The 121,896-nt window shown below is 49.1% G+C and overlaps 1 protein-coding gene across 7 annotated transcripts; it reads left to right on the forward strand.

Moving 5' to 3' along the window:
* Positions 1-53,760: 53,760 nt before the first annotated feature.
* On the forward strand, positions 53,761-118,545 carry MYT1 (myelin transcription factor 1). Of its 7 annotated transcripts, none has more exons than XM_074888219.1 (23): positions 53,761-54,580; positions 73,939-74,039; positions 82,030-82,084; positions 83,971-84,001; positions 87,334-87,396; positions 88,182-88,429; positions 89,222-90,088; positions 90,721-90,855; positions 92,219-92,357; positions 93,947-94,060; positions 95,472-95,686; positions 98,369-98,574; positions 99,257-99,526; positions 100,247-100,401; positions 102,812-102,874; positions 103,088-103,156; positions 107,260-107,322; positions 107,885-107,968; positions 112,074-112,295; positions 112,879-112,970; positions 113,897-114,000; positions 114,119-114,262; positions 115,712-118,545. In XM_074888219.1, exons 3-23 carry the CDS (start codon positions 82,030-82,032, stop codon positions 115,850-115,852), a joined length of 3,480 nt encoding a protein of 1,159 aa, XP_074744320.1. In that variant the 5' UTR covers positions 53,761-54,580; positions 73,939-74,039; the 3' UTR covers positions 115,853-118,545. The 7 variants fall into 7 exon arrangements, with proteins under 7 accessions (XP_074744320.1, XP_074744324.1, XP_074744323.1 ...); XM_074888223.1 differs by having other exon boundaries at positions 98,450-98,574; XM_074888222.1 differs by having other exon boundaries at positions 92,267-92,357.
* The last annotated feature ends 3,351 nt before the right edge of the window (positions 118,546-121,896 follow it).

Genomic DNA, 121,896 nt, shown 5'->3' on the forward strand with positions numbered 1-121,896 from the left:
AGTGAAACACTTCTGAGCAGTTTTTTTTCTTTCTGTATACAGAAAAAAAAATGAGTGGTCTTCCTGAACCTCCTCATTGTAAACTAATATGTTACTTGCTTAAAAATCTGTCAAAATCAAGAGGAAAGAATAATACTTTTGATGTTTAACTGCATGATTTTTTTTCCCTTTAAACCAAAGCATTGTCGTAAATGATTTCAACCATCAAAGCTTATTTAGCAGAGATTAAAATTCAGCATGAGTTTAGGAAAAGATAAAGAACCATTTAGCTTGTTTTCATTTCAGTTGTCTTTTGGGGAGTTAGTGCTAATGAAATAGTAAAATACATTTGGGTATCTGTGGTGGTAGAGAGCAGAAAGCTAGAATTTGAGCCTAAAAGTCAACACATACTTATATAGCTGTGACTTTTTTTTTTTTTTTTTCCAGGAGTACTTTATTTATGATACTTAAGAAGCCCAAGACATTACAAAAATGATGACAAAAGAGAAATATCCTGCTTTATAGCAGATCTAGCCCTGCTGCTTTTGAAGGCAGTTTGCAGCATGGGAACTTTAGTTTGGTCTCTGCATTAGCTTGCAGACCTGATCTTGTAGGTACCTTCTGTATATTTAGGCATCCAAAGATCATATGCAAGGGTCACTGCGCAGCAGTGAATGAAAAAGCTCATTTGGGATTTCATTTTGCAATAGTCGCTGGATTTCTTTTCAGTTAGAATAAAGCATTTCTCGCAGCAGTGAGTCTTGCACTTTTCCTGGGTTTCCAAAATGAGTTCATGAGCCTTCAGTAGGGGAAACCATGTGAATCGCTAAAATATAATATTTGCTGATGAGTCTCTGTTGTGAACCTTGATCACAGGCTGCGAGATGCACAGAAAGTTTGAAACAACATTTTCCCCTGATGACTGGTTTCAAACAGAGAGATAATAAGGCTCAGTCTTACTGCTTTCCCTGCCTGCTGCTCGGAGACGTGGGAACAAGGTCCTTGGGAAGAGCCTCGTAAATCTGATTCGCAACCAACAGGTTCAGGAGATCTGCAACAGGTTGGCTGATGCTGGTGCATGAAATGACATTTCCCTGGCCCCGGAGGGGGAATTGGCTGCGCGAGTGGCTGCGATGTTGGTTCAACGGCGTCACAAGGTTTCTCCTGAAAGCCCCTCAAGGAGGTTTTCCAACAGCGCGCGTTGTTCCTGTCTCATCTTAGCCAAAAGCAAACAGTGCTAATGCTCGTATTTCTGTTTAAATTTCCTGCTGTCTGTGCAACCAAGGACACGTTTCAGCAACGCACGGCGGCTCTGCTCCCCCAACACCCTGGGGTGGGATCCTGGGAGCTGATACAGAAAATCAGTCACGGTGCCCTCTGCATCTGCGCAGCAACGGAGCTCACAGTGAAGATATAACATCTGCATACATTCAGATGCTAAAATGCACAGTGTAAATAAAGTATGTAAATGCACTGGTGTTTATGTGAGTATGCTAACAAGGATATGCAGAATGCAAATCTGCAGGGTGTAATAGTAACATCTCATGTATTTATGCTATAGAGAAACCCCAGCAGGCATTTCCCTCCACTTTAAAACAAAAGCCTTATAAAGGGCTAAAGGAGAGAAGATTCATTGCCAAAGTTTGCTGTGCTCTGCCACAAGAAAAGCTCAGTGGGAGGATGGGGCTCAGCTTCCTCTTCCTCAGCAGGCCATGAACATAGAAACCTGCACTATGGGACCTGGGGAAAGAAATAAGCCTGGATCAAGTACAGGTAATTAATGAATTAACTCTCCTCTCCCTCCCCCTGCCCAGTCTGTAAGCGGCAGAGGCCTGGGAGAGAGCTCAGCTGCTTCTGGGTTGGGGTGAAGCTGGTTATTTTGTAGAGATTTTGTCCAGGACAAATTTAAGTGAATACAAGTCAGGCTCTGAAGGGACAGAGGGTTTTTATTACTGCTTTTTTCTACCTTGAAGTGCTGCCTTTAAGCTACCAGGAAGGTCTCTGAAAGCCTTCGTGTGAGAATAGGGAAAGCAAAAGCCTCCTCTTCTCCCAACAGTGGCAGAGAATTATTGTGCAATCAGGTAATTCTTTAAAGGATTACTTGTTGTTAAAAGACAGTGTTCTATGCAGTTTTCTGCTGGGAAAGAAGTATTTTATGGGCTGTAGCTACAGACTATGACAGACAAAAACCCCTGTGTTGCATCTGAAGTTGGGAAGGTTTACCTCTTCTCTTGTCCTGTCTCCTACAGGAAAAAGAAAATTAAATAGGGACTAGTTATCCTGGTGGTGAAAAGTGAGAGTCCCTGTTTTTCCTTAGGGTTTCTTTGGAGTTAATGGTGTGATGGGCTAATCCAAGTGCTCTTGGAAGGAGTAGGAATTTGGGTCTATGCAGCCCATTTGCATAACACTTGTTACTAACACTTGTTAAGGGAAGTGTTTTTAAGAAGATGGTCTTGGCTTTGGTTCTGTTGATGCTGGCCAGTGTTTGATATCTTACCAGGGGACTGTCCAGATGCAGAGATCCCTGAAAAAAATAGGTCTTACTCTGAGAGGAGCTTTGACATCTCCTCAAAAAAAAAATTGTCTTGAAGTGAGTGTTCCCACTCCTGGCAAAATGCAATGCTGCCTCTTTGCCTTTTGTGTCAAGGCATAACTCTTGGGCTGGGGGGGGCGTGTGGGAGGAATTCCCCTAAGAGTAAGCTGGAAAAGTTTTCATCTAGAAGTCCATAGACAAGTATTTGCTATTTTCTTCAGTGCTAAAATTTTTTTGTTTTAAAAATCTAATTTGATATGTGCATGCATTGTTCCAGCATCGAAAAAGCTTAATTCTTCTAAATCCCTTAATTTCTCTAAATAATTCTTCTGTGCTTTGTGTGTGTTCTAACAGCCCCTACGTCACCAGCCTTTCCGAATGTCTCAGTGAATAGGTCAGAGCCCCGAACGAGCTGTAAAGCAGGTGATGGAGATTACAAGGTCAGCTTCACAGATCACTGGAGCGCAGGTAGCTCGGAGCAGGAATGCAGCGTCCCTTGGGCCGTGCGCCACCCGGCTGCATGGGACCGCAGCCTGGAAAACATTGATGCAAACAGAGTTTTGGGACTAGGGGAGATGTAAGTAAGGTGGGAGGTGAGTGAGGGGACTGGAGATTGTCAGGAGCCCGGGTATGAGTGTTGCCGTGAAGCCCATAAGGAATCCAGCGGTCCCATCTATTCGCTATGGAAACCAGTGGCTGGATTTGGAGGACCCGCGTGCAGCCAGGGAAGGGCTCCTGGAGCCGGGTTTGCAAGGCTCGACGTGTTGAAATGGCAGATCTTGGCTCCCTGTGAGCTGAGCACAGAGGCCTGAAGGAGCATTCTGTGCAGGGAAAATTCATTAACCCACCAGACAGAAAAGAATATTTTACAATCGGGATTTCAGCCTGGGTGCATGGACAGTCGGAGCCCGCAGGGTCCGTGAGCAGCCCGAGGACGACAACCAACGAGAAACTGGGGAGCAAAATGAGGGAAGAAAACCCCAGTAGTGTTTTCTTGATAAAACTTAGTGTGGATGCTGCATGGGAATCAAGAAAAATAAACCAAGCAAATATTAGGTACCATGGGAGGGAAGGGAGCATTTTTCTAATCCCTGAATTTGACAGCCAGTTTATATGAAATAAGCTCTGAAGGCTCCTGACTTCCCCAAGGTATTTTCTTTCTAAATAGATCTATAGATACACTAATTAGCCAAAAGAGAAGCACAGGAGTTAAACCCTAATCATGTAAATGTGTTGTTTCAATTAATTAATGCACGTGGCACTTGTGCTCTAGTGATAGGCACCCTAAGGAAAGACAGACACGAATGAGAATAATCATATTTAACAGTCTACTCCCATTTATTCCTCTAAACATTAATGGTGTCAAACCTTCCCATAATCTTTCTCCATAATTCATTGTTGCTTGGCAGTGCTGTGTTATAAATTAGCTGGAATCACAAGCTGGAAATGATAGTTTTGCAAAAAAAAATAATAATTTGTTTACTTGATGACTCAGTGAAGGGATGTAAACAAGGGAGAAGCAAAGCACTATTTTCTGGGTTGGCTGGTTTGGGAATCTCTGCATCTGGGATGGTGCTGGGACCAGCACCCTGTGGATGGGTGTGGACTGGGGCTGGGCATCTGCTGTTTGAGTGCTGATGGGGCTTTGCCAGCTGATGTGCTCAGCGGTGCAGGGGGATCGCTAGAGCAAGTGGAAAGACTGGGAAGAAAAAAGCAAGTCACTAAAGAGTATATTTTCACCCATTAAAAAATTCTTCCCTTAATAAGGACCTTATTGACCTTTCTAAAAGAGCTACCCAAGCCATGGTCCCAGTCTGCTGTGAGCACAGTAAAAGACAGATCCAATTTCTACTGTTTTTTTCCTAATGTTAGGGTTTCAGCTCAGTCACTGCAAAGGATAATAAACAGGACATGTTTATATAAACCTGAGGGGACTGTAATGTCCTTTCCATGCTGTTTCTGAGAACTGGAAGCACCACATCAGAATTAAAAGCCACTTTGTTAAGGAAAAGGCACAAAAGGAGTGTGGAACAAAGCAGGTGAGGCCGTCTGTGGTGAAGAGTGGATGAGCCCTGCACAGCAGCCAGCACCAAACGGGGCTCACGGGCAAGTCCTGGCTCCTTGGAGCAAGTTGGGTTTTCTATTGGCAAGATAAGAGTATCCACAAATGGTATGACAGAGGCATCTGTGGAGCCAGCAATTACCTCTTGCGCTTGGGTGAAGGCTGCTTTTATTAAAAAGCAGGGCACTATCGGGTTTGTCTGGGGTCTCTTTGGAGAGGTGGGATGTTTGCAGAGGTTGTTCTTATGTTGTTTTTTCTAGAGGTTTTTACTGAACAGCAGCAAAAGTGCCTTTATCTCAGCTTGTCTTGTTGGGGATTGGAGCTCCAAGGTGAGGGGTGATGCTCGGGGTGGAGGATGCACGCGTTGCAGAGATGCAGGAGCAAAGCCCTTGAGGTGAGGGTGGGACCTGCAGAGCTTGTGGTCCACAAAGTCCTTTGTGCTTGTCCTGACAGCAGCAGCATCCTCCACCATGAAACACCCCCAGACTGATGATACTTCTTCAGCACAAATGCAATTATTTGAAAGAATTGAAGAAGTAATTAGAGAAGAGGCAGAAGCTGGTTAAATAGCAGAGGCCAGTATGTGTCACAGCAGTGAAAGTGGAATTTTTTTGGTCCTTTCTATCACCTGTATCTGGTGGAGAGGGCTGAGAGCTCCTGAGGAGCCCTGGGGCAGTGGGGGCCCAGGGAAGCTGAGATTCAGGGCTTTTGGGGTACATTTGCTTTTGGCTGCTCTATACCTGACTGCAAGGTACTGCACAGCTCAAGAACTGACCAGTACAGCTGTCAAACATGGTTTTTGGAAAAGTCTTTGGAAGTACACTGCCTGGGGTCTGGGGGCAGTGCTGGGGTAAATGCACTTGGAGCTATTTGGACCCATGGGCCAAATCCATCTATTATAAATTTGGTTTTTTTGAAGCTGTTTTCCTTTCCTTTCCTGGCGCGTTTGCACCACAGCTTCACCAAGGGCTTTCTCCTTCTCTTAGAAAGCAGGCAAAGCTCTTCACAGATCAGTCAGGGTTTCACAGCATTTCTCAGGCTGAGGAAGAGGAAGGGTTTGCAATAACAAATCATGAGCTTTGCCCTGGCTCTGCAGCATTGCAGCGTAAACCCCAGCCCCAACCCGAGCTGGCTCAGCCGCGGGGGCTGCCTTGCCATCCACACCTGCGGTGATGCTCAATGCAATTAGAAGTTTATTTTTTCAATTCATTAGGGGAAAAAAAACTAAATAAAAAAATAAAAATCTGAGTTTTCAGTGACTTTTCTCCCTCTGGTTGCTACAGTAACTGTTTTGTCAGGTCATGGAGTTGGGTGTTTGAGTGAGGGAAGGCTTAATTTTGCTTCAGCACATTAGTCCATTCCTCTGAGTGAGATTTCCTCCAGTGGAAAATTCTGGCTGTATCTTCCCATCGCTTCAAAGGGCATCCTTGTTAAAGATCCCATCTCTCTGATTTCCACTCAGAGCGTGAAACCTTTCACTTGTCCATTTACTGGACTGACGGCGATTCCTTTCTTTCTTTCGAAGACCCATCTCCAAGCTTGTGTCCTGATGGTTATTTAAAACCACAATTGACACTGAAACGAGTCCTTAGTGATAAAAGAGATTAAGACCTATTGAAAGTAAGTGATTGCATGGGAGAAAACCATGAGTCTGCTCTGAAGTCCAAGGACACCAGTGAAAAACCATGTCTGCAGGAATGTGCTGCTTTACCCAAACTAAACCAAACTTGTCCCTGCCCAGCGCGGGCAGTGATTAACCTCACCGGCAGCGTAGGACTGCAAAGGACTCGGAGCTGCAATTCCTTTGCAGCTCTTCCTAAACTGGTTGAGAACTATAACAAAATAGTGCTGCTTTTTTTTTTTTTTTTTTTTTTGCTGGTGCTTCCTCCTTTCAAACTTTTTTTTGGAGTTTAACAGCTCTGAAGCTTAGAAACTTGGTGTTCATCTCCTGCTGAAATTGTTTATTGCTATTTGTTTAAATAAACTGTAGCAGGGCAGCTCCAGAAAGGACAGGAAGAAAATGCCTGTTTCTGAACAGTTTGGAAAGGAAACTGAAAACCTAATCTCAGATGCTGAAAAGACACGATTTCACTTCTTGGTGTCTCCCTTGGACACATACCCGAGGAGGAGCCCTCCTCGCTGGAATCCCTCGTAGCCACGGGACTTCCCAGCCAGCTGCCCTGATCTCTGTCTTCATAGGGAAGTGTTCGGAGGAAAAGGCAGTGAAGGAATGAACCCAGCAAGAGGAGAAGGGCATTTCTGTACACCAGGCAGCAAAGCTGAGAGGAATTCTGCTCAGATGGGCCATTGCCTGCCCAGCCTCAGGGCTGAGATCCCAACAAAATCCCCCCTCCGCTCTGGAGCACTGTTTTAATTTATTACAGCAACTCTTGCCCGCTTCAGAGTTTGCATTTTCTTTCCCACTTTAAAATTCTCTTGAGTGGGTTAAGAACGCCCTAATGCTTTCCCAACAAAACTTTCTTAACTTCAGCGCAGACAAAAAATGTGGAGTTTTTGTTCTTTCTTTCCCTCTACCTGTGCCGAAAGCCCCAGGAACCGTTTCTCCTGCTTTCCGAGCAGCCGCACACCTAATTTACACCCAGTTTCCAACTGGGAAAAGCTTGAAGCAGCAAAGCAAGGAGTGCCTTGCCACCAGCAGTGTTTCGCAGGGGGTCCCCCCGCGTGCGGAGCACCCCAGACCCGTGTGTTTTCCAGGAGAGCTCGGCGCATCCTCTCGCACGCGGCCGCCGATGAGCGATGGAGCTCTGCCACCTTGTGGGACTGTAACCCTGTCGCTTCACCCGCCGGGCACCCGGCAGGTTTCATACCCAAAGGGTCCCTTTTGTGACCTTATACCTTATAGAAAGTTTTTTTTTTTTTTTTTTTTTTTTAAAAAAAGGTGATGCATTGGAAAACATCACTAGAAATCCTTTGATTGGAGCTCAAAGGTCACAGGGAATACGTCTGCTGAAAAAGTACAATTTCAGTGCAACCTCTTGGAAGAAACGCGACATTTGTATTGACTCTGGTTCTCTTCCCTGACAGCTTTTTAGCACTCTCAGGGTTCCTGTGCAGGGTCTCAGGGGATGTCAGAGAGGCAGGGCAAGGTCTGCAGATCACAACTAGAGGGTACATGGCATCTCGGGGTGCTTGCTGGTTTGGGGAGGTGGCTGCTGGCCAGCTGAACCCCACAGTGCTGTGGCATCATGGGGGGCACCTGTGTGCTGTCCTGGAGCTCGCACCGCCCGTGAACAGGTCTGGCAGTTGCCTGCCTGCATCTCCCTCTGCTTCTTCTCCAAGGGTAGAAGCAAAACCAGAGATAGCTGTGTGAAGTGATGCCCTTCTTAGGGATGCAGCCAGGAGCAAGTGCTGCCCAGCATGATCCTGCCCTGGGGATGCTGAAATGAAGGTGGGGTGAAGATGGGGGAGATCGATGGGGTCCTGCACTGGATGTGGGGATTGAAAGAGAAAGGGGAGATGGAATCTCCCAGGGTGGCTGCGGAGCAGTGAGGCAGCCCCCAGCCTCACCCCCCTTCCCTGCCCGCAGCAACCCCTGCAAGCAACAATTAGCATTAATATTCAGATTGTCTTTTTGAGCCTTGAAAAGACAAATAAAGGGGAAAGAACTAACAGGGCTGCTGAGATGCACTAATTGACACTTCATTCCCTTGCCCGTCTGCTCACTTACGGACCGGCAGCACTTTGAACACCGATATAATTGAATTGTCAAGTGGCAGGAGATGCTTGCGTGGTGGTGCCCGGCTCTGCCGTTGTCCGTTGATTTGCAGTGTTCAGCTACACGAGTGTGGCTTTAAGCTCCACAGACACGGCAGATTGTTGGTTACTGCCAGCACAAAGTGTCGCTGCCGCAGCCCTGCCAGGGACAAGCTGCCACTCACCCACGTCCCCGAGGAGTGAACTTGTCGGAGCTCTGCTGACTGTGCGTGGCAGGAGATGCCGGTGCGATGAAGTTTCATTGCAGGGTTCAAGTCGCTGTTGTGCATTTTGATCTGATGCTTAATCAGAGGGTCCAAGCGCCCATTTGAAGCTCTGCAATCTCTTGCTGCTGGAAGACGGGAGGACCCTGAGCAGGAGATGGAGGTACAGAAGAGGATGTCAGGCTTGTTGGTAGCTTTGTCTTATGTCTTTATGTACTAACACTTTTTTGCCAATGCTGTTTTGCACTCAACATCGGCTAGAATCTCTCCAAGAGCACCAAATAATGCCATAAATACCACCAAACTGCACACTCAGGAAAGCATATGAGCTCTTCCTTGAAGCCACCTCCAGCCTTCTCCAGCAGAATTTAGGCAAGTGTTTAAAATTACACATCCTAAATCAGGACCAGAGAGGCTAATGTTTTCAGTGAGTGTGCAGAATTCTTCTGCCTTTGCAGGCTGACTGAGAGGGGCAAGCCAGAGCTCCCTGTGTCCACCTCAGTCACGGGTGGATTTTTAGAAGTGCTCAAATTCCAGCAATCCCTCAGAAGTCCCTGAGGCCTTGAAGATTCCTTCATCCCACATGTAGGATGCTTTTGATGACCTGTTAGGGAATTTTATGAACCTGATCTATTGAGCAGCAAACAAACACTCTGTGGCAATTATTCTGAGATAAAACTTTATTTTAGCAGCAGCCTATCTGCCCTGGGAGTGACAGAGATATTCTCCCATTTCTTCAAGTTTACCACCTGGGAAACTTTTCAGAAATAGTCATGAGCTATTCTGGCTGCATATGGTTAGTTTCAGAACAGTGTGACAGGTTAAAAACAAATAAAAATAACCCTTCATATCAAAGAACATGTTTCTGATCTCTGCTGCCTTCCGCCTACGGGACTTGCGGGAGAATAAACTCCTACAGACTTGATTTGCTTTAAAAGAATATAGCTGCTAGATTTGGAAGAAAGAAATCTGCTCTGATTTTGTTTAGGTGGTTGCTATTGTTCACTCTGCTCTTTTGGAAAGGGATGAGTCACCACCTGAAATCGGTATGTTCTCATAAAGTGTTCCAATTTGAATAAAATGTCAACAGAATTAATTTCCAACCATCTATAGACAATTTGTGATACCAAGTCTCATTTGTGGCAATACAGAATATAAAAACACTTCCTGCGCGCCCCCCCCCCGAAGGAGTTGTAATTCATAAAGGAAATAAAGCAAACGAGAGCTTGAGCTAACACCACCAAACTGTAGGATAATCTGCAGGATTATCCTTTAGGTATTGATCTCAAGAAAAAGAGGAGCAGCTGCAGAATCCTCTCAGGGCAAAATAATTGTGTCTGAAAGCTTGTTTGCCAACTGATCTGTATCCAGAGCAAAGGAATTATTTTGGCCTTTGAGGGGGGAGGAAATGTCAGACATGATAATTTAGTTTGCTGCTGGGAAAGTCTTGTGGCATGCTGAGCTCTGCCTACCTGTGCATCGCTGAGTTTCCTCTCAAAAAAAAAAGCATTATTTTTTTAGCCCTTGGAAAAGCCTCACTGTCCTCTTCCCTTCTTAGCTGTTTCTTGGAGGGAACTGATTTCACTCTGCAAACTCCTCCTGGCGCTGCTGGAAATGACTGTGCTCACACCCCTCCACTCCTGCATTCAGCTGTGGTGGGGACAGCAGTGTGACATTGGGGTGACAGTCTCAGTGGAGCATGAAGGATGCTCCATGGCTGGGTTCAGAGGAGTCAGGGCAGAGCGTAGGTGTGGGTGATGCTGGCTGTCAGGCTAAACTGTGCTGATATTTGGGCTGGAACTGGGAAATTGGTATTTTCTGCTGGGTGTAACCGAAGCGAGGAGGAGCGGAACAGGGCTGCGAGGGGGGGCAGCTGGAGCAGGGCTGCGCTCTGGCACACATCTGGGGGAGATGCTGTGTGGTCCCTTTGTGACGTCCAACAAACCTGGCTCTGTTGCGGCCCCAGGGCTGGAGGAAGACGGAGCAGGAAGGAATATTGCCTGTCCTGGAAGTGGGCGCACCACAAAGCCTGCATTGAGAGAGGGGGCTGAGCTGACAGGGTCCTTTCTGTCCTTGGAAACCTTCCCGAGCAAGTCCGAGGCGCTTTGGAGTTGTCTTTGCTTGCTGAGGGATTCATTCACGGAGCTTGACCTCATTTCCCCCGTAGCACACACCAGTGTGTATTCTCCCTGCTTTATTAATCCGAAAGCGTTATCACTCTCATGTTTGTTTGAAGAAGTTCCCCACAGATCTTTCCTGGACTGCTCTCTTTCCTCATGTGTCCCAAAAAGAAAACTAGCTCAAAATTAACTTCAGAGTCATTTACTACAGCTATTTTCAAACCCCCTTAGATCAGAAGCGCAGGTTGGGCCCCTGGGAGCACCGTGCCTTCAGCCCTGCAGCATTAATGGTTGGACTAGATGATCTTCAAGGTCTTTTCCAACCCAGATGATTCTGTGATTAACCCTGCTGCCTGTGACTGGTTTTGTTGCAGCCCTGACCTGGGTGGCAGCTCCCCCAGGGAGATGGGGACCCTGCCAAGCCACTGCTTGCTCCAGATCCTGCTACACCCCTGCTCACCCAAGGTCTGCGTGACCCCTTGTCATCGCTGCTTGGCTGGAACAGCTCTGCTCTGGCCTTTCAGTGTGGTTTGAAGTCCTCTCTCCCCTCTCCTGAAATGGGTCTGGCTGGGGGACCCTCTCCACCCAGCCCACCACCCAAGGGGCACAAGGAAGGAGGAACAGCAGATGCAAGTTGAAAAGCTCTGGGGAGGATGAACGTGCAACTTAACCAGGCAGGAGGAAGCCAAAGATGCACAGAACAGAATTTTTTGACTCTAAGCCATGAAGTTACTCAGCCATCCTCCTCCTCTCTCCTCTCCTGCTGCGAAAGCTCTGCGTGGTGCCCGAGGAGACGCAGATGTAGGGATTCATCCGTTTGCCATCAGTTAGTCCTGGAAGAGGATTTGCATGAGGCTAAAAATGTCAGTGTTCCTGGAGGAGGAACAGGGTTAAAATCCCATCTGGAGTTCATAGAGCAGCATTCAGAATTGAGGTGGTACCGCTAAGAGGACAATGTCCCCTCGGGTCATCACGTCTGACCAGGACACCAGGGCAGGGGAGCTGGAGACTAACCCGGCTCAAAAACACTGTGTGAAAATGAGCTCGCAGCTCCGGGGGAGTTTTAGGGAGGAAAGGGGAAAGGCAGGTATCTTCTGGGCCATCTAACCCTGGAGATGTGTGTGGGGCTTGTCTCTGGCCCCTCAGCATGGCAGAGCTCTCTTCCACCAGGGCTTTGGGGAAAACTGCTGGGGACACAAAAGAGCGTGTTGGAGCGGTACAGTGTGGTGGTGGGGACCACAGTCACTGGGGTTCGTGGTCTTCATCAGAGTGGGGAAGGACTTTCTGCAGTGACAAGTTAATGCTGGAAAATCCAGCTCGGAGAAGCACGGAGAAGGCTGCCAGAAGGTGTTTCACACCCTGTCCTCTAACTTCAGCCAGAGGAGAAACCACCGAGCAGGACTTACTCTGCAGCACGTCAAGCTTGAGGCCAGCTTTGGGCCTCTTTTAAGAGCGAAGCTTTTTAGAGCAGGGACCAAACTGCGCGTCCCAGGCTCTCGAGTCCGTGCAGCTCATCGGAGCTCACACACGATGAAGTTATTTCCATCCTTTCTGCTGGGCCGCTGCTGAGAGCATCCCTGTGCCGGACGCCGTGTCCCTCACATCAATAGATGGCAGCAACTTCCCGGGTGCTGATGGAGGAGCCTTTGCTCAGAAGAGCTGCAATAGTTTTCTGGAGTTCAGGCTTTCTCTTGCCTGCCTTTCCCCCTGGTTCTCAGCCCAGCCTCCTGCCACAACCCAAACTGTAGATGGCAGCAGGAAAAAAGATTTTCCGATTTCTTTGTGACTTCTGCGCTGGATAATATTTTCCTGCTCATGGCTGCTGGCTGAAGGGGCTGGTTGGCTCTGGTGTTGCTGGCCAGCTCACAGCCCTGCTTTGACTTTGGGCCAGTTTGCTGGCTTTGCTGAACAGAGCCGAGAGAGTTTTCTGTGTGTGCTCCAGCTCCGAGCGATCTGCGCGGTGTGTGCATGCGAGACGCCTGTCAGTGCCTGCGGAGGGGTGGAGGGAGGTGCTCCCACCAAACTTCACACCAGAGTAGTCCAAAAGTTTTGGTAGAAACTGCTGCATCATGGCCAGGAGAGAAATGTGGCTGCTGTCTCCTGTTAAAGGAGACAGAGTTTAAGCAATAGTTGGGCTGGCAGTGAGGTTGTGGCACCTCCATCCTTGGAGATTTTCAAAACTCGACTGGACAAGGCTTTGACATCCTGAGTTAACTTTGAACTTAGCCCTGGTCAGAGCAGAGGTTGGATCAGGGATATCCAGAGGTTTTCTGTGCTTGTCAGCCTGATCTCCGACCCTCTGGTCTGTGTGTGCCCATCATACTCATCTGGGTTAATGTAACATGTTTTTCTCTGTGCTCTAACCAACTGCAGAGTCTGTTACCCCTTCCTGAGCCGGGACAGCTGAGTCTTCAGAAGCACCACCTAGGCTGCTTGACACCTTGCAAATAACTGTCAGTGTGTCCTCGATGTGTCAGCAGGACCCTGAGGCCACATCCATACGTGTCTCCCAGGTACAGCCACCCCAAGGCTCCCTAAAACGTTTTTTGTGGCTCTATTTGGTGAATCGGTTTAAAGCTTCACTCTTGGTTGACGTAACGGGAGTTTAGCAAGCTGATGTCCTAAGGAACATGGGTCATTTGAAGTATATACTGCTCAGCGGAGGAGGAAATTTTAAGTGGTACATGCCAGCTAGGAAGAAAGATCAAGATTAAGGTGAATCATAGAAAAAGCTGCTTCAAAATGAGAGCTATTAGCTACTAGAGTAACTCGTGGGGACAGAATATTTAGGCTATTTAATGCACCATAAATTACATAGGGAATTCTCATGCTTTAACTCAGTAGTCACTTGATTTAAATCTGCTTCTCTCCCTGGCTTCCTATAATTACAGCGTAGCTATCAGCCACATCCCCAGCCACCTGCAGCGCCTGTTCCCGGTGAAAGGGACTCCCAGATGTTCGACACCTCTCGGCGCCGGGTCCTGCATCTATGGGGTCTCTGTCGCGGAGCTGCCGATCCCCGCTCCCACCCCGCCAGCGGCTCTTGAACCGCCCGGCTGCTTTTCACACGACGTCTCTCTTTGTGGAGCTGGGAAAGGATCCAGAGCAGCTGTGTTAGGACCTGTCAATCGCAAATTGCAAAGTCATAAGGAGGGAAAATAATCATCGTAATAATAATAATAAAGTCATCAACTTGTCTTACCCTCCAACAGAAAAAAGGTTTTGGTTGGAGGTTTGCATTAGTTATAATTTTCTCCAAGCTGATTTCTCCCTGTGATGCCACTATACAGCCTATAAACGATGCTCAGGCAAAATCTCCTCTGACATTCATCTCTGTTTACAGAGCTCATCCAAAAACAAGAGGCCTTTTCTTCACTTTATTCAGCATCACCACGACTCGGTTGCCAAGGCATCAGCCTTTGATTCCTGCAGTTTGGCTCTAACCACCGATGCCCGACACCTCCCGATCACCGCGAGCGGCGAGCTCGGCCATCCCAGCGCCGATCCTGCAGCCGAGCAGCACCGTGTCCCCATGGAGACATCTGCCTCCACTGTCCAGCCTTGCTGGGCTCCTTCCTGGGCCTGACATCCAGATCTGCCTTCAAGCTTCATTTGTCAAGGGCAACAAAGCAGGTGGAAAAGACTCTGGCAAACTGATATTTTTCCGGAGCTTGTGCATTAATGGCTGCTCAACCCAAATCACCTTCATTCTCCCTGCTGAATGGAAAGGGCTGGTCAAGAAGACCCTGAAACAGGGAGTCATGAAGCCCTTGATAGATCAGGAGCAAGGCTGAGGCTGTTATTAGCTCTCCTGTCTGCTCACTCTCCCACGCCACCACCACCTTCACCAGCTGAAGCATATTTGTCCTCAAATACCCAGGGTTTTCTAACAAAACAGCTTCTAGCTGCAAAACCCACTGCCCTGAGCCAATTAGTTGCACGAGGTCTAAGCTGGTCTCGGAGGAGAGGTCTGTTAGCAGCCCCTCCTGAGACCCTCATCCATGCATTGCTGCTAAAGCTGTCAACATTTATTAATATCTCCGAATCCAAGTCTGACCAATGGAAAAAGATGTTTCTCCTTTCCTGGTTTTCCACTAAAAAAAGAAACATCGTGTAAGCTGCACAGCATGCTAAGGGAAAGGAGCAGAGAGAAGCGAGTGGGGAAGGGGACAGACAGTGCATCTTGATGCCTTTAAGTCACTCAGTTGAAGTTCATTTCTCCTTGTCTGTACAAGGTTGGACTCTTTGCATTTTCATGGTAAATTTGTTTACCGAGCCGTTGTTGAAATTCTGGAAGCAGAGAAAATGCATTTGCTCCATAACCTTTCCGGATCTGACAAGTCCTATAAAATCTATTAAAGCCTTTAATGAAATCCCCGCTCAGAGCCAGCTCCCATGAATGAATGTGGAATCGGAATTTAAATTAAAATGTTGTTTTTGTAGTCTGTGGGCTTTAGCCTTGACAGAAATTAAAGGGACAGTTCACTTTGGGGGTAGTTGCTTTCTCCCTTTAGTTTTGTACCACCACGAAATGCCTCTCCTTGCAGAGGATGGGTGTTTGAATCTCTTTTCCTCTCACTGAGATTGTGGCCAGTTGGGAGCACTCAGCTGCAAGCACAAAACCTGGTATACTGGATAATTTCAATTAGAAAAGAGTAAATTGGTTAATAGGCAGCACTGTCCTTTAAATAGGATGCAGAACTCCTGTTAGCAAATGGAGAGATGCTGGGTTCAATCTCCCCCTCTGAGGTGCATGAGCTGGGCAGGCACAACGTGCTATTGCTTCAGGAGTAACCACGGTGCCAGGGGCCTATGGTCAAGGGCATCCTCAACCCTTTGGAGTTCCTCTGCCATCAGCCACCTCATGACATGCTGTGGCTCGACCCCTGAGTCTTGGTGCTACGGAAACACTTCTAAGCAAGCCTCGGTAAGGAGCCTGATGTAAATCCATTGGATGTGCTTGGCTTTGCATACCCAAGGATTTAATTTCCATATGTAAATACAGGTCTGCATGTGCAGGGGGTGTGCAAGCAATTAATTATTTTTGATCTCTTCTGCACTGAACAAAGCGAAATATCCCATGGTGAAACACATGTGTCTGAGCCTCGAAACTAAAAGGCTGCTCAGGGCTTTGATTGCCTTCTCCTAAGCTCGGACCCTGTGCCAGCCTAATGCAGCACAGTTCAGGGATGGGCCAGGGTTATAGTGGGTCTCTGATACCTCCTTCCCCCCGTGAAAATTTGCCAGGATTTGCTGGGTTTGGCTTCCCGTGAAGCGATGCCACCAGCTGTCCCCACTGCCTCTTTGGGTCCGTGTTTTCCAACAAGAAATGACAAAGTCTGCATTTGTTTCCTTATGCAGGTTTGCTTCTTTCTGGCATATCTTGGTTTTACATATTGGCTCACGACTGCATCAGCTCTTGCTGTCCCCTGCAAGGACTCAACTCTTTACCTGGGAGAAGGAAACCATCCCTCCTCCTTTCCTAGGAGCCAAAAGCTGCCCCAGCTCCGGACCCGCCCCAGCTGCAGCTGCTCATCCCTGAGGTGGGAGCCGACCAGAGGAGGCTGCAAAAGGTACCTGAGCCATTCCATTTGGGGGATTTGAGCTTTCAGTTGTTCTTTTCACAGCTTGCAACTCCTTCTGTTTGGGTTTCTTCCTCTGCAAGGGTTGTTTTTATCCAGAGAGGGCCTTGGCACCTGTGTTTCAGCCTGGATTTATTGCCCCATAGCAGGCTGAGGAGTCCCACCCCCCATCTGAAAACATGTTGAGGGTGCCGCATGGTCCTGACCTGGGGTCAAGGGTTATTTAGGTTCGTTCTTTCCTTTTCATGAGGGCTGCTTCCAGAAACGCATCCCCAGCTCCCCGAACCTGCCACTGTTCAACGTTAGTCTACAGGGGCTCAGCACAGGATAGGAACTGTTGTGAACGAGGCATTACAAGAAGGGTTGCAGATCACAAATAACTGCATAATAAACACATGTAAACTGCCATTTGGTTCATGGCTGATAAACTTTCATGGTCTGTTTTATCACTGTGTATGCAGAGGAGGAGGGCTCGGGATTCAGGATGCTGCTGGTTGGCTGTGGACCAACCCTCTCCCCTCTGCCCTGCAAGAGGTTGGGGTGTAATCCTGAACCATGGACTCATTTGGTTCATGCACCAGTTCCTCCAGGCTGGGAGGGCAGCTCTGCCTCCAAAGCGTGGCAGGATACCAAGGAAAAGGGCGATTTCTGGCACGGGTGATACGCAGAGAGAGGTTTCATTCTGCAGAGTGCTCAGCACACAAGCACTAGAGGAGGAGGCTCCTCTCCCAAGAAGGAGAAAGCAATTGCTGTTTGCGTTAGAACCTCTCTGGGGTAGGAACGCTGCAGTGGGCTGAGCGCACCCATGGGCACAGGGATTTTCCCCAGCTTCATAGGAAGCTTTACTCCTGCAGCAAGGCCAAGACTGGGAAAAGTCGCTCCAGAAGGGAGGATCTTGGAAGCCAGGAGATGGCAAGAGTCTGTTTTCAGTGCAGAAAAGCAGGGGAACTCATTAGTGCAATGTGAAGTGAAACAGAAAATGCTTAAATTTGTTGGCAAAATGGCAGGAGGAGGGAAGGAAATGCTCTTTCCATGTCAACGCGTCGCTGGAAGGATGGTGAAAAGTTTGTTTTGTTTTGGTGGCCGTCAAGCCTTTGCATTTTTCTCGTCTTTCCTTTTTCTTTAACTTAGGTTATTACAAAGCAATCCATGCTGTTTCTAAGAAAAATATCATTAAGTTTCATTTTGAAAATGTCAAAACAAAATGTTTTGGCATTTCTGAAGTGAAACATTTCATTAAAAATGCTGCCTCTGAGTGTTTTGACATTTTTAAAATCCGCTCTCCTCCTCCTCCCATTTTCTCAGCCTAAATTTGTTAATATTTTTAGTCCTTCTAAAACTTAATTTTCCAGCAAACATAGTAGTAGTTAAAAAAAAAAAAAAAAAAAAATTGCTGCCTTGTGTGTTTTGAAAGCTATGAGCAATGGGAAACCTGGGCAGCTGAGGTTGCCACTGTCTTACAAACTCAGTTGTCATTTCCATGGTGCAAAAGGAATGTGTAATCATGTAATTTTGTAGTAAGAGCTTTATTTATTTTTTTTTTTATTCACTTAGAATCATAGTGACAAGAGTTCCTCAAATGCAAAAAATTGACCTGGTGGCGTGGGGGCAAAGCTGGAGCAGGTTGGGTGCTGGGTGGTGATGCTGGTGTCCCCTTGCCTTCCTCATACTCCCTTGCTGCACCCCTGGTTCAGACGCTGGCTGTGTTGGAGCACCCAAACTGCTGCAGGGAATTGTCTTGGTGCTTTGGCCAGGAAAGCACAGGGAGGCTCGAGGGGCACTGTGATGTGGCAGGGTGGGCTGCTTGCCTGGTGCCAGGTGTTTCTCACCTACCAGCATCAGCCACTATGCTTCAAACCCTCCTGGCAAGCCCTGGGCATGCGGAAGGGCCCCTTCCAGCCAGAGCAAACTGCCGATGCTCAGAGATTATTCAAATATCAGCCAACTCGAACGCAATCAAAAGCTGCCTTTAAAGTGATGCTTTTTGTGCAGTGGAGGGAATAGCTGGCGGGGCACATCGCTTGTGGCAAAGTGTGATAGTCGCCTACAAAGGCTGGAGGTGTTTGTCAAAGGGGACGGGGAAGTCTCTGAAGCTGAGAGATGCTTTCAAGAGGAGAGCGAGTGTGCACTCCGGTCTGCGCCCCATCACTTGGAGATGAAAGGATGCCAGGCTCTGCTGTATTGCGTGCTTGTTGCCACAGCCCCAGCATGCAGCAATTGTGCACCCTTCCCTTGCCAAAGTCTTAACGCTGGTTAAATTAAAATGAAAAATTTCAGAAAATATGGAGTCTTTATATTTGCTTTCAAATCACCTGACTCCAGGAGCTCGGGTCTTGATGAGCACAGCTGATACAGGCTCAGAATAGAACTGCTCACTCGGCTGGTGTTGCTGGATAAGAGAGAAATTGAATTTACGCACCATTTACCCTCTTGTCGCAGCACCTCCTGGTTATCTGTGGGCAAATAAACCAGGAGTCCCATCAAGGGTTCTGGCCAGAGGAGAAGCTTAAACCAAAAAAACACCAATTCTAGGTGGGGGTGAGGGAATAAAGCAGTTCTGCTGCTGAAACACAAAGGCAGGCTGGATCCTGCCTGCCTCTGTGTGCTGCTGCAGGCAGGAACGTGCTGGGGCTACCTCGAGCACCAGAGTCTTGAGCTCTGTCTTTGCCAGTCCCTGCTTAGTTTGGTGCCGTTTCAAGGATTTGGATGAACCACACAAGGCTGAGCAGGTTCAATTTGTGAGCGTTTGTTTCCTGGAAAAAATATCCTCTAGCCTTACAAATGTCTATCTGGAGTCTTTCCCAGAACTTCAGGAAGACCCAGAAGCTGCCTCAGCAGTATGAAATATTGACAATAAGCCTAATCTGCTAAAGAAAGGGCAGGTTTTTTAAATCCAGATCAGCCAGTTACCTTCATGCTTGAGCTTGCTGGGAAAACTGCTGGTGGTCTGACTTGTTTGAGGACTGTGGTCCCAGCTCTGGTTTCAGCATCCCCCAGGCAGGCTGGGCAAGCAGAGCACCCACCAAGGGCCTCCTTTCAGTGCAGGCTACTGGCAACTAGATCTGGGCAAATAGACAAACCTCTTTTTGGTTTGGAAAAAAACCTTTTTTTTTTTTTTTTTTTTTCCCCCCCCTCTTTTATAGCTGGACATTTAATTCCCATGTGGTGGGAGCAGATCTGGATCTTAACACCAGAGAGCTCCCAGAAAACACCCTGTACTGATGCTCCAGGGGGATGCAGTCATGCTCAAGGTTGAATTTTCCCAGCAAGTACAAACTTATTTTTGCACCAAGATAACCAGCTTGTAGTAGTGGTGTCCAGCTGAAACCCTCGCAGAGGTGAGACACTGGTGGTTTTTAGAGGAGCAGCCTCAGGTGTAGGGACAAGTCCAGGCTGGGACAACCCAAAAGATGGGTCATTCAAGGGGAAAAGGAGAAAAACCATCTCTGGTCTCCTCATCCTTTGGGTGATTGCAGTTTTTGAACAAATACAGTCATTCTTCCAGACTCTTTGGTGACTAGTTGCTTTCTCAGGGCTGCAGTGCTTTTGTCCCACATTGCTCTGCCCCAGACCTCTGGGTAAATGACCTTTAAGGGTCCCTTCCAACCCAAACCATTCTTTAGCCGTGCTCATCCAGAGCCCGCACGGCTCCTCGGGGCCCTCCGCTTCTCTTTTCTAAACAAACATTAAGAAAAAAGGGCGGAAGGGAGGTGGTGGTTCAGGAACAGAAAGTCCCACAAAGAAAATTATCTTCCTTTCACTTGAGTTTTTGAAAGCTGCTGGGTTGCAAAGGCGGTTCTGTTGATTGCAGTTTCAGTCCCTGATTATGCAGTAATGGAAGCATCAGAAATCATCAAGCTTCCTTCCTCAATTTGAGTTTGCCCTTCATCCCGTGGTTTCAGGCTAAGGAGAAAATGGTCATTTGGAAAAGGAAGGGAATAAAAAGCACAATATTGTTTATCTCCCTCAAAGTCACAGCTCTTTATTTGCCATTCCCACTTTACAGCTTGGCCATTTGAAAGATCAATTAGCGGCTGCTGTACACCAGCAATAAAACCTTTCACAGGGAAACTTTTGCCCAGGCTGGAAAGTACTTTTCTGTTCTTCTTACAGAAAGAGGAGAGGCCAGGTGGTTCCTCCAGCCAGGAATTCCCAGGTAAAAAGATGACACAGGCTTGTGGATGGGCTGTCAGACCCTGCTCAGCAGGTTGGCATCAGTGAGAAAGAAATGTGATTTTTTTGGAGGGGGGAAAAGTCAGCAAGTTGTTGGGCTGGGGACATACTGAACTCTCCCCTGATCAGAAGCCGTGAACAGATGAGGAAAGTACCTCTTGCACTGGAAGGTTTTGGTGATTGAGATGGACTTGTGTATCCTCTACCTTTCGCTGTGCTCATCCTCTAATAGTTGGGGTCACTCGGGAGGGGACTAAGCAGTTAAAACAACTGCTTTAGTTTTATTCTCTCTGGTGCAAAAGTAGGGTCTCTGTTTCAAAGTTTTATAATACGTGTGCACATATATATACCCACAAGGACATTTGTGTAGATAAGGCTGATTGAAACTGCTCAAAACGGGGACAAAACAACTGCAAACCCCAATTTCAGGGCATCGCAGCTAAGCAAAGCCTGGGATTTTGGGGATTGGAGGTGCCGAGGGTGACTCTGCCACCTTGGCACCTCATTTCTGGGGGAACAGCAAAACTTTGGCCATCCCAACATGCCTGGGACGCTGCTCCTGCTCCCCCCGGTGCCTCGGGCAGCCGACGTGGCTGCACCTCTCGCAAAGGCTGAGCACTTTTCTTTTCTCTCTCTTTTTCTTTTTTTTTTTTTAAACTCCAATCTGTTTGCACTTCTCGCCCCTCCCCATCGCCATCCCTTAGGCCTTCTGGGGAAAGAAAGAAACAGCCTCTCTGTTTTTAATCAACCTAATTAGTGTATCTTTAATACAATTAGAGGGAAATTTTACCGCTTCCCCCCTTCCCCATGTATCAATTAAAGCCCCACAGTTGCAGGGTAAATTTCTAATCCATTTAGGACCGTCTCCCCCTGCTTCGCATCCCCCTCCTCCTCCCGCCTGGCAGAGTGTTGCTTCCTCCTCCGTTTTCTTTAGGAGTCTGTTCAAACAGCACATTGTAAGGAGTAAATAAATTACTCTCTGCCCCCTTGCCCTCTCCTCCGCGGCAGCCGGCCCCGTTCCAGGCAGCTGCCCTGATTGTACGGGCAGGCGCGGGGGGGAAGGGGCTCGCACAAAGCCGGGGCTGCGGGGCTGCACGCTCCAGGTCAGGGGGGGTCGTGCTGTTCATCCCTCTTTTCTTCTATTCTTCCTCCCCTCTTCTGCATCTTGCTGTTCGTGTTTTGTTTTTTTTTTTGTTTTTTTTTCAGGTTTGGGGGGTCTTTGGGCTAGTTGGGGGTTAGTGTCTATTTTTGTGGCATGTCAGGGTTTATTTCTGGAGGTTTTTCTCCCCTGGGGGGTCTGAGCGGGGTGCTGGTGGGTTATGGTGTCACAGTTCCTGCTGCTGGGATGCTGCGTGGGGAGCTGGGGGTCCCGCTGTGCCCGGCTGCCTCCCCTTCACACTGCGATTCCCATGTGGAAAAAGCCTTGGGATTGCCTAAACATGGAGGGAACAGCCCTGCCCCGTACCAGCATCCTACAGACCATCCAGGCTCAGCACCAGTGGGCCCAGTCCTGCCCTACACACAGCAATAGCAGCTTGGGGAGCTCGAGGTACCAGCTGGTGGAGCAGCACCTAAATAGCAAGAGTGTTTTCTTGGGGTTTGGAGTTTTTTCTTGTAGTAAATACATTTTTTCTTGTAGCAAAGACATTTGCTGTTGGATCTGCAAAACCTGATTGAATACCACAAAACATGGCAACCTGCAGTTCCCCTCACTGCTCCCCCAAAGCTCCCCACTGCTTTGCTCCAGCTTCCACAGGAATTAAGCACCCTGCCCAGAGACCTGCTTAATTAGTGCATGCTCGTTTGCAAACTCCTGAGAGGGGTTGAGGGCTCTGGGCTGGGATACCCGCAGTGTGGCACCCTGGGGGCATCGAAGCTGGGAAGGAGGAGGCAGGACCCGACCTCTCCCCCTCTTTTTGCACGTGGGTGCTGTGGGGCTGGGTGACAGCACAGAGCGATGCCCCAAGAACCCCACCACAGCCAGCAACCGTGCTGCGCTCCAAAAACTCCTGCCAGTGGCTCGTTATCGTCAGTGCAAACACAATTAGTAGCTTTGCTGCTGCCTTTTCAAGGTAGATGGGTGAGACTTCTCCATTCTGCATTTCTCCCTGGCTGGCCCACGACTACAAGGTCCTGCCTTTATGGATCACCGAGTCCCTGCGCTTTCTTAATGAACCTGCATTTAATGCTTGACTTCTCTGTGTCATGTTTAATTACAGCAGCTGTAACTTCCTCGTTGGTTGGCTTGAAATAATATCTAAGTGCTTCTGAGCTTTAGAGCCTTGTTATTCTTCTATAATTAGAGTTTTAAGGCTGGTGTGAGCCATCTCTATAAAATAGGCAGCCATTTGCCATGCATGCTTATTGCAAGGCTCTGGGTTTTCTAAAGATGGGAAAGAGATGCTGTTATTGAAAATCTGTCAGGTTTAGGCAGAAGGAAAGGTGGACTCGGGGTGCAAGAGGTGGCAGCCGTGCTCTGGATTGATGACAGTGGAGCATCTCACCAAGCATTTCAAAAATCAAATATCACCAAGGAATAGGTACCCCCCGAGGAACTTTTTTTTTGTATTTGACACAGGAGCATGGACTTGCTTTTGCTTAGGGTTGAGTTTCCCTCCTTTCATCTCTGAATACGCTGCTTTTCCCCTGAGAAGGGCTGGAGTTGGGAGGATTTGGGGTCCTTGCTGCCTCTTCACGTCCCCTCTGCTTCGGTCTGTGGCTGGTGACCCTCTTGGGAACTGGAGGCAAGAGTGAGATGGGGACGAGGATGAACATCAGCTGGTGCAGATGATCTTTAGAAACCTGAGGTGACACTGTGCCTCCCTGGGAGACGATGGGTGAGACAGCAGCCAACTTGCAAAACAAGTGGCCTTTTAGGACCTGCCAACTCGGGAGAGAAGGGGGCTTTGAGAGGGTAGAGATCACCCCATTTATACCACATCTGCACTCCCGGCGGAGGGGCCGCAAATGTTCCCTCCTCTCAATCTCCCCCTCTATATTCATTGCCTTTTAAAGAAAGGTTTTTATTCTGGCAAAAGTGAAGGGATTGATGCCTTTTTCTTAACTTTATGTTCGGGTACCTGTGTCGTTCAGGCAGCTGTGGCGGGAGATTGAGCACGTGGACCCGCAGCCCAGCTGGAGGGTTTGTGTTGGCCAAGGTGGGGGATTGAGCCACGGTGACACCCCCCCCCCCTCCCAGCTCTGTCCTTGCTCTGTCTGTGGGGGAACACGGGGACTTCTCAGCTCTGGGATGGCTCCTGTCTATGTGGGGTATGGTGGGTTCTCAGGCAATGGCGTGGCAGAGCCAGTGCCACCATCGGAGGCAAGGTGAGAAGAAGAGCAATAACATTGCTGGGTTTTAGTAAACTCATGCAGTTCTTCAGTTCCCTACAGCTGGAGGGTCTCATTGCCCCAAACTAGGCAGAAAAAGCCTCAGCTTGTGATGGATGTTGGGTCACTGCTGGGGTATGGTCTCAGCTGGGGGTACATGTGAGACTTGAGCCCCAGGGCAGCCCAGACCCCATGGTATGGGGCAAAAACCTGGGACTGGACTGGGCTGGAGACACCAGGGCAGTGCGGGGCTCACAGGGGCTGGGGTAGCTGGAGACAGGACACCTCATGGGCCAAAACTCCTCAGCGTGGCTCAGGGCTATTCCCTTGTCCCTTTGGAAAGCAGGTCCTTAGAAGAAAAGAGCAGCCTGGGATTAGTCAAAATAGGCAAGGGCAAAGCACCCTGATCCATCAGTTTACACTGTAAACTCTTCCCTGAAGCATCTGCCACAGGCCCCCTTTGGAGGCAAGATCTCAAGTGCAGCAGAGCTCAGGCTGAGCCCACGGCGTGGGGCCCAGCACTCACAGCCATGGAGAAGCTCATCTCCTCGCAAGATCCCCACTGCACTACTTGCCCCGAGCATTAAGAGGGCTTTTTCCAGCAAGAAGGGGGACGGTGAGGAGTGACAGTCTCTGAATTGCAATTTGAAACGTTTACAGCCCAGTCAATCCTAATTCATTATTAGCTGTAATTGTTTCAAAGAAAGTGTCCACTGTTATGTAAAATGCAGTCCCAGATGCTCCTAATGGTTCAGGCTCTCTGATTGCTGTAATTTGCAAAGCTTTCGCCTTTTTTTTTTTTTTTTCCCCTCCCTCTGTAGTTATGATGTGCCTTTTATGAGCCAGCGAGGAAGAAAGAGAGAAAAGCACGCCATTAGAGGAAAATAATAATGTTGTACCTGAAAGGCCATTAGTGAAAGTATGCATCTGGTCTGCGCCCAGCCTGGCCCGGATGCTCCCCGGCACCCGGACACGACTTGGGGACACGTGGAGCCTGGGGACAGGCACACGTGGGGCCTTCGGGCAGCTCTGCTTGCAGGGAGAAGGGCTAAAGCCTGGCTGTGCAGCCCAGAGAGATGCTGCACTAACCCAGCCATCAGGATATGTAAATAACCAGCGCGCTTCACAATTAATTTTCACAATTAGATGCGGGCTTTGCGTGGATAGGAAATCAGCTGGCGTGGAGCAGCTTTTGGCTGGCGTATTTAATGGGGGGGTGGGGGTGTGATTATGCTGGTGAGGGGGGCTTTGTCTCTTTTTTGACATGAAGGAAACATCCATTTCCCACTTCCATCCTCTGATGTTGCTTTGTATAAAGGCAGAACTGCAGGGATGTCTCTCGCCGGGATACCCAAGCTGTGCACTATGGGGCATTTCAAAGCTCTTATTGCTTGTTGTCTTTCGCCTCCGCTTCTGTTTTCAGCTCAGGTGTTTGTTTTAGCCTGTCTGTGTCGATCCTGTCACCAGGAGCTTCTTAAGTCCCTAATATCAACCTAATTTAAGGAAGGCTTTACTTGATGAGACAGGTTTCAGCCCCTGCTGTGTGCAGAGGAAAGAAATGAAGGTTGGTTTGGTGTTTCCATCACAGCCTGGCCAAGGCTGAGCTCCCACAGGATGAGGCACAATCCTTAGGGTGAGTTTCTCAGTGAAGTTTGCTTGGATGAACTGCGCTAGACCTATGATTGTGGTCAGACAAAGAGGCACTTTTAGTGCTTTTTAGGGTTCTTTTAGAAAAAAAAAAAAAATTCAGCTGGAAGGGACCTATAATGATCATCTAGTCCAACTGCCTGAATAATACAAACTCATTGTGAAAGAAGATAGAGGACATGAAAGCTGAGATTAAGTACAGTGTCCCCCATGTCCGGCAGATGCTGCGTCCGTAAATTATCTAGGAGAGAAATAGTCCATGAATTGCGCTGGGGTTTCCCTCTTTCCAAGGCCAGGTTGGGGGAGCAGCAAGATGAAGAGCAAAGGCCAGGAGGAGTGAGCCTGGGCAGTGAGGAGGGAGGGTGGTGGGGAGGGAGGGCTGCCCTTTCACCTCTGCTCTCCCATTTCTCCTCTAAAACTATCTGCCGTGTGACCCAGCCCTGCCGCTTCCCACCAGACAGCCCTGCCTTGGCCCCCTCCCCAGGACCCGCTCCCCCAAGACAGGCTTTGTCTGGGGAAGATTGAGAGGGCTGATGGAGTGGGGCGGCTGCCTTACCCTTCACCTCCGAGGAGGGTGGTCCTCTGGGGTCATTGCCGGGGTCACGCAGGGCAGTGTGAGATGGTATTGTCTGCTCGAGAACCTCAGGATGGGCTTTAACTGGGGAGAAAGGCACATAGCACCCATCCCAGCCTCTTGCATTTCACAGCACCCATCCCAGCCCCTTGCGTTTCTCCCCCTGTCCTGGTGCTGAAGATTTCCTGTTGTCAGGAATAGAGGGGATAACTTATTCATAGGAAAGGTTTAATATGGGTTAACTCAGGGGCTGTGGGTCCAGCTCTGGCAATTAGCAACATGCACGGGCTTGGAGGTGTCAATTAGACCCTTGAGCTGTTGTTTACTCATTAACGCAAGGTCTCTAATTACCCTGACCTGATGCTATGGGGGTGTTGGGGTTGGCTAATCAAACATGTACATACTCCAAAAGGAAGTTAGGGCTCAGTACTGAGTGAAAACGCCCTTTCCACAGCTGAGACCGTGTTGTTTGGGGATTTACAGCAACATCACACTCCCCGTCCCTGCGGAGAGTCGGGGAGGAGGGAGCGAGTGGCTGGGCTGTCCAGGATCTCACATGCTGCCGGAGCAGCCAGTGGGGCTGCGATTGTTTTATTGCCTCCCATGTCTGTGGCTGCGTGGGGCCGGCAGCCCTGGCTCCCGGGGGACGTGTTAGTGCAGGTCGTGGCATGGCCGGACTTGCTGGCCCCGGCCGGAGAGGGGATGGATGCGGTGACAGCAGACAGACAGCTCGCCAGCGTCGGGTCAGGCAGGGCTGCCCGGGGAGATGGGGGTGATGTGGCTGGAGAGCTTTGCTTTGCCATCCAACAAAATGATGATTTTTGGCGCTGAGGTGAAACACTCTGAACTCCCCAAATCAGAGCGAGAAAACGATACCGCAGTCGTGAGCACAATGGTCACATAGGAACCAAAGCAGCCTTTCTTGTTTGATTCTCTTTTCCTTCCATCTCAATTAACTCTCTTTATTATTTCATCACGGAAATAGTTTGTGCCTTTAACGCATGGGAGGAACACTTGCAAATGCCTTTTTGTTTGAAGGCAAAGCTGCTTGGTGTTACTGAACTCCAAGGGATCGTTCCCTGTTTCCGCTCCTCTCCCTTTCTCTGCTGAGGCAGAACGTAGCATAACTTAAAAGTCAGTGATTCAGACTGCAATTATAACCTAAAAGCACAAATAAAAGATAAGCTGGCATCCTACTGTTCCCCATTTGCATCTGTGTCACATGGGATGAAGGGAAAAATAAAATCTGCTTTTATAAAGTGTTGAGCCAGAGAATCTCGTCCAGCAGAAAGGAGAAAATAAACAGATCCCCTGAGGCACTGGCTGTTTGAGTTGCAAATGACAACTCAGTTGGAAGATGGTACCAGAGAGGCAGGAGGAGTTTGCACACAGGTTTGGCCACCCCGGTACCATCAGCCTGACCCGGTAAAAAGCCGCCTTGTGCTGGTTTTAGCATGTCCCGTGGCCACCACCCACCTCAAAGTGGGGGTTTCCCATTGCTCCCCCAATGCTTGCCATGATTTGCAGTGGTGAGGAGCGGAGGTGGGGGCTGTTTGGGTGCAGGAGGGCTCAGGGGGGCTGTGGGGTTGCCGTGGTTTGTCCATCCCATCAGTCAACCATCCTACGTGGCTTCTTGGGGCCAGCGCCTCTAATGTTATCCTCTATTTTGGGGTGCAATGGCTCATTTTAGCATAAGCACAGATTTCTAGTGCTCCTGTCTGGGTAGACTGAAAAATTACCTCCCAGGGTGTTTCAGGTTTCTCTGTTTGCAGAGACAGTTGGGAACTCACTGGGGCCCTGTAAATACTTCATACTGAAAATAAACAGGTTTTTGAGACAATGAGCTTTTTTTTTTTTCCCAGAATGTGATGGGTTTCTAACAGGAAAAAAAAAAAAAATCCGAGGAGAAGGCAAGAGGAGGAGAGTTTTGGCCGAGGTAGTGAAGAAAACCAAAGCTATCGTATTCAGGAGCAGGGTGGGGCTGTGCTTTGTGTCTCTTGGGCTGGAGGGAACTGAAGTCCTGCCACCAAGTCTCAGCTGCAAGAATTTGTCTTCCAGCCTGGAGCAGATTTATTTTCCCAGCCAGATGCTGAGCTGGACACGAGGAGCCACAGCAATACACAAAACACTTGGTCTCCCAAACTTGGCTCTATCCTTTGCTACCTCCTGCTTCCCTAGAGACCTAACCTGACACTTTATAAAACCAGGTTTTATTTTTCCCTGCCCCTATCCAAGACCCTTCAGCTCTGCATAAGTTCATGGCAGACCATGGCTGTGAGACGGGCAGCCCTTGGGGTCTTTCCCTAAAATTGTGCAGTTCTTGGTGTTTCCGTGCCCCAAGCCCTGCGGTGTGGCCGGCCGAGGGGCTCCTGCCAGCCTGGCCGGCCCCGGGAAGCGGAGCAGCTGTGCCGGGGATGCTCTGAACAAAGTGCCTCTCCCCATGCCCTCAGCCTGTGATTTGCATACAGATGCGTAGGAAATTCTGACAGGTCCCTGCATCGAGGGGGAAGGGGACCACCGGTATGGGCGAAGAGGTGAGGCTGGCCAGTATGTGGCCCCTGAAATCTCCACCTTGTTGTGGCAGGCTGGGGGGCCATCAGCAACATCACCCCATGGCCACCCGGGTGTGTGCTGGAGCAGGAGCAGCCTCCAGCCCAGCGAGCCAGAGGGATGCAGGATGTTCTCCAGGAAGCAGCACCGCCCTGTCTGTCTGTCCATCTTTGCTCCCTTTCTTGCCACTTCTCTTGTTCTTCCTCTTCCCTTCTTCATCGGCCTGTTCTCATGCTTTTCCCCTCCTGCTGTCTTTTGTGAAGATCCTGGGTAATACGTTAAAATGATGTTTAGCTCCTGCTTGTTTGCTGTCCAACAGCTCTGGGTGCTCTGCACTCTCTCACCCAGAGCACAACCCCACCCGACTGTGCAAATGGTGTAAAACCCCACCCTGTACCTCTTGTCCCCGTTCCGTGCTGAGGGTGGACATTCACCACAAGCAGTGGATTTTGCAGGCTACGGAGTGTTGAACAAACCCTCCATCAACAAGTGGGAAAAAACTTCAGCCTGTGATCCCCTCACCCCCATTCAGCAGAACTCCAACTGGAGACTGCCGTGGTCCATAAACAGTCTGTTTGCTTTATTTTAAAGAAAAGTTATCCATCAAATCTGTTTGAATAGCAAATAAATGCAGGGAAGCTGTGAGCGGCCGTGGAGGGTCCTTGGGCAGAAGGGGAGGATGAATTTGTCAAACCCACTGTTTGTACAGCTGGATCTCTGAGCGTTTTGCAGCATTGAGAAAGCTGAGGTTGCATATGAATGAAACACTGAATTCATCACCCACTTCTTGCGTGCCCTTCCCCAGATGCCAATGGCTCTGTGTTGCCTTTGCTGCTGGACTCCAAACCCCACTTGACATGAGGCTGGTGATGGAGGGACTGGCAATGGAGGGACACATGGAGATGTGGGGCAGCAGACATTGACTTTCCAAGTTTTTCAAAGGGCTCGGAGGTAAAACACTGGAGCCACAAGCGTTGCGCCTCAATGAGGAGCTCAGCAACCCCCTCTCCTACCAACGTGCAATTAAAGAGAACAAAAACCCAACACTGTGGAGGTGCTGGAAACGAGACAGCTTCCTCACCGTCCTTGTAGCTCCTGTTATCAAATATTGTCCACGGCATCCCAAATGCATGACCTCGGCAAACGGCAAATTGAGTCTGTTTATCACGTGGCTCCTTAAGAGGTTCTTGCCTGGTGAATGGCCTTGGCATACATTGAGTGAATAAACCGCCCCATTGTTTGGCTCCTTCAGCCGCTCTGCTCAGTTGACCCATTCAATAACTGTTTGTTTGCACAGATTTCCCCGTACAAGTGCAACAAGCTGAACCCTGGATCTGAGCAGATGTGTTTGGAGTAGGCGCGCTCTCTTCGCTTCCTTCCCATCAAGGTGTATTGTTGCGTCTTTTGAGAGCTCAAGCTCTCACCAGCGTGACTCATTCAGGCAAAATTTCTGTGCTGTTTTCAGGGACCCTCAAGGGTTTCCAGGCGTGATTTACCTCTTCCGTGGCCATATTTTGATCATCAAACTAACCCAGAACTTCCTCCTAAGAGATTTCTTTATGTTTTATCACAGTATATCTGCGCATGAGAAAACAGGGAATGCAGTGGGGCACAGAAAAGGTGTGAAAACACTGTCTGAAGCCAGAATTGTATCAGACATGTCAGCATCTCCTCTCTGAGGCTGCTTGGCTCTGGAGAAGGTGCCCTGAAGTCCTCTGAGACTGTCTATATCATGGACATCCTTTGCCTTGACCTCGTATCACTGTGCATCCCAGCCCTTCAGACGCAGGATCTGGAGGGTTTTCACAAAGATAGCACTTCTCCGTTTGAAAATCATAGTTTGGCCCCTAAATTGTCTGATATACCGAACCCACTGCTTGTAGCTCATGTCTTCTACCCAAAAGTAGCAAAGCGCTGTGTAAATGTCATGAGTTCGGGCTGCTCAGGCACAATCTCGCCTTGATGCAGAGACCCAGTGGCTGAAAGATTCATGGAAAAATAGTCTTCAGCAGTACAAGTGAAGGCATGTCCCAGTGTATTTTAAAAACGTGCGTAACCTCGGGTATGGAGTAAGGGCACGTCCCTCAAAACAAAGAAACGGTGGCAAGCTCTGGAGTGTGTGATGCTGCTGCCTGAAATCAAAGTCAGCTCGAGGTTAGCTAAAAATACAGCAGTCACGTTCTGCGGGACTGTGGATGCCAAGACCCAATAAGCTATTAAAAGTTCTGGAGATTTTAAATCCTTTTTTCCATTGATGTATCACATGAATCACAAATACCCTCAAATGAGCCATTTGTGAGTCTCCCTCCAGACGGAGCTGACAGGGGGATAAACCAAACGCATGCAAATATTATTTCAGGGCAGGCTGAGATTGGATGGGGTGAAAGAGAAAAGTTAAACATAGAAGCATATTTATTTCTGCATAATTTTGTCAGCTTTCTGCTGGCAGTGAGAGACTAAACTTCAGAGGAGTCTGACCTCCGGATTATCCGAGGGAAGACATGTGCTGTTTCGGAGTCACCATCTGTGAGGGAGATTTCGGGGAGCGAAGACGCGTGGCAGAGAGACGGCTGCATCAGCCCAGCCCGGAGAGGGACCGCCAGGACCCTCAATTCCTGAGCATCCTCCCAGCCCTGCCCGTGCATTTATCACCGCAACGAGTTTCTGCTTGACAGGGGGGCTCTTCAGCTTTTCTATTTCTTCCCCACCAACCCTCCAGCCCAGCTCCGGGGGACTTTCCCCCCCTCCTGCAATCAGCCCCGGCGGGTCCATTTGCCTTTGTCTCCCATTAATTGCTTGCTACTTTTCACTGCCTGCTCCTCCCCCTTTTAAAGATAAATTTTAAAGCCCGAGCGGGGTGGAGAATGGCTGAGCCCGCTGTTATTTTTGACATTCGCCCCAGTGACAGCTGGACCTTGCAAGGCTGGGGCCGTTCGCACACAAAGCCTATTAGCTGTGCCCACTCACTTAATGAGGCCTGAAGTCTGGAAGGAAAATTTCCTCCCCGAAGTGTGGCAGAGCCCTTTGTCATTGTAAACAGGCGCTGCTTGCCGAGCCCTGCCTTGCCTTTCTCCTTCCTGCCACCGTGGCTCTTCTATTTACTCAGGAAACAAAAGCGAAGCCGTGTCAGCGTGCGGGGAAGAAAATGCACCCAGCTCCTCGGGTTCACACGCACGCACGCACACGCGCACCCGCCTCTGCCACCCACCTACCTCGGCCAGAGCTCCCCGGTGTCACCGACACGAAGGGGACACCCGGGCACGGGCTGTGGGACTGGAAGGGAGGGATGCACCTGGGGTTTGCAGATCCATAGGAACTGCTCCCTGTAGGAACCGGCCGTACAGGTCAGAACAGCAGTGGGAAGAAGAGCGGGATGCTTCCTCCAAAATCCTTTCCTGAACCAGAGTGATTTCGGGCTCCAGAAATTCCTGCATTAGCCACAAAGTCGGTTTTGAGGGATGTTTTCTTCCGTGAATTTCTGAATTTGCATACTTTTTTCCTTGTGCAAGGAGCTTCCTTCCCAGCTCTACAAATAATTCACAAAGGAATATTTCCTTCTGCCTCTTCTGAACTTGCAGCCTGCCCGGGTTTGTTGCATTGTAAGCGCCAACGTGTCCCATTCTATGCCCAGTTACAATGGGAGTCACTACCCGACAGAATAAAACCATAAGTGCCTATAATGAATTTTAGAAATGGAAACACTCTTGCTGTAACTGGTAGCACGCGTTTATTAGCAATATGCAAGCAAAGAGCAAGAAAAGTGGAAAAAAAACCAACTGCTTTCCCTGAGCAAGGCCATCTCACAGATGGTCCTTCCGTGGGCTGAGGGTGACCAGTCACTTGACACAGGCCCTGTCACCAAGGACAAGCAAAGCTACTAGCATGAAAGCTTTGGAATATAGGTCTTGATTTGATTAAGAAGATGAAATCTCCAGGTTTCATGATTTGCAGCATAACCTTCGATATCAGTCAGGTGTGAAAAAGAACCGGAATATCTGCCGGGTCTTCATCCAGGCTGGGAAAGAGCTGAGAGGCGCAAGCTGTCACTTCTTTGTGGTATTGCTCCAAAGCTTAAAGAGCATTTAAATATCCTGCTTTGAGTGCGAGCGAGGGCAGGCTGAGGCTGCTGCAACATCACAGCCTGCACGGCAGCGATTTGCTTTTGTGGTTCAAGTGGGCAGAGGACAGCTTGAGAGCTGGACCTTGGCGGATGTCCTCATGCCATTGCTTTCCTGGGCTGTCCCTGGCAAAAACTTCCAAGAGGCTTCAAAAAAGCAGCTCCCAGCCTGCAATGTCTCTGTATCTGCCGGCACCCCTTCCCCCGCTTCTTTTTGTTCCTTCTTCTCCAGGGATTTGCTTGCTAGTTTTTAAATATTTGCATATTTCAGTGCTTTCTTTCTGTTGGTAACCAAGGCTGTTTGGTAAAAGCTGAGACATGCTCTAAATGTAAGTCAGGCAAAAAATTACCTTTTTTGTGTGCTTTGCAATTATCACAGCAAAATGATTCCTTTCTTCCTTCCGTAGTCAGTAATTTATTTTTTAACAGAAAAACTAAAATGTTACTTCAAGAACGCTGGGTTAATGCTGTTCTTGTTTTCCCTGTGAAGTTAAGCTGGCTTCCTGACTGAAGTGTTTGTCTTCAATTTATAAAATTGCTTGTGGGTATGTCCCACTTTGGGAAGACACAAGAGGCATTCACAAGCGAGAAAATCTCAGGTTCCAAATTGGTTGTTTAGTAACAAAGGGAGGGAAAAGGCTAATCTTTACCCTGTGTTTTAAACTTGCCTTTGCCAATGTTTCTAAAGTGGCTTTTCCCTGTTTGCTTCATAAATCCTAAGGCGTAAAACCAGCTGTCTCAGGAAATACACAGTGATCTTTGATCACCAATCTCAGCATCTCCTGCTTGCTCCCCCACTTCCCCGTGCTGACGCCAGCCCACGAGCATGAGGATTCCTGCACCCAGCTTGTGGCAGGCTCTCCTCAGCAATGCTTCGTCAAGGGACGACGGAGAGAGAAGTGGAATAAATAATGTTGATGAGAACCCACCAAGTCTTTCCCTTCCCACAAGCCACAATTGCCATTTTGACCCATCTGAAGTTCAGCCTGTTCTGGGGATCGGGGAAAGAGATTTTCTACTCTTGTGTGACCTGCTCGGACTGCGTCAGGGCCACCTCTTTGCAGCAGCTGAGTCTATCTGATGGGTAGTCAGGTTTTGAGAGACAATAATGATTTGGCAATCCAAGTCTCCCAGTTTAACGAGCGTCCAGTTTAGGGAAACGTGTATAAATGCTGATTGCAGGGTAAGCATGCGAAGGCCTGGCTGTAAGAGCGATGCTAAAGCGTAGCTTTACTGACTGCTTGAGCAAGCTTTTCAGACACTCTCTTTGACAGCTCCTGCATGTCCAGCCCACGTCAAAGCCTCTGTCACATTTCCCCATAAATCCTTGAAAATTTTGCCTTATGGCAATGGAGAACTGTCCTGTTGCACACCTTGCGTAGGGCCACTCTGGGTAGTGAGGAACCTGCCTGTGGTCCTCTTTTCTTCTTGCGGTTCTGTGTAATTTGGGGGCTGGATTTTGACACGGAGAGGTCTGCAGAAGCCCCTCTTCCTTCTGGTGTCAGCTTGTCACTGTGCAAGGGGATTAGGACACGGCAAAGGAGCCGCAGAGATTGGGGAGGAGGTTGTGCTACAAACCAAAGTGGGGACCAGGAGCCTTTCTCCACCACTGAGGCCTCTTCGTCTCAATGTCCTTCTAATACCTGCTAATCAGCTTTTCATTTGTAGGCTCCGTTTTAATTCACCGGTGTTCATACCTCCGACATTAAGTTGGCAAGCTCACGCCTGTGTAAAAGCTGTAAGTCAGGACTGGGCAAATGGCTCCAGGAGAGCCTGTAAGCTTGGCGTGTGTCAAGGGGATTTGCATTTTGAAGACGGAGCTAATCCCTTTTCTATGGTTTGCACTCGTAGGCAGCTGCCCCAGAAGCGTTTTGCCTGTCCTCTCATCCACCCTCCCTATTGATGGGGATTTCAGAACAAAGAGAATGGTGGGTCGGGGGTGGGAGCACCAACCTGGCGTGCAGGAGACCTGGCTCCAGCCCTGGGCTCTCATGCATCCTCCCAAGGTGACCCTGGTTAAGTCATCTACACGGGTGCCAGAGCAGGCTTGGGCATGCGAACACCCAACCCATCCGTGAAACTGGCCTCTAGCCCAGGTCCAGCTCTGGTGGCCAGCCCAGGTTGGGGGAACTGCTGGGGGACATGGCTGGAAAGGAATAAATGCATAAACACTTTACCAGCACTTCCAACCAACCTTTTAAAATTTGAATTGCATCTACTTAGTAAAGCTGGGGCTGTATTTTGAGAGCTCCATGAAAATCTGGGCACGTGTTTCTGCTCCTTTGGTCTGCAGAGCTTTCTAAAGAGCTGATATTGAGCGAGGGTTAGATTCCATGTCATCTCAGCTTAAAGATGCACATCCTGCAGAAGGTGCTCGGAGGCCAGCAGCTGACAGGGGAGATGTCCAGAGTCCCTGGACAAGACCACGATTTTCAAAGCCAACTGCAGGATGTAGATACTCAGCACTCACCAAAATGAATAGAAGTGCTAAATCTAAATATTCAGTTAGTTTTGCCAAGTGAACAGAATTTTTGTGAACATTCCTTTTGCCACCATTTCATTAAGAATATTAACCTCAGGATGAAGAAAGTGGGAGAATTGAATACCAAGAAATTTGGCTGGATTTTACTTATGTGCTTCATTTATGGAGTCCAGGATGATCTTTTCAAAGTATGGGTTATTATTTGCACCAACCCTGTGCAATGACTGTCTTTTACGCAGTTGTGACGAGGTGTTTGGAAGATGAGGAGGAGTTTTTAGACCATTTCCAGCCCCTTTCTGCATGACTCTGCAGTTACCTGCCATGACACGCCAGGACACAAAGAGGCCAAGCTCGCTGCTCACCTCTCCCGGAAGAAGGAAGACCTGCAACCCCAATTTCTGATCCATGCAACAAATCAACATTTTCCGATGAGGGGGGTGTGAAATATTTCCCTTAGATAATCTCCCATCAACTTAACAGCTACAGTCCTCACCAAGTCCATCACTAGGCCATGGAGGTATTTGCAGGTGTTTGGTCTCTGACCTTTCCTCTTGCAGTGGGAAGACTTGCACCCCGTCCTCACCTCCATGTTAGTCCTGGGGAAAAAAAAGTCCAGTGCTGACAATCTTTGGTGTGATTATTTCATATCACAAGGTTGGCTGGGCAGGTAGATGCTGCCAGAACAGGGAAACCACCCAGTACATCTCAGGCAGGTGGGCTTTTGTTGGCCATGCAGGAATGCAGATTCCCCCCAAGCGGGGAAGAAAATAGAGTTGGGTTGCATTTGAAATAAGGCTCGTGCAAAAATTTGCATAATAACATGTAAAAAAATGGGATGTGAAACTAAATATAGTGCAGTGCTATTTTACCAACCTCTGGTTAATCAAAGTTAACTGCATTATAATGTAACATGCGTTGTCTCACTGCATATGAAATTTCCATTCTTCCAGACCATTGGTGTGTTTCTGAAAGGCGGCTCTACAAAGAAGTACAGTGGAAAACAAAATCCCAACTATGCTACACTTCAAATCGTCAGTCAGCTTGCTTTTCTACTGATAACAAAGTTTTAATTCTTTATTTTAAGCCTCACTATGTCATGTGAAGCAAACCTGGGTGGAAGGATTGGGTGGAAGGGCTAGCAGCAAGAAACACCCATTTCCAATGCTCTGGAAAAAGCCAGATTTGTCTGTCATGTCTGGAACAGACATATAAATATTTACTTGAATCAAACCCACAATTTTTTGTAGAAAGAAAGAAAGTTTTCAGGTAAAGCCCTTCAGCTTGCTCTATTTAATCTGCAATGTTTTGAGTCTCTTAGGGTAGTGTTGTCACTGTGAGCATTAGCCAAGCTGGTCCTACAGGACAGTCAGAAAAGAAAGAGGCACCAATCTTTTCTTGGATTTTTTGTTTCTTTCTCTTTTTTTTTTTAAGAAACCTGTCCTCTAAATCTCAAATCTTTCCATTTTCTCCCCCTGCAATTTCTACCATGAACCACGATCTCTGTCCTACCAAGTTCTTGCTGTGGCTCCGAGGCAGTATCGCACCTATTTCTGCGTATTCTTGATTTAAAAAGCAGAGGTTACATTGCAAATCAGACACCGGGCTGTTACCCCTTCCAAGCCTCACCGGCCCGGTGAGTCCCAAACTCTTGTTAATATTCATACTGGAGCTACCAGCAGCGTTGGAGGCTCCAATGGGCTCCGTTGCGTTAGGTCCCATACAAACACGCACAGGAAACACGCGGGTCCCCACGTGCCGAGCGAAGCTTTCCCCTTTTTTGAGCTGATAGATGATCGACCACGCTCACCCGGGGTTTTACGCCACGAGGACCGCCGGCGTTCGGCACGTTCCTGGAAACACCCCGCTCTCCCCGTTCAAAGCCCCTGTGGGTTGAACTCCTCCACGGCTGCTGTTAATAGGTTAATGAGACCCTCGTCTGGTGGAGTTAGAGTGCCTGGCTTTCTAAGATAAAACTATCCAGCGACATTAGGAGGTTGGGCCTCTTTATGACTGAACGCCATTCATCCTGAGTACACAAGAGCTCGCAAATTTAATAAGCAGAATCCATTTCAGCCCCGTGGCCTGCCATGGCAACAGGAGAGAGGGGCTCCAGCCTCCGCTGCTCAGGCATCATTATCTCCAGGGCCATCTGCTCCAGAGAAGCACAATCCCAAACTCATTTAAATAGAGCCAGCCTGAAATATGTGACGATTTTTCCCAGTCTCCCCCTCCCCGCTGGCTCCCCCCGGCTCTCCGTGCACGGCTACACCTCCGCACACAAGCGGGAGGAGATGTAATATTCAAAGGGTGAGAAGAGGGTACGGGAGATAAGATTATAGCGATAATGAACTGAGGGAAGGCGAACGGAGGAGGGAGGAACTTTCCTCCTTTGGCTGTCGTTCCCTGAGAAAGCAAGAGGTTGCAATAAATTAGAAATGTATTTTTCAAATCATCTTCTTGGAAGAAATATTTCATAAACAATGATTCATCACCCTCCCCAGAACTCAGCCTCTCTGGAACAATTAAGTGGTGAAGAAAACTAACCCAACTAATTCCTCTTTCCCTGCTTTCTGACTGATGGTGCACTGTCCTCGTCATAAAAGGATTCAATAAATTACCGTGTCCCTAAATGTGTTCGCCCCTCCTAACTGGGGACATTTGGGGAAGTAAATGGGGGGTTAGGGGGTTCAGGGCTCAGATGATTTGCACCCATACACATGCTGTCTCATGTTTAGGGGCTCCCAAGCCAGGATTTGGGATGGGGACCCATAACAGCTTGCTGAGGTGAGTGGCCTTAAGTGCATCCCCGAAGGGGACAGGAGGGGACATAAACAACAGCGTGCAAAGTTGTACCGTGCCTCTGCTTCTGCACAAAGTCATTTTAATGCATCTGTTTTATTTTGGATGTAAGTCACTGCTGCAGGCACAGTGGCTGCAGGAGCTGTAAGGAGCAGCGTGAGCCAAACCAGGGGCAGTGGGGGATGCCAGCGGGTGGTTTTACAAGTCATTGCTCCAACAGCGTGTAAAGTTTGAGGAGCACTTCAGGCTGTAGCTGGGAGGAGATGGCCAAGAGCAAGCACTGGGGAGCCCCAGGGAGACATGTCAGTTGGCACCCAGGCTGGGAAGGGTGTTTATCTGCCCAACTCCTCGGCCACGGCTCTGCACGGTGGGAGGGATGTGGTGGATGGAGGGGAAAGAAGTTACTGCAGGAATTTCTGAAAGATGTCATTTCTCATTTGTTTTCTGTCAGGGTCTTCTGACCTCTGCTCGCTGGGTCACAGGAGTAAATCCATCATGGGCTGAAAGATGGGTTTCCTCAGCTGAGGTGGAAGCAGCACCCGTCCGCTGAGCATCCCTGTCCCTCCCGAGAGTCCCTAAATGTGTCTGGAAACCTCTTGCCCTGCCTGTTCTCGTGTTTCTGGGTCTGCATCCATGCAGCACGTGTACCCCACACAGCACGAGCACTCCTGTACGTGCACAGAGGTGTGGAGGCTGCAGATGGGGTGCTGCAGCCCCGTTAGCTTATGGGGCAGGCATGTAGCGGGATGTACGACTTTGCCAGCCCCTGTTCATGCATCCGCGGTGCCTGGGTCCCTTTCCCCTGAAGCTCCTACCCGGCAAGTTTCCCAGCTCTGCTCTGTGACATGTGGCGTTCGTGTGGATTATACGCAGTGAGGCTGTAGTATGTCAACAAGATCAAATGAAAGTGTAGAAATGCGCCTGGGGAGGGGGAGGAAATGAAATCATATATATTCATTACATTTATTTAGTGATGTTAAGTCTCCCAGTGCCCATAACACCCTGTATACACCATCATCATTCACCTACAGCGGAGGCAGCCACCTCTGGGACAGAGTGTGGCAGATGGCCAGAAAGCCAGCGCAGCATCGCCGAGGCGGGGATGTGATGAATGCCTGCAAGGACGGACATCTCTGCCCTGGCCCCACGGAGATTTGAAGGAGGCAGAATGGAATTATACATCTTGGAAACTGGAGGTTTTCTACCATTGGCTGAGCCCTGGGGTATTTCAGCGTCTGCTTCTGTGGATTTTTTGCAAGAGTAGTGCTGGCTCAGGTGAGGAAATCGTGGTTACCATTGGTGCCCATCCCTGGGCAATGCAACCACACACACACAAGACTTCCTGGGTGCCCAGTGTCCCCTCCTGGAGGCTGAAACTGCTTTGGTCACATCCCTTACTTTGCACAGATATAATCTTTAAGTGTTCACTAACTCAAGTTGTCAAGTCATTGATTAGGAATGCAGACTCAGCAAACCCTGGGTGATAAATAGCGCATGACTTACTAACTTCTATAGAAAGCCTCTATTGCTTTGAAATCTTTTTAGGTTGATAAATTGGAGGATCTACCACAAAATCCATAATAATGTGTTTTTCTCTGTAGGTCAGTTAGAAATGATAAGGTACCAAGTGTTATCAGAGATGAAAAAGCTTCAAAGTATTTGCAGAAGTATTTTAATTTATTAAATCTGCAGAATAGTTGAAAAATTCATAAGAATGGTTGCACTGCAAGTTTCTCAGCTTTTTCTTTTCCTGGACTGGTTAACACCACATGAAGACCTGAGCCTAACCAGGCCTTTGAGTCCTCACCCTAGACAGAGATTTGGCCAACAAACAAACAAACAAACAAAATCCCCTTATGAAGACACAAGTTCAGTTCCTGTTTTCTTATTTAGAAGAAAAATTATTTCCTCTAAAGAAATTTCAGACCTTGTTATCTCCTCATGTAAATCATTGTCAGAAATGTCCCAGGAACTGAATTTCGCAGTAACATGCAGCGTCCATTCCAGATGAAAGGCAAACCAGATATCTGCAGACAGGCTGATGCCATACACTCCATCTGATCCTCTGTGAAATCAGCCTGGAGTTTCGCAGACTTCCTTTCACCAGCCAGCCTAGACTCTTGCCTTAAGCACATCCATTCAATTATTTAGTAAGGAAAATGGGCTCCTGTAACTGGTAAAATATCTGATTTAGCCCCTTAATCCCATTCTAACATCTTTAAACCAGTGCCAACACAGGTAAGACCTCTGGGAGAGGAAAGCTAAATATTGCTCTCTGCCTCGTGGCTTGCTTTCAAACGTACATTTCATTCCATCTCTGTTGTTCAGAATTAATGTTGCAAGGAGAGCAGCAGAGAGCTTTTCTAGGAAAGCATGGCAAATGCCCAGCTCCAGCAGAAACCAGCCTACCACCCTGCAGATCCGCTGGAACACGGGTAATTCATCCCGGATGGCAAAGGCTGGGCTTGGGTTGTTTTTTTTTTTTGAAATGCTCAGCTGTTAGCAATATCAGAAAACCAACTCATGGGTCAAAGCTCTCTGAGCAAATCTTTCAGCCTTATTTTCCAGGTTTTAAGAGATAAAGCCCAGCAGGTGGGAAGGAAGGGATTGAACAGGGCAGTTTTTCATTCTTCCATAAGCAAATTCTTGGCTGCAATCTCTCCAGCTCCCGGTGCGGTGGCCTAACGTAGCTAGACAGCACAGCCCGAAATCTTTCCTGCATAATTGTGTGCTTCACTGGACTGACACCGGGAATGAATTCAGCTCACCCGAGGCTCAGCTGGAGGTGGGGTGGCTTTTGAGGAGCTTACGCTCTGTCCTGGCACATCACCCCTCATTGATTGATCACCTTTTCTGCAGACTCTGACAAGAGGTATGAAATTATCATTAAAGATGCCCCACGGAAAGGCTTTAAGCTGTTTTCTGGTCAGATTTACACTGTACTGGGAGGAACAAGGCAGTTAGTATCTTCCCAGTCTAATTCTGCAGCTGATGGAACTGGCTGGGGCTAAACGGATGACACAGAGGAAAACCTGTGCTGTGAACAGAGTCTGGGCAAGCCCGGGAGATCAGCAGATACCAGTGATTTGGCTTTAGTCTGATACAACTCAGCTCTCAGTTTTGATCACATTAGCAAGAGTTAACAAAAAAAGCAGGAAAATTTGACATTTTCTGACAAAAAAAATAACAGTTGGATTGCTTGTAGTGAAGAAGCATCGGGTCAAAAAGTCCAGGAAGATTTGGGGCAGGCTATAGTTATAAATGTACCTAACATCCTTCCCGATATTTATTTCACATGCAGCCTCGTTTTTCTTGCATATTTTCTATTTTTATTTTCTTTAATGGGTTTCAGCCGTGATATTTTTAAGAGCGCTTTTCCGTGCGTAGCAGCTGCCATTGCCCTGCTGTCAGCCCCGTTGCCATGGCTGATACACAGGGCTTCTGCCAGAATTTTGTTGGTCAACAAGCCGCTGTCAGCGCTGTTGGGCAGCGTGTTTCCATCGCTATCTGTGGAGAGGGGCATCTCCAGGTGAGGTGATGCTGAATCTCCCTTTTAAAGGACTCAGCCTAAAGGCGCTCACAGGTCTGTAGTCTTTAATGTGACTATTTAGCACCCTAACAGCTGAACTATCTCCAAATGAGCTGGGAAAGCAAGCGTGACAATTTTTTAATGTCGAGCAGCTCGTTTGGGCTAATCAAAAGGGAGTGATCAGCTTGAAAATGTCCCCTCAATTTAATTCATGGACTTCAAAAATAAGTTTCTTCAGATGCAGGTGCCTTGAGAACATCCGTTTTTAACCCATTTGAATTCCTCTCACCGGACTTAATTAGGGACAGGTATTAAAACAAATCGAGGAAGAAGGTCTTAGAGGAAAAGAGGTTTTATTAGGAAGGGACTGTAGGGCTTTTTAATTAATGCCAGAACAGCTGTCCTTAAACTGTTTCTCTCTTATGAGTAGATTATCCCAGCGAAGGCTAAGAGGTCGTGGAAAACAAGGAGCAAGTTCTCTTTAGAGCTTTTTGTCCCTGTCTGCACCACTGTCATCAGAAACCGTGGAGCATTTGTCTGGTCCTCCCTTGGATTGCAGCATATTTCTGTTTTCTTACAATATAGACTCATCCCAGTTTGTTTCTAAGCGAATTGCTTTTTTGTTCATGTTGCATATTCCCTAAACAGTCGTATTAGTGGTGACAGCATGTCATTTTGATGGTGTTATGACAGTATGACGCCAAACTAGTATTAACATAACATTTCTTTTTAAATCTTGTCTGAAAACATATTGTTCTCCCTTGCCAGCACTTCTCTGTTTCTCTCACCCTTTACCATGGGTTCTTAGTTGCCTTTTTTTGGTTTAACTCCGCTGTAGCAAGAGGGCTGATACACAGCATATATGGAGGCATTTTGCTGATCTTTCAGGTGATGAGATGAAGAATAAAACCCTTTGCCCAAGGCTGTCCAGAAGCCTCTGCTGGGGGAAAGCCCCAAGCCCACGTTTCCCTGTCTAACACCCTCCTCTCTCTTACACTTCACCTTGCTCGGATTTATTGAGTTTAGATTTATGAAATTTAGGTTTCCATTGCTACCATGGAATTATTTATATTTCTTCTACATTTCCTTCTGCAACCTCAATTAAAAGGTGGACTCTGTTGTCCCTCAAACGGTGAAGTCAGTCTTAAATTCAGAAAGCTTGTGAAGAAGGGAGAGCTGTAACCCGGGGGACGAGGAGCTCTGGGTGTACACGGCGGGGATGAGCAGATGCTCTTACCTGTTTGGATGTCCTGCTTTTCTGATGTGAGGTCTGTGGTTTGCTCTCTCAGGGATGGAGCTAGTTTGGCTTGGAAATCAAAATTGTTTGCTAAATAACAGACATTTTTTTTAGAGGGAAAGTAGAATAGTGCTGGTTTCCCAAGGAAGAGATTTTTACGTTAGAACTGAATAATAGGAGAGCAGAAATCAACACCAGTCCCTGCGACATGCAGGCAGCGAGATGCATGTTCCTGGGCAAACCCCTGCATCTGAGGGAGCCCAAATTGCCAAGGAGGAGCTACAGTCACTGAAACAGAGAAAAATAGAGATGACCTTTCCTGCAGTACCCCCACTTGAGGGGAAACCTGGCTGGCAGACACTGGCCGACCCAGGGCCCCGTCGTGTTTTTCCCTTGCTGGTCAAGAGGCCGGGGAGCAGGGTTCACCCCGAGATGCTGCTCTGCACCGGGACTGCCAGGGAGCCCTGAGGCTGGAGGCATTGCTCAGCCTCCACGTGTGACCAAGCTGGTAAAACCTGGGGGCATCTTCCCCCGACCCATCGTACCCACCCAGGGGGGCAAATATGCTTTGGCTTGGCGTGTTGCTGGCTGCGAGGATGTCCTGGCTCTCAGCCCGTTAGTGATGAATGGAGGGTGGGAGGGGGTCCTGTGATGGTAAAGCACAGCCCACACATGGGGGTGCAGCACCCCCTTTCCTCTCCAAGAGCCTGTGGATGAGCACAGACCCCATCCCCATTGCCCTGGCCATCTGCACCCCACAGGTCCTCCAGCCTCCTCGTCCCCAGTCCCTTCCTCGCAGCAAACCTTTGCTCAGGTTTTATTTTTGCCTACTTGTTTTCCCATCCCTCCTTCTGCTCCCTGACCTGACAAGCGCTCCTTTTAGCAGAGTATTAATTATCATCACAGTGCTGGGACTAGTAATTATCCCTCCCTTGTGCTTTATGGGCTTCCCAGCACGGCTTGCAACGAGGACAGGGTGAAACGGCTCAGCTGGCAAGGGGCTCGTGGTGTGTGTCTTGGAGCTGTGGTAATTGTCCTGTGCCAGAGAGGAGGGAATGAGGGGAAGAAGAAGGAAAAGGAGAAAATCTTTTCTTTGGAGTTGATGGTAAGTCAGAGAACTCAGCTTACAGCCTTTAACCAGGATGGTGTTTTTCCCAGTGGCTCCCAGAGTTTATAATGGAGAAGAAAAATAGGAGTAACCTTAAGACATCCAGCAGGAGATGGAGAAGCCCAGGAGGGCTGGGAGGATGATAATGATGTTTGCCAGTGCTGAGAAACTCCCTTGTAACAAGAAGCATGAGAAAAAAATCCCTGTAGAGATCTACAGAGGGGTCAGAGGGAGAAGATTTCAAGGATGTGGGCACACCTGCATGTTCCTCTGTGGGTATTTGTGTGGGGGCACTGCGGCAGGTTTTGCTTTCATGGGGGGATCACTCACATCCCCTCGCAGGGCCAAGCACGACTGGGCACAGCCACGCTCATCTACTCATCTCACCGATATTAACTACCAGGTTAGTGCCCAGTTCACAAGGTCCGTCCAAAATAATTCATACTCATTTAGGGCATTGCATTTCACCGAGCATTTTAAATGAAAAACCCTGTATTTAACTCTGCCCCCTCACATCAGCAAAGCACTTCTGTGGTACCTTGCTGTACTACTATGCCAAAATTGCACAGTGACCGGCCAGCCAAGGCTGCTGCTCCAAGATGCTCGTCACGGGCTGATGGGATCGGCCTTGGGAGGTGATGGCCATGGTGAGCCCAGCGAGGAGGCACCGTGCGGGGCAGCGGAGCTGGAGAGCGTCGAGGTGGGGACCCAGGTGCCTTCCAAGGCGCAGCGCTACCTCCGCTGCCAGAAAACACTCTCTGGCCAAAACTGTGAATTTTTCTTCAGCAAAATGACAACACTCTGCTAGTGAAAATTGCTTTTCATTACAGCTGGGAGGGGAAAAGGAGATAAAAATGAAATAAGCTGTGCTTTTCTTCCCTTTATGTCCTTTTTGCAAACCTGTAAGGATTCTTTCTGTCTTTTTCCCCCCCAGTTTCCTGCACCAGTGAGAAGTTTTATTACAAAATTATTGTGTATTTGTCTAGGAATATAGGGATCTCAAGCAAATCACAGCCCCAGTCTGGCAAGCACTGCTAATAGACGTAGTAAGAGGCAGGGTGTACTCTGAGCAGTTTTTACTTGAAATAGAGAAGCCAAGTGTCAGAGGGAAAATGCATGAAGACACTTTCCCAGGGCCACCCTCAAAAAAATCAGCAGCAGGAGTAGATATGAAATCCAGATCTCCTGCCTTCTAGGCCCTTGTGAAAACCTGCCTGCTTGGGGATTTTTTTCCCAGTATTAAGGAGTAATTGTAGCAATGGAGCTGGGATGCTGAAGCATCCTGCCCTTGCTGCTGCTCTGCCCCATGCCCGACGTTGGGACAAATTGCATGTGTGGGACCTGAGGCCAAGAGGGTGGGCGCTGACCCACTCGCTGGCTGCCGACGGACGTTCCCACATGCAGCATCTTGGAAGTTGTGGGACTGAACTCTGCAGCTTTTCCCTGTGCTGGTGCAGAGCATGGGAGGGGCTCAACTTTGGTAGACCAGTGTGGGTGAGCCCTGGAGGATATTTATTCCGCAGAGATGCACTGTGCAAGTAAATCCTCCCGGTCCAGGCTGGAAACCCTGTCCCTGGGGAATTAGGCAGAGCTCATTTTCCCATCATTAATGGGAGCAGACAAAAATACGGCCACCGTGGTGGTGATCATCCCTGCAAATATAGATGTCTTGGGAAACTTAATCCTCAAACATATAAGCATTGCATTTCTGCCTTTGCAGCAAGGGAACTTTGAACATCTTCTCTGATACAGTGGAGCCAGCTGGGTTTTTGGACTAAGCTCAGTGGAGCCAGCTGGGCTAAGGAAGATGATACTTAGCTCTTAGCTCTGCTAGCGACTCTCTATGTAACCTTGGTCAAATCACTTGCCACTTTGAAGAGGGAGGAAGAAGATTCAGTGGAGCAGCTCCTGAGGGTGGGCAGCCCCAGCGTTCCATGTGCTCAGAGGAGCAGCTGCAGCACGAAACTGAGCTGCTGAGAGGGTCAGCACAGCTTCAGCCTCCTCCAGCCGCTGGTTTAGGGCAGCCCTGGATAACAGGCAGCCTGCACTGACTGCCACTTTCTTGGCTGCTCCCTCTCCGGCTCAGCAAAGACAGTCCAAATACAGTCCCAAATCACCACGTGCCTCAATTTCCCCATCTATTAAACAAGGCTAATCATCGTTTTCAGTTTTGTGTTGTCAGCATTGCACTGCCACGCAGAACCTAACGGACAAGGGGCCTCTCAACAATGGTGAGCAACACCCTGGAGCTGAGCAGCTCCCCTGGTCGGGCATCCCCCATCCACTGTGGCTCTGCTGATTTGGGGCACGTGCACGTCCCCCCCCGTGCACCAGATAACAAACTGGCTCAGGAAACCACATCCATCCTCCATCTCGTCTGAAGGCAGATTGCTCACGGGCGGAGGAAATCTCCTGGAGAGTGAACCTTGTCAGCAAAAATGCAAATATTTGGAGACAAAGTGTTCATTACAGCAGAACTTGATTTCAGGGTCAACCCTTTTTGCAGCAAATTGTTAGCCAGCTAAAATGTTTATTGTCACCACACTCTGGCAGTTTTGACAGTACCTATCAAGTTGAGCTTGACAATATCTGCATACTGCTTCCCTGGCTTTCCCTCGCACGGCAGTGAGAGAGGTGCTGGAGGAAGAGATTTAAGACAGAAGCAAACAGTCAACAGATAATTGGAACTATGCCCTTCTTTGTGAAAAAGCCAGTGGTGCTGTGGACCAAGGGAACTGTTTAAGAGGAAAGTATAACACAGGCTGTTGGTAAGATGGTGGTGGGGTACATAGAGAAACATCTTGGCGGTTATTTTTTCTCTTTTTTTTTTTTTTTTTTTCAGATGCAAAACTGCACACATGGAACAATAAAGTCCCCCCGGTCTGGCAGTGCATCAGCAGAAATCGCAGACTACAAAAGGATGGTATTTCCTTTAGTCTTTTTATGTGTGAGGCATGTGGCTTCCCAGGACCCACAGCAGGGAACCATCCAGATATCTGTGGAGTTTCTGTGATTTTTCTCCATTCCCATTTGTGCTTTCTTCTGCTCCCCTTAATGCCTGCACAGGACTAAGGCCAGTGGCACCTGGGGAGAGGAGCTCACCGCTGGCAAGAGGATGGAGCCAGGGCCAGCTCTGCCTCACTGGTGAAGTGGGGAAAAGGGGAGGCAGCAGCAGGAATTTTGGGGAAAACGAGAACCAGGGTGAGATGTTGATGAAAACACCAGGGAGTGGACAAGGCAGCTGCAGCCACAGAACCTGCTGGTAACATTTTGAGGCTCCCTCTGCTAGACAAAAGACAGCAGCTCCCACCTCAAGGATGGACTAATTTTTTTCTGCTTTTTGCTCCTCCAGGTCTTTACCTTTTCCCCCAGCTAATGCACAGGGAAGGTGGGCCAGTCTGGAGTCACTGTGAATGGGTTTCATTTCTTTCCTTGCTGGAGCTGAGTGAAGGCTGTTTCATCTCAACAGGCTGCTCCCAACACCCCTTAATTTGAGATCTCCTGCATGCAGGAAGCAATGGAGTTGTGTGACCTTGCTGAATCCCGGCCGCTGCAGCTGCAGAAGAACAGGGGAGGAAAAGAAAAGAGGGGAGGAGGAAGAGGCACTTTGCTGTCTCCCATTAAAGCCCCAAGAGGCTGAAGATGAGAGAGCGAAAGTTTCAAATTGCCAGAACGTAATTCTGAAAGTCATTTTCCAAGCACTGAGCTCTCTGCAATGTCACCTCTCATCTTCCAAGGTGGGGATTGAAGGGACAATAAAGCACAGAATATTCTGCAAAGACAGAGCTGCTAATTCAAAGACAGAAGAGGTGCCAGTCCCCAAACAGGCTGTCTCACCCCCGCCTCTGCCGGGAGATCTCTGCGCTCAGATGTGGCTGTACGGGGAGCTCAGTTCCAGCTCCTTTCCTGAGCCGTACCCCGCCCGGACGAGTGATCCAGCCAAGCTAAGCATGGCTTATCCAGTTCCTTCTAAGAGTAAAGATCTCAAAAAAAGCCCACTTATTCAACAGTCACACTTTTAATTTGACTCAAACTCCTGACTTTCAATTCAATCCACTGATGATAATGATTATTACTATTTTTTTAGCCCTCCCTGAGGTCAGCAGAAGACCGTGATGGATGTGCAGAAGAAAAGGTGCACTTTGATATTCACGCACCGCCTGCCCCAACCCAGCAAAGCTGTTCCTCCCTGCTCCCCCTTCCAGCTCTCTGCCTTCAAAGAAATCTGGATTAAGGAGTTAGATGTATTCAACAAAGAGTTCAGGCTGGGATCTTGCACCAGAGAGTGAATTAGCCTCTTGTTCTACGTTCTTTGCCGACCTTTATTCCAACTGCATCCCCCTTATGTTTATAAAATAAAAAATTACCCAAATATACAGGCATGCCCTGCTGAGATAAATTGCATTCAACTCCCCTTCAGTTAATATCAGCTTTGTCCCGGGCTCCTTATTACTGGTGCCACCTGTCCACTCAAGCACAGGCTTTTGCCCTTTCCCAAATTACCCGAGCTGAGGCTTGGGTGGGCTTGCCTTCTCTCTGCAAACGCACTTATTTGCCCCCCCGGGTCAGGGTGCAGAGTTTTTACACTGACAATCAGGCTTTTTGCCAGGCAATCCCTCTTCTCTCTCACTTTCAGAAATGGCACTTTCCCCTTTCTGCAGGCCAGAGCTGACCCATAGAAAGAACTGGCCTTGTTTTTATCTAGCAGAGCACAGTGGGTCACACACCCTAGAGAGGACACTTTGCCCTCCAAGCCAGCAGGGTAAAAAAGTTCAGTGCTATCATACATACTAATCACAACCCTGGTTAGTTTTTATTATTATTATTATTATTATTATTATTATTATTTCCTGGTAACTATTTCCCTGCTTTTCCATCTGGGAGGCCAGTGAGAGTGTTCCTCCCTGGCCTGTAGCCAGTTTTCTCCAGCTGGGATCAGTTCAGTCCAATGTTGCCATCTGTCCTTTGAGGCAGAGGGACATCCTCTTCCATTTCGGATCTCTCCCAGAAACAATTCCCCCTTTCCCTTCCTCCATGCACCCTGGACTTGACCAATGCATCCAACGACCTGCGTGTGGCCATCATTAGACTCACGCATTTCTGGACAGACTCGAGTGTGGAAGAGGTCCAGTGATCCGGCCACTGGTTGCCCAGAGCCCTGCCAGCCCCAGCACTGCCCACAGGGCTGTGGGCAGGGGGACATGCCAGCCCCGGGGTGAGCGGGGAGGGGGGGTGGGGGTGGGATTGTCACACCGTTAAGTGGATACAGTGTGTTTGGGGGGGGTGGTGTCTCCCTGACATAGTGGAGGTGGATTGGGCTCCCTGGGGATGCTTCGCCTGGAGGCGGGGGTGTCGACCCCCCCACCCCTCCCCTGGGCTGTGCACGTTGTCACTTCATCCCTCTCCTAATTAAAGACAGAAGTGAAGCGCTGAGACCCCGGCCGCCCCTTCCCCAGCTTCTCCCCCCCCTCCCTGCCTAGCCAGGAGGGGCGAGGGGGGACACACATCCCCGAGGGTGGGGGGACGGGGACCGGAGCCATTGTGCGGGGCCCCCGCGGATTGGCCGCCGAGTGCGCTGCAGTGATTTTGCGGCGAGGTCCCATTGGCCGCCGCCGCGCATAAGTTTTTGCTCCGGACGGCAACTTTTCTCAGGGATGATGGAGTAACCCCCGGCGGCTCCGCTTCCCCCCCTCCCGCCGCCCGGCACCCCCCCACCGCCCCGGCCCAAGGCAGCTACCGCCACCCGGCAAGGATGAAGCTCTGCGGGACTTTCCTCGGTTCGTAGCCGTTTACCGGCGGGTTGGGGGGGGGGGGGTCCTAAGTGTGTGTGTGTGTGTCCCCCTCTCTTTCTCCTCTAAAGCACGCGAGCAGCTTAATTCTGCCTAAGCCCCGCCTTGGCAAAGGGGATCGTTCGGCTGAGGGCGGGTGGGGGGGATCGCGGACCCACAAACTACCCCGTTCCCCCTTGTTTTATAATGTTCCCCCCCCCCCCGCATGGTGGAAAGAGGTTCCCGAGTGTTATTTCAGAGCGCAGGTTTCCCGTGTTGGGGTTTAGCAAGCGAGGTCCCGGTTTCATCCACACCCCCCCCCCCCCCATCCCCCTCCACTTTGCTCCGGGCTTAGTTGCGAAGGGGCTACAGGTTCGGGGGGGGGGGGACACACAACGCGCGGCCCCCGGTGCTGCTGCTCCGAGGCACCGGCCGGGCTTTGTCCCCGCTGCCGCGGGTTTCACCTAATTACAAAGGACCAGGAGGGAAGGGGAGGGGGGTGAGGAGAAAATCCTGTTTTCTGCTGCTTCTGGTCACAGTTCTGCTTGGGGGGGGGGGGGGGGGGGGGCGGTGTTTGGTTTGGTTTTCCGTTTGTTGGTTGTTGGTGGTTTTTTTTCCTCCTCTTGCACGTTGCTGGATAATAAAGAGCCGAGGAGGGTGTTATTAAATAAAAAGTTAGTCCGTGCCTGCTCAGCTGGGTGTGTTTCGGTGCCTGCGTTAACCGAGGCACAAAGGAGGAAGTTTTGGGATAATGCGAGGTGCCTTTTGCATTGGTGATTGCTCCAATTGTTGTTCTTCGGGGCGAAAAGAGCTCTAGATTTGGGTGAGACAAAGACATTGCCTCTTCGGGAAGGAACCACCCAAATCGGGGAGAAGGGGCTGGAGAGCGAGCAAAGGGTTATTAAAAGTTTTTTTTCTTTTTTTGTGCCTGTGCATGTTGTTCCATCTGCCAGGGGCCTGTAGTGGGCAGGTTTCTTCGCAACCCTTCAGCTGTTCCATATACAATATTAATGCTGGCCATTTCTATTCGGCATACAACAGCACTAATTGTAGTCTGAGGCATTAAGGCAGCCAGCCCATCTGCATAGAAGCTTTCAGAAAGAAACAAGAAAAAAAAAAAAAAATCTTTCACCCCCAGCTGGTAACCGGAGAAGTTGGTGCCAATTACAAATGCATAAAGTTTGAGATCTAATTTTCTTTGAAACGGACGCAAAGAAGCCAATGAAACGCAGCGTGGCGTTTATGTCTATATTTACACAAGCAAAAGCAGTTTTATTTCAAATAATCTCCAACTTGAAACGCTTGATCTGAAAACACGAGCATGGTAAGAATTATTTTAAAAAAACCACCACCAACAAAACAAATAAACAAAAACCTAAAAAAACCGCACGGGGGGACCGTGAAGGGAATTTACTTTTAAAAAGCCTTTTGGCATTCGCTTCTGCAGGCGACACGCAGGCAGGGACCCTCGGAGCACCCGTCTCAGCGCTCCGAAGGCGAAAAAAATGTGAATATTTATTTTATACCTCTCTGCTGTACGGCTCCCTTTAGGGGAGCGGCAGCTCTTTCAGACCTGGGAACTCACAGTAATTATCTCCTTCCTGAAACCAGCTGTAAAGTGACTCTGTAGAGTTCAGAGGGGAGGAAAAAAAAAAAAAAACCAAACACAAAAAAAGGTCGAAAAGTGCTTAAAAGGGTCTAAAATGCCTTAAAGGCGGGAGCGGGCGGGCGGCCGGAGCTGTCCACCGCCGTGGTGCTGACCCGCCGCCGCGCCGCAGCCCACGCGTGGCCTCGCTCCTCCAGCGTGGGGGGGGGGGGGGGGGGATCTGGCCGGCGTGACCCGGAGATCTTCAGGGGTTAGGAAGGGATTTGAGGGCTGCGAGATGGGAATTCCAGCCGGCTGCTGAAGTTGGTGGGAATTAGAAACTCTAGGTAGGGCGCTGCTGGGTTGCAGCGTTTTGGGTGGTTTGGAGGGAGGGGAAGGGAAAGTCTGGGGAGTTTGGGAACAAAGAAAAGCCAAACACTCTCTCTCAATCCGGTAGAATGGTATCAAAGCTGTCAGCTGCCTCAGGGCTCCTAGGTGCGTGGCGTGTTAATAAATGCAACAACAGCAATAATAAATTTAATCTGTGCTACCACTCAGGCACAGGTATGTTCACACACGTGCGTATTCATACACCTGCAGTGCGCGTGTGCGCAGATCGATGTGGAAACACACACAAGTAAACACACTTCCCTCCTGCCTTCTAGCCCATCTATTGTGCTTTTGTTTCTCAAGTTTTAGCATTACGTCTCTAAATGAAATAGCGGTGGAGAGGACTCGGCAGCATTGTGAGCAGAGAGGAGCTGAGTCCACCCAGCCCTCCCTTTGATTGTATCGCGGGTGCAGAACAATGGAGATGCAGTGTAGCACCAGGCCTGCTGCCTGCAGATAAGAGTTTAATAGAATTTCTGAATGCCAAAGGTTTAGGATGTAAAATATCCCTGTCTTCGTGGTGTGTCCAAAGGAGATAGAAAACCGCTTTTCAGGAGTACTCTCTGCTGAATACCTCCTTTATGCTAATGGGTTCGGAGCACACCAGGCTTGCAAACCATGGAACTGGGCATCGTAAGAATCTCCAAAGCGGCCTCAACAGTTCAAAATTAGTGTTTCTGTCACTCTCCTCAATAAAATGCCCCAAAGGAGAAATCAAGTCACTCTCCCCTGCCATGTGCCCTGTAATGGTCCATGGGTGAGATGGGGGTTGCATCAAGCCCACGCTGCCAGAGCTAATAACGGGTGTGGGCCCAAACCTCGGGCAGCTTCAGAGGCTCTTCCCCCTCCTGCCTGCACCCACCCTGAGCAGGGTGCTGGGGAGCTGGAGAGGGGTGGTTGGGGCTCCCGCAGCTCTGGAGCTGGAGTCTTCCACAGGAAAGCGCATCCCCAGCAGGATTCAACTTTCCCTGCCAGGCTCTGCCTCTGCTCTCTCAGCTCTCTAAAGGCTCCTGGGGTTTTCATCCATTTGTGAGTTCCCGCATCTTTTCAGAAATCTTCATTAAGATGACAGCAAAGCCTTAATCGTCCTGGCGGTGCTGGGGATGGGGTGAGGGTGCAGGAAAAAGCCCTGGGTACAAAGGTGACCTCCCCACACACCCTGTGGGGCTGCAGCTCGCCTGTGTTTTCTCCCCACTATTTCCAAAAAGTTGCAATCCAAGTGCTAATGCTCCCCTCTGGAGGGGGGGGACGGGCTAATGCCTTTCCTGCTGCACAGTGCTGGGGTCTCTCCCCAGAGCATCCCCCCCTCCGGCTCGGCAAGGGCTTTCTTCCCCCGGGGTGGCTGGATCTCCACCCAACAGAAGCATTTGCAAGGAAAGATGATGCTAGCTCCTGGGAAGTGCAGCTCTGTCGGGGAGGAAAACATGCATAATGGAGGAGCATGCACTTTTCTCACTTAGAAACAATCCCCAAACTATTTTAGTCACCGTTTTCTTTTAGGACTTATCCTTATGGTATTCTCCTTCCCATCACGAAGCCCAAAACGTCACCGCCTGAGCCACGATCCGTCCTTCCCGCGGTGAGGCGATGTCTGCTGGGAATACGTTGTGTCATTTTTTTAATTTTTTTTTTTTTTTTTAAGGGGAGGAAAAAAAATATTTATACACCTTTTAACCACTCACTTTTGAATATGTATATCAGCTAATATGCAATATTTCCAGGTTCATAGAGGCGATAAATTTCCCAGTCTGTTCTTTATGGTGATAGGTCATCTTCCTAACCACCAATAAATATTGTAAAGTACTTTCGCTGGAGCTGTGCTAACCCAGGGCATCTGTCACTCGCTGCTTGCTGCTATTAGGAATTATTGGGCCGTACCACGCGTTGGGATGCGCGGGGGGACGACACGGCACGGCGCTTGTCGCGCTCGCCGTCCTTTTGTGTTGCTGCTATCAAAGGAGCCCCGAGCCGCGTGCATATTAATTATGAATCAGCTCGGGTAAAATCACTCACCTTCTGCTGGGGCTTGGGGAGGGGGGAGCGCGAGGCGAGAGGGGCTGGCGGGGCTGGGAGAGCCCCAACTTGCCGTGCACTCAAGTCAGCAGCTCCATCTCTCTCTCTCTCTCTCTCTTTTTGATGCTATACTGTAAATTTATTTCACCTCAGAGAGTAAACAGATATATTGCAACCCCAAGGGTTCATGGGTAGTGTATTTACAAAGGGAAGGCGCAGCAAGCCCCCTCTGTGCCATTTCCATTAATGAGAGCGGTCATTAAGTAAATGAGACATTGCCTTTAGCAGGCTTAAGAGTTCACACACTAAGGAGTATCAGATATTTAATTGAAACCAACAACCCGTCTTACACGCGTGTTACTGGTGTAGGGAAGTGGGCTGCCCTCCAAGAACTCTCCCCCCACAACCTCCCCCATGCAAATTTCATGATTGGTTTCCGTGATGTCATTTTGCAAAGGGGCAGACAATAGCTGTGGGGAAAGGTAAGTCAATATTATGTTCTTTCGCTGACAAAGGCAGATAATGCTGGCTTTTTTTTCTTTTCTTTTTTTTTTTTCTCTTCTTTTTTTTTTTTTTTTTTTTTTTTTTTCCCCTCCCTTGGATTGAGACAGAGGGGAAAGGCTTTCGGAGCACACAGTTGATGTAAACAGACGCAGGCGTTTCGCCTTTAGAGCACGAAGGCTGGGTTGTTGTTTTGAAAATTGCACTGGAGAACCGAGGGGATTTTTATGATGATCATCATGCTCCTAGGTCCATCTTTGCTCGCTCGCTCTCTCACTGGCTGCGAGACGCTAGTGGACATGTTATGCTTCTGACTGAAAAGAGGTTGAATAAGACGAGAAAGGAGGCGATTTATTAAAAAAAAAAAAAAAAAAAAAAAAGCACAACATCGCATTCAGCCGGGAAACTTTCTGAATATTTCTGGAAGAGGATGCTTGCCGGGTTGGTGGACCGCGAGATCGGTGGATGTTTATCCGGAGGGAAGCGTGCGCGGTGTTAGCAGAAGACGCTCCCGGGAGGAGTTTGCGCCGCCGGCGGCCTCCGCGCCCGCGGAGCTCTCGGAGGTGCTGATGGCGGTGCGCGCCCGCGGTGCGGGGAGCGGGGCTCCGCGCGTCCCTCTCCGGGCTCTACCCCCCCCCCCCAGCCCCCCTTACTACAAAAACTCCAGCCCGAGTCGGCACTTTCGTACTCCTCGGTCCTTAAGGAGCTCCGCGCCGCGGCGGGGGGGCCGCGCTTTGCTCGCCGATGGACGCGTGTGCGGAGGGCTGGCGTTTGCCCGCTCCGGTCGCCTGCCGGGTGCTCGCTTTTGCCCTTGGCAGACTTTTTTTTTTTTTTTTTCCTCCTCTTTTATTTTTTCTCCTTTTTAAATTTTTTCTCCCTTTTTATTTTTTCTCCTTTTTTTTTTTCTTTTTTTCTCTCCCCCCTCTTCCCCAATAGTGACTACTTCGGAGTTCTCTATTTATAGCAGCGAGGAACAAGGGGAGTGTGCCATGTTTGTGGATTTCTCTCTATACATTGACCACGACAGAAATCTGCGGGCTCTTATCTTTAGCTAGCTCGGAAGAGGCTTTGCTTGGCTAATTAATCTCTTTATCAATTTTAGCAAAGTTTTTTTCTGCTGTTGTTCTTGTTTTGTGGGTAATTTGGGGGGGAGAGAGAAGGGAAGGGGGCTGGTGCCTGAGGATATGCTTGAGCCGCGATCGACCCCGGCGAGTTAGGCTGAGTTTAGGGCGCAGTTTGCTGGCGGGTAGGACCGACCCTCCCGGGGGAGGTGGCCCCAAAGGGGGGGGCTCAGCACCCTCCGAGGCTCTCCCACACAAAGAGGCAGGTCGTGGGGATCAGCCCCTCGGAGCAGGAGGCCTGGGGTGTGCGAGCCCCCCCCGGAGCCGGGTTGCCGGGGCAGGGGAGGGGGGTGCCTGGCTGCTCGCTGCTCCCCCCGACCTGGCCGGGCAGCAGTGTTGGGGGGGGGCAGCCCACACGGCCCCCACCGCTCCGCTCTCCTCCCGCTATTGTTGATCCCCCTCGCTCCGAGCAGCCGCTGAAAGCAAGTGCAAAAAGCCCAGGCTAAATCCTCGCCATCGCCCTGCCTCTACTTTTAGTTATTTTTTTTTTCTTTTTCCTTCCCTTTTCCTCTCTCTCGTTGGCTCATCTGCTGTTATTATCAGCCTTTTCCATATGGCCACTTTAATTAATGGCAGACAAAAGGGGGTTGAGGGGGGGGGAGGAGGAATCCAGGAATTAGAGTTTATAGTTGGTTTGTCTCTGATGCTGTCATAGAAACCAGAAGCAAAGATGCCGCCTTTCCACTTCTTTGTATGATCCTGTTTATTGTTCCCGAGCGGCGCAGATTGGAGCAGGCGCATGTTGCAAAGCGCAAACCATCGCCTGCTGCTGCGGCCCGAGAAACCTGGGCACAACTTGTCCCCTTCAGCTCTTTCTGCCCTCTTCCCTCCCTTCCCCTCTTTCTCCCGCCTCGGGAAGACCAAGGAGAACTTATTTTTGCTCGCCTTTTTTTTTTTTTTCTTTTTTTTTTTTTTTTTTTTTTTGCGAGTGGTTGAGGGATCTGTGGGATCCCAAAGGCGAGAAGAGCAGGAAAACTCCACAAAGTTGGGTTTAACCTTTCCCAGAAAGCAGACGGGAGCGTTGTCTTGTTGTCCTTGTTGTCCTGGCGGAGTTGGGGTCCGTGTACCCCCGGGCCCGGCTCTGTCCCGGGGTGCGTTACGGCGGGGGGCACCGGCCCGGGGGTCCCGTCGAGGAGGGTCTGTGCGGGCAGAGCCGCTTGTCCCCTGCGCAGCCCCGAGCGAAGGGCCGTGAGTGCCCCCCACCCCACCCCGGGGTCACCGTCGGCCCTCGAGGGGCGAGGGGACAGCGGGGACACCTCGTACTGTAGGAAAGCCAGAAATACAGCCCCCCCCTCCCCCCCCCCCCCGGAGCCCCTGCAAGGGGGAGCCCCTGCAAGGGGGATCCCCGGCTCTTGGCCCGGCTGGAAGGGGCGTCCCGCTGCGGGACGGTGCTCACGGTCACGGCCAAGGGGGGCGTTGATGGCTTTGGGACAGGGGTGTCCCCTCCCCTTTGGGCAAACTCTGGGCTGGAAGCGGGGGAGAAGCCCCTTCCCTGAAGAGCAACCGCCCCCCCCCTTTCTTCCCGCTCTCCCTCCTCCCCCCGGACGTGCTGCCACTCGGTGGCCGGTCCCTTTGCCCCCGGGCTCATCCATGTCCCCAGAGGGGGGGGGGCGGGGGGCGGTACGGGGCAGGGGCAGAGCAGCCCGGGGGGCTCTGGCGGTTAATAGCCCCGGGCTGGGGTAGGAGGGAGACGGGGTGGGGGGGTGACACACAGCGAGCCCAGGTGCCTTCCCGTCGGGAGCTGGGGGAAGTCACCAGGCCGGCGACTAACCCAGCTGGGCCGGGACTTTCCCCAACAACTCGAAGCCACGAACTGCGGAGGGGGGGAGGGGGAGAGCAGGGTGGGGGTCCTCTGGCTCTGTTCCCCCCTTCACCTCGTCCCGCAGAGCCCCCGGGGGAGCCGGCAGCGGAGCGGCCCCGGTTCCCGGCAGTCAGATGACGAGGGCAGGGCTGACTTTGCAAGACGTAGTTCGGCGTCAGAGCAGCTGCCATTTTAGCAGACAGTGCTAAACTCTCCCCCCCCCCCCCTCCACCCCCCCCCGGAAGCCTCGGCTTTGGGGTGCTGCCTCTGAACTTGGCTGCTTGGTGGGCTCTGAGGGGGGGAGCAGTGCACCCGAAGTCAGCAAAACACCCTAAACAGGCTGAGTTACGCAGCTTTTGGAGCTCGGGAATATAAACTCTTCTCCCTCCACTGTGGTTCTGCGTCAGGGCTTGAGGAGGGCAGGTGAGTTTATACTCCTGAGCCCCAAAAATCACTCGGTACAATGCAAGATGGTCCCAAACTCCCTATGCGGTGAGGGGTAGAGCCCTCCTTTTGCAACCTGGGGTGCTTATTTTGCAAGGGGGGCTGGCATCCACCCCACCCGAAAGTTTTGGGGGGACCCTCTGCTCCCTGAGAACAGAGCGAGGAGGGGGAAGCGGCAGGTTTACAGTAAAGGCTGGAGCGTGCGGGGGAAATAGCCACGGCTGGGCTGGGCTTCCCAGAAGACATGAAATCAGCCGTGGAAGGGGAGGGAGACGGGGGAAGCATCGCGTTATCGCTGGGAAGTCAGACGTGAGAGTTAAATGGCAAAGTGAGGGGCATGACCCGGCCTCCCTTTCACTTTGTGTGTGCGTGTCGGTTTGTAAATGGAAGGACTTAATTTTTACAGCTGTAAACTCTGCGGCTTAGTTGCTAGAGCTCTTTCCTTAATGACAAAGGACATCTCCTGTCATCACTTTATAGCTGTTCCTCTTTCTAATATGTGGGAGCTGAGGGTGGAGGATCTGTGCTGTAAACTTCCAAAGCTGGGAATACACCCCTTTGTGTTACTCTTCTTCCCCCCAACAAATTTCCTCTTTAAGTTACTGGTTGTGCAAATGCTGTTTCCTCTGTGGCTGCGCAGAGAAGGGTCCTAACACCCAGGAGGGAGGTTAAGGTGGCCCCAGACTCCAGGTTTATTTGTCTTTTGGGGATCTAACCCTACAGCAGCTGTGTGAAAGGGGTTGTCAGGCTCCTACCCATCCTCTCAGTTCCCAGGTATTTCTAGAGTTTTGACAGGGCAGAAGTCGCTGTCAGGAAACCTCACGCTTTCCACCTTTTTCTCCACCTTTTCCATCTTTCTCCTGGGTCTTGCGGGTTTCTACAAAGAATAACTCCACCACATAAGTAGCAGTGCTGGTCTCCCTGGGCGTGTGATGCAGAGTCCCCGGTGTCTCTGACATCCTTAGGGCTGGCTTGTGTGAAACCTCCCGTCTTAAAGTATTCTGTATCGCTTCTGAGGCTGTTTACCTTTGCAAAGTAGAAACTTGATCCACCACGCAGTCCTTAGAGAGGAGATCAGGGTGTGAACAGAGAAGTGGGGTGATAAGCACGTGTTTTGAAAAGTTTCTGGAGTGGGTGAAATGCCCCGAAACACCTTGCTCCTAGAGTGAAATGAATTTACACGAGATTTTTTGCTCTGGGATGTGGGAGCCAGGTCATGAGTAATGGCAAAGAGCAGGACTGGGGCATCCCTTCTGCTTCCTTCAGACATGGGAGGGAAATCTGTCACCCCCCCACTCCCCACAAATATTTTCACTGAGGAGAAGAGGGCTTTGTGTGTGTATATTTGGAGGAAGCAAGTTTCCCCTCTTGGCAGGTTAATTGGCTGAAGGGAATTTCTGGAAGCGCAGCCTTTGCCCTTGCCAAGCTTGGGAGCCGCTTTGCTGGGAGCGGCTGCGCAGTGGTTTGGCCGTTTGGGACCGGGCTGAGGCACAGAAGGTGCAGAGCAGTTTCCAAGTGTCTCCTCCCCGTGCAGGTTCTCCAGGCTTCCCCTGTGTGAGAGCAGCAGCGCAGGAGGGCATCCCTCCAGGCTTCTCGGAGCCGCTTTGCTGCAGCATCTTGAGTGTGTGTGTGGGGGTTGTTTCTGCCCTGGGAAGAGCTGGAGGTGGGCACAGAGGTGAGGACATCTCAGAGGCAAGAACATGCGTTGAACACTTATGTTTAAAGAATGTAAACATTAAAAATCACCTGAATGGAGCTAATCCTCAGAAAGTTGAAACATTGTGGATTTTCTGTGGGTTCTTTTATGGAAGGCACGAGCTGGAGTTTTAAGGAAAACAAAACTAGTGTTTTTCTATTGTTGTAGGGATGAATAACCTCAACACTTCTGTGAGGCCTTGCTGTGGTTTTGCAGGTGGGGATGCGGAGGCAGAGGAGGTTTCTGGGCTGGAAAGGTCGAGACTGACAGCCTGGGATCTTAGTCTGAAATCTGGGTCCTTTTAAGCAGGAGTTTGCCCTTTGGGGACTGTATTTGGAACATCCCTGGCTGCTTTTTTAAAGTAATGCCTCTGTCCGTGCTACAGGAGCCTTTGGTGAAGCAATGCCTGTGTGAAACTGGTCCAGCAGTGCCCTGGAGGGACCCGGCACTGGGAGCCGTGACTGGTTTTGGGCAGACCCAAGAGGGCAAAGGCACACGTGGCTCGGGCTTGTTTACAGATGAGTGTGGGGAGAGGATACAGGCTGCGAGCGTGGCTGGGGCTCCATCCTGCCTCCCTGCTCCTCGGCCGATCTGATCGGAGCATCCCTGTGTGCCGGCTGCCACACACGTTCATACGGGACTCGGATGCCCGGTGTGTGTCTTACAGCACTGAGGAAATGAAGTGAGCTGTGAAAGCTTGTCCAGGGAAGGGTGGTCGGTGTGAAAGGAGGTCAGGAAAGGAAATGGGGAATTTCCAGGCACAGTTTGGTTGAGGAAAGAGTGGCTGAGATCACCTTGTCCTACCAGCCAGGCTGTTCCCGCCAGTGTCAGTCTTACAGCAGAATAATGAAGTGACACACTCTGTGATACTCGGCTTTTCATTTTGGTTTGGTTTAAAAAAAAAAAAAAAAAGATTTAAAAAAATATAATTTTCACCTGAATTAAAATACTTTTGATCTTTGTATTTCATTGAACTTTTTGCTTCAGAGAGAATAGATTAATAAACACTTTCAAATGGAAAAAATATAGTTTGGAAAGGTCCCCCTTTTATCTTTAACACAGAGCTTTAATGCTAACCTGGGTATGGGCTGGCTGTCCCTCGGTTCCTTTTCTCTCGTTTTTTTTATCTTAACAACAATAAATTTGCTTTTATTGTGATCATGCTGGCCTTTACTGGTCACTTTTTATTCTTTCCTTTTTTATTTTGAAGTCAGCACATTAAAAAAAAATTGCAATGTTATTTTAATCAGACCAAATGAAAGAGCAAATCAGAGCGAGAATTTTAATCTGCCCCAAGCAAAACTGCCTTGTACATCTGTCATGTTGGGATTAGTGGAACTCTTTAAAGAAGCTGAAGACTTTTTAAACAAAGTATTAAACATTTGTGACCTGATTTCCATTCTTACAATATTCTCATTAATAAGAGTGCAGGCTGAAAGACATCTGTTAGCTCCTATTTGTTTTAAGTATATTAAAGAATAATAAGAATATTGGGGGGTGGGGGAAATCTAAATGTACTATTTAGAGCCAAATCTCCAAGCTGCAGTCTTCCAAAGTGATTCTGTGTCTAACTTGGGGCAGGGTGGGGGAAGCACAAGTCTTGGTAAAGCCCGTGAAGTTGGATGCTCTATATTGTTGGTCTTGCTTGGCCAGTTTAGGCTGTTAGAGCTTGGGTGAGGCTCCCCCACGGGCTGTGAGCTTTGCCTGGTGCTCCATCCCTGCTTCAGTAGTGGAGAAGAGGCAACTCTATCTTCCTGAGAGAATATCTAGTCTGAAACGAAAAACAGGCAGAGGTGCAGCCCTAAATTATACACAGATACAGCTTGTATGTGTGCAGCACCTGCACGCATCCAGTGCTGCTGTGGACCAGCCAGTGAAGAGTAGGAAGGGAGTGAAAACGTCATTTTTGGGTTCGCTGCTTGTGTTTCGTTTGATGCTGAGGCTGTGAAAGTAAATGGCCCAGCTTGGACCCCTAAGGAAAAAAAAAAAAAGCTAGGCATGTGTTCCGTAAACTACTTGCTGAAAGAAGCCTTCACTATTAACATGGGTATATGGTTTAAGAGAAGGTTGCTGTCGACTGCAATCTTTGCATCTTGTTTATGCTTGCTGGGTAAAATATTAACTAAAGCATCTGAACATAAAGTTCTGGTGTGAAAGAATATCAGCAGGGGAGAGCCATATGGTGCCAGCCTGCTAACAAAATACCAAACGCTGGAGATTCCTTTTTGCAGAAGACTGAAAATTCTCGTTCCCATACATAATACATGAGTTCACGCCTTTGATTACTCTAAACATTAGTCCAAGCGGTACAGGCGTCTCTTTGGAGCTAACACAACTTAGGGCATGCAGTTCTCTTCCCCCCTCTTCCTTTACATAAAAGAAATCGATGTCGAGCTGTTAAGATACAAATATCCAATATGCTGTAAGACAATATGTTTCCGAAACTGCTGCGTAAGCTGCCTCTCCTCTAATTAAATATAAACTGCAGTAGAGACTTGGGTTTCTTCGTTCCTTCGCTTGAAACCATTTGGCAAGTGCGTGGCTCTCCCTAGGACAGCATCTGCAAGTCGGGTCTGTGCCCGTTTTGGGGAAGCCTCCCGTTCCTCATGGGTGTGATCCGACCTTTCGGATCGATGCTGAGGGCCATAATTGTCTCTCTGAGCAGCAGCTCGCAGGCGTGTTTACCCGAATGCTCCCCGCGAGCCAAGGAGTCAGGTGTATTCAAGAGCAATGGATTCAAACCCTGCATTAGGAGGATCCCCTGGTGAATATTATTATAAGGCACAAGAGATGGCTCTAGGGGAGCTTTCATGCACGTGGTATTTAAAAACCAAGGTATTGCTGGCAAAATCTGTAGGTGACACTCTGAGCACTTTTGAATTTCTTCTTTTAAACAATCCCTCGAAACCAACAATTTGATGTTGAATAACTCTGCCTTGTGCTTGTCGCTGGGCTCCTCAAGTGCAGCTTGTTAAGTTGTTTGATGAGAACCCAATTACCTGTGTGTAGAAACACCCACGGAGCTTGGAGAAACCTCCCCAGCAGCTGCCTTTGGTTAACCCCCATTTCAGAGCCGGAGCCTTTCCCTGCCCCTGGTGCTCTCCAGCCTGGAAGAGGCAGCTCTGGGGGTGGAAGGGGATATCTGTCTGGCAGCCACGGGTTTGGGGCAAAACCGTGTATTTGAGTCACCTGTTCCAGCTCTTGGGCATCCAAACCCTCTTGGAAGAGCATCAGGTTTAGCACCTAAATGCAGAATTGGGCTTTCCTCTTTCAGCACTGGCTTTTCCCCTTCTGGCTGTACGGGCAACATGGGGTGATAGGATGGAAACGAAGACAAAGCCCCAGCCATGTTGGCTGAATGTCCAGTGCAGGTTTTGAGGCAGGGCAGGGTTGGGTCTGTGAAGTTGCGTCCCAAGGGGAGGCTGCTGCTGGGCTAAGTGAAGGTGTCAGATGGGCTTTGAGAGAAGTTTCCTGATTTCAGCCAAGATCTTTTGAAAACTGTCTTGTAATGGGCCTCGAAGCCTAAGCAAGAACTTTCCTGGGGGACACGTGTCCAGTCCTCACTCTGTACCCAAAACCCAGGTGCTTGCATAGGAATGAGAGAAAATAAATTAATTGCCTTCCCTGGTAAAGGCAAAAAAATCTTTATTTGTAAGAAATCAGAAGCCTTGGGTGGGAGACATTCTGGGTAAAGTTATCTTGGGCAAAGTTAGCCCAACTCGAGTGGCTCTGCAGAGGAAAGACAGTTCATGCCTCTGAAAGCTGATGTGGCCATGAGCGTGTCTGGAGCCCCAGCATCTCCTGCTGTGGCCTAAGTTTCTCCTTCAATTTGATGCTTTGCATCTAGGGAGCTTCTGGCAAGTGGAGTTAAGGGTTGGTTTGTTGCCCTCAATATTTTGATGTAATTAGTCAGTGAGCAACTTGCTGCTTTTGCCCAGAGAAATGCTCTCTCCAAGAACACAAGTGACAGGGGAGGATTAATGTCCTTCTGGAGAGAGCTGCTCTGTTTTCTTTATTTAAAAAAAAAGTTAAAAAAAATGTGCCTGGGAGCAATGTTGTTGCTTTAAAAAAAAATGACAGTCTAAACAGTTAACTTTGCCTGCAGTGTCTGAGAGGAGCGGGGAGTTGTCAGCTCCTTTCCCACATCCCCTAGAAACTTTTGGCTCCCTCCTGTCACGGAGTGGCTTTCCTGGCTGCCGGGGAGGCTGGTCACTGCCGTGAAGCGGCTCTGGCAGGGTGGCTGCCTCCCCACTGCGCTCGCCAGCCAAGCAAGGAGCATTGCTGAGGAGAGCAAAGGGGACAATTGGGGAAAGAAGGATTTGGAGGGGAGAGAGAAACTCCCCACTTGTGGACTATGAGCTCATCCTTGGCTGTGGGGTCTGGGGAGCCAAGCGCCCCGCTGGGGACCGTGGACTTTCCCTGCTCCCAGCTCAGGATGGAGACAAAACCGCTGCAGCGCAGAGGGCTGAGCCCCTGCCAGCGGCTGGAAGCGGGGTGAAAGCTGCTCTGAGAGCGTTGCCCGTGGGCACCCAGCTGCTGCCCTGTCCCTCCTCCTCCTCCTCGTCCCCACTTCATATTCACAAGCGAGCGCAGACTGCCGTAGGAAGGACAGAAAGGTATCACTCGCCGCTATTTAATTTCAATTACACGGGGTCCGCAGGAGCGCAAAGAGCACTGCCAGCAGGGCTATAAACTTAACATATTTGATGATTATTCTTCTTTTCAAGCAAGTGGCGCACAGCAGCCGCCCCATTCAGCGGTGATAATCCTGGGGGGCTGCGACATTACGGCTGCCAGAGCCGTGCGCTGTAGCGGGGGCTCCTTTTTAATAAAACCATTTGAAGGGTCAGCTTAATTGCCTCATTTCGTGGCAGGCAGCGTGGCACCCTGTGCGTGCCCCTGATCTGGGAGGCTTGGCATGGAAATGGGCTTGGGTTTGAGTGTGCCGAGCCCGTGCCACGAGAAGGGATGCTGGGGGGTGCTGAGAGCCAGCGGGCACTGTGCAGCGCTGCCTCTTACCCCGGGGGAGTTGTTGCTGCACGATGATCTCACCTCCTTTTATGCCTTATTGCTCCTGTCTATCTGACTCCGTATGACACACGCTTACGTGTCAACTTTTCACTTCTTATATGGCAGCAGAGGAAAGGCTTAATATCATAAAGACAAGCTGGCAGCTGGGAAGGAGCCCACTTAGTCATCGAACTTTGCGTCAGAGGCGCTGCCAGCCTCTTCCCCGGCTCTTCCAGGCAGCTTCTCCTTCCTCTGCCTCACCTGGTGTCACACGTGGTAGAAATCCTTGTGCAGAGAACCACCCGCTTGAGCAAATGCTGTTGGTGGACCCTAGCCCTGTGCTGGGGGCAGAAGGGTTTGTGTCCCTCAGACACCCCTGTGTGTGCAGCTTGGGCCAAATTTGGACAGAAGCAATGTGGGGTTTTTGTAGCTTTTGTGAGGTTTTTTTGAAGCTCTGTGTGTTTGCCCAGAACCTACTGGGCTGAGGGTAAGGTCCCAGAGCAGATTCAAATTCACTTGAGCTGTGACAGTCAACACTAGGGCATCTCTGGACGTTTGGAGCCCAGAAGGAACTAAAGAGTCACAGAATCATCTCGGTTGGAAAAGCCCTTGAAGCTCCTCCAGTCCAACCATGAACCTCACACTGACCGTTCCCAACTCCACCAGGTCCCTCAGCGTTGGGTCAACCTGACTCTTAAACCCCTCCAGGGATGAAGTAATTGACAACTAAATCTATAGACGACTAAAATGATAAAGATTGGTTCATATCTCGCCTGTTTCTTTTACTCTTTCCCTACACACTGGGGAAATCTATATTTGCTGCTCAGAAACAGGTACTGAGCTGAATGACGCATTGCCCTGTCCCAGGAAGGCCGTCTGTAGCTGGCTCTTCTCGCTTGCTATTTCTGTATGTGAAGAACCTAATTTATTACCTTTGCTTTATACATTTGGGTTCCCCCCAGTGTGCCGCCTTGTATCCCCCTCTGCAAGCACAACGCTCAGGCTCGTTCTTCCTCTTCTCTCTTGATTTCCAAGCAGATGATGGAGCGGCTTGAAAACAGAGTGTCAAATACCCGAGCTGGGTCAATGCATCCAGCTTGGTCTGTTTGACATCCATCTGCACTGGGAGTATCAACCTGTGCAGGCGTGGAGCTGCTGTGAGGAAGGGGATGCTCTGGTTGCAGCAATCCCTGATGCCTCCTTTCACCACTCAACCTGCCGGGGTAGGTTTGTGCTCCCATTTTGGGGGGACAACCCTGTCCCCATCCCCATGGGTGAGGAGATGCAAGCCAAGGGCTGCCTGGCAGGGGGCTGCTGGTTCTGTGACCGCTGCCACGGTGGAAGTGGAAGCATCACCACACTGCTCTCCCCAGAGGTTAATCCTTCTCTCTACAGCTGTGAGGAGGAGAGGTGGACTCGGGTGGGGGTCTTGGAGCTGAAATCACCTACTCTTGTTTGTTCCTCTGCATGTATCATCTCATCGTGGCTGCTTCCCCACCAGCCTCTTCTTCAATCACCCTTCTTATATTCATCTTCAGCCCCAGGAGTCCCTAATGCTGCCCTGGAGCCCCTTTGTAGAGCACAGATACACCCTAAAGCTCTTCCCAGACCACCTCAGGTGGGGAAGGACATCCCTGTCCAAGACCGGCAGTGCCAGTGGACATAGTCCTTGTGCCCACTGCACTCACCCCGCGCAAACCTCCCCGGCTTACGCAGGTTGTTTTCCCCTTCCTGAGGATTTCTGTGTGTCAGCAGCACTGTGGGAAGGGTTTTACAAGACAGAAGATGCTCTTGTAACCTCACCCTGAGCCATCAGGTTGTTCCTTTCAGCAGCAACACGTCTTGGAGCTGCTTCCTTTGCCCTGGCCCAAGACACACTTATCCAAAACCATCTCTAAAAATTCATTTGTGCTGAATTCTCCTGCTGGTGTTTCGACACATTGGCTCCACGGAGGCTTTCGATTTGGTATGAAAAGTAATTATTACTGGGGCGCAGTTTAGCAGTTGTGTTTTACAGTGCTGGTAAGGTTAAAAGAAATAATAATAATAATATAAGAAAGACTCAGCCAGAGTAACTGCCTGCAACATGCTATTTGCATTTTTAAGGAAATACTTCTTTGAGACAGCTTGGGTGAAAGGTCGGCATTTGCATATAAATGGAAAAGAAAGTGTGTGATGCTGGAAGTTACATCTATATTATTTTCTCAGCAGTGTGCTGCTGTTTCAGAGATTAAGGGACACGGTTTGCATTTGGCTTTTACTGAATAGAGAAGGTACCAGGAAAGCCAAATTAGAACAAAATAATGAGGGAAATGTGCAAGAAGAAAGCAGCGATATCCTGTTTCTCGGAGATGCTCTCTTGCGTGCCGGACACGTTACATGGCTGTTTGCACGCATGCTGGGCACAAGCAGATGAGTGTTGCTGAGCAGGGCTCCCTCTGCGTGCACAAAAGGGTGGACGCTGGAGATGAAGCTGGCGGCAGGAGCGGTCCAGGCTGTGGATAAGCCTGGCTGAAGGGGGGATGCTGGCACTCATTGTTTGGAAGTGATAAGCTGGGGCTTGCTTGATATTTAATTTGTTGTTGTTGTTGTTCAGGCTCAGGTATGTTTGGAGAGGAATTAATCAGCAGGCTCATATGAAGTGGTGGAGTCCCCATCCCTGGAGGGGTTGAAGAGTTGGGTTGACCCAGCGCTGAGGGATCTGGTGGAGTTGGGAACGGTCAGGGTGAGGTTCATGGTTGGACTGGAGGATCTTCAAGGTCTTTTCCAACCCAGATGATTCTGTGAAGTTCCTGCTATTGCAGTAGGCAAACAAATCACACTTTGGGCAACTCTTAGCGGCTGGTAGGGTGAAGGCAGGAGGCAGAGACGCCCATGGCTCAGCTGTTGCTGTTGCCCTGGGCCTTGGAAACCCCAAAGAGAACCTCATCGCTTTGTTTTTCCTTGTGTTGGTGGCCCTGCTCACCATGCTCAGGGTGGCTTTGCATTTTGACAGCTCCCCCAAGGAGCCAGGAGAAATGGGATGTTGACCAGTGTTCACTCTATTCTTTTTTGATCAATATACTTCAGAACAATGCACAGACAGCAGTGCTACTGTGGGCACGCAGCATTTATTTCTCTCTTGAAGAGTACACAAGTGATACAAGGATGGAAGGTGAAAACCACCTTCTTTTATATCTTCTGCAGCACTTTGTAGTGTGCTTCTGCCACTGTGTAGAAAAAGAAAAAAGACTCTAATAAAAAGTCTTATTAACTGGCCATGAACACTGGAGCATGAATATTGCACTTAATGAGGAGAGACTGTAGCCTCATTTGCTCCCTTTGCATTGTAGGTGCATTGAGGGCTTCAGCTCCTGTAGCGCTGGGTGATACAGAGGAACAGGATGAAATGTTGGTCCTTCCCTGGAGCACTTTGTGCCTCGGGGTGCAGAGCTGCTGGGTGCTGGGATGGAGAGAGGGCCCCGGGCGAAGGATGGCAGCGCAGCCGTCGCAAGGGCCTGGGGATGCCGGTCCGTGGCAGGGTGATGTCTGTACCTTGTTCCTGGCGGATCTTTAACCCGCTGCTGAACTCTGCTGCTGAGGGCTTTGCCCCCTCTCCGAGGAGCAGGTTTTGGTGCTTCTTCCCTTCCTATTGCAGCGTGGCCTCGTGTTTGGGAAATCTGCATCTTCTTGTGATTAAGCCGGTTGCTCCGTGTCTTGTCCCAGGGCTGCGGGAAAGGGATGATTCCCTTTTCCCATCAAGGACCTGACAAAGAAAGTTCAAACGCATCCAGAGGTGGCAGGTATCACAGGGCAAAGAACAAGCTGGCATGGCTGAGGTGGCCACAGGGGCTGACGCAGCTGCCTGGGCAGAGGTGGCAGCTGATGACATCAAAAGCAGGATGAGCCAAGAGGTGAGGTGGCATGGGGCTGGGAAGGAGGATGTGAGTCACTTGTGCTTCATGCAGTGCTGGAGGAGGGAGCTGAGGGGGGCGATGCTCCTGGGGCTGCTGGCTGGCCCCTGGGTACTGCAGGAATCGCTGGAAGGAGGGTGGCAGGTTCTTGGGGCTGGAGACGGAGAAACAGCGGCATCATGCTAGCAGTGACCTGTCCCCTTCCTCTTTGCATAGCCAGATGGAAACCTGGATGCTCCCCTCCTCTCCTCTGTGCCCCCAGGACCCACAGAGCTGAGCAGGGCTGTACACCTCTGAGCTGTGCTGGTGCTGAGCCAGTTGCTTAGTGGGTTGGCAACACACACCGTGCTGCAAGCATCTGTTTGGCAGTGAAAGCACTAGAAAGGCTTGATCCTACTGAAATCAAACCCCTTCTTTTCCTTTGGGTAAGGGGAAAATAAAAGATCAGAGTGCACATCACAGATTTCATAACCTTTGATGTTGCAGCGTGTGGTTCGGTAGCGCAGTGGGTTAAGCCAGCGCTGCATGTTTGTCGGGGCCATGGGATGAAAAATTCAGCTCACTGGTACGATGAGCTGTTGGGTCTCCGAACAGCCGCACAGTGCAGCAAGGCACCGTCCGGCTCTGCGCTTCGGCGAGGGGAGGCACGGCTGGGACTGATGTGGGGACGAGGAGCAGCGAGCCTGGGGCTGAGGGATGTGCTGGGTCAGTGTGATGATGGAGCCAGGGGATGGGAGAAGCAGGAGACCAAGCGTTCGGGTGAACTGCCCTGGAGACCAGCCCAGGGCGTAGCTGGGATACACGTATCCCTCGTCAAGGGCAATGACATTTGTCAACTAGCTTTAAATAAGAGTTACTATTAGGAAGTGCAGGGTGGCTGTGACTCTTGCACACAGTGGAAGGGATCTCCCAGGTGCTAGGAGAGGATGACCGTATCCCACCATTCGCTCCCCTTTCACTGGAGTTCACTGGTTCCTCGCCTTGCTGTCGGTGCAAACACAGTCGTGGGGCCAGATCCCTGCAGCTTGGCCCCAGCTTTGTATGAGAAAACAGCTCATGGCTCCCCCATTTCTCCCTTTATGGAGATTATAAACTCTTTGGGACTTGTCCAGGTAAGGTCCCTAGGTGAGAGCATCAAAGCTCCACATCTGCCAAGCTCTTTCCAAACACGCTAAGGAAATACATCTTTAGGTCAGCAAGTGAACAACAAAGAAGAACCCGCAATCTAGTTGGCCATGCTACATCTCCCATCCATATATCCCATCCTAACTGATTATTAAATCATACTTGCTGATAAGTATGAGATGTAATATCTATTACGCAGCTGTTAAACCTCAATTAATATGTTTTAATGATCAGTCATTTACTGTGCAATATACAATTAACATCCAGTATTAGATCTTAAATTAAATGCATGTTTAGGAAGCTAAATTTGAAGCACCGAACATAGCCGTGCCACAGTAAACAGCGATAATTGCGTTGAATAGACAGTATTTCTGTGCCCTGAGAGGGGGTTAAACCAACACTACTGGCAACAGAGGAGAATGGAGAAGAATTGCTAAAGTGGCTGGGTTCTACTTTTTCAGTGTATTTTGATCCCTACGGAGGTTTTAATTCATCTCCCTTGGAAAAAAAAAGCACCCTGATGCATAACTGCCGCGCTCCTGCATGCGTGAAGGCTGAACTGGCAGGCGCTCGCGTGGGGTATCGGCTCGGAGGAGTCTTTTCTTGGCAAGGGTTGGGCGGGAGCGTGGGGCGATTAGTCGTGCTTCAGGCTGCGTTGGGCTGTGCTGAGTCCTGGGGGCTGTGCACGGGGGTTCAGTGGTGCAGCGAGGGTCTGCGACTGAAGCCTTAAATCAAAGATAAGACTCATGTTGCCAGCTGGAAGAGAAGTCCTCACCGCACCGTGGGTTTGGGGCCATGCAACAAAGCAAATTTAGTTATTGGTGTTCTCCAGGCAGTGGCTGGTGGCCATGGAGAGCAGCGCGTGCGGGCGATGAGCTGCAGGATGCACGAGAGGTACCAGCAAGCGGTGCAGAGGGGGTGGAGGGGCCCATAGGTGCCTTTTGCAGCTTAGAGAAGATATAAAATCTGAGTTTGAGATTATTTTTTCTTTTAATTCATATGAAAGATGGGCTCCAAAGGGCACCCTCCGATCCCTGGCGCTGCTGCTGTATTTGCTCTGAGAAGCGAGCCTGCGTTCTCTGGTGGGACACTGAAGGACCCAGCCTGTTCTCAGCACGTTGCTGCCTTGTTAACACAGGGTTCACCTTTCCCAATGAAAAAATGTGCCTGAGCAAAGATGAAGAAAAATCTTACACTCTTCCTTTTTCTTTTCTCGCACTTGGGGGAGCAAATGAAGATTGATATGTTTTTCTTCTAGTCTTTCAGCTTAAATATGCAGTGACGCATCTTACGAGGAAATGAAGCCTTCACCCCCCATCTTTTCTCTAAGGAACCTGTCTCTCACCCCATCACTTTGCTATAGCAGATGTAACCTCTGCATAGATTTGGCAGGGTAAGGACATGTGTGGGAGCCGGCTGCCACCCAGGCAGCCCCCTCCTGCAGCATCCTGCCTCACTTTCTATTCACCTTCTGCACTCCAAAGCTTCCTATGAGGTTCGCTGGGTTTATTTTGGGGGGAACTTTTGGCCATTCTTTGGAGGGTTTAATTTTCTGGCAGATAAATGCTTTCTTCTCTCTTTGGAAATGGAAAGTAAAACACACCCAAGTCTGATTAACACTCTGAATCGCGTGTGGTCTCCCTTCTATGTTTCCAAATCTTCTTGTTTGGAGTTGGTGAGGGTGACCCAAAGGTTTCACAGAACTTGCTTTTTCGTGCCAGGATTCTGCACAACTCACAACACTTCAGTTCACAGCTGAGCTTTCTCTGTAGATATTTCTGAAGGAGAGAGACAAATAGATTCAGGGTTTGGGAAACAACCTCATTTGGAAGAGGACACACAGATGTTTTGGTGGTGGATTGTCATAAATGTTGATGGGGAAAAGCAGCCTGTCTAGTGAGCTGTGCGTGATCCAGTCCTGACTAGGTGGTGGATACTGAGGCTGGAGCAGGTGGGGAAAAGCTGGTGATTTCCTTTGGAATGTGAACATCAGGCGGTGATCTATCAGACCAGCTGAGCATCTAGGTTGTTTTTCAAGGGCGAGTGGATGCCAGTGCTCCTGGTTGTGATCTTTGGCTGTCCCAGCTTCACACCAGGAGGGGGCCCCAGATTGTGCTGTTCCCTCTGGGATCTGCTTCCCATGGACAAAAAGTTGTATTTAAGGCAATATCCCACATCTCCTCTTGGGTGGCCCAGGTAGGGGTTAAGAGAAGTGTCCTTCAGATAGCCAGTGAGCTGCATTTCTGCTGAACCCAGGGTCCAGAGCTGAGGTGGAAGGGGCACAGCCAGCAGTGCAAGCTGATCCTCTCCAGAGACCAGATGCATTTAAGCAGCATGGAGTAGAGGAAATCTGATTCGCGTGTTGACGGAGCTGCCTTGGCCACCTGAACTGGGCTGGGCAGAGGGACAGGAGCGAGCAGGAGGGTGTTGAGCTGGTGCAGCCAACGCTGGGGCTCCTCACCCCAACACACAGCCCCTTCCCCTCCTCCTGCTTGCAGGGACGAAGGCACGGGAGGTTGGGATAGGGCCCGTGGCAAGGACAAGCTGGCATCTCGGGCCAGATTTACCATAGCAGCTTCTGGAACTCACCGTTAGCCTACAACTTAGGCCCACATGAGCAAGACAGGCCCAAAGAGGATAAGTATGCCTGTGTGTTTTGCCATTTTTGGCTCCTCAGGGTTGAATCTCATGACCTCTCAACCTTTCAAAAGTCTTTTAAGCTGTCTTTAGGGTTATCTTGCATCCAGGATCCATTGTTTCTACAGTTTAACCCACTCTCTGCTCCTGCCCCCACTGCATCCCAGAGGATGCTCCTGCTTTAAAACATGCTACCTGGGAGAAGGATGCTCAGTGGAGTGCTTCAGATAAGCAGACAGTCTGTACTGACCTATGAATGTGCTATAGAAACATCTTTATTCTTCTTATTTGATGTTTTTTTCCCCTCTGTTCTCCTTTCTTCTGTTCTTTTCTAGCTTCTTTCCCACATTTTGCTTGGTTTTAATCATCTGCCTGGCCATCTGTGCCTTCCTGCTCCCTTTCCTCGGAGCTTCTCCAAAGCAAAATAATGTTTCAGCAACTCCTGGATTTTGTTTCCAAGCCCTGTGCCTTTCCTGTGGGTCAGGGCTGGAACACAGTGCTTCAAATAGGGTTTGGAGTGGAGTCTCCAACACAGATGTTTCTCCTGTGAAACTTAGAAAAGTCCCCCCAGCTGCCCTCCTGGCTTCAGAACAGCTTTGTTTTAGGACAAATACATGAAGGTGACTTTCACGGTCATCTATCTTAGGCACTAACTTGGATTGTACGTCACCATAGGATCGAATTATCCCAGTCTTTCAATGTACTTGTTCTTGCAAGAGCACTGTGGGATGTACTGGTTGTTCCTTAACGTCTTATAGATAGACACAGGCAGGGGAGGAATAAATGCCCTAGCTATTTGCTGCACGTTCTCCTAAAAGCTGCTTTGTGGCGGAGCAGACCCAAAGTTGCTCGGCTGGTGTCCTACACACTCAGCAGTTAACCATTGCTGGAAACACCCACCTTCCACAGGTTTCCTTTAGTGTGTAGGAGCCCTCTCCCTACTTTTGCTGTCTTTGAGATCACCCCAATAATAGAAACATCAAGTCAAGGAAGCATAGGAGCCTGTTCCAGAAGAGGAAGCGTAGCCTCTGCCCTGAGCTCTTCCCCAGGCTATTAGCAGCCCGAGATGAATGAGCGTGCCGGCACGTGTGTAGCTCCTCACGTGTCTCCTTCTGGGGGATGCTCTCCTTTTTCCTTTGCATCGGTGGTAAAAGATGAATGGAGTAAGACTTGGAGAACAGGCAGTAAATTATTCAGTACTCAATGCCAGAGGGAGCCGCAATTAAAGATGCGAGGGGAAGGCTCACGGCGGTGGCGCCCAAAGCGACAACGGTTTGCCAAGGTGAGCTGTGACACTGGGGGCCCGGAGGCCAGAGACCGGGGGCAAACGCTCTTAGTCTCATCCCAGTGAGCAATAACAGCTCAGCAGGGAGGCCGTGCCGGGCAGCTCCCGTGCCACAGCAGCTCCTCCACGCTGGCCCAGCCGCCGCAGATCCAGCTGTGTGCGGCAGGGCCGGTGCTGGCCCCTTGAGGGTGTTTGAAGTTGTACTAGATGAAGGGCAAGTGCCAAGAATCTGCTTGTAAAGTATGTATTTCCCAGAATCTTCCTCTCCAGATGATGGCTCCTCTCGGCCTGCTCCCTCTTGCTCCCAAAGCAACTCTGCCTCCGGGAGCTTTAACTTCAAGACCCTTGTTTCACACCTTCACAGCATATCGCCGTAACGACCCACTGATGTCACGGAGTTGTCATGGAAACCTGCGTGGGGATCCCACTCGGCTCTCACTGGTGCCCAACTAATGGCTCCCATCCACAGCTATAGATGTGCAAATCTTTGTGAAAGAGTAAAAACTAACTTCTTCTCTAGAAAAAGAAGAAGGTGTAAGGGAGAAGCCCTTTGGCAGCTGCCACGGGCACCATGAGGCTCCCGGGCCGGTGCAGGCAGCTGCCTTGCCCAGCCCACCAGTGACACTGTTACTACTTGTGTTTCCCAACTGAGGGCCAAACTGAGCAGCATTGTAGTGTTTGGGGTAGGCTGAGGGTGCACGTGCAAATTCTTCATGGTTGGGGCTCTTGGCCTTGGTGTGGCAGCCTGGGGTCCTGCTCGGGGCATGGAGACCCTCAGGCAGGATTTTTATGGCCATTAAAGAAAACAAGCAGGGAATAAATATTGCATTTTTGCCTCCGGTTGATGCTGCTGATGAGGTGCTGGGCTGATTCTGTGTCCTGACCCCGTGTTCCTCTTCCTCTCCCCAGAAAATGAGTTTCGGGGTGAGCTGCTGAATCAGAGGTGGACTTGCGGAGAGAAGATCAGCAGCTGCGAGGGAGCCGCCAGCCTGCACGGCGCACGCATCAAGGTAAGCAGAAAGCCCTTGGTCCTCCACAAGTGGACACTTTTTTGGTACAGTGACCCCTCACCCCATGCATTGGCCACAGGACAAGGGTCACGTGCTGCTGCAGCCAGGTGGTCCTGGGGAGATGGAGCCTTTCCGGTACCCAAAGTGATGGGCAGGACTTGGAAGTCTCTGTCTCCTTGCTACAGCCAAACCTCCTGCCTGGTGAATCCGGGCAGAGAGGGCTTCCAGCTGTCAAGATTTGGCTTTGAGTCCAGATATTTAAATCCTTGCCTTCCTCTCCAGTCCCATCCTTCAAGGATGGCTCAGATCTGGATATTTAGGTCAGTCCCAGCCCTCTTAAAATAGGCCCTTTCTCCAAGGCGCCGGCTGGTCGGAAGAAGCCCCTCGCACGCCAGGTGAAGCTGTGGTGCCTTTGGAGAAGACAAGCGAGGCATTCATCCCCAGCGGGACCCCGAGCAGCTTCTGGGGGCTCAACAGAGCCACTCATTTACTGCTGCAGCTGTGGCTGATGAAAGAGGTCCAGCTAAGGCTGTCAAACCTCCTGGCAGATTCACTGCCAGCAGATGAGGAAGCTTTAATTAAGCATAGAACTGGGCTGCTCATTACGCAAATGGCACTTCCTGTCCCGTTTTGGCCTCTTGGTTGTGAGGCAGCATCTCGGATGGGCGGATGGACCCACCTGGGTGGTGGAGGAAGCCCTCCTTGGGTGACTGATGTTACTGACTCTTCCTGTATCCCCAAATAAACCGAGCCCTGGGAAAACCCCAGATCAGCAAAAACCCACCCTTAAAAAACATCCGTCTTTGCTAACAAGCTGTCAGCTGCAAGCAGGTGTCGCCAGGAAAGCTCACACCTTCTTAGAAAGCAGAGTAAGCAGTTGTTGCTATATTTAAAACGAGCTCAATTAAGGCTTTTCTATTGAACCTGCCAAATAAGCACTTAGATTAGATTTAATAAGATTGTTGTATGTTAATAAAGCAATGATTACAAAAGGTAATATTCCTAGTACCTGGTGCTCATCTAGTGCTCTGCCTCTGCCGAGCACATTGCTAATATTTACTGATTCTTGCAAGCCCCAGCTCTGCTTATCTGTGTCTTAACAGAGTGGCTGGTCTGGGGGCAAAAGGAGGAGGTGGGGAGGGGGCATCTGAAGTGGGAGCAGGGTTTGGGGAGCTGCAGCTTTTGGAGGTGGTAGTGCTGGTCCTGCAAAGCCAGGTCTGTGAAGAGTCACCCCATGGCACGTCGAGGGTACGCAAGGGCCTGATCCTGCACGTCTCAGGCTGCGGGACTGAGTCTGTTGGCCTGAGGTGCGTCAGTGAGCATCAGAGGAATTCTGGCCCTTTGTTATAAAAGCCAAATTAAACTTGAATGGGAAGGGAGAAGGAAGAGCCTGGCTTTGCTAAGGCTGTTGCTGGCTCTCTAGGAGGAGTTTTCCCCATGTGTAACTAAATCCATTCAGGCAAATTTAAAAAATATTTTTCTGCCTATCAGTGCAGTAGCATATTTATTTTCTGCTATGTTTTCCTAAAATCCAGGTAGAATTTAGGATAGTTTAGGCCTGGAGACTGTGTGTGTGTGTGCAGCCCTCTTACCTCATGGCAGGGGAGGGGTCTCAATCCCTCTCTAACCTTGGGATCCCCACCATGTGCGCACGCTTGAACTCGCATGTGTGCTCATAAATACATATTGCATTTAAATGTAGTTTTTCATGCCAGTTACAGCTCGTAATCCACAGGATTCGCAACGGTGAAGGACAATGGGATGCAGGGCACATTTACTTATTTATTTTCGCCTCTAAGGAAGTCCAGGCACAGGATAAAATTTCCCATGACAGGTCTGAAATGAGATCTCTGAGGAGCGCTAGGGAGAGGTGCTCTCTGCACGGAGCCAGCGGAGACCGTCCACAGGGACGCTCCTGCTTGCGCTCGGCACGGACCACGGTGGCTGGTGGAGAAATGGATCTTTCTCTCCCAAATCCCTATTCTGCCGTGCCCTGTTGAGCTAGCTGGGGGTAGTGAACAGTGGGCAGGCTGGTGCTGAAGGCTGGCTGCTCTTAGGACAGGCAGGGCTGATGTTGATGGGGCCACCAGAGCCCATCCCCTGCCACGAGCACTGGCTGCTGCAATCCTTTACGGAGATGTGCACGTAGCTCGCTTCAGCAATCGCCTCGCATTGTGCCGCTCAAGGATAATCTTATGAAAAAGGCAGCTTATTACTGAGCTTGAAAACAATGAGGTTGAAGAACTACGATGATTTTTTTTTTTTTCCCTCCCCTACCCTCCTCTTCTGGCGTAAGAGCTGTTTGCACGTACGGAGCCACTTAGGTCTCTCGGCACGTGAAATGGCGTTTGGATTGCGTGTTGTAGCACTTTCAAACAGTCAAGAGGAAAGTATATGTCAACTTAAACTACTGCATATGAAATCACCCCAGCCTAATGCTTGAGTGTCAGCGCTGCGGAGGCACGCGGTACAGCTGCGGCTGTGTCAAATGTGATGCTTGGGAGCATCTTTTCTGGTCCACTTCACTTGTGCGGAGGATGCCTCTGCTACGGCTACAGAGCATTAGCGCTCGGTAAGCGTTTCACTGGCAGCATTGGGCTTTTTTGGGCTGGGGGTTGGACCCTTTCTGCAAATGCGAACTGACAGCACAGCTTCAGGAGGATGTTTGTGACACAGCTGTAATTTTTAATTTGAGGTGGGTACAAGCTGTGGTTTTGCATCTAAAGACATCAAGGCAAAATCCTCCCCCCGACTCCAAGCCCGAGAACACCGCACAGGGTGTCCTTCCCTGGAAGCAGTCAGAGAGCAAAAGGCAGACGGTAGTTTATTCAGCTGAGGATGGGACTCACAATAGGTGGAATGTCAGGAGGATTTAAATCAAGCAGCAAGGAAGACCCTAAAGGAAGAAGGGGGGGGGTGGAAATAAAACCTAACCTCAGAGTGTGGTTATAAAATAGCAGCTGGGAGCTACTATTGAGCCTTTTTTTAAAAGTAGAGGCAGACTCTTGATCAAGGGTATTTCTTCCTTCATCACCCCTCATTTTATTTTTTTTAAAACACTTATCAGCTAGAGAAAGTCCAGTGGGACAAAGCCCCCTTCATTCCCTGCAATGACCAATGATGCTGTGGCACTTTACAGAGAGAAAGATTTGGAGACCCAGATCCAGGTCTCTTCACCTGTGTTCAGCCTGCAGCAGCCAAGGGGGGATTCCTCACGGGGTGGGAAAAAAACATCCAAAAAAAAAAAAAGCAGAGGGAGGGGAAATCAGGACAGGCCATTCAAACCCATCCTCGCCGGCTGGTGGGTGCTGAGGGGGAGTTTTGCTGCCTGGCTGTGATTTACGCCATAGTTACATCCAGCTGGACCTCAGGGTTTGCTCCCTTCATTGTCTCGTGCTGATGATGTGATCCTTGGGTAGGAAAGGAGCAGCTGACAACAGTACAAATTAACCAGAAAATCAACCTGCCCTGGTGAGAGCTTGAAGGATTTTGCTGGGACAAGGTTGGTGATGGTGGAGGTTTCCCACACAGCATCCTTCTCCCTTCCCTTCCCTCGTCCTGGCTTTGAGCCCAGCCCTGAAATGGGGCTGTGGGAGCTGGACCATCCCCTGACTCAGCGTGGCCAGGGTAGAGCGAGGGGTGGTGGGGCCCTGCCTCGCCAGGGTGGTCAGCGCTGCCTTTTCCCTCGAGGAGCTAAAAAAGGGGCTCTTTGGACCTGGAACAGGGGAAGGACCAAGTAGAACACCACTTTTCAACAATTCTGTTGGAAAAATGTGATTTCTTCTGGCATTTTCCTCCTCCTGCCTTACCTGCTGCTAGGCAAATTTAGGTTTTGGTTTTTTCTGTTATTTTTTAACTAAAAATAGAGCCTCTGTCTGTCCTTCTAAAGCTCAGACACCGCTTCTTGCAAATGGCATTTTGCTCTATCCACAAATAAGCACTGATGGAAGCTCTGCTGCTTTCAGAGTTAAATAAATATTCCCGCTGAATCCTCACCTCCCTTTGTCCAGCTGAAGGCTTTTTCAGCATGTTTATTTTCTCTGAGCTCCATGGTGCTCTTGAATACATATAAAGTATTACCGCTGACCGTGGGGAATTTCAGCATGGCCCTTAATGGCATATTTGCATAGAGCTGTCGAAGCCCAGGCACACCTGGGCATCAGCACATGGGAGGCTCCGGCGGTTTTATGTTAGCACCTAGGTCTTCCATCAGAAAAGAAATGTCTATTAAGATAAGAAACAAGAAGAAAATATCAACCCTGTAGGTACTCCATAAAATTAAAGCTCAGATCTGTGCAGCTGTTCCCATGCTGTAGTCCTGGCAGCAGAGCAAGGCTGTTAGTGTAGAAGTAGGCTGTTAAAATTCACATTGTAGGTGGGTTAAACTGTCTTTCAAGTTTATCTGTCTGAACCTCATTGATTTAGATTTGCAGCGTCAGGACATCATCAGTACAGCTTGGATTATGGTCGTGTCAGGAAGCTCCTTAGTGGGGGGCAAACGCGTGGTAAGAAACAGCCCCTGCACCAAAGCACCTTTAGAGAGAAGATCTAAAAAAGGGGCACCCAGAGATGAAGTGATGTTCCCAAGGTTACACTGACTGCCAGTGGCAGAGCATGGAGCTGAATCCTGACGTGAGTAACCTGAGGCCCAGCACCGGGTCTCTCCCAGTGTTGTCTCCTGGCGTTGGGTTAGGAAACCTGCTAGATGCTTATTTTGGTTTAATGTGAGAGATAGTCCAGTGATAAGGTGAGGAGGAGTGGAATAAACCTCTGTCTTTTCCAGCTGGACTAACATGCTCTGAGGCTGGCATCTGATGGCAATAATTTATTTGCAGGTTTCCTTTCAGATTGCTTTGTTTTCCATTCAGAGTTAAAATAATAAGAGTGAAATCTAGATAGCTTCTCATCCTGACTATTATGTGAGAAAGAGAGAGAACAAACGAAAATACCCCGTCAGTCTCCAAGACTGCAAACATGCACTATGTGACCTGAAATTTCACGTTAAAACGATCTGTCTAGAGGGCTTCTCGCTGAGGAGGAGAACAATAAAGGACAGTGGTTTCATGTAACCTTCATGCATCTGAGCCTGATAACCACAGAGGCTCCAGAAGTGCAGTAATGGTCATGTCAGTTAATTTAAGTTGCCTGGGAGGAGTAGGGGCTGAGCTCAGAAATAGATTTTTTCCTGGTTTTTCTGCACTTTGGTAGGAAATGACGATTTTTGAGGATGATGCTGTTGTTGATTTAAGCTGAGAAAAGGAGCCTGATGGTAGAAAACAGAGTCTGGGTGTGCAGAGCCCACCCCATCCCTCCGGTGCTGTAAGCAAAACCTTGTACATACACAGCGGTGGGGCTGTGTCAAGTTCTCTAACCAAGTAATGGGGTCTTCCCTATGGGGAAAAACCTCAATAATTTAGTTGTTTTGTTTTTAAAAAAGGCTGCTTTGTACAGTAGGCCAGGCAAGGCAGCCTATTTGGCTTTTCCATCCTTTGGTCCTCAGCAAGGCTGGGTCCATCCCTGCCTCGGGTGGGTTCTGTCCCCTCTGCCCACGTGGTGACTGAGTGTGCTCCCGTCTTCCTGGGGCATTTGATTCTCGTTTCAAAGAGGTGTCGAAGGCAATGGGAGGAGTTGCTTTATGAGGTGCCAGGGTGTAGTGAGGAGCCTGGATGTTAGCTCAGATGTGGTACCTAATTTTTTTGAAGACAACTGTGACCTGAAATTGGATCTCCCCCCATTTATACACAAGCAGCTTGTTGTTGAAGGGCAGGTTTAAGAAAACGGAAGTTTTGCTCTGCTTTTCCTCCACTGTCCCTGCAGGGTCCCAGCCCCTCTTCTTTCATGGCCAGAGCTGGCACATTGCAGGCAGTGCCCGTTACTCTTCCCGCTTGCCCTCCTCTGCCGCTTTGAATAATTTATCTGCAGGAAACCCGTATTGCCAAGGCACCAGCCCAACACGTGCCAATTCCCTGGGAAAACTGTCAAAAAAAAAAAAAAAAAAAAAAAAAGAAAGAAAAAAAACCCTCTCTGAAATTCACTTTGGTTGGAGGCAGGCTCCCAGCAATCAAATGTATTAGTCGTATTGTCGGCGTGCAGCGGCGGCATTAGCCAGCTCGCTCAGCACACGCCGACGTTGAAAGGCTCATAAATGTAATGAAGTCCCTTTGACACCTGCTCCTCTCCACACTTTAAACGTGAGCCATTGGTCCGCAGGGAACCGGGGCTTTAAAAATAGAAATTATAGTAATTGTCTGCTGTGTTATTGGGAAGATTGTAATAAACGTGGAGCACAACACCGCGGTGCCACAAGCTGAATGCTGACAGGATGCATAAATTGCTCCAGGTTTTGATTTTTTTTTTTTTCCCCTTCCCCCCGCCCCATCTCCAATCTCCCCATCGAACAAATCACATAAATCATTGTGTGTTAGCGCTGCATTTCTGGAGAGTGGCAGTGGGAGGGAGCGAGGCACTCGGGGAAATTTCATCCTGCCTCTTTGAGGTGTTTTCAGTTGTGGTGCCCCATCGGCTGGGAACCTCCATCCCCTTTCCCTGCCTGCCCAATACCCTCCATCCCTCCTCGCCACTCCCAAGCCTCAGGGGGGACAAGAGAGGCCCAGACCAAGCAGTGCATCCTTCCAGGGTGATGGGTGATGACCCCTTGCCCCTTCTGCTGGGGACTGCGAGCAGTAGCCATCCAAAAAGAGTTTAGAGATGCACATGGGGATGAGGTGGCACATATCATGTGTGCATCGTCCCCATGGCCAGCACGTGCTCTGCATGTGTGTCCCTTCCTGCTCCTTGACTGGGGGAGCAGCTGCTTGTGTGCCCCTTTCTTTTGGGGGTGCCAGAGGGTTAGCTGTGGAGCCCCTTCATTTTGGGATGGCACAGGAGCTGGTTACATCTCTCTCCAACTGGGACTTCTAGAGGATGCTTCAAAGAGAATTTGTTTTTATTATGTCAAATCCCACTTGGAAATGGTCCTTCCCGCCGCCTTTCCTCTCTCTCTCTCATTATCCCAGGAGGAAATGTCCCAGATGGTAACACCACAATAAAACCCAGTCTTGTCCCCAACCTACCAGGCTATGGTCCTCCTCCCTCTTGCACCCCGATCCTGCGTACCCCTTGGCGTTCGCTGCAGAGAGAGCTGCTGTGTCAAGGGCGAGACGTAAAACCACCTCTTTGACCACTTCATCAACTTTGTTGACAACTTTAACGAAATCCCACTTCTATTACTCTGGCTCTGCCTTTTTGCCCCGCCGTGGAGGTCCCCTGCTCCCGCCTCCAGGCACAGCCCAATTTCAAAGCTCCCCCAGACGCTGGGGCACGGAGCCTGCGCTGCACTCCAGAGGTGGCTGCACTTCAGCCTTCTGCTACCTTGTAGCGTGTTGTGATGTTTAATTAATATTAAGCACTTTGAAGTCCCTGATGTTACTTATTCATGCCCGTATTCCCCACAGACCCTCCTGTTTGATGTCCACATTGCTATTTAGATGCAACCCTCTTTGTCTCAAATTTAAGCGGAGAGGAGAGGTTGCTCTTTAGGGCACTACACGAAAAGTTGCCCTTCCGGGCATGAGATCAGCTTGGCTGCATATTCAGAGATTTCTGAATACATGCTCGCTACTCACCTGGGTGCTCACAGCACTTCCGTGGTGTAAATCCAGAGAAATCAGTTCTGCCCTTAACAACGGATATCTCAGACGCAGCTGTTTTCCATCACGGGCCATCACACCTGGGGGTTTGTCCCTCTGCAGTACCGACCAGCAGAGAGTCCTTGTTGTGTCCCAGGATGTGGAAATTAATTTAAGGTCGCTAAATTTGGGCACTGTGGGTTGAACAGTAAAATCAATGCAAGAAACCTCTGTCTCAAAAACGCGGGAAAGCTTTCCCTGCCACCTGCGTATTTACACAGAGCAACAGCCACATGTGAGATTGTCCTTTAACAATAATTTTCTTGTTATCTTTCAACAATTATCTTTTCTTTCCATTCCAGATGAGTTTAGAAAATGACGATAAGAGAGCACGCACGCGATCGAAGTCTATCAGAGGTGAGCAGCTGGTTATCCCGCAGCGCAGGGATGTATAGACCTGAGCTCCCTGCACTTTGCTTGTTCCAAATAGGCTTTGATTTTTCAGGCCCAGGCTTAACTCTTTAAGTTACGCTCACTGCTCCCCACCTCCAACCCCACTGAAATTTGTCCATGAACCTGGAAAACTCCCAACCATAAACCTTTACAGGTCCTCATAATATTTAACCCTCATTCCCTACATCCAGGGGAAGAAAACAAAATTTATAAAAGCCCCTTGCATGCTTTGCTTTAGGGGGATCACAATCACTGGAGCTTCAGATCAGCTCCCTGGGCTTTCATCATGCACACTCTGCCAGTGGCTTTGAAGTTGCACATCTGAGAGTGCCTGGCAGAAGTAGTGCAGGCTGGAGAAGCAAACGGGGCTGTCCCCTGGCAGGGACATGAGGACAAACGACTCATTAATGCAAAGCTTGATTGCTATTTGTTTTCCAACTTAAAAAAAAAAAAAGTGCAGGTCTTTCTTTGGGTGCTTTCTCTCTGGGAGGAGGTGAGGTGCTCTGATACAGAGCACGGGGTGTCACCTCGGGTGCTCCCATAGCCACGTGTGATGGTTGCAGACTGGCCTCTCCGTTTTGTATCCCTTTTGTGGCTGTGGATTCGATGAATTGCAGAAGTGGCTGGAATTGAGGAACAAATGGGGCTGGCTGAAAAAGTGTGTTCTGTAGCTCCCCCCACACCACCATGCTGGACCACTTTCCTTTGTCCTGACCCACCTTCCTTCTTACTCTTTTCAGCATCTGCATCTTTTTAAAACCAAAACACAACGCAGATACTGCCAATTGTGCTGAATTGAACTCAGATATTTGGGTTTCATTGCTTTGTTGCCCGTACATAAAGGTGCTTGCTCAGGTTGCTCATGACAGCGCCCTGATTCTATTTATTTTCTCACACCCTGCCTTCCCCACAGTTGAATCTGGGTTTCTTGATGTGAAAAGGTAATTTATTGCACACACCCTGGGACTTGCCACTGCCTCCAGTTTGTTGTAGCTTGTGAGTCATCCCACTGGGAGCTGGATCCCAGGAAACCCAATTAGCTCAGACAAATTGAGCAAATGTGTTATGGTTTTTAGCCTGGGCAAATTTAGACTTGTGTTGTGGGTTTTTTTCCTCCTGATTATCTGGATTCCTGGCTGGATGTAAGGTTTCAGCAGTGATGTGATGTTGTATGTTGTTATTGTAAGCAGCGAGAAGTCCTCTTATTCACAAGTGAGGAATAACCCCTAAAACCCCTAAAAACGATTGTTTACCCTAAAAGCCAAGTAGCACATCCCCTACCATGTGTCTGAGCATGGGCAGGGGCTCCCACATCAGTCCGGTGTGACAAGGGGAGGAGAAAAATATGCTTGTGCCCTTTGATATGTAGGAGGTAAATGTGGCCATTGCAGCAAAACAGTAGTGAACAGTGTAAAAAGTAGCTGAGAAGCATATTTTAAAGGCAAACATAGAGAAGAGAGTGTGAGAAAATTTGGTCTTTACTTGAAAGGGTTTGAGTCATATGTATGTATATCAGTACAGCTTCACTGACTTTAAAGTCCTCACGTATTTAGAGAGAGGGGTAGTCCCTGATGCTGCAGGCACGCACTCACGTGCTTGAAATTAAGCACAGGCCTGAGGATTTACAAGGCAGGATTATGATTTACTAGAGGCTGGCCTGAAATGAATGATGGCAGGATAGACTTGCCCTGTCTTTCCCAAATGGGATGCCTGAAGAGGCAATAGAAACCCAGCTGCAGGCAGGAGAGGATCCCCCAGAGAAGGGGGATGTCTTGGGAGGGACTGGGCACCCCTGTTGTGTTTTTGACCTTGTGTTTGTTTCCATTGCTGCATCCTGCCCCTTCACCCAGTGCCCACGGAGCTCATCGGCCAGGAGGTGAGGTAAGGACCCTGCTTCTCCTCGGCGGTGGGAGGGAGGGGAGGCCCTGTGCTGGGATTGGCTTGGGCAAAGCCCCACAGCTCCTTCCAGGCTTGGGAACCTGTGAACCCGTGGGACTAATGGGGTGGAGGTCGTGCTGCGGGGCTTCTATTGGTGGGCACCTCGCTGTGTCCGAGTCCTCAGGGCACCACTTAACAACACACATTAGAGGAGCCATAGGAGTTAAAGGGATGAAAACACGAGCTCTGGATGGATCACGTTAGAACGAAGACCCTCCAGCAATCCTCTGTCCCACCCCAGATCTAAACCCCATCAAAACCCAATGCCCACATTTTGTGTTGCAGGATCATTAGGGACAACATCCTACTAACCAGAGTTTCTTTTCTGTATATTTTACATCTGCTTGTTGCCCCAAAACAATGTTGTGTCACATCACTTCTCGTGCCAGGTCTTCATGCGTTGGCCCTATGTCCCCTGTTGAGTCACCGAGGTCCTGTTGTCACTCATTTAACAGCACTGGCATGTGAACAGCAGCAGCCAAAAGAGCCGGAGCGAGCCTCTGCAGCCCTACAGAGCTCCTCATCATAAATAACAGCCTCCCCCATCTCTAAGCTCCCTTTAAACCTCGCACAAGGGCTTACACAAGAGGTAGGAGTCTTTAACCTGGACAGGCGCTAATAGCAGGGGCTGCCTTTCCTCGCAGCCTCCGTCAGGAAGCCGTGTGTGTCAAAGAGTAATTGGACCTTAACCAGCCCAATTTCAGAGCATTTCTGCTCCTCCGCTCTCCTATTACTCTGGAGAGACGGGAGGAGCGAGCGGCAGGCATGCCACTTCTCCAACTTTTATTGCTGAACACTTGAGTGGAGGTGGTAATTGGAGCAGGTGACATATATAAGGGGCAGGACAGAGTGCTCCACAAAGCCATCTCTGCAGCTGTCACCTAATTGCCTGAATAACTGGACGATTAATCGACTAATTGGAAGCAGGGCATCGTCTGCATAACAATAAGAGGCCCTTTTGTCAAGCTTATGAAGGTTGAGGAGAGGGGGAGAGCAGGTCGGTGTGGTGGCTCTTGCGGGGAAGGAGAGCAGCTTTAAGAGACCTCAAAGCCCCTTTCCCCTTTTGGGATTCCTGCCAAAATACGTGAAACCTCCCCGGAGGAGAGCAGGGATGGGAAAGCCCAGCCCAGAGCAGGCCGAGCATCACCTCAGTGCTGGTGCTTTTTAAAGGGATTAAATCGACACACTGAAGCCAGAGACATCCCAAATCACCACCTGCTTCGGAAAACCTCAATGCTGAACCACTTGGCTCTTTCCTATTTACTTTTTAACGCAGGCTTCATTTCACCACATCAAAAATGGGGTGGGGTGGGGGGAATCCATTTTAATCGATTCAGGAAAGCTTATAAAAGCTTGTACATCTTCATCAGAGCGGCTCTTGTTTCCCACTGAATAAGGCCTTTTTCAGGCAAGCCACTGGTATCATAAACACTGCTCTGTCTCTCAGCGTGCAGTCACTTAAAGTGTGTCTGGGACTGCTCAGGACAGAGCAGCCTCAGTCATGACTGAGGGCAATTAAAATTAAATAGACTTTCAGATCATCAGCAGAGGGAGCAGCGAAGGGGGGAGCTCGCTCCTCCAATTACATGTCAGCGGAATGAGATCTTTTTATACATGTCCTCGAGCGTTTTGCTCGGGAAGTGATGCCCCCCTGGCAGGCAAGACCCCAGGTGTGGCGGGGCTCGGGCTGTGTGTACTGAAAAAGCTGGGACACCCCCCCCCCAGGCGATGGTGTTGGAGGATGCTCAGTGTGTCAGGTTGAAACCAGACGGTGAGCAAAGGAGACAGCAGGAAGGGGGGACTTTATCTTGGGGGGGCCAGGAGGTGCAGCTTATACCCACGCCTCCTCTAGAAAGCCGTGTGCCCTTAACGGACACGTTGCCATCATTTACTCTGTTAGCATTAGCTTTGCTAAGCTAAAGCAAGTCTCCCTGAAGGAAGGATTCCTACTCTCCTGACAGTTCAGCAGCCCTTTTCTGTCCCGGTTTTGGGTTGAATTATATTCTTTGAACACAGCGATCTGACTTGTGCACGGTGTTCTGGGGAGTTGAGCCATTAATAACCCGCCGGTGCACCCAGAGCTACTGCATCCATTAGTGCACTCGGATCCTCCTTATCCTGAGCTTTCTGCAAGGGCTGAGCTCTCTGCTGAGAGCAGAAATTCTGAGTCCCTAAAGCCTGACTTGGCACTTGGTACTATTTAATGTTGTCCCATGTCTTTTACTCCAAGAATAACAGGCTGGCCAGATCCCCTCTGGGCTGGTGATACCTTCTCCCTTTGCACTGTCATCAAGAGATTTCATTAGCACTTCCAACTTCCCAGGCCGAGGGTGATGCGGTGCTAAATGAGGTTATTAATCCTACACGACTCCAGAATTCCTCAGGCGTCAGGCAAGTCACTTGGGTATCCTATAATCAATGCCATAATCTGGTTTTGCCAGAAAATGTTTGCTTTAATGCTTCTTATCTGGAGCCCTTATAGCTCCTGGAGCTGGGACTAATTACCCCCGCAGGGGAGGCGTGCAGCCCCACGCTGGGGGATGCAGCAAGCAGGCTGCATCGCTGCAGCCCATGGCAAAGGCAGCAGCGGCTGCAAGAGCTGCCCAGAGCTCCCTGGAAGTCTTTAACTCATCCTCTACTGCAGAGCAGCAGGAACAAATGCAGGGATTTGGGAGATCTGGTCACCTAAATCCCACCTGTTCCCCCAAAAGTGAGGCTCTGAGGTGCTTTTGAGGAATTTTGTCCTGCTGATCTCCACCCAACGTGCTCTGGCTCAAACCTCCTCAATCCACTCCCAGCCTGCTCCTTCCAAAAAGCCACCCATTTCTTAGGACAAGGAACCCCCAGTTCCCTGATAAGCCATCAAATAAGTGAAAAGCCCATGTTTTCCTCCTGTGCCAGCGAAAAAGAGAACTGAAGAGTAGCAGTGGGGAGGCAGCGTGCAGTAGTTGCCTGCTTTTTAGAAGCTTGCTCTTACACATGCAAATCTTTAATTAAACATAATCATAAAACTATAATGAACCGTTCATCTAATTAAATGGGGTGAGTCATTTCATTAATTTTTAGCAAACTGCAAGGCTGCTCTCCTGCCCTCCTCACTTGGAATTCAAAGGGACAAGCTGAACCATTTGAGGGAAATTATCTTCCCTTTTGCGTTTATTTTGTTCCTTGTGCACAGGACCTGTTTAACTGACCATAGTTTATACACTTTTAATTAAAAATGAATTCTCCGAGTCCTATTGCTGTTGTTGACGGTTGCTTGTTTCCCTCTCAAGCTGTCCAACCCCAGGCTGTAACGGCTCAGGACACATCCGTGGAAAGTATGCAAGACACAGAAGGTGAGGCTGGGTTGGAGGTGGTGGGGATGGAAAAATGCGAGCAAGAAACCCAAAGGCAGATGTTCACTGGAGAGAGGCTGGTTCAGAGCAGCAACCCAACTCACCTGCCCCAAATCTGCCTGCCAACAAGCCTCTTTCTGTCTCTCCATCTGTCCATGAGGGATCGTGGGGGATCTGCTTCACCAGGCTGACAGTAGCCTTCCCCCAGACCCTGAACCATGGCACAGTACCTGGCTCAGGTGCCTGAGGTTGGTGGGGGCTGTCGGCAGGCAGAGATTTTGGTCTGCTCAGTGCCTCTATGGACAGGGAGGGGAAAGGAGAGTGTACTGGCTGCCTTGGAGGCCACACCAGCCTGGACTGATGGTTTTCATCACCTCGTAATGGTGAAACCTGAGCAGTTGGTGGACATGCCCCAGGGCCTGGTTCTTCATCCCCTGCCTGGTTTCATGGTGGCACTGGTGGCCATCATCAACAGTGGCGCTGGGAGCTGTGGGTCCTGCTGTTCCATGGACACCAACTGCCCATGGGCCAGACTGCTGGAGTGAGCCCAGCATCCTTGCGCTGGCTTCTGAGAAAAGTTGACATAGTTGCACAAAGTCAAAGTCTGAGAGCAGATCTTCCGGCCATGAAGGGTTAAACTAGCTAAAAATCTGGGCTTCTGGATGATATCTTTTTCTAGTACTTGTGTATTTGTCCCACTTGCCTTTGCCTAACTGGTTCAATGTTGTAGCCGTGCCTTTCTCACTCAGCAATGCCTCCTCTCTGCTCCTTGATCCCATCTGCAGTTTACAAAGCTGCCCTCTAGCAAAGAAGAGGAAACTTCAGGATGCGGAGGCTGAACATCTGGTGTCGAAGAGAAAATCCCATCCGCTCAAGCTGGCCTTGGATGAAGGCTACAACGTCGACAGCGACGGCAGCGAGGAGGCCGAGGCGAAGGAGGAGTCTGGCTCCGATGAGTCGGAGGGGACGCTGGAGGAGGATGAGGCGGAGGCGGTGGAGCAGGAGGAGACCCGCAGCCCTGAGCCGGCAGAAGGTGCTTTATCATTATTGATTGTAGAGCTGTGTTCTGCAGATGAAAAAAGGGCAGGGAGTGTTAATAACCAGGAGTTATAGCTCCTCTGAATTATGTACAGGACGGGTCCTTCAATTATTGCGTTTGGTGGAAGCACAACGGCAAAGCTCTTGTTAAGCTGAGAGGGGATATGCACAGATTGTCTCCGGTGTCTTAAAAATGAGAGCTTTTCCATCAGGGATGCTCCCTGGGGAAGGACCCATGGAGAGCACAGAGGAGCTCACTGCCTGGCTCAGATGGCGGTGGGGAAGGCAGCCGGGGTCCCGCATCGGTGCCTCGAGGGGCTCGGCTGGCTTCCCTGGCGCGGGAGCTGTGTCCCGGCTGGATCCGGCTGCCATCCCAGAGCAGGAGTGCCAGGCAAACAAGCTCCCCGTTTTGGAGCCCCTGGTTTGGGGAGCACTGACTGGGAGTGAGGGGGCCAGATGGCTGCTGACGGCAGGGGGCCGGGAAGCTGCGCGCATCTGAGCCCCACGAAAGCTTCCACATGGAAATCCCCTTTCTACCTGCCATTCCCAAATGCAATAAATTAGGCTGCTCCAGGGGTATAACAGCCAGGCTCTGGTTTCAATTAAGCTTAAGTAAGATAAAGAGATGTTTACGAGCTTACATAATTACTTTCTTTTCCTTCTCTCTTTTTTTCTTGTTGTCCTTTTTTTCTTTCTTTTTTTCTTTTTTCTTTTCCTCCTCTTTTTTCTTTTCCTTCTCTCTTTTTTTTCTCTTTCTCCCCTTTTCTTTCTTTCCCCCCAACCTCAGAGAGAAGCCCATCAAAATCAACTCATTACGGACAAAACCCAGCAACAAGTACGTCTGGGCCCAGCAAGGCCAATTATAGCAGCTATCAAGAAATAATCGCCAACTCTCTCCTAAACCTAGGCCAAATAGCGGAGGAAACCCTCGCCATCGAAGGGCAACTGCCTGAAGCTGAGCTGCAGGTCTCCAAGCCGCCATCCAACGTTGTGCACTTGGTCCATGAGGATGCAGGAGAGGAGTTAGTGGAGGAGGAGTGCGACAAGGAGATCATCATCCAGACGGAGGATGCGGAGGAGGTCATCGAGGTCACCAGCGAACGCAGCAGCGAGTTGTGTCCGGAGCACCGGGACGATGCAAACTGTGAGGAATCCTGCAAACTGCAGAAGGCTGAAGCAGAAGAAGAGGATGAGGAGGATGAGGAGGAGGATGAAGATGATGATGAGGAGGAGGAGGAGGAAGAGGAGGAGGAAGAGGAAGAAGAAGAGGAGGATGAAGAGGAGGAGGAGATGGCTCCTGAAGTGATCTGCGAAGAAGCTCCTCATACTTCTCAGGACACCCAGAAAAGCCACTGTGAAGGGCAGTTCAGCCCGAAGCCCGAGTACTCGGTCATCGTGGAGGTCCGGTCAGATGACGACAAAGACGACGACGCCCGCTCCCAGAAATCGGCGGTGACCGACGAGTCAGAGATGTATGACATGATGACGAGGGGGAACCTGGGGCTGCTGGAACAAGCCATTGCGCTGAAAGCCGAGCAGGTGAAAATTGTGCGGGAGCCCAGCCGGCTGCCAGGAGAGCACGTAAAGCACTTCCAGGTGGATGAGAAACAGAGCAAACCGCTGGACAGCATCCGAAAGAGCTACTACGGCAAAGGTATGGGGACAAGCTTTTGTGTCTCCTTCCTTCCCATCCAGAGTGAAAGAGCTGAGCTTGTCTGCTCAGCACCCCATGAAAACTGGGCTGCTGCGGGGTTTCACAGCCCACAGAGGGAATTTAGCCACAAATCCTCAATGCCCCGAGGGATGGGGACATCCTACATGTCAACAGTGAATGCACAAAATGATAGTGTCCTCTACATCTCAGCAGGGGAATTGCCTGGCTAAATTGCCTGGTGGCCTTGAAAATCTCAGCCTGAGCAGTGGGGCTGGTTTAAAATTTAAGTGGGCTTTAAAGTAGTGGTAGGAGTTTGGCCACAGCAACACGAGGGACTTGGCAGGGGCTGCAGAGTCCCCCCAGCGCTGAGCTGGGCTGCCTGCTCGGTCAGTGTGAGTGGCTCCATGCTCCTAGCTGGGTTAGTTACTCAAATTGCTTTGCTGATTTTAATTTCGAAACTTTCAGTGTTACAATTTCACCTTCAGGAAAAAAACCTCCAGATCCAAAGGTTTGTCCCCGTTTGACTGGAGAAGCAGTGGGAAGCATCCGTGGCAATTTTTTCCCTCCTTTCCACCTCTCTCCCTCTAAATCTGCTAATCTGCGTCCCACCGCCCTTTCCCCACAATCCTTAGATCCCTCAAGACCTGAGAAGCGAGAAATCAAATGTCCGACTCCTGGTTGTGATGGGACTGGCCACGTCACGGGACTCTACCCTCACCATCGCAGCCTCTCTGGTTGTCCGCACAAAGACAGGATCCCTCCCGAGAGTGAGTACATGGTGGGATAACAAGGGTCACTTAAATTAGTCTGAAGCCTTATTTCCTAGGGGGAATTTCACACCTGATGGGTAGAGCTGTCTCAAGGCCAATGGGCACTCAAATACTCCCAAATGATGTGTATTTTATGACTGAGTCCCTAGCACAGGCCTGATGTTAATCCTTGGGGTCTGACAGAGTTTCTGGCATGGGATGGTGTTTTTCCAAATTGTTCTGGGATGCGTCTATCCACTGAAGTGTTACTGCTCTTCGTGGGAAACGTTATGGAGATTACTAAGAAGTCCTACCCTTCTTAAAGATTTTTAGCACCATCCTGTGGAGAATGAGGTCCCTTCTGTGAAAATCAAAGAGGTGCTTTAAAAATGACTGCCCACTTCCAGAGGTGTGTAAAGCAGTTCCCATCTTTACACTGAATGTCGCATATTTTTTCCTATTTGGGATATCGTGTTGGGAAGAAGGGGAAACTGTTCTTTCTTGCTGTCCAGATGTGCTGAAGGTGTTGCTGTACAGCAAAGGAGAGGAGTCATTCAGGATGTGCAGAATAGCTGAGTCTCCTTCTATGCTCTCATCGCTGTAAAATTCACAAGGTGTTATACCAAGATACATCTATTCCACAGAAAATATTTATCATCATCATAACAAATTTTTTTTATATATATATGCATAGAGAGATGTTTTATTTTTACCTCTCTGCCAGCATCCTAAATAGCTTTCCCTGTACGTATACATAAAAATCAATGTTGTATGTTTATGATAATGGCATAATAGACAAAAAAAAAAAAAAAGGAGCCCTTCCTTATCAGTAATTTCAAAGGTTGCAGACCTGCCATAAACACAGAACTGCAGGAAACAAGGAGAAAGTACAGCTATCTTCACACAAGCTTGAATGCAAGAAAAAAATATTAATAAATAACTAAGGCTGTGTGCTTTAGAAAAGCTTGCAAATCAAATTATTTTCTTTACTTTTAAGGTCAGCGCTGCAGGAAGCAATAATCCTGAAGATTAAAATTTTAAAAAAATCAAACAGACTGGTCCTAAGGATAAAAGCAGAGATACAACTTCAATCACTTAAAACTACCTGAAATTGGGAGACCTGGCTCCAAAAGGGTGGTGGGAGGGAGGGGCTGGATGGGGGAAACTGGATTGTAATCAGCAAACGAGGAGAAAGCCCAAGCTGTGTGCAGAGATGCTAATCTAGTGCTGACCTGAGCACTGCTGCCTTATAAATCTTTTTTTCTCTATGCAGACGAATTCTAATTACAGCATTTCACGTTCCCTGATTTCTAGGAAACCAGCGTACAAGACTTGATGATTTTATCTTTTTTTTTTCTTTTTCCTCTGATTTTTTATCAAGTTGTTTTTGCTTCCCTTCCCCTCTCCCCTTCCCCTTCTTGCTCCAAAGTCTTGGCCATGCACGAGAACGTGTTGAAATGCCCCACGCCAGGCTGCACAGGACAGGGTCACGTCAACAGCAACCGCAACACGCACAGGAGGTACCAGCTTCAACTTCTTCTCCATAACGGCCAGGGCAAGGATGGCAGCAGGTCAACCATCCCCAAAAGCCTTTACTCTTGCACTGAGAGATGGTGCAACTAAGATGGGTGACCCTGAGACAAAGAATAGTATGGGAAAGCCAGACAGGGCAGTGATTTCTGGCTGGGCAGTAGAGTGGAGAAATGCTTCCAGGCTCTCAGGTGGGACTGCAGAGGGGTAGATGCAGGTGGGTGGTCACAGAAGAGATGTTTGGCACTAGAGAAGCAGAGGGTGCCCGGTGAGGCTGACTGGAGGGTGATGTTTGTGTTTGGCAGTGTGGCACTTAGCAGGATTTCTAGGAATTTCCACAATATTTAAGCTGAAATTATTGATGAGCTGGGAATTTAGGTCCTCTTGGTGTAGGATCTCAGCCCAGATGTGGTCAGGAGAGGACAGGCCTGCGTTCTGGGACCTGTAGTTATACCCCGTTCTCTGGCTTCGGTTAAACTCGAGCGCTTTTACAAATGGAAAGGCTGCAAGCAGAGGGGATGGTGCACTTAAAAGCTAGAAACCTTCCAAAAAGCCAGAGTAGCTTGTGCTACAGGGATGCGCTCATGAATTTATGATTTACCATTCATTGCACTTGAGCTTAATTGGCAGAGAGTAACATCTCTGTGAGTGTTGATGCGTTTGCAGGCACAAGGTGAGTTTGTGTTGTTACTCGTTCAGCCGTGGAGGAAGCTGCTGGATGCTTCGTGGTAGCTGTAGCTGCTAAAGGAAACTTAGGGAAATCTGCTCGGTTAATTGAGAAGCTCAGTTTGGTGCAGGCAGCAAGTGATTGCAGTGAGAATGAGGTGACCCACTGGTGTTAGTGGGTTATGGAGCGAGCTTTGGGCACAGTGGCTTGGGCTGAGACCCGGTGGGGTCAGAGCCCTGAATTTCACATGAGGCTGAGCTGGGGTTCCCTCGGTGCTGGCTGCTCCAGTGATGAAGGTGTCTGTGATGGCTTGGGGTCGGCTGGGAGCATGTGGGCTCTGCTTGTGAGGTATTTTTACCTTCCGTGAGCAATTGTTATAAGAGCCAAGCTGTCCCAAAGAGGCAGAGCCAGGCTCACACGTAGAGTGTGTGTGGCAAAAGCCATTCCAGCCCCCAATCTCCCCCAGGCACTGGCAGCAGTGTACATCAGAAGTGCAAATGTTTCCCTACAAGTGCCCCTCAGAAGGCTTCTTTCAAATGCCCCTGCAAAAGATCCAAATAAATACAAATCAAAAATGCCATTTAACTGCTAAAACCACTCAAAGAAACCAGTCTGTCCCCTTCTGCCCCTGCTGTGCTCAGCCCAGGGGAGCTGTCTTCTTGATCCACCTCCCGGCCCTGGGGATGCTCCTGGAGAGATCTGGTACTTGATGTTTGGCTGCTTTGCTGCTTGCCAAGTCTAAATGTAAGCTAGGATAACGATAATAAAAAAAACCCCTTTAAATGTGAACACTTTTCTCATGGGCTCAGTTCAGCTCTGGGTCCCTGAAATGAAGATTTTCATGCTCATCCCTCATGCTTGGTTTCCTTCTTTCTTTTTTTTTTCTCCTTTAAAAAAAAAAACCTCACACAGTTTATCTGGGTGCCCCATTGCTGCTGCTGAAAAATTAGCCAAATCGCATGAAAAGCAACAAACCCAGTCTGGTGATCCTTCAAAGACCAGCTCCAATTCTGACCGGATACTCAGGTAAACGGGCCCGCGCAGCCCAGCGCCGCGCAGCCGCGCTGCCCCAGCCCTCCCCGCGATGCCACGCTCGCAAGAGCAGCCGTCACGGCTCCCTCCGGCTGTATCTTGATACTGCTGAGTCCTGTTATTATGATCATAGGTCTCGCCAAGGTGGGGAGATATTTAATTGATGATCCCAGGGAGGGCATTGAGGACAATGAATTGCTTCTGTAGCATCAATTAATGCCGAGGCTACAGGCCAAAGGGTTTTACCAGTGCAGCAGAAGGCATTTGTGCCGATTGCTCTGCAATGCAAACTGCCAGAGAATGATGGTTATTATATTAGCATTATAAGTAGGGTGGGCTCAAGGAGGGGGAGGAGAAGATTTAGGCTACATGTAAATCACTCGATGGCAGTTTTGTGTAAGCCCACCCGCTTTTCTTCCTTAGCCCGCGCGGTTCAGAGGAGAGAAACCTGCCACTCATTTCCAAGCCAGTCGCATTTATTTTGTTATTTCACCCGTCTCTATTTTCCCGGGAGAAAGGGCTGTCTCACATTAAGGATGTCCCTGATAGATGCTGGCTTCCGTAGCTGATGTGATTCATGAGGCTACAGATGGATTGTAATATGGTTAGTTATTTTGCAACGAGAGCAGGATAAAAACCGCAGTACAAGCCCTGAGCAGCACTCCCACAAAGGCATCAAGGTCTGATTAATTTATTTATTTGCTCCCCAGGACTGCTGAGCACCCTGGTGCACCGGTGCTCCGTGCTTTGGAAAGGCCATTTAGGGTGATTACTTATTTATTTGCAGCAGAGCCTGCGCCGGGCGCAGAGCGCTCTCGGTGCATCACGAGGACGGTCCATGCTCCAAGGAGCTCCCGCTCCGAGGACTCGCTGGTGGAAAGAGGTCACGGGAAGGAGAATAACAATAGGCCATTTATATACAATTTATATGCAAGACAAATTGATTCATGATAGGCAGCCCAGCAGAAGCGGGTCTTTAAGAGGGGCTCTGCAGGCAGGGGAGAGGCCCTGGTGCCTTTGCAATGAACCTGCAGGAGGGAGCCGAGCTAAATTGGGGTCCTCACGCCTTCGTGTGCCAACCTGTGTCATGGGTTCCATAAGTGATGCCCAAGTTTCTACTGCTGCCACGCCACAGCAGCCTGTAAGAATATATGAGAGCAAAACCTCTGTGTTTTGCCTAAAAAGAGAAAAAGAAAAGGGGGAAAAAAATAAAAAAGAAATCTAAGAGACCCAAACCAGGTGCAGACTTGGTGAAGGAGAGCAAAAGGGCTGTTGCTGCCTCTCTTCCCCAGGAGCCCCTTGGGGACAAGATGCAGCTACCTGTCCCAGTCATGTCCAGTCCCCTCCCAACAAACATCTCGTTGAGGAAAAGAGAAATCACTGTTGCTCGTTGTTTCATCCTCAGGCCTATGTGCTTTGTGAAGCAACTGGAGATCCCTCAGTACGGAAGCTACCGGCCCAACATGGTCCCAGCAACCCCCCGGGCCAACCTGGCCAAGGAGCTGGAGAAGTACTCCAAGGTCACCTTCGATTATGCAAGTTTTGATGCTCAGGTTTTTGGCAAACGCATGCTTGCCCCAAAGATTCAGACTAGCGAAACCTCACCTAAAGCCTTTAAATGTAAGTTGGGAGCAGGGGTGGGCTGGGTTTTGCATTTTCTGCCTTTCTTGGCGTGTTGCGAGGCTCTTGGGATTGTGGCTTTGGGGTGATGGGAGACTCGGGGCCGAGTCGCTGGATCCCTCCTGCTGCTGTGAAGCAGGGGGAGAAAAGGGGGTGGGGGAGGCTGAGATGGGTCCTGTGGCATGTACATGGTGGAGAGAGGAGCCTGTGGCTGCCAGTAAAGCTTTGCTTGGAGGAGAGTTGCTTTGGGAAGAATTGCATCGAGTGGTGGGAACATTAATCTGAGCGATGTCTCTAGGTGGGATAAGTTACACAGTTGTCCTCAGTCAGTCCCTGTTGCTTTGCAGTTCATATCTATTGATCTGTCTTTCCTCATCTAGCTAAATGGATTACAGTTTTCTTCTCTTCCATCTTATATATGACCCACTCCACCCATTTGTCTTCTCTGCCGTGCTCTGCTCTCCAGCTCTGCTACCTATCCATCACCCACCTCCAATCTCCCAGCTCTTTCCCATCGTAGCCACCCACCTCTGCTTTGGACCGAGGACCTTGCACTGGTTACAACACTGTGCAACAGAAGTGTGGGTGCAAACGAAATGGCTAAATAAACCCTGAGGGGCTGGGCTGTCAGGAGCAGGAGGGGAGCCATGTGGTGAGACAGCCTGCCACAAACTGGTGTTAAATCTCCCCCTTCCCTTTGACACCAAGCATGCACCTGAAGACATCTTTTTGAGGGGAAAAAAAAAAAAAAAAAAAAGATTTAGTAGCCCACTTCGCGGAAGTCAGCAGCCTCAAGAGGGCTTTCTGTTTGGCTAATCCTGCTTCGACAATCCTGTTTAATCCTGATGCAGCTGCTCTCTAAAAAGTGCTCATACTTGAAAGCATCCCGGTTGTTGCACTACAATGGAAGTGCCCTTTATTACAGTACTAAATCTGTAAAGGATCAGACAATGAAATTGGATGGAGGCCAGAGAGCACAACTGCCACTGTCATCCTGGGTTAGGGCTGATGGAAAAGTAATTTGTTTCCCAGCACAAGTGATTCTCTTGCTGAATAGATTGTGTTATTTGCAATATTAGCAAAGAATTTTCAGGGTAATTGTACTGACAAAAATAATTCCAGCAGACCCACTAGGATAATCCTTTCTATTTTTTCTCATCACTTATTTTACTAATTTGCTGATTGCGAGTCTATTAGTGGTAGAAATACTTACGAAATGGAAAAGCATCGCTGAGCCTACGGTGTGAAATTGAAATTGGCATCTCACGATCCTGGATACGGTCAGGTTGGGCTGGCAAATACCCGCACCCCACCGCAAGGATGTGGATTAAACTGGACTCGAAAACAAGCAGCCGTACACAAGAATAACCATTTGGGCAAACCTCCAATGAGTTAATCAAAGCAACAAGATGAATATGATTGCCAATCATAGCAGGGAAATCTGTTCCTTTCACTGAGAACTTATTTTAAAGAGATCTTCATCCAGAGGGATTTATATTCCCCTGCATGTGTGTGCATAACTCCCATTAATGTCAATATGCATTATATATGCACACAACGAGGAAGAAAGCAGTCCTTGGGAAGATTAGCATTTTATAGTGTCTTATATTATCAGTTTGTAATGGGAATAATGAAATCGCTTTGCTCTGTAGCCGCACCAACTGAGGTTGTCTTGCTGCTTCGCCATCGTCAGGTCAAAGCTTACAAGTCTTCCCTGAGTGAGACTCCTGCTGAAGGGGAGGATGTTTTCCCCAAAAAAGGGCATAGTGAAATGAATTAAGAATTTGAAGATTCTGCTAATTGATTCAGAGTACAATCCTGTGACTGTTCAAAACCAGATGATCCCCTTTAGCACCCACTGAAACTACTGACTTCAGAGGGACTCTGTGGGGGTCAGAGCCCTCCTAAACAGGACCAGGTTCAAGATTAGGGCAAGTTTTATTGTGGGTTAACCCTGGGAAATTTTCATCGGGTGTAAAAAATCGCAACTCCAGGATTGCACTGCTGTGTGCTGTGACATACAGTAACAGTGCAGTGTCGTGGCCGTGTGCGGCCGTGTAATAAATCCTGTTATTCAGGCATATTTAAATGATATGTCATCTGTCAGAAAATCCATATTTCACTGATGTCATCATCGGAAGCTCATATTTCATGGCCCTGGTTTTGCTATTAATGTAATTTTTTAAATTGGAAGTTTTCAAACGTTCTGCAGGATATCTCCCTGTAAGTCAGCTCTGCAGGTAAGTTATGAACATACAGAGAACAATAAAAAAAAGAGCCAGGAAGCTTCTCTAAGCTTTCTCATTTAATCACTTCCACCAAGGAGTACCTTTAATGAAGAAAAGCACTCATGTTTTGAGGACTTGATGGCAGAGTCAGTTAATGAATTAAGTTTTTGCACCCAGAGATCTTTGCACAAGCCGCAGCCAGCACTGCTCCGATCGCACATCCCAGGCCACAAAACAGCCCGTGGATTGGTGATAACCACAGGTTGCCACTGGAACTGCCCATGGGGGAGGCAGGTGCTGCTGAGGATGAGTATGGGGGGATTGCACCGATCTTCATCCCTTCAAGACCTTGGGAGAACCAATACATTGGCTGTGTCAGACTGTCTTAACCTCTCACCGCTGCCTGTGCCGGTTATACAATAGCCTTGTGTTGTTCCTTCTCTTTTTATTCCAGCCAAACCTTTTCCAAAGGCCTCTTCCCCCAGCCACAGCCCCTCCAGCAGTTACGTGAAGAGCACTTCATCTTCCTCCACAGGCTTCGACTACTCCCACGATGCCGAGGCTGCGCACATGGCTGCCACTGCCATCCTCAACCTCTCCACCCGCTGCTGGGAAATGCCGGAGAATCTCAGCACCAAGCAGCAAGAGGCCCCTGGCAAGGTGAGCCGAGTGTGCCCGGGACCATCGCTCCAGCACGCAGTGGAGTGGGTTAAAACTCGAAGTTTGGGATGGGAGAAATACCTTTTTTTATCCTTCATTTCATTTAAATGTTTAAATATAGAGGGAATGCAGAGACTCATCATGTATCACCCTTTCATTCCCTGCTTTGGAGGAGGTAATCTTGACTCTTAGTGTGTTATGGAGACGCATCGTGGTTCAAATTACCCATCTGAGATGAGCATCGTTCCCAAGCGGAGTCTCAGAGCTGGTTTCAGTTGCTCACTGGTCTGTATCTGATGCCATTTGAGATTCCCCAGTTGTGCCCAGGCTGACCTCCAGCTATTTTTCAGAGGAACACAGGTTTTCTCCAGAAGTCCCATGTTGTGCCCCCAGCCTTGGGCAGGTGTCTTAGATGCCATGGGGCATCTTAAGTGGCACTAGATGCCTGTGTTCAAGCAACTGAGTCAAAATGCCACACTGCTGGTAGTACAGGGATGCATTAGCATGGCGTGTTCCTGAAATATTTGTGAAAGAGCGTCCTTTTTCATTCACTTCTAACTGACTGTGGAGAGGATGGGACATGAATTAACTGTCCCCCACACTGCAAAAGTCAAACAGGGGCAAGATCCCTGTAGGGAATTTCTGGCAGCTGCTAACATTGGGCATGTTTCCAACCTTTCAGTCCATGGACATTGAGGTGGATGAAAATGGGACTCTGGACTTGAGTATGAACAAGCACCGCAAACGGGAGAGCACCTTTCCCAGCAGCAGCAGCTGCAGCAGTAGTCCCAGCATGAAGTCCCCAGACGTGTCCCAGCGCCAAAACAGCACCAGTGCCACGAGCAGCACCATGACCTCCCCCCAGTCCAGCCAGACCTCCCGCCAGGATGAATGGGACGGGCCCATTGACTACACGAAACCAAACCGTCAGCGGGAAGAGGAGCCAGAAGAGGTGAGTGGTGACTCTTGATGCTTAAAAAACACCTCATGGGGGACTGAATGCTGCGTTTGCTTGCACAGTTGTCCTGTTTTCCCCTAGTTTGTGCTCTGAGCCTCAGAGAGAAATATTATTAGCTTCATCAGTGCTGCCAGATATCAGCTGTGGACAATCAGGCAGGAGGCAGATGCTCTTGGATCTTTTGGGGTGCTCTCGCAAAGGAAGAGCCCACCACTTGCACTGGCCTGGGTCTGCAGCGCTTTCTTCGTTGTAAATCCTTCCAGCTCCCTTGCACCGGCGGTGCTCCTGGGGCCGTTCCCCAGGATGATTTATATCTGCCATTAGCAGATATGGCCCTGTGTGCCATGAACATTAATCCTGCAGCCTCCTGGCTGGGCTGAGTGTCCTGGCCCCGGAAGCAGCACACTGCCTCTCTGCCCATGGGGAGGCCGTGCTGAGGATGAGGATGGGGGGATTGCACTGATCTTCATCCCTTCAAGTCCTTGGGAGACCCAGGTGTAAATCCTCATGCAGACATGTTTTACACATTTCTCCTATAAAAAGGAGAAATTCCAGACTATGGGATCTCTGGTTTGGGTACTGCGAGATGCTTGCAGAGGGCTCAGGAGCATTGGCAATGCTGCGCTAACTGGGATGAACCTGGGACCCTTTCCCACCACGGCTCAGCAGCAATGGCTGCTACTACAATCACTTCTCCTGGCTGTTTTCTTGCAGTCAGAGCCTGCTGCCCACTCTTTTGCCTCCTCGGAAGCTGATGAGCAAGAAGTGTCGGAGGAAAACTTTGAAGAACGAAAATACCCAGGGGAAGTTACTTTAACCAACTTCAAGCTTAAATTCCTCTCCAAGGACATCAAGAAAGAGCTGCTCACGTAAGTCCTGCCTTCATGTCTCTTCCTCCAAAATGTATACCCAGGACAGCCAGGCTGGTAGGAGACAAAATTTATTAGCATATGCATTTTAAAATTAGAAGTGTAGTTCCCTTTCTTACTGTGATTGGTCTTATCTCATCTAAGGGGTTCAAATGAAAACTCAAAGAGAAGCCCTATCCTCATACAGCTGCTGATCTTTGAGGCAAAATCCATTCCCCTATGGCCTGGAAACTCTGCAGCGACGAAGGGAACTTTCTGGGGAGCTTGGTGCTCTTGGGATTCATGGACGTGGCTGTGGAAACCTCCTTGCAGGGCCCCTTTTCCCTGGCGTTTTCCTTCGAGTGTTTCTGGCACAGTGATGGATCCTGCTCGATCTCATGCCCCCTTGTTTTGGGACACTGAGTGATCCTGTGGAGCCAAGAGCACCCAAGAAATCTCAGTACCTTCTTGATGGGGGTGTTGAGGAAGACAGGACTTGTTGGCTGATTAATGTAGAGGAAAGGGTCCCATCACCGTGATACTGCAGGGCCACAACATGTGAACTAGGGCTGCAGCAAGACTGCTGTCATACTGCATTTTACACTGGAGAGGGATCCTAACCCAGCTCACATCTGGGTATTCATGGCACTGGGTGGGTGGAAATATAGACCCAGATTTATTGTATCAGATGGCGTATCGCTCTCCATTCACACTGATCCCAAGGCTAATGGTTAGTGTTTAGAGTCTGACCCAAATGGTGCAGCACGGACCTGGCAGCAGGTCAGGATCAGTCTGGAGGTTGTGATGGGGAGGTGTCCCCCCGCCAGGCGCCCCAGCAGATCTGCTGTTCTCGGCTTTTCTCCTGTGCATCTGACTTTCCTGTATGTTAAACAGGGAAGAGTCGTTGGGCATTGTTTTGCTGACCTTATACAACGTAGCTCGTTATTTGGCTATGCAAGCAGGAGGCTGAGGGAGCAGACAGGCGGGGGGGGAGATCCGTGGGGGCAGAGCAGCAGCAGCATCTTCCCTAAATGAGCAAAGCACAGGCCAGCTGCCCTATGCAAAGCTCTAAAGCTTTTTAAAAACCCAGCAGCGATGTGAATAGCAATTTCTGAGGTAGAGCCCTGAAGTCCTCCTGTGCTTTAATTGTATTATGAGGGTAGAGAAATTTCCTAAATGGAAACAGCCCTGGAAGAAATAAATGGTGTCATGTGCAGCCCTGAGCCTTCTCTCCCCATTTAACATCCTTGTTCCTTTCTGGCCCAAGGGCTGTAATGAATTAGCTGTAGTTAACTCAGGAGCAGACTTGCCTGCTGTTTGATGCTCCGTGGTGCCTAGGTGTAGTCCTCGGGCCACCTCCAGGCACTGACAGCCCTCGCTGTGAAGGTGCTCCTAACCTCTATCTTCTCATCACCCTCGTGTTGGTGCATGAGTGGGTACCACGCGGCGATACATCGCTGCTGCCTGAACATCTTCGTATCAGTGCTGGTTCCAGGGCTCACTCTGTGCGGGGCGGTGTTGTGGCTGTGAAAAGGACTCCAGGCTGAGCAGGTAATAGCTGCACCCCCAAGCCTCAACCTGCCAGGTCAAACTGTCCCAGGATATCCCTGAAGTGTCCCAGGACATCCCCACGCTCTCACATACCCGCTGGCCTCGGGCTCGACTCTGCCAGAACCTCACTGCTCATGCACAAACCGACTTTTATTCCCTGGACACTGAGAGGGGATGGCCTGTGCACGTGGAATTCATGGGGGAGGCAGCAGAGAGGGACGGGTGGGAAGCACAGCCCGGCAAAGGCAGCAGGCGGGATGCGGCAGCTCTGCCTGGCCTCGATTTAGGAGCCCCCAAGCACACGAATCGAAGGTTACTTTTATTCCCTTTCTGGAGGGAACAATGTTTTCAAGCTTTTCTTTGCAGCTATAAGGGCTGACAAAAAAAAAAAATTCAGAAAGCTGAAACCTGACGCTTTCAGGGAATAAGGTGATTTCCACAGCCAGAGCTTCAGTATTGCAAAAATCATCCAAATTGGCAGCACCAAGACAATGTGGTCATGCCTGTTCCTTCGTGTGACCCAGAAGGCTGCTTCAAGGCTCCCACTGCCACCGAGCAAACCAAGCAACTAAGTATTTGAACACTTTCTTCACATTCGGCACAAATTTTTTCAATTTTTTTCACATTTTTTTTTTCACATCCTTGTGACCTTTTGTGAACAAAAAAGGGAGGAAGGGCAGCTGAAAGGGAAACAGCTGGTTTATTTGCATACAAACACATGCTGAGGTCCAGTGGCAGGATGTCTGGTACCGGGGCCAGGCTGAGTCCCCCCGCAGACAGACCCCGAGGGGGGCTCAGCTGGCTCTGCAGATCCGTGGCTCTTGGGTGATTCCATTCCTTTCCAGCACTTACACTCATTGTTGTTGTTGTTGTTGCCCAGTTGCCCAACCCCAGGCTGTGATGGCAGCGGACACATAACGGGAAACTATGCCTCTCACCGCAGGTGGGTTGACCTTTTCTTCATGGCTTGGATTTGGAAGTCAACTTTTTATTTCTTTTAGTATATTTTTTGACCATGTGGATAGTTTGGTTCTGTTTCCTCCCCACCTTCTGTTGCCCCTCTCCCTCCCCACGCCCTGGCCCTTTTTCTTTTTCCTTTTTTCTTTTTTTTTTTTTTTTTTTTGCTTATCCAGATATTCCATCTCTTCTCTTTCAGCCTTTCTGGTTGTCCTCTTGCTGACAAGAGCCTCAGAAACCTCATGGCTGCCCACTCTGCTGACCTCAAGTATGTTTGCGCTCAACTTGGAACTCCTTTTTTTTCTTTTTTTCCACCCTTTTTTCTCTCTTCTCTCTCCCTGCCCCCCTCCTCTTGCTCTGCTTTTGCTTTTCCATCCCCTCCCTTCTCCTTTCAAAGAGCCGATCAAAATCTGCCTGCGAGGAGCTCTGGTGGAGTCCAGCCTCCAGCTGCTGCGTTGAGAAGAGAAAATGGCACGGAAGAAGCTTATTTTGGGGAGGGGGGATCACGGCAGCGATCAGAAATAACCTAGACCCCTGGCAGGTTTCCTTTGGGCACTGTAGCCATATGCTATTTTCTTTTTCATTTGGAGTCTTTTCCCAAGCTCTTGTTGCCTAGTTTGTGCCATAACCCTTTTCATTCAACATTTTTGTATGTCTCTCAAATAATCCAAAGCCTAGATAAAGGCATATGCTTTATTTCTGGGTAGAGGCACAGCTGGGAAAATACTGCCAGGACATAGCAAAGCCAACTCTTTTGGAGAACCTGGGACACTAATTTTGTGCTAAATTTTAGGGGCCGTTTGGGATGCAGCAACAGGGGTTTCTAATTTCCATGGGAGTCTGATTTGTGAGGGAATGAAAGAGGGAGCAAGTAAATGCTTGGTGAGGCCAGATCCTGAGCCAGTGGCAAAGGGCTCACAGGCACCCGAATTTCTTTGTTCCCATTTCTGCTCCTGATGGGAGGAATCCAGTCTTCACATTTTCATTGAAATATCTTCCTCTGAATCCTGTTTTCAGCTTTGCTGTTGTCTTCCCAAAGCTCCTCATTTTCAATAGGAACTTATTCTTCACAAGAAGATTCCCCAAATTCGCTCTTAGCTTGCCTCCCCTAAAGAAAGGTTTAATAGAAATTGTATTTAAAATAGGTGGAGACACTGAGGGGACCCAAACACTCCTCCACCCACACCCCATCTTTGAGGAAAAGCTAATTGTGATTTTTTTTTTCCAACATCACTTCCATGGAGCCAGCCTATTTTTGGAGGCTGATTTTTCTCTGAGCTCCCTGCTTTGCTGAATCCAGTTTCAGGATTATTTGGATACTGAGACATTTGTAACTATAACTGAAGAGCCTCTACTGAGAGTAAAACCTCATGGGGGACTTCACATTGCACAGGCTCATCATAAAGAAATCTACCCGGTGCCCTGTACGCAATCAGTGATGTTTGGAGCCATGGTAAGAATAGTCAAGTCAGGTGGGAGCCCCTTTGGTCATTAAGGTGATTGGTAAAATCCCAAACCCCTTTTTTGGTGGCCCGGAGGGCAGTGTGGGTCTGGGACTGCTCCACACCTCACCACTGATGTGGGTGCTGGTGCCAGGAAAAATGTTTGTTAACTGCCTGCTCCTTACCACAGAGGTGGAAAAAGTAGCTGGATTAGTCGATATTAATAGAATATGCTAGTGGATGGAAAGGACTCGCATGATTAGCGCTAAGTACACTTAATCGTGCATTATAGACGATATACATTTTGAAAGAACCTCTTAAGAGAGCTTTGCTGAACTGGTGTTTCTCCAACAGCCTTAAAGAATAGCCCAGTGATAAGGCAATTAGCATTCAAGATATTAAAAGCTCTCAGGAACGGTGCCCGTTTCCAGTAAGAGCCTGCAGAAAAAACAAAGGGGGTCGTCCCTGAGACCAGGCATCGCACCGAGCCTTGCTGTGCAGCGTCCCCTGCTCCCCTTGGGCATCTGATGTCATTGGTTTTTATCAAAATACTACACAAACCAGGAGACTTCTGGCCAAAACAAAGCTTTTTAATGTTATTTCCCAAGTACTGCTTTTTCTCTCCATCCTGGTGAGGATGGGAGCAGAGGAGGGAGGAAGGGAAGAGGATTTGGAGATATTACAGATAGTGCAGTCATAGCTTTTCACAACTTCAGATAAGGCCATGTCAGTGTTTCTATTATAAATTCTATTTCAGGGGTTAATATCCCTGATATAAAAAAAATAGCTCCAGGCTGGAACATGCAATAAAAGGTCTCTGTCGGTATGATTTGTCTCCAGATAATTAAAAATAAAAATCAAATCAATTCTCTCCCCTCTTTAAAAGTCCTGAAAGGCAAAAGGAGTTTGGTGTTAGTGTTTTCATAATTTCATCCCACCCTGAAGCTAGAACAACAAAGAAATAGTTTTGCTTTCTACTTTAACAGTGTATAATGGGGAAACGTCACAGTCATCTCCTAAACCTGTAATTTCTAAATGAGTTAGAAAATCTGCACCCTCAAAGAGGTCCTGCTGGGTATGTCCCTTCTCTTACTGCACCAGACCTATGTCCTGGGTCAGAGCATGCTGAGCCTTGGTCCTGACTTTGTCTCCCTGCCACCCTTCTGGGACAGGACATGTCCCTGCTCTCCCACCCTAGCTGAGGTGCCCATTTTTTTCACCGATGAACTATTCAGTGACCCACAAATGCCAAACCCTCCATCAGAGCTGGCGCAAAGAGGAGAATTTTGGTATTTTCTGACCAAAAAAAAAAAAAAAAAAAGAGGACTTTTTAAAAGGCTGTTTTCCAAGCTGCAAAACTAAAGGCTTCTGCGGAAATCGTTGCGTCACTGACTCTCAGGGACCAGAGCACCCCAGCTATACCATTGCCTAGGTCAGGCATGAGTTTTCCTAAAGGAGTGGCCTCAGGGGCTGCCTGTGCATCACCACGTGTTGCCCATCAGTTCACCGGGGTGTCCTGGAGACACATCAATCCCTGCTCTGCTGTGGGGTACCAGCCAGTGGGACCAAACCAGGCACCAGAGTGGCTTTAGAAAGGGGATTGAAAAAGTGAGGGCACAGCAAATTCCTCCCCCAACGAGAAAGGGCACTCTGCAAACTTGCAGAACCTTGCTCCAGCCCAGAAGCGAGCAGCTGAGCATCTCCCGCTCGTCCCGTGGCGGCACCGTGGGCTTCCTCCCCCCAGTCCTAATCGCTTGACTCAAACAGCCCAGTCTAATTGGCAGGCTGGCGCGCAGATCCTCGGCGAGCACTCCTCGCCTCTTTTCCTTGTCCCCATGACAACTTTTATGTCTGCCACGTCACCAAACAGCATTTGGAGCAGATCTTTGTGCTCATGGTATTTCATATCCCCTCACCTTTTTTTTGCTTCTGCGCCCTTAATGATGCAGCGCTTAACTCGTGCTATTATCTTCGCTGCCGCTCGGTAGGGCTCACAGCCCCTGCTGGCCTTTGTGCAGGTTTGTGTGATCACAGAAGTATTCTCCAGGGTTTGCTTTCAATAACATCCCAGAGCGCTGGATGCTTACCTTCAAACCCATGCGCATGGATACATCTTCAAAGACCCCTTTGTAACAGCAGCGGCTGAGGACTGAGGGGCAGATTTTGCACCGAAGCACCAAAAGCTGCTGGTGCACTGTGAGTGGTGACCTGGTGATCCCCAGCCCGAGGCCCCACAGGCAGCCGGTCCCCTGCAGACCCCCAGGTCCCTTGCCCATGGCATTATGGAAGGGGGAGACTCAAGATTAACCTAACCTTTTTCCTCCTATTCCTTTGTTACTTTCCATCAGAGGCATCAGCCAGTTTTGGACTCCAAGGACCCTCCCGTGGTGGGTGTCTGTTTGCCCTCAGTGAGATTAGCCCCTGCCAAGTCACCCAGAACTGAGCTGAGACCTTCTGTTGGGCTTCCTCTTGGTGGTGGCCCCGTTCTCCAGAGGTGTAGGCTATTTTTCTGGTTTCTTGTCTATGCTCACATCCAGCCCAATGGCCCTGGATGGTACCTGCTGTCTCCTTATGGCTTCCTCAAGAAGACAGAAACTGTCCTGGAGGTCTTTTTTTGGCTCATTATCCTTTGTGAGGGTTGGACCCACGTTCCTCCGCCGGAGAGCAGCCACCCACCGTGCTCCCAACGTCCTCATCTCTTCCCACCAATCTTCCTCTCCAACACTGACACACATGCAGCAATGCAACAGATGTTTGTGCCATGGATATTACAGACCAGACCTTGTTCTTATGGAGGGAGAAGGGGCAGGAAGAAAAAACCTGCTTCTGGGTTGACAGTCCCTAGATTCCTCTTTGAAATGAGCTGTCGCAAAGCATTGATCCCCTGCTTGCATCCCCAGGCTAATCTGAGCCTCCCTTTCCTCCGCAGGTGCCCTACTCCTGGTTGTGATGGCTCTGGTCACATAACAGGAAATTATGCATCGCATAGAAGGTAAGATCTCCCTTAAATTATTTCCTCTGTAGCCTCTTTCCATTTTTTTTTTTTTCCCCTGCAGTGGGCAGAGTTGTAAAGTTCTGAATAAAACATTAATGTTACTGACAACTGAAGCCTATTTTCATCTCTTTAATCTGACTTCTCTTTTTTTTGATGTTTCCAGCATCTGATTAGAAGCTCCCTTCAACAGAATAAAAGACAAAGGGTCAGATTTTAGCTGATGCAATGTTCCTGTTAATAATGCCACCTATTTATGACTTCTATTATCACTTTAGAGCATTAATAGCAGAGATCTGAGCCTTCTGTTTCAACAATTCCATTAAACAGCGCAGGCTGTTAGCAGATATCTTCTTATCTAGGCACCATTAATTACTGTCCATCTCCCTCAATTTTTTATTATTTTTTTTTCCTCCTGACTTCTCCTCGTGATGTGAAGCTGCAAAACGAGAGAGATCAAAAACACTGTGCCAAATTCAAGGGAAAGATGACTGAAGCGGGGGAATAGCAAATGCAGTGATTCTGCCAGTGAGACAGGCCTTTCTTCTCTTTTTAACCACAGTCTGTCAGGCTGCCCTCGTGCCAAGAAAAGTGGGATCAAGATCACCCCGACAAAGGATGATAAAGAAGACCCAGAGCTGATGAAGTAAGTCTGGATGAAACTCCTGAGTGAAACCCTTCACTCGTTCCCCTTTGAGTTACGTGGGGGAGCAGCAGCCATCCCGCATCCCCCCTTGCTCATGCAGCTCAGAGCATTGTCTGCCCGTGCTGGAGTGGGCGCTGCCAAAGCTCTTCCGCTGGTTTTTGGGGAATTTTTCCCTGATCCCAAAAATGGTATTGCAAATTTGAAATTTGATTGGAAAATTGGGCAGTGAGGGAGGTAACTGTATTTTTTTCTTGTTTTTGTGGATGTGAAAGGTAGGCTGGTAGGGCATGAAAACCTCCTCTCCTACCTGTGTTTTATATAATTCCTAAAAAAACACCGGTGTTGTAAATGAGGGTAAAAACCCACAGTCAAGAAAAACGTCGCACGTTTTTGGGCAGCAATGGGCAGGCGAGGGGTGCTGGTGGGCTTGCTTCACTCCCAGGAACACGGTAGAAATAGAAACTATCCAGCACTGAGTCGGGTCAGGATCTGGTAGCCCTGAATAAAATGTGTTTTGTAGAGTCTTTGCCACAGCTGAATATTCAAAGCAAACTGAAAAAGCCTTTCTCTGCTGCCTCGGGCGGAATTTTTCAAAACATCCCAGGGGGTTTATTCCTACTGGGAATAGAGATTTTAAATCCCTTAGTCCACCTCAGGAGCTTTCATTTGCTGTGAAATCCATCTGCCCTGACTTTTAGCAAGCCCAAGCATCATGGGCTCAGCATCCAGGGCCTGACACGAGGTTCGGGGTCTGTGTCTCAGTCCCTCATGCAGCTACATGACATCAATGCCTTTACAGCAGGGCTGAGGCCAGCACTGACTCCAGGATCCTATTTAATGCTAACCCAGAGCATCCCCAGCCTTTCCAGAGCCTGTCCACTCACTCAGCAAGTGCAGGTGGAAGGGGGTAAAAAGAAACATGGAAAAACTTATCACCCCCCCCAAGAGTTTCTGGATGCCCATGAGTGCCGGCTATCTGGCCAAACCGCTTTAGCTCAGCAGACTGTCCCCAAATGCATCTTTTTTCCTCATTTTAGCCCTAGGGCTGGTCTTGCACTTGCAGAAGAGCAGAGGTGAATACCTCCGTGTACCTGGGTTTTGCCCTAGAGCGGAGGCTGAGCCGGAGCGGGAACCAGTGGGTGCGGAAGAGCCCCGGGGGGGCTGCGGGAAACCGGGATGCACCAGCCGGGGGAAGGACCTTTAAGAAAAAGATGATATTTGAGCCATCTGCTCTGTTCTTACTCCTCAGTCTACAGGAAGGAAAGCCTCCCAGTTAAATGAGCCATGTGATAATTAGCAGGAGTTAGCAGAATTTATTAAAAATTAAGCAGCCTACTCAAGAATCTGTGGGAAAAAACCCTTTTTTGGCTCAAATACACTAAATAGCTGGTGGCATTGTAATGCTGTGCCATTAACCAGTGACACAGCGAAGGAAAGGACAAGCAGCAAATGCTGTCGTGCAACTGCCGGCTGTTGCGTATTTGCTGCTTTTACCGCAGTCAGAGCCCATGGCTGGGAGGTTGCCCCTCTCCACGTCTTCCCTGCGGGGCTGGGGAAGCTGTGGCTTTGCTCATCCTTGTCTGTCCCGTTTGGGGCTGGGACTGGCTGGGGATGTGCCAAGTGGGTCCCCCAGCACCGTTTCTCTGCAAAGAGGTTGGTTCCCAGCGCGAGGAGAAAGGGGCTTTGATACGGCTGGTTTGTTATGGTGCAGCTGGTGCTTGTGTAGGAACGCGGGACGAGCTGAACCCCAGCAGAACCAACGGTCCCCCCCCAGCATCCTCACCAGCGGTTGGGGTCTCTCCTAGTCCACCCTAAAGGTGTGAACTCTGGGAAGCTAAAGTGGCAAGAAATGGGGTTGGAGCATCACCAGAGCTGGGATTTTCTGACTCATAGAAAGCTGATGCCACCCACCCCCGGACTGGCCTTGGGGGCTCGTTGCAGCTTTGCTGCTCCATCGGCAGCGGGACCATGGGCGCGGGTGCAGGTGGGCTGCGAGGGTGGCATGAGAACGTGAAGGCATTCCCCAACATCCCACTCCTCCAGGATGCCCAGGAGGAGCAGAAGCATCTCTGAGATGTCCAAAATGAGACAATCCCTTTGCTGCCGCCTTCCCCCAGCCCTTGGAAAGCTCGTGTTCTGCCTCCCGCAGCAAGGTGCGCCCGGCGTGGGTTTGCGTTTAAGGAGCTTTGGCTCTAAATCCATCCTCCGTCTGCACCGAGTGCCACTTGGAACCCAGCCGAGTTTTGCACATTGCCACTGAGGAGAAAATCATTTAGTCCCTGTTGTTTTTGCTGTTCATCCTTCAAGTAATTTGCTACAGACGTGATTGAACAGATCACCTCAACCTTCAGCCCAGCCCTGGCATAAAACGGAAGCATCCACGGCTGCCTAATTGATCAAATGCTACTGGTGCTTCCGTTAAATAATAATAATTTTAAAAGAAATAAAAAAATAAAAATGTCCAAGCCAGCTGTTTTGCACAATACGGCTCTGGTTTATTTTTTAACAATGAAAATGTAATGAAAGTTAAATTAACAGCGTAAAATATGTAATGGTTGGGCCGTAACGGCTGCATACTAAATGCTGGGGTTTGTCTCTTTCTCTCTCGCTCTTTTTTTCCCCCTCTCCTTTTCCTCCTGAGGATTCAGTAATTTGCTCGTGATCATATAAAAGCAATGATGTTATGAATTTACTGAGGATCCTGCTGGCAGGGATATTATAAGTGAATTGTGCTGCATTTGCAGCTGATTAAAATCGAGATCAGCATTTTTCAAATTATCTTGGGAAAAGGCTGGGTGTGCAGCTCCCCCCTTCTGCTGTCATCTCCCTTTTGTACGAAATATAAACAATCAGGGTAATCATTTCTGCGGTGAAACGCAGCTTGCGATTTTCAGGAGCAGCTCAGTGGATATTTTGCTGGGGAAACTCAAAGTCCCTAATTGCATTCAAACCGAGGACACAGGGTTATTTTTGCCATTTCTTAACTACTTTTCATTCCACCCTTCCTTTTTTTAGAGTAACCTCCCTTGAGTAATAAACTTTTAACTGTATTTATAATTGACTGGCATCTTTAAACAAATGCAAACCACAGCAGAAACCTTAATAGATACACCAGGCTTTGTTGAACGGCTGAATTTAGTGAGTATGCCATTAGGTGGGGAGTTTGCGAGCGGGGAGGAAAGAGGTGCCTTTTAGAGCACTCATCCTCTTGGCAATTAGCACAAGTTGTGTCAGCACTTCCATGACGCCCCTCGTAGCTCCCGTATGCTTTAACTGGCCATAAACAGTGGCAGAAGCACCCGGGTGGGAGGGCTCGTGCACGTCCTTGATGATAATTCCCACTGTTATCCCCTTGTGAGCGCACGTTGATCTCTTGGTGGCTGTGAGATGTGAAACCAGGAGGAGGAGGAGGCAAGCAAGGCTGTGCTGTGGTTGCAGGCTGAGCAGTGCCCCAGGGCTTATTTGTCCTGCCTGATGGGGTACGGGCTCAGAAACCCCTCGGACATCCTCCTTGCAGGAGCAGGTTTGCCACTTCTCAGTGTACAGGTTGCAGACTGACAGGCTCCCAGGTCAAGGGCTGGTTCACAAGGAAGTGTTGTGTCCCCACAGTGCTCCTAGATTGTGTTGACCGTGCTCATGTAGGGTGATAAAGTTGCTGACCGTGGGTTCCTCAGCAGTAACACCGGGCAGAGCCGGCTGTAGATGTGTGATGGTTCGGTGCGAGCGTGTCAGCCTTGGTTAACGTTGGGATCCCACGTCAGGCAGCCCCACCTGCCGTCTTTGCCCTCAGTGAGGCACCAAACACACAGTTTGGGATGCCACGGGGACCTGCTTTTGCTGCAAGTGTGAGTGTTATGTGACCTCCACAGCCTTTCCCTCTTGCAAGATTTACCTTGGTTCTCTTTGGCTCTTTTGAAGGGGTGGTCGTAGCTCTTAACTTCCCATCTGCTATTTCCAACAACTAAGCATCTACCCCGTAAAGTCTAGATGAGATCCCCAAATGTGAACGCTTTCTTCCCAGGCTTCCCCATTCCTGCTCATCCCTAATTTCCTTATGTCCCTCTTCATTCCTGTGCTGTAATTTTTGGACATTCCCTGTGCCCAGGTGTCCGGTTCCTGGCTGCGTTGGGCTTGGACACATCAGTGGTAAATACGCCTCTCACCGGAGCGCATCAGGGTGCCCTCTCGCAGCCCGCAGGCAGAAGGAAGGATCACTCAACGGCTCCTCATTTTCCTGGAAGTCGTTGAAGAATGAAGGCCCAACCTGCCCTACTCCGGGCTGCGACGGCTCCGGCCACGCCAACGGGAGCTTTCTCACTCACAGAAGGTAAATCACAGGGTTGAAATAACTGGGAGTGTGACAATATTGCTGTGGACTAACCCACCTGCCTGTAAATGCTGCTTGAGCATCGTTCAGCCCTTCAAGCAAGGCTCAACAGCTGGTGCTGTTGATGCTGACTCAGTCAGGTTGCTCCAAGGTTGGAGCTTTCTGCATGGAAGAAAATGTGTAGCTGTTTTAATATTGCGATGGTGAGATGTGGATTGGGCAAAATCATGAAAATTGCTAATATTGTGTCGTTCCATGAGCAAGGCAGAACAGGACTTGGGCACCCCAAACAGGGGGTTTGACACCCAAACCAGCCAGACTCATCTCACCTTCCTCACCTGTCATGCCCTCTCTTTTAGGAAACAATGTGGTTTTTAATCTTTGTTCAGAGAAAATTGCTCTCGCTTTATAAATGGGGAGTTTTGTGGCATTATTCATAAAGCAATTTCCTCTGTACCGTAAAACGCTTTTAGAAGAACTGTCTCGCAGCATGAACTCCACCAAATGGTCCGTGCTCTTCTTGGGAACATAAGCACCTATAAATACCGAGAGTTTATGAAACCCATTTTTACTTGCTTTTCAGTTTGTCAGGGTGTCCAAGAGCTACTTTTGCTGGGAAGAAAGGAAAACTCTCAGGGGATGAAATTCTCAACACAAAGTTCAAGACCAGCGATGGTAAGGAGTTTCACTCCTCTTGCCTTGCAGGTGTATCACAGTATTGGGCCCATATATCTTTTATTTTCTGCAGACTGGGGAGGTTCCAACAACTGAAATCTGGCCAAATTTGCAAATTTATCACGTGCTATGAACACCCATTTCTTGGGTTTCCTGGGTATTGGAGGTGGCATGGTACCAGCACTGCTCCCCAAGTGACAACACTGCGAGGGAGCAGGTGAAACAATAAAGGAGTTTCCGTAGTGAAATTCCAAGCAAAAAAAATTAATGCTGAAATTGAGATTTTTTTTTTTTTTCCCCCCAAACATTCACTGGCATTTTTACAAATCCCTCACAGCGATTTTCACCTATTCAGGGCTTTTAATCCTGAGATATTTCTGGATCTGAAATTTTGTTAGCGATGGCATATTGCATTTCCAGTGCTATTACTGAGGTTTCTGTGGTATTTGACAAGGTTGAGGCATTTAACTTGAATACTTATATAGTTTGGAACCTATAAATACCCGTACTCTGCTAGAAGTATTGCTTTATTTTATGAACCTCATAATTTCTAATCAAGACATGCATTATTTTTTTTAAATGGCATCTTTCCAAACCCAGAACTGGAGAGAATGACCTGAGTTTTCAGGGCAATCAACCTTGCAGGGTGTGTGGAGGTGCTGGACTCCAACTGCTACGCTGTCATTGGCTTTTGCATTTACATATTGACCTATAAAGTATCATTGAACCGTGATGTTAAAAATGTTACTAAAAAAATAATTAAAAAAACAACAGGTGAGATGTGCATCCTGTTTAGAGGAGGTAAAAGCAAAGATGAGGACGTTGAGTGGTGATGTCTGTGCAACAGGGTGGGCTCAGCAGAAAGCCCAACATCTTTGCTTTGCCCACAAGCGTTTGCTGACTGCCCGTGACCTTCTCTCCTGCAGTTCTGGAGAACGATGAAGAGATCAAGCAGCTGAACAAGGAGATCAGTGAGCTGAACGAGTCCAACTCGGAGATGGAAGCGGCCATGGTGAAACTGCAGTCACAGGTTTGTGTGCTTGGACGTGCATCCAAGCCCACGGACGCATGGCCGAGCCCCTTGCAGGGGTGGTGGTGGGTGCCATCACGTGGGGGTTGCTAACCCTGCCACGTGCCTTGCTCTGCAGATCTCCACCATGGAGAAGAACCTGAAGAACATTGAGGAGGAAAACAAAATCATAGAGGAGCAAAACGAAGCCCTGTTCCTGGAGCTCTCAGGGTTGAGCCAGGCTCTAATCCAAAGTCTTGCCAATATCCGCCTTCCGCACATGGTAAGAAACTTTGACAGCGCTCGCTCCAGCCGGCATGATCGAGGGAGCTGTGCCAAACCCAATTCACGATAAGGCTTATGTACAATTAAAGAGTGGGAGAATTTCTCTACATACACCTACGTGTCCTTTCTAAGATCAGTACTTTTGCCTTATCTCTGAAGCTTGCATTATATCTCCCTTTTGTTGTCATTTTCTGCTGATCTCCCTTTGTATCTATTGTTCTGTCTCATTACATCTGGGAGCATTATCACAAAATAGGAAACTTTATCAAGGGCACCCAGCGCCTTTTAGGCTAAGACAGCACAAGTAGAGATCAGGAGGGATTGGATTTCAACGTCAGAAAGATCTTACAGCTCTTATTATAATGCAGGTAGTTTCAATTCAGTTTTGAATAGCTGGCAGCCAAAGAATAGCATTCTTAAAGAGACTGTATTTTGTTTAATTTAACAAGGTCTAACAGCCCACAGCATGTTACCATAGTGTTACTGCAAAATGAAAAGACTGCATTAAAATAGTAAAACCACAAAAGGCTATTAATTACCTTCTCTCTATTCCCAGGAATGTAATTACTGTTGTCAAAACCAGGTGTGTGGAGGGGGGCTCGTGTTGTTGGGGAAGCTGTCCTCTTACAACTCATAAAGACCATCGCAACGATCAGAGGAATGAGCTTTTGATTTATTTTTTCTGTCATCATTTTTTTTTTTTTTTGGGAATCCTTTTCATTGGGGTTTGTATTTAAATTCAGGATGGTTGGAGAGAAGCCATCCTCCAGCAGAGCAGTTTTGGATAGTATTCACCCAGCTGCCTAACTGGCAGAAAACCGCTCGCTGAGTGCTTTTTTGTGAAGTATTTGACACATAAAGGTCAAATAAACTGTTCAGCAAATATTTTTTCAAGGTTTCAGGCAACTCCAATTAAATAATGCCCACGAGACTTGTATGCTCATTTTATTCCTGTTCTTTTTCTTCCTTCTCCCTTTCTTTTTTCCCCATTAACTCCGAGTTAGGTATTTGCAAGGTTTCCACGATGCCCCTCAAAAGCAAAAGCTGTACCGCAGCAGGCGTGGGCAGATGCAAGCCCAAGGTGACTGGGCTCCTGTCCTAACTTTGCCTTTGATTCCCTCCGCGATGTTTCAGCAGCCCTCTCGTCCTCCAGCTCTTCATTTCCATGGCTTAATTCAGCCTCAAGCCTGTCAAACTGCCTGTACACGCTTAAAGTGATGCTGTTAATAGTTCCACGAGGCCAATGCATAAAATTAAGGACCCAGTTAAGATCTGGCAGGATCAGGGGTTGCACGATGATATTGCGTACGTCCAACACTGCGCACAAAAAGGCTCCGGCGTGGAGACCTTTGGCTGTTGGTACATACAGATGATTAATTGCAAAGAAACATCTCAGCCTCTTCCTGCTCCACTGCTAACACTTTGATTTGGTTTTTTTTGGCTGCAGGAGCCAATTAGTGAGCAGAACTTTGATGCGTACGTGAACACGCTGACAGACATGTACACCAACCAGGAGTGCTACCAGAACCCGGAGAACAAGGACCTACTGGAGAGCATCAAGCAAGCCGTCAAGGGCATCCAGGTTTAGTGCCACGGGATGGAGATTAGCAAGCAAACAGACTGTAAGATGGAACTTTCCCTCCAAGTATTCAGGTTTACAAGTTAAAAAACTTGTTTAATGAATGAAAAAAAAAAAAAAAAAAGGACCAAAATGTAACCAAGAGGCCATTTCTGAGACGTGGAACGAATCGAACTCAATGTTCTCGTTTACTTAACTTTGGACCTTCTTGAGAAAAGTGGGATTTTTCTACCTGGACCATGAGGTAGATCAGGATGGAAGGTTAAATCCTCCAGTAGGCTGTGGGGCTTGGTAGCTGGTGAAGAGCAGGCATCTTTCATGAGTTGCCATGCTCTTGCAGAGTTGATCCAAGGGTTAAAACATTACAAGAACAGGGTCTTGTCTGATCCAAGACTAGCATATGACTGGCTTAAACCCTCATGTTGTCTATGGTCGTATGTCCAGATCACCTACTCACACATGAATTATGTTCTGTGTTGCTACAAGTGCTGGAGCTGCAAGCTACCTGTAAATCTGAACCTGTGCTGGGCCTCCCAACCCCGAAGTGTTCAGATATCCACTGGGCATGGGAACTCTGAAGTATTATAAAGTAGCTTATTTTTATTTTCTGAAAGAAATCTGAAGAGCAGTTCTGGATCTCCAGTGGAAAGCGCAATGGAAAAAAGGTTCTCAGGGAAGCTTTTGGAGTTTGCAACTACAGTATTCCTTTGTCTGTCTTAAATATGAGAATAGCTATTATGAATAGGCCAATACCAGATATTTCATTCAGAAGAATTCTTAATGTGTCATGGTCCGGTGTATATGATTTTTTGGAAGTCTGTTTGATGACAGTTCTGGTTCTTTTCATTATTGTGATCATCCTTACAGTGGCGCAGTACTGCCAGTCCAGAGATCATACATCAATGCCAGAGAACGTTTGAGATTGCGATGAACAAAAAAAAAAAAAAAGAAACAAAAAACAACAAGAAGAGATGGTTAATTGATGGCCAGCAAAGTGCTTACCTACCGCGAATCAGTAGTTGATTTCTTACAGATATCCACAGGGCAATGGGTATTTTTTGGTTTGGTGTTCTACATTTTGCGCAAAATCACAGCGCAAGCGCCATTCTGAAAAAAAAAAAAAAAAATGGGGAAAAAAACCTAAAATATTCAGGTATTGGGTATTCTTCCAAAGAAGCATTTTGTTAGCAGCTCGGTACACGCAGCCCACTGTGCACTTAAAGAACAACTCTATGAATGTCTTTGCGACGCTGCTCTCCAGCACCTGCTCCATCGCGGGTGGAGCCGGCTGCCGCCCCGCGGGTTTGCTCTCCCCCACCGTCGCTCCCGTCCGGAGCTCGCTGTCCCCTGCTGCAAACACTTCGGAGGCAGAGGGGGACAAACCCCCCTCCGGGAGGTCCCAGCGTGGGGCGCATCCGCATGCCGTATCCTGCATCCCACATCGCTCCCGGCGGCGGGGCGGGCAGAGCTGGGGAGGATTTTGCTGACCCATATGAAAGGCAAGACTGTGGTATCGTTTTGAGCCAAATCCTGAAGATATTTAGGGCATAATCCATGATTCGGAGAAGTCAGTAGAAAGCCTCCCAGGGGTTGCAGCAGCCACTGGATCTGGCCTCGAAGCTCATGAGTGACTTGACTCGTGTCGGTTCCCCTGTTGAGTTCAGTGGGGCAGCTGGTGTGAGCGGGTTTACTCGCGTACTTAAGTGTGTGCAGGATCAGACTCCATGAGTTCACTTATTTTAGAACCCATTCCAAGTGCAAAAATACAAAAGAAAGGGAAAAAAAATAAATAATTTGAGGTGTTAAAAACACAATGTTCTTAACATGTAAATAGAGTCCAAATTGATTGTGACTGCAATTCAGTTAGTATTTAAAAGTAGAGAAATTGCACTTCCTGGAAGAAAGAGAGGAAAAAAAAAAAAAGTAGTTAGTTTAATTATCCTGTAAATTATTTAATTTTGGCAAGATGTATGTAATTTATATTTACACCACCTTATGTTAACTTTTTGCTATTTATTTAACTTTTTTATTTATTAATTTTATACTTATTTTAAACTGGACACCGCACCATAGAAAAGAAGATAAAAGAAGCAAAAAAAGTTAAAAATTAAAACTTTTGACCATAAAAAATGATATTCCAAAAAAAAGAAAAAAAAGAAAAACCCCTATCTACAACTCCTACTTGTAATTTTGATGCAACCAAGTTATTTTTTATATATTTTGTTATTTATTCTTTTAACGATGGGAATTTTTTTAAAGATATTTTATAACTGAGACATTTTGATAATTTTTTGGTTTGTTTTTTTGCGGGGGCAGGGGCACCGGGGGAAGAGAGACTTTTTCAGTTTTTCTTTTCTTTTGCATTCATATTGTTTCAGGCACTGATAACAGGAAATGAAAATTCTGTATTTATTATTTATTTAATATTTAAGTCGGGAAAAAAAATGAACTGTGCTCTTGTTGTATATTTATTTTGTCGTTTGTGTGTCGGTTATGTGATGACTGAGTACTTGTTTATGTGAAGGAATACTGTTAATATTTAAATAATAAAGAGTCACATTGAAAGTTATAGCAGGCTACATGTTATTCTGTGAAAACAAATACTGTGATCTACTTTCCTCAGGAAATGTATTTTGCAGACAGAACTTCCTTATGTACTGGCAGGGTTATTTCGTAATAAAACCCAGTTCTGTTTGTGACTTTAGTTCCTATGGTCTTTCTTCGAGCTGCTGCCAATGTCCCCGATGTGTCCCCAGTGGGCTTCGTACTTGCTCCTGCACCATGGCTTGGAGTGTCAATGTGTCTCCCACCTCGGAGCTGCAGCCAGGGACTGTCCACTCCCAACCTGGCTCTCCTCACCTACTAAATTGGGGGATTTATGGGGAATTTAGGTTTGGTATCCCTGAAGTTTTGAAGAATAAGGATGTGTCACCATCTGGCCAAGCGGGTGCCTAAAATCCCACTCATCCCATGATGGGGAGACCCAAAAGTCCAAGCAAAGGTGTGTGTGTATTCTTTCGGTTGCTGGAGCCCCTTTCCCAGGGCAGGAGGGCTGCAGGCAGCGTTCCTCTGAGCAGGGGCCCTGCCCTGCACCCCCAGCGCTCGGCATCCCCGGGATTCCACGGCTTCGTGCTCCCGCAGGCAGCGCACAAGCAGAGGAGACGCCATCGGGAGCGGCGCGGGAGATGCCAGCCCTGGGATGGAACACAGAGACGGATGCTCTCCCCTCCTGGATTTACAAAAAAGCCTCGCCAAAATGATCTCTGAGGTTTAGCTAAAATGCTGGGCTTGTATCTGTCAACAAGATTTCCTCACTTACATCTGCCTGGCCACGACGTTCACAGATTACCTTCCTGGAAGAACGGAGCTTTTTCACTGACAAAAGAGTTTATGTTTTGAAGCGGTGGCCATGAAGAGAATTTCTCACCGGTCTCTGTGCTGGAGACATCATTTCTGAAGTCGCTGAAATTCAGTTTTGCTTTGCTGTAGCTGTAGCTTCCAAGGTGAAATAAGGTAAATCATATTAAGGCCGTTTGGAGCTGAGTGAGTTGGGTTGAATGGGAATTTCAGGCAGTTCCATCACCAAGAAATTCAATTCTCTGATTAACTGAGCTGAACTTTCCTGACTGTCCCCATGCAGAGACACAAGAGCCGCTGGGTCAAGGCAGGAGGTGCTGGCTGTGCCACAAAGACCCAAGGGAAAAAGGCAAAGTAAAATGGAGCCGAAGGGTAAGAACTGTAGCCAGAAAAATTTGGAGCTCAGAAAAGTTTTGGGAGGAAAGAAGATTTCTTAAAGCCTTTCCTCAAGCTTGTACACGGCCATGGGTGTTCACTGGAAGTATTTTCTGTCTTCATTGGGTGTCTGCAAGCTCCGCTGGGGCAGGACAACTGTCAGAGGCTTAGGACAGGCTCATGGGGGTGGTGGAGGAGAGGAGGTCCCTCCTGGAGAGGCTGCAGTAGATGCTCCTACTTCATGCTGGTGGGTTTCCAGGGCTTTGCTGAACACAGCCTAGAGCTGATGGAGTTTTGTCACCTCTGCAAAGCGCTGCACATCTTAAAAGGAGAAAAACAGGGAGACTCGTGCGATGGTTCACCTAAACCGGCTGGCATGTTGTTTTTCTGAAGGGCACATAATTGTTTTATGGGGGTTTTTGCTAGACTTTGCACTGCCGAGCGGTTCCTTGTGCCAATATTTGATTATGATGATAGAGCTAATAGACGTGCTCGCTTGTCCTTTCTTAACGAATTGGCTGTGCTGCATAATAGAGCGGTTAGATTTGTGTTAAATTGCAGCTTTGGGAGCCATCACTGAGAGATGTTATCTTCTCTGAACTGGCGCCCTTTATCGCAGGGAAGGGAATTGAATTGGTTTAAGACAGCACACTGTCAGTTTATAGGTGTGCTTAGGAGAGCTCTTAAGCCGCCTCCAACATGCGTAGGGTGAAAGCTGAACGGCAGAGGAGAGCGGGTCTTTTGCTTCAAGGATGCAAGGGAAAAGATACTTGTCAGCATATGGCTGTTTCTAAACACATCGATAAATCACTGACCAAGGAGAGCATCATTCAGCCTCACTGATGCCACTGTTAATTGTTAAAAGCTGCTAACGACCCATCCCTCTATTCTTCTGCTCAGGTGGTACCTTCCACTTGTCAACATTTACCTAGCCTCCCCCGGAGAGCCACGAGCTCCAGCGATGGCTTTCAGGTGTGCGCAGAAAGGGGTTTCTTTCCCAGCCTCGTGCATTTTTTCTGATTTTTTGGTCCCCCTGCCCCAGAGCTCCTCTGGGTCAAGTCTTAAGGCTCACCCCATCTCACCCTGATCCCATGACCAAGGTGTCCTGAAAACACACAGCTGGGTGGTCAGGAAGGGGTTGCCTCATTCTTCATCAGGTTAACGGGGAGAGAAGGCAACTTTGCTCTTCAGAGCTGCCATTTGGCCTCGCATTTACCCCCCTTGGGTCCCGGGAAGGCCATGCTGAGGTTGGGGAGCAATCAGATGGGCTGGAGATGACACGGCAGCCAACGGAGCAGCCTCCAGCTGGAAAGTGTTCCCCCGAACCAGTGCTGAGCACAGCTTGGCTGGATTAAAAGATCCGGCCTGCATTTGTTAAGACACTCACTTCTCCTACACTTTTATGAGAAGATATATCCTGAAATGACCTTCTGCTTCGTACAGAAGGGCTTGTGGGATTGAGGCTGTAGGAAAGTACGTGGACGATGCATTCTTCAGACAAATAGCTCTTGTTATTCCAGATGCCTTCATCCCCTTCTTTCAGTGAGATGAATAAATCACCAATTGTTGTAAAAATGGTAGTATCGGATTTAAAGACATTTTCGACCCTGTCGACAAGGAAGTATAACAGCCATTAAAGCCTGCTTTCATTTATATAACTGCAACGCTCTTTTGTTTGAATGTCAGTGACTATCTGTGATGATCTGAAGAAACACGAGCCATGAAGGGATAGAGCAAGGACATACTCTCTGCATGAGCTCCAGGACTAGTGCGAAGGGCTGAACCACCCCGGGAGGCCCTGTCCACGCTAAGATATGATGTCTGACCCCGCAGCATCGTGGCCACGGTTAACTCTGGCATGTCCTTATTGAAGACAGGATGTGCCAAAACTTTTCCTTGCCTCTTCCTTACTTCCAGCAGGTCCCAGAATCCACCCAAAATGAGCACGAGGCAAGGACCAGATGGTTTGGACTCAAACAGGGGCTAACCTGGCCTTAGCACTGCAGGGGAGTTGGTTTTGGCTTAAAGCTCATCAAGTCCAAGATCAAGGATCAGCTCCTCAGCTTTTGCCATTTGCCAGAGGACTCCTTCTCAGGCTTCAACATTTAATAATCTAGCCCAACCATGCTGAGGCTGTTTAGCAATTAAATAACATAAATCCAGAAGCTAGATTAATAAACCGTCTAGTCTGTCTAGAGCAGTCTACAGGGTGGAGAGATAAAACTGTAAAATATTTATTACCGGCTTGGGGATGAAGTCATTAATTTAATAACTACCCATTGCTTTGCTTCTTACAGTTGTTAGCAGACTGAAGGTTACAG

Source organism: Strix uralensis, chromosome 18, assembly GCF_047716275.1.
Source record: "Strix uralensis isolate ZFMK-TIS-50842 chromosome 18, bStrUra1, whole genome shotgun sequence".
NCBI lineage: Eukaryota > Metazoa > Chordata > Aves > Strigiformes > Strigidae > Strix > Strix uralensis.

Excerpts from the sequence above, each read along its gene's own strand:
- MYT1 (XM_074888219.1), top strand. The coding sequence starts at position 82,030 with ATGAGTTTAGAAAATGACGATAAGAGAGCACGCACGCGATCGAAGTCT. Across the intron at positions 100,402-102,811 it reads ATCAAGAAAGAGCTGCTCAC|TTGCCCAACCCCAGGCTGTG; the intron begins GTAAGTCCTGCC and ends GTTGTTGCCCAG. Across the intron at positions 112,296-112,878 it reads AGCTTTCTCACTCACAGAAG|TTTGTCAGGGTGTCCAAGAG; the intron begins GTAAATCACAGG and ends CTTGCTTTTCAG.